General features: G+C 38.0%; 2 protein-coding genes across 5 annotated transcripts; one reads left to right on the forward strand and one right to left on the reverse strand.

Annotated features, from left to right (window-relative positions):
• The first annotated feature begins 27034 nt into the window (after positions 1 to 27034).
• KDM8 (lysine demethylase 8) lies at positions 27035 to 50284 on the forward strand. 3 transcript variants are annotated; one of them, XM_056805494.1, is made up of 9 exons: positions 27392 to 27495; positions 28511 to 28660; positions 29511 to 30062; positions 31632 to 31798; positions 38023 to 38155; positions 40913 to 40954; positions 48130 to 48279; positions 49826 to 49918; positions 50007 to 50284. In XM_056805494.1, exons 3-9 carry the CDS (start codon positions 29580 to 29582, stop codon positions 50169 to 50171), a joined length of 1233 nt encoding a protein of 410 aa, XP_056661472.1. In that variant the 5' UTR covers positions 27392 to 27495; positions 28511 to 28660; positions 29511 to 29579; the 3' UTR covers positions 50172 to 50284. The 3 variants fall into 3 exon arrangements, with proteins under 3 accessions (XP_007499550.1, XP_007499552.1, XP_056661472.1); XM_007499488.3 differs by lacking the exons at positions 27392 to 27495; positions 28511 to 28660 and adding an exon at positions 27035 to 27301; XM_007499490.3 differs by lacking the exons at positions 27392 to 27495; positions 28511 to 28660 and adding an exon at positions 27039 to 27176.
• A 5244-nt stretch (positions 50285 to 55528) lies between these two features.
• On the reverse strand, positions 55529 to 121333 carry NSMCE1 (NSE1 homolog, SMC5-SMC6 complex component). Of its 2 annotated transcripts, none has more exons than XM_001370097.4 (8): positions 121231 to 121333; positions 112947 to 113078; positions 72733 to 72854; positions 67306 to 67383; positions 62468 to 62614; positions 58393 to 58506; positions 57447 to 57567; positions 55529 to 55981 (listed from the first exon to the last, which is right to left on the reverse strand). In XM_001370097.4, exons 2-8 carry the CDS (start codon positions 113062 to 113064, stop codon positions 55902 to 55904), a joined length of 780 nt encoding a protein of 259 aa, XP_001370134.1. In that variant the 5' UTR covers positions 113065 to 113078; positions 121231 to 121333; the 3' UTR covers positions 55529 to 55901. The 2 variants fall into 2 exon arrangements, with proteins under 2 accessions (XP_001370134.1, XP_007499549.1); XM_007499487.3 differs by having other exon boundaries at positions 112947 to 113081; positions 121231 to 121332.
• Positions 121334 to 140173: the final 18840 nt, after the last annotated feature.

The raw sequence follows: 140173 nt of genomic DNA on the forward strand, positions 1-140173 counted from the left end.
GGAACCTGTGGTTCTCAGAGCTTTAGAGGGAGGGAAGGGAACAAATGTTTATCAAGCACCCACTATGTGTCACACACTAAGCTAAGTGCTTTACAAGCCTGTGAGGTAAGATGTTATTATTCCCAATTAATAGCTGAGGAAACTGAGGAAGACAAAGATTTACTGACTTGCCTAGGGTCACACATTCATACAATTAAGGCTGGATATGAACTTGAGTCTTTCCAATTCTTGACCCAGTGTTCTGTCTACAGTATCCCTTAGCTGCCTTGAACTCAAACTCAGGTCTTCTCAAGACAAATCTAGTAACATTTCCCACTCCCCTTAATCTGCATCTACACAGCACATGACTATTTTAAAAGCTACATGAATGTAAAAGACTATGACTGAGCATAAGAAGAAAATAACATGAAGAATTTAGAGAAGACAGATAGGTAGACAGAAAGACAGACAGATAAATGAGAGAGAGCAAAAGATGAGAGATGAGAGAGATGGATGGAGATAGATAGATAGATAGATAGATAGATAGATAGATAGATAGATGATAGACAGACAGGTAGATAGATGAGAGAGATGGATAGAGATAGATAGATAGATAGATAGATAGATAGATAGATAGATAGATGATAGACAGACAGACAGGTAGATAGATGAGAGAAAGATGAGAGATGAGAGAGATGGATAGATAGATAGATAGATAGATAGATAGATAGATGATAGACAGACAGACAGGTAGATAGATGAGAGAAAGATAAGAGATGAGAGAGATGGATGGATAGATAGATAGATAGATAGATAGATAGATAGATAGATGATAGACAGACAGGTAGATAGATGAGAGAGATGGATAGAGATAGATAGATAGATAGATAGATAGATAGATAGATAGATAGATAGATAGATAGATACTGATGAAGATTAGAGTCACTAAAATCAGGAATAAACTAAAGCTGCAACAATGTAAATAGGAGCAAAAAAAAATAATGAAACTAAATCCTTTCTGATTATAATGGTCAAGCTTGACACTAAGAAAGAGATGAAAAAAAAATGTGCCTGGATGAAATTAGGTGACACAGTGGATAGAAAGCCAGGCCTGAAGACTCTGGAGGCTCTGGGTTCAAAAGTGACCTCAGACATTCTAGCTATGTGATAGTCATTTAACCCCAGTTGCCCAGGCCTTACCACCCTTCAGTCTTGGAACAGATACTTACTATTGATTCTAAGACAGAAGGTAAGGGTTAAAAAATGTGCTCCCTTTCTTTCTTTGCAGAGGTGGAGAACTATGGGTATAGAATACAGCATATACTATCAGACTTGTTTTATATGTTGCTTAATTTTGCTTAACTATGTTTTTCTTTTAAGAAAAGTTTTGCTGCAAAGAAAGGGTGGCTTGCAGGAGAGGAAAGGGGAGAGATATAGTCAGAAATTAAGGTAATGTAAAAACTAATTATAAGAGAGAAGGTAAGTGTTTAAAAAAAAAAGTTGCCCAGAGTCCCACAGTTAATAAGTGGAAGAGCCTGAAGTCAAAGTCAGATCTCATGACTTCTAGTTCCATCTATCACCCTTTAAACTGTTCCCTTTAAAAAGTCAGAATGTCTGTCTGCAGCCCTTCCTCTGCCTGGGAGACAGGGATTGCTGCTCTTTGAAAAGGCTCCAGCCTCCAAGGCCGGCAACAGTCTGCCCCACAGAAATGCCAGCTGTCCAGGAGTGTCACCTTATCTTGCTTCAAGTTATTCCATCTAGTAATATCACGGAAATTATGGCACCTTGCTGTTCTACATGAAGTACATGGCGGCATTCTTTGTAAAGCCTGGCAGCTGCCACTCTCCACAGAGCAGATGGCAGTGATAAAAACACAAGGCTGGGAACAGGCTGATGAAGCCATTGCAGTCACTTGCACTCTGCAATTACTCTCCTCCTTCCTCTTCCCCCCTCCCTCTCCTCCTCTTCTTCCTCCTCTTTCCCCTACCTCCCTCTCCTCTTCCTCTTCTTCCTCCTCCCAGTGATTCTCCTTCTCTGCCTCCTCAGATGAGAAATCTGGGTTCATCTGAGAAGAGAATCACTCTGAGAGTACCAATGGATGCCCTGGGCCATGCTAGGATAACTATTGCCACCTGCTCCAGAAACAAAAGGAACTATGGGAAGGCAAGAGGAATGTCCCCCCAGGAAAGCCTCATCACCACCCATCCAGCTACCCAAAGAAAATCCCAGGTGAAAGGTGTCTGTCAGATCCTTCTGCTCCTTCAATAGGACAAGATGCCAATTTCTCATCTCAGGGTGAAAATCACAGTCACACACAGTAGCGTGTAACCTGATGATGGGCCATTTCATGCACTTCGATTAATGACCACTTACTGGTTCACAACATTCGTTTTTTTCTTCCCTGAATTTCTACTTGCAGAACAGAGACTTTGAGACTAGTAAAGCTAAAAAGGACCTCAGAATCTAGAAGGTCGAATGTCAGCTCTAGAAAGGGACCTAGAACATAAATAATAGACTATCAAAGCTAGAGACCCTCTCAGAGAACCTAGAGCCTAAACTTCAGAACTGAAAGGGGTCTTGGAATATAGGCGATAGAACATCAGATCTAGAACTTTCTAACATAGAACCTAGAACTTGAATGTCAGAGTGAAAAGGGACCTGAGCACACGGGAAATAAAATGTAGAAACTGGAAGGGACCTTCCAGTGAAGAAGGCAGAATGTAAGAGCTAGAAAGGAACTTAGAAGAGAAAACAGAGAATGTTGGAAAGGGAAGGGACTTTGGAGATCATCTTATTCAAACCAGATGTAATATGGTACATCAGAAAGAATGCTGGCTTTAGAGTCAGGGGACCTGGATTTAAATCTTTACCTTGCCATTTTACTACCTGTGAGAATTTACTTTTCATATACTATATTAATTTCTACTTATGAGTTATGAGTTGGAATTTTGTTTAGTCTTATGTCCGGTGTGGGTCAGAGGATCTGCTTTTTGCATTTTCCCCCTTAGAAATAGCAATAAATGTCTTCCTTTTCAACAAAATTTAGTTAATAAAAAAGTGAGGCAAGAATTCTCTTTCTGCTTTTGTGACCGTCATCACAAGGGGATGAAAAGGGGTGGATAGTTTGATAGACCATCTCCTAATTAGCTATTTAACAATTACAGATGTCTTGGGATGTTCAAGGAAGGGGCTGAATCATGAGCTCCTAAAACTATTTATAGGCCCACCTGACCAAGTTTAAGAGTCTTTGGTCATTCAAGGACACCTCTGACCTCTCATTTTATTGGTTATAATGCTAGCCTAATCAATAAACTGATATTCTTACCCAAAACCAGTCTCTTGAAATAATTTTAATTGCAATATACTTCTGTGGCTTCTTAGGAGGTTACTGAACTTGGGGTCTTAGTTTGCCCATCAGTAAAATGAAGAGATTGGATTAAGTAACCTTTAAGATCCCTTCCTGCTAGAAATCTAATGCTTCCTGTTTTAGAAGCTCAGAGGATTTCTCCTTTTCCCCCTCCAGTGGATAGAGCACTGCACCTGGAGTAAGAAAGATCTGAGCTGAAGATTCAGTCTTTGACACTTACTAGTGTTACTCTAAGCAAGTCACTTAACCTGTTTGCCTCAGTTTTCTCATTTGTAAAAATTAGGATAATAATAACTAGAGTAGCTATAAGAATAAAATAAGATTTATAAAGGGCTTTGCAAACCATAAAGTCATTTATTTATAAAAGCTATTATGATGATGATGATGATGAATATTATAACCTAAAGTCTGAGGTGTCCCTCCATAATCTCCCCTCCTGTCCCACACTTGAATTTTTCTTTGCCTTAGGGGAACTTTGTGGCACTTGACCCAAATGAAAGAACTGGGTCCCAGGAACACCCATTCTAAAGGAAGAAATTTAGGTGGACTGAAGTTGTCAGAGATATGAAATATGAAAGAGATAGGACTTGAACAAGGCCCTGAAAGGCAGACTAAGTGCAGTAAGCAGAAAGCAGGAAGAAGAGTGTTCATGGCAGGAAGCCTGATGGTGGAGAGTAATGATAAGACAGAAGGTCATCTGGAATAATGAGACCGCTGGCTTTTCCTGCTCTCATCCCACATCTATACATGTGCTACCTCACCTCCACTAAGTGAGTTTAGCAAGCAAATTAAAATCATTCAATAATTTGCACTTTTAGCAGAATTCTGGGACAGATCAGGTAGGCTATACTGAGCATCATTAGTCCCCTGAAGAAATAGATTTCCATCAGGGTAAAGCGTCACCCCAATTTTTCTTCCAAATCCTTGTGGGTTTTTTTTTGGCCAAAGCTTGAACTAGATGATGATCCCTGGGGTCTCTTCAAGTTCTAGTCCTAAAATCCTGCGACCCTATGATTCCAATTTTTTTTTCAAGTCCATAGGTTCTCTAGTCCAGGATAATTTAAAGAACAATCAGAGTAGCTAAAAAGTCATTCCCTCCTCAGTTTGGAGAATGAGAGTGGGGATTATTTTGCAGCAAAAGAATCAGATTTACCATAAAGTCTGCCCAGGACTTAGCATCCCACTCCAAATGGATCTTCTATATAGCCCAAAGGTCCCCCACTGAAAACCCTGAACGGGGAGCAGTCAAAGCTGACTGTTCTGTACTACATATCACAGGCACCCTCCCCACTTCATCTGGTATTCTTCCAATCCACAATGTACGTAATTTACAAGTCCCTCCTCGGATTTGTATATGTTGGGGCATCTGTTTAGTTTTATTACTTCTGGCCTTGGCTTCAATACTCCTTCACAGATCAAATAACTGCTTCCCTTACCCACTAATTCCAACAGCTGGTTACTGCTTGCCAAGCTCCTGCTATAATTGCCTAGGGAAGAATTATAAATAAATGTGTACAAGCAAACAGATGCTGTCATTTTAAAAATCGATCCATCTAGTAAAAATGCCCCACTTAGGACTTAAGTGGTATACGACAGAGCATGTGTCTCAGCACCATTTTAATAAAATCTACAAATAATGGCATGGCTTATTGATGGATCCAAAATGAACAAATGAGGGAATATTGCTAAAAGGGAAGAGAAGAAACCAGTCTAGTTAACTTTTCCACATTTGGGACACCCCTTACCCATCTTTACATCCTGAGGCAGCAGAATGGGTCAGGCATTTGCTAAATCTGAATTTCATTCCTTTTTTATTTTTCCATTCTCTCTTTTCAAAAGGGACACTGCCTCCTCAAACCATTTATAAATGAAATTCACTAAGAGTTTTCCTCTGGGGTTCATTCTTCTTTATGTGGTGGCAGCAGGGCATCATGAAAAGACTGCTAAAGAAGGATTTGGGAAATCTAGATTCTAGTTGTGGCTCTGCCATTAATTCACCATATGACTTTGGGTACTTGCTGGACTTCAGTAACCTTCTCTGTAAAATGAGACAGTTGAATTAAGTGACTTCTCAAATACCTGATAGCTCAAATATTTTATATTTTCTCTTCTAAGGCCCCTTCCAGCTCTGACATGCTCTGTTCTATTCTAAGGGCCCTACATGCTCTAATACTCTATGTCCTCTGTTTCAAGATTCCTCTTCACTCTAATGTTCTATGTTCTATATCAAAAGATCTCTCTCAATTTTGTAATTCTAAGATAGAAGAAATAGCTCTTATTATTCCAGCAGTTACAGAGGATCAATGGACTGCCTTCTAAAAACCTCACTAAAGGTTAGGCTGAATCACCATATTTTTCTCCTTAGGTTGGAAACAACTGGAATCTAGATGTCAATTCAAGTTCTTGCCACATGGAACAAGATGCTTTCATTGAAAAAAAAATTAATATCCCTTAACTTGGAATCAATAGTAAGCATTAATTTCAGTGGTAAAGTCTAAGCAATTGGGGTTAAGTGACTTGCCCAGGGTCATAAAACTAAGAAGTAACTGAGGCATGATTTGAACACAGGACCTCCCATCTCTACACCTGGCTTTTAATCCACTGAACCACCTAGCTGCTTCTTTTTATGCTTCTCTTGAGTATCAATTGGATCAATGAATTTTCTTTTCTACTCTGGTCATTTTGTCAAGAATTTCCAGAAGTCCTCTATTTTATTAAATGTTTATTTCTTCCATGGAGTAGTATGCTCAATTTTGCTGTGTAGTTCATTCTGGTTTGTAGAATCATTCTAGAGTCTTTGCCTTGAAGAATAGTATATGCCCATGCCTTTCACTCCATTAATGTAGAAACTACTAGGTCTGGTGCAATCTGACTTCAATTCCACAATACCTGAAATGTTGTGTTTTTTCTGGTTGCTTGCAGTATTTTCTCTCTAGCCTGTGAATTCTGGACTTTGGTTGTAAAAGTTCTGGGACTGTTAAATTTGAGGTATCTTTAAGGCAGTGATTAGTAGATTCTTTTAATTTTTATTTCCCCCTCTTGTTCAAGAACATCAAGGAAGTTCTCCTTGACAATTTCTTACAATATGGTGTCCAGGATCTTTTTTTTAATTGTGATTTTTAAGTAGTCCATTGATTCTTTGGTTATCTCTCCTGGATCTATTTTCCAGGTCACTTGTTTTTCTGGTTAGATAGTTTAGATTTTCTTCTATTATTTCATTCTTTTGAAGTTGTTTTAGTTTCTTGCTATCTTATGTAACCAGCTTCCACTTGTCCAACTCTAATTTTTAGGAAGTCATTTTCTTCTTTGAGGCTTTGTACTTCCTTTTTCAAAGAGTTACCTTCCTGTTTCAGGTTCTGTATTTCCTTTGTGAGGGATAAGTTTTATTTAGTGAGTTTTTGCCCTAAGCTTTTGACTTTTTCTATTATTTTCTTTTCTAGTTTTTCTTCTAAGTCTCTTATGATTTCTTTTTTAATCTTCTTTTGGAGCTCTCCTAAGAGTTTATTTTGAGCCTGACATCTTTTCACATTTGCCTTTGAAGGTTCACATATTTCTATTTTGATATTGCCATCCTCTTCTGAGCTTGCATTTTTGTCTTCCCTTTTACTTAAACAGCTTTCCAGGGTCAGGTGTTTTCTCTGTCTTTTCCTCATCTGGGGAGATTGGGGGGGGGGACTTTTTCCTGATCTTGTCCATATACGGAGGGCCAACTCCACTTCTGGATTGTATGGAGTACTGTCCCTGGGTTTGTAAACCTTAACCCATGAAGTGTTTTTTATTCCTCAGCTGCTAGCTCCCTTCTTGTATCACAAGTACCAGAGCTATTCCTTTCACTGAGGGTTCTCCAGGGTGTGCTTAGACCAGGTCACTCCCTGGTATTTTTTTGACATTGGCTTCTTCAATATCTAACCAAGTTCTAAGCACTCCATAGCACCTGCTTCAGTCACTTTTGGGGTCACAAAAACAAAGTGTTTTCATCAACCCCTTCCACTAGGGAAGTCTTCACTTGGCTGGGGTAAACATCCCCCTGATTCACTGATGAGTTTGAGGCCTCTCAGTTACTCTCAACCTGGTTTGGCCTATCTGCTAAGACGGTTTTACTAGGATGTGGCTACCTGTCATGCCATAGCATCAACTAGCTATGTGACCCTGAGCAGGATATCTCAGCTCTCTCCACTTCAACTTCTCTAATTGCTAAAAAAGGGGTGGGGCTTACTGGTCTCTAATATTCTCCTTTGCTCTAACTCTCTGATCCTTAGGTCATTGACTTTTTTATCTTTATGTCTCTGGGACCTAGCAAAGAGCCTTGCATATAAGCACAACTTAATATACATTTGTCAGACTGCATTTGGTTTGACTCTTCCTTGTCTCTCCAACCCTACCTCCTACCCAACCTGAACTTTTAGTTCACACCACTTATACCCTTGTTTGAAGATTTCCCATCCTTCATCATTACCAGTTGAGAGAGAATTCAAACCTTTTAAACCCCAAATCAAATTCTTTCACAATACAACTCCAACATACTAGTTTGACATTTCTATCCAATCACATCCCCTGGGCTTCAGCCAAACCAGTCCACTTGCCATGCCCCAAATAAACCCTTCATTTACCTAACTCCAAGTATTTCTTTGTATAAGGCATTTAATACCCCTGAAATGCTCTCTGCACAGCTCATGCCCTCACATGCTCCACTACATACACTCACCTCCTATAGCTGTCCATGCCTTCAGGGTCCAGATCAAATGTTACCTTTCCTAATAATCCCTCCCCATCCCCAGCCAGAAATGAACCCTGCCTCCTGAATACCCTTTACACCTTTTTTGGGCCTTTCAGACTCTGCTTTGTATAATATTTATGTCTGTCTATCTCTTATTCCTTCCTCCTAGACTGTCAGCTCCCTGAGGGCAGGGATTATCTTATTAATATTTATCTAAATTTAATTCAGCAACTATAATTTAAAAACCTTTAGGACAAGGCCTTGCTTTTGAAGAAGCCATATCAAATGGGGATTTTTTTAGGTGGAAAGAGAAGGGAAGATAAATACTCAAGTAATCTAAGATAAAAATGGAGGAATATGACAAATGCCAAGGATATATCCTATCAAAGTATCTGGAGAAATTTAATGACTGCAAGATCACTTTCAGATGTTGCCCAAATGATCACTCACTATTGGATAGATAATCCATTGGTACTGCAAATAGAGTCTAGAATTAAATAGAGTTGAGATTGAGCTAGATTGCTTTCTTTAAAATTTGGCAGGTTCAATGATTCTTAAGCTACAACCTCCTGCAAAAGATACTTTTTTTAGTGAGAGTCTTCTCCTAGTGAAATCATATGGTGAAAAAACATGAAACACCAGAAACTTGGAAGAACTAAAATTAAAAGAGATTCAAAAGGCAATGGAAAGTTGCATAGTGGGTATAAGTAGGTGACAGCATATTGACTTTAGAGCCAGATTACCTTGCTATCCACTACTGGATTTGTACCCCAAAAGGATAAAAAAAATTTGTACAAAAATATTTATAGCTATACTTTTTGTGGTGGCAAAAAAATTGGAAAATGGGGAGGGGTGTCCCTTGATTGTGGAATGGCTGAACAAATTGTGATATACAATGATGATGGAATACTATTGTGCTATAAAGAATGATGCACTGCTTGATTTCTATATGAACTGGAAAGACCTCCCTGAACTGATATAGAGTAAAATGAACCAGGAAATCTTACCAGAAATGAACTAGAACCAGGAAAACGTTATACACTAAAAGTGAAACACTGTGGAATGATCAAACGTAATAGACTCTGCTACTAATAGCAATGCAATGATCAAGAACAATCCCATAGAACTTATGAAAAACAATGCTATCCACATCTAGAGAAAGAACTATGGGAGCAGAAACACAGAAGAAAAACATGATTTATCACTTGGTTATATGGATATAGGATTTGGTGTTTTGGTTTTAAAAGATTACTTTATTATAAAAATGAATAATATGGAAGTAGATTTTGAGTAATAAGATGGGTATAAACCAGTAGAATTGCTTGTCATCTCCAGGAGAGGGGAGAAAAGAGGAGAGGAAAAGAATATGAATCATGTAACCATGGAAAAAATATTCTAAAAAAAAAAAAACAAATAAAATAATGTAGGAGGAAAAAAAAACATGACCAAGATCAAGATTGGAGAGAAAGACATATCTGAGCAGATATCTTCACTAGGTGGAAAGAGTATCCACAACAATGACAAATGTTAGAGTCCTGAAGTTTTATCTAAGTTTGGGCTCCAATTAAACAGGACAGAAAGGCAGAGAGAGATGTGAGTAGTATCATCATCAGAGAGAGCCCACACCAATTAAATCATAGACCCACCAGAGTAACAGAGAATACAGAATGCTAACAGCCTACCAGCTGATGAAAAGTCTCACGTATTGGCTCAGAGTTGACCTGAGACTGTAGAAAGGGAGAAGGAACTCCAACCAGATCATGCAGGTAGAACAAATCAAACGCCACGTCATGATTTCCGAAGATGTGATTGTCAGGCAGGTCAGAAATGGGGAAAATACATGGAATGGGGTAATATAGGCCTAAAGAGCAACAAAACCAGCTAGATTCAATGAATTGCAAGTATTTCAATAGTTAAGCAAATTCAAACATAAATCAACAAGCATTTTTTAAAATCTTTACCATCTGTCTTAGAATCCATACTGTATATTGGTTCCAAGGTAAAAGAGCAGTAAGAGCTAGGCAATGAGATTTAAGTAACTTGCCCAGGATCACACAGCTAAGAAGAGCTTGAGGACAATCCATCTCTAGGTCTGGCTCTCAAACCACTGAGTCATCTACAAGCCTCCTTATACTCATTTTTTATTGCCTATAACCACATTCTTGGTATTTCTGGATCTCAATTAGTTCAAATATAAAATCCCTAAAGTGGATCCATTATTCAAATTCATACTGCAGATTTCCATTGGACTGGAATCAATTATACATAATTATAACTTCAAATAGTGCAGATTCAAATACATGGTACTACTTTATGGGAATCATTATTTACATTAATGAGATCTAAATGTACTCCTTTCCCTTGTAAATAATGCCTAAAAGATGGATTCTACATATGTGCAGAGTAAAAAGGAAATGAGGAATACAATTTCTACAATGAGACACCAAGCTATATGGAATGCTAGAGCTGGAATTCTTTGGGGTTTGTGGGGTTTGTTTTTTAAAAGAAAGACTTTGGGGCAAAGGCAGTGGTTTCCTAGATGAATTCTAGTTATGTGATCCTACAAGGCTATTCTGGTCAGCTAGACCCACACAGTCTCATCTTTCATACCTAAAAACTGAATTTCTCTTCACCCCTCTGTTAATTTAACTGTTTAATTTAATTCACATTGGATTAAAAGCAAACCATATGATCTTTCAAGGAGTAGCTTTTCACATTCAATTTGTATGTCCTTGGGCAACTTATTTGCCCTCTCTTTCAACCTGTTTTCTCAATAGTAAAGAAAAAAAAGGGGGGGGACAGAAATGAAAGGTAGATTCCATGTTTCTTCCTAAGGTTTCTTCCAATTCTACAATTCTGTTTTATGTTTTAAGATCCCATCCAGCTCCAATTAGTCTAAATAATAACATTTCTTTCAATTCTAACATTCTATATTCCAGCTCTCACTTGCCGGATTCTGAAATTCCTTTTACCTCTAACATTCTAGATTCTAAACTTTCTTCCAGCTCTACCATTTTATGTTCTAAACATCCCTTTTAGTTCTAATATTCTATGTTGTATGTTCTAAGGTCTAGCATTCTTTATTCTAAATCTCTCCTAACTTCAATATTCTGTGTTCTAAAAGTCCATTTTTGGCTCTAACATCTTATGTTCTATGATTGATGTTGGAGTGACTACGAAAAGACAAACACACTAATGCATTGTTAGTGGAAATTGTTCCGGCCAAAGAAGTCAATGACATAAAGAAAAGACTTCATATATACAAAAAATTCATAGCAGCCCTTTTGTGGTGGCAAAGAACCAGTAATAAAGTAAAAGTTTGTTGATTAAGAAATGGCTAACTGTGGTGTAAGAATGTCATAGAATATTGCTGGTGCTGTTGGAAATTATGAATATGATAAAATAGAGAAGCATAGAAAGGCATGTGAATTGATATAAACCGAAGTAAGCAGAACCAAGAAAACAATATACATAATGACTACAACAATATAAATGGAAAGAACAACAAAATAACCAAAAATTAGTGCTTTGAAATTATAATGAACCCAAAGAGAAAATAAGTGAAAATTCTCTGAATTCTTTGCAGAGGTGGAGAGGGGGGGGCTATGAGTATAGGATGCTGTTTGTTATGCTAGACTTTTTTAATATGTTTGTTGGTTTTTTCCTGACCTTTTTTTTCTTCTTACTTATAGATGATGATTCTCGGGAGAATGAAGAGAGGATATATTAGAAAATTAGGAAATAGAAAGACAAAAAAATTAACAAAAATGTATTTTTTAAAACTTCTATATTCTAGCTTCTCTTCCAGCTCAGGAATTCTATATTCTAAAATCCCTTCCAGATCTACCATTTTATCCTATGTTCTCCCTTTTAAATTCCCTTTTAGCTTTGAAATTCTTTGTCCTATGACCCTCTTCTGACTAAACTTTAAGAGACTGATGACCTTAAAGTAAAACATATGACTGCCCAATCCCATTTCTCTCTTGCATTTCAAGAATGATTGTGAACCAAAACAGCCAGGTGAGAAATAATAGCTGGCTGAGAACTCATCTTTGAACATTGGACTAAACATTTTGTACATATAACATCAAAGTTAACCCTCAATTAGACTTGGACAATACTTCCCTTCCCTTAGACATCCCTTTAGGATGAGACAGTAAGTTGCCCTAAAAAAAAAGTATAATTTCTCACATAAAGGTCAAACACATTATGAAAAAATAAAGCATATGGCTGCCCAAATCTGCTTTTATTACATCTAATTGAAAGAGACATACTCAGGCACATGAATATTTTAGCAGTTTCTAGCATGCAAATCATTGTGCCAAGGCCCAATTACTTACTAATCGGTAAATGCCCAGCTACCATGTGTCAGCTAAGAACAATATCTGTTTCCTCTCCATGCCTGTTGCAGCCTTTGGACTGCTTCTCTGTTTGAATCATTGATAATTCACATTAGGTCCTAAATAGCACCCCATGACAAGAATAACTTTAAAGCCTCCAAGGTTTTATAATCTGACATTCCTCTGGGGACAAAGTGTACAGAAAATGCCATTTGGCAGCAAAAGAAAAAATCAAAAATTGAAATCTTTTATTATAATTTGTGACTAATTTGCCTTGATGAAAAGATTTTAGAAACTGCTCTTTAAATATCAAGATATATGATGAATGAATGAGAATTAAATAAGGCTTATTTTCTGGTAAATTTCAACAGAACTCTGAGTTCCTAGTATAAAGAAGTCTATTGAAATTATGTTTCATAAGATATTAGAGTTGGAAGATATCTTAGTGATTTCCTCATCTAACCTTTTCTATAATTTCATAGATTAAAAAATAAACCAGAAAGTTGAATTATCTTACTTAAGGTCCCATATTAATAAATCAGTCAGTAAAGTAATAAGAATTATTAAGCACCTACTCTGTGCCAAGCAATTTGCTTAATGCTGGAGACATAACAAGAGGCAAGACAACCCCAGCCTTCAAGGAGTTAACTAACAGTCTAATTGGGGAAACAAGAAGCAAACAAGTGAAAGAACTGGAAGTCTAACCCTAAAATCTCTAACTCCAAGACCTATGTGCTTTCCTGTATCAAGCCGATACCCAGAGCCATCAGTGATTATCTTTGCAAATACTTCAGAATGTCAAGGATTCATGATACAGTCAACATGTGTTTTTCCTGAAGCAACAAACACTGCAACCCTTCATAAGTGCTATCTGTGAGTTTCTGTGATTGAAAAATTCAACATTCTACAACCAACCTGATGATAAAAGTCCTCCAAATTTAGCTGGGCTAGTTCTCAGGTGAAATTTATTATTCTGTTACAGGACCATATTCAAAATCTTTTAAGTCTGATAGGATATTCCAAGTCTCATATCCCAGTGATGTAACATTTGAAAACCCATGACTTGATTAAGCAGCAGAGTAGGAAATCAGCAGAGAACTCTTATAAATATTGTAATCTAAATAAATCATGGAAATCTACATATGACTAGAACTTAGAATAACAACAACAACAAAAAGCCCTAACAACTTCAATACTTCAAGGATCTATCTTTCAACAACCCCTCCACTAAAATATTTAACAACCTTTCCATTTATGACTTTCCATTATTAACTTTGGGAGTTACTATAACCAAAATTTCATTACTTTGCTGCCAGCCTGTTGCCAAACTTTAATTTTTGTCACTGATAGTTTTGTTGGTATATTTTCTAAATAGATCTTCCTCCCTTTCCTCCCCAAAGAGTCATCTCTTATAACAAAGAGGTAGAGGGAAGAAAAGGAGGGAGGCAGGGAGGAAGGAAGAAAGGAAGAAAGGAGGAAGGGATAAAGAGAAAACAAAAAATCCAGTGAGACTAACAAATATATCTACTGAATATGACAGTATATACATAGTACTCCTTCAACTTTGCAAAGAAATTTTTTCCTCACTAATTCAGAGTCAAATTTAATCATATAAAGCTCAGTTTTAGGGGGTTTTTTATGTGTGTGTTGTCCCATTTCCTTTGTTGAGTTATGTGCATTGTTTCTTAATTCTGCTTACTTCATTTTGCATCAGTTCACAAAAATTTTCCCATTTCTTCTCTGTAGCCTTCATATTCATTATTTCTTACTATTATAAACATTCTGATATGTCTGAGAACTTTCTGTCTTTGGCTTTCTTAAAGGATGAGTCTAATAGTGGAATCTTTGGACCAAAGAATATGAAAATTCTAGTCACTTGCTAAGAATAATTCTAAATTACATTCTATAAAGATCAGAGCAATTCACAGGTCAACCAAAAGTGTATTAGTGTGTCTGTCTCTCCATAATCCTTCCAACATTGCCTATTTCCATCCACTACTATCTTTTCCAATTTTATGATTGTGAAGTAAAACCTGAGTTTTTATTTGTATTTCTTTTATTTATTTGAGCAACCTTTTATTATTTCTTATTAATTATCCAATGGAAAATTACTTTTAGTCTTATACATCTGTAAGTTCCTTAAATGTCTTGAATATCAGGTCTTTACTACAAATAATTCTCTCCCCAAAACTACAGCTTTCCTTATCTTAGTTGTATCCATTTTGTTCATGAGAAAACTTTTAAATTTCATCTAATCACAATTATTTTAAATTCAGTTCATCATTTAGCAAGTACCTGCTGTAGTCAAGGTTCCATGCTAGGCACAGGGAACAGAAAGATTCAATAAGATACTTTATCTGCCCCAAAGGAGATTATGATCCATTAGGCAAAGTACCACAAAGTCCTAGACTGCATCTGTAATACAAAGAAAGAGCTTTACAGAATATAACATAAATTGTCTTATCTTAATCCAGACAGCAGGTCATTTACCTCTGCCCACCAACATCCCCCAAACCCGCATCTCTCTCAAACTGATTTCATAACTCTGAGGAAAGGCCAACTTTCCCCCCAAAAAAAATTTCTTCTGTTTTTTAATCATAGTAGTCAGTACTAACCATTGTAAGGGAAAGGAATTCCCTTTTCATTTCCCCTAATTGATGTAGTAGTCACAGAAGGTCCAGAATGTCATCATAAGATGATAATGTGGTAATAAACGAACAAAGATATGTCTAGCCCTGATCTCTTTATGAAGTGGGAAGACCCCTCTGACTGAATCAAGAAAGGCACAAAGTGAATGGCGCAGCAAACAAATTAGTCAAGCCTCTGGGGATTTTAAATAGCTCAATCCTGGACAAATTTCAGCAACTGGAGAGAAAAAGATTTCAAGAGGAGAGCTGACTCTGTGGGGAAGAAAAAGCAAATTTCACCCATATTGGTTATGAGACACTGCATCAATAGAGGAGCAAAAACACTCCAAATAGGAATATAGACAGTCACCAAGGGAGGAAGTGGTTTGCAGGACAGCGTCCAGTGGCAGTAGAGGAATAGCCAGTTATGTAGAACAGGCTGTGGGAATCCAGGTAAGCAACCGAGGCAACAGAGCTACTCTACCTAAGGGAAGCTGTGTGAGGGCTCTACAAAGAGAGCCAGGATTCCCCCGTCCCTACAAAAGCAGGAGTTGTCAGATGCCTTCACCACATAGGTAGCCTATACAGGTGACCTATTACCATTGTATTTTACAGTTTTTTTTCATTTTTTAAACCATTTTTATTTATTTCATTGAATATTTCCCAATTACATATACATTTTTTAACAATCTTTTTTAAAATTTTGCGTTCCAAATTCTTTCTCTCCCTTCCTTTCCTATTCCTTGAGAAGACAAGCAATTTCATATCAATTAAACACGAGAAGTCCAGCAAAAATATGCTCACCCTTTCCAAGGCTGGTCGTATTTATTAGAGAGCCTGCCCTAGGTTTATGGGTACAATCTTCTTGTTCTTCCTGAGCCCTGTAAATAAAAAGAGGATCGAATCTCTTAGTAGACTGTTCATGGGAAGCAACTGGTGGGGGCTGGTGAGCTGTAGCGTTAGGAAGGCGGTCCCAGGGCTATCCTGGGAAGCCGGGGGAGTCACACTCTTCTGGGGTCTCCAGGTATAAATGCAAGTGCAGGTATCACTATAACGGAGGGAGAGGCAGCGTGATGTAGTGGAGTCGGGAAATCCTCCCTCTGGCCGCTCCTAATTGTGTCACCCTGGGCAAGTTCCCGAACCTCTCTCGGTATTCTCAGGAAATGCTCCAAGGGTCGCAGGGAAGGTGCCCACCTACACTGACGGCAGAAGTTCCAAGTCCAATCACTGAGGCAGTAAATACGCCTATCCATAAATATTTCATCTATAGATAGATTGATTACACGTTGATACTTCCCACTGACATGAAGTCTATCCAATGCCACACAATGTAACTGTAAGCTGAGGCAGGAACCCTACAGAACCCAGGTCTCTCTTTCCCTAAGGGGGAGCGGACCAGGAGGTACAGTGCCACCAAGTCCGTCCGTGTGCAAGGGGAAGAATTCTTGAGGAATACTGTGTCGGAAAAGCCAAGGGAGATCTTTATCCAGCTGGCTGGCGCGCTACGTGCGTGTGGGGCGTGCTCCACGAAGGGAAAGCAGGAACTGATTAATAGGGTTTTCTAGCAAAGGGAGGTGGGCAATGGGCTCCTTTGGGAGAAAACGGGACGTGTTCTAGGCAGAGTTCCCGGAACAAGAGACAAAGGGCTCCACTCATGGGGTGGGGCTCCTAGAACTGAGGCGCAGACTCCTCCTCGGTACTTTTAGGTACATCACGGACACAAGGACAAGCGTCCTGATAAGTGGCGGTGAAGTAAGACAGTCCAATACCTGAGTGCAGACAACAAGACAAGCAGGATGGCACAAGAAGTCCAAGGCCAGCTGATAACTCGGAGTTAAGCCAGGGTCATGCTTCCTGGCTCTGCACTTCCAGCTAACTTGAATCTCAGTCACTGCAAAAGAATTGTTGGTTTGCTAAGCCATTCTCGATGCTGGTTGGTCCAGTCAGTCCCACACAGCTCTCCTTGACTACCTGGAGAGTTGGGGAGCAGGGAGAGAGGGTCAAGCAAATCAAGGCAGGGAGCATTTTCATTTTCACATAACCTACCCACATTATCATTGAATATGATTCCAGTCCATCTTATTCCATAAAATTCCCATAAAGGATCCACCCAGCACACCTAGGGCCTTCCTATAGGTTTGTTTGTTTGTTTTTTTCTTTAAACATTTAAAATAAGGAGTGAGGGACAGCTTGCTGGCACAGTGGATAGAGCACCAGACCTGGACTCAAGAGGATCTTGGTTCAAATCTGGTCTCAGATACTGTGTGATCCTGGGCAAGACACTTAACTCCAGTTGCCTAGCTTTTGCCTTTCTTTTTTTAAAAATCTATTAACATCTAATTGCTGGCTCTGCTGCAGAAGAGCAACAAGAATTAGACAATTGGGGGTAAGATCATAACTAGGAAGTGTCTAAGGCCAGATTTGAACTGAGGTCCTCTTGAGTCCAGGCCTGGCACTCTATCCACGGTGCTACCTTACTGCCCCACTTCCTGCTCTTCTGTCTTAGAATTGATACTAAGATAGTAAGGCTTTTTCTTTGAATTATAGAAGTAGAACTAGAAGGGACCGCCAATTAAAAGCCTTCTAGTTGAATCCCCTCATTTTAGAGATAAGGAAAGTGAGGCCCAAAGAGGTAAAGTGTCTAAGGTCACACAAAGTCAAGATATGAATGCAGAACCTCTGGCTCTGAACCCTGTACTTTTCACACTATAACACAAGCACTAATACTGTACTCATGGCACCGGTCTCCTCTCATCCTCCTGATCTGTCTTTGTCCTTCACAAATTACATTGACTGGCCAATATCTTTTATGCCTCAGACTATATTACAATTAATCATTCATAATATGCTGCATCCTACTTACCACACATCTCTCCATTGCCCTCTGGGTCATACACAATTTTGATTCTTTGGAAATCATGGTGTAGAATGATCTATGGCCATATAGTATTATCAGAATAATAATGGTGTTAGGAGATGAGTTTTTGCATCAAAGAATAGCTTGGGATGATTGAAAGGAACATCTATTTCCCAAATGCTCTCTTCCTCCTATTCAGTTCTGGCCTCAGATCACTGCCCATCTTTAGTGCCTGACCAAGAAAAATGTAATGACTAATTCAATGTGTTGACTATGCAACTATGTAGTACAATGTACTAAACTTGGGGTTATGAGACCTGAGTTTGAACCCCAGTTCTTCTATGTTGGGAAAGTCCTATAATCTCTCTGGATCTGTTTCTTCATCTGTAAAATGACAGGATTAGACTTTATAAACTCTGACATCTCTTCCAGCTTTAGATCTATGAGCTCTTATGTTGCGACCCAAATAATAAATGTTCTTCATCTATTTGTTTTTTCCTGTGTGGATCATTAAGTTCATTCTTTTGACTGTCCAGGGATCTCTTTGAGAAAGACCTATATTAATTATTCTGAGGTTTCATGCACTCAGCATAACCTCATCTACAAAAGAAGGAACTAAACGACCCTCTCCCCAAGAAATAAGGAACTTCAATTTTCTTTGTATTCTTTGCATTGGTGCTAATGTGGTTGTGATAAACACCTTTGATGAATGTATAGCTCCCTATTTTATGCTTTGTACCAATAAGATGATTGAACAAAGTAATTTTTTTCACCTAACTACAAACATTATATTATCATAACACATACATATGATTCTTTGCTGGAGGAGAGCCTTTGAATCCTGTATTCTTTAGAACTTTCAGTCAGTTGTGTGACTGAAGATGTAGTGTGCCATAGAAAATCATTTGTGAAAGTCAGTATTAACAAGTACAATAACACCCTGATGGTGGAGTGGTGGATTAGTCTAGTCATTCTGGAAAGTAATTTGGAACTATGCCACAAAAGTTGCTAAACTAATAAGTACCCTTTAATCTAATAATAATAATACCTAATAATAATAATAACCTAATAAAAATATAATATTAATTCTATACCCCAAAGAAATCAGAAAAAGGGGAAAGGACTCATATGTTCAAAAATATTTGTAGCAGCTCTTTTTCTTATAGCAAAGAACTGGAAACTAAGGGGTCCCCATCATTTGGGGAGCAATAAACAAATTATGATATATGGATGTAATACTTGAGAAATTATGAAAGTGAAAACTGAGATAGCTTATATGCATTGAGTATAAGCAGTAGAACAATTTATGTATTAACGATATCGATATCGTAGAACTCTGAAAGACTTAAGAACTTTGATTAATACAGTAAGTAACAACCTAATTCAAGAGGATCAGTGCCAAAACTTGCTACCCACCTCCTGACAGAGAAAGGGGTGATGGATTCAAGATGCAGAATGGGATCTCTATATTTTTGGAAATAGCTAATGTGGGAATTAGTTTTTCTTCACTATGCACATAGTCTTCAATCCAGTGGCACAGGCCTTCTGGCTGTTCTGCAAACAAGACACTCCATCTCTCTGCAAGAGAGGCTTTTTCTGCCTGTCCTCCCCACCCCACCCTACCACCCACACTTGGAATATTCTCCCTCTTTATCTCCACTTACTGACTTTTCTGGCTTCCTTTAATTTCCAACTCTCATCCCATCTTTTTCAGGAAGTCTTTTCCAAACCCACCTACCTCAAGCACCTTCCTTATGACTTCCTATTTATCCTGTATATAGTTTGTTTTGTATATATTTATTTGCTTGTTATCTATCCCCATTAAACTATAAGTTCTTTGAGGACAGGACCTGTCTTTTACCTTTTTTTTTTGTACCACCAGGATTTAGCACAGTGCCTGACAAATAGTAGGCACTTAGTAAATGTTTATTAATTGATCATTTATGGAGTTTGTTTTCTTTTCATGGGGGGAGGGGGAAAGAGAGGTGGAAGAGAAAGAGAATAAATTTTAATTCATTTTTTAAAAATTGAATTTGAAAGTCAGTGTGTTCCTACATTTTAGTAAAAAACAAACTCAGTATATATGCATTTCATTCCCCTAAAGATTTTTATAAAGATGAGAATATAGGCATATGTACTGAGTTATTAATGGTTTTTCATCACCTTTTCAAAAAAAAGTGTGAATTTTTTCTACATATATAGTATCTTTCTTTCCTTCAGATAGCTTGAAAATTAGTCTCTAAAAGCTTTGTTAATTGTGTCAATTCCCTACAAATCCTTTCTGTGTGCACCTGGTCTGACCTAACATCTCTTCTTTAGGGGCTGGAACTCTAAAAGTATGAATCAGGGATGCCATTATCATTTTTGATTAAAGTTAATTGTTATAGACATGCTTGCAGATATGTTCCCTTTGTGCATCTGGTCTGTTCCATCTTCCTTTCAGTTTCCTCTATAAATTCTCTTGGGGATGGACTAGAAGAACTGAATATCACAACTCTAATGCTTTATGAAAGGAGGTTACTTATGATCTTTTGATCAAGGATTTAAAGCTTGAAGAGATTTTAGAAGTCTCTTCCAAGCCCCTCATTTTATAGATGAGGAAACTGATGAGCATAAAGATTAAGAAACTTGTCCATAGTCCCAGTGATAGTGTCAGAGACAAGATCCAATACCTCCAAAGGCCAGTGATCTCACAGTACATGTCTACTCCTACTATCCTTCTCAATGACATTTTGCAAATGAGTTTATATTCTAAACTGGTATTGCTCTAGATTGGTCTGTCTCTTTCCTTGTCAAGGAAATCCAGTATCTGATGGTTAAGGCCATTTAGAAACTATTTTGGTCTCAATGTAGGGTAACTGCATTATACTAGTTAAACTTATGTAAGAAATTATGGCAATTAGAATCCATGTTTTTCCTTTATTAATTTCCCATTTTTGGATACTGTCAACATGGAAATCTAGAGATCTCCAGTTTATTTAGTTTGAGGGTGGAAACCCCAGGTTTTGACTTTGTCACAGGAGAGGTTTCCCCCTGAAGGAAGGTCCCACTTCACCAGACAATAGACATCCACTTCAGCTTTGGCTCAGTCTCCGTCTCCAGGAGTTCAATCCTGGGAAGGAGGGTGTGATATACTGGGAAAGGCTTCTGGAGACAAAAGAGCTACTTGACTTCAGATGGGATTTACCTCCCCATCTGAAGTGGACGTCTATTGTCTGGTGAAGTGGGACCTTCCTTCAGGGGGAAACCCATCCTCTGACAAAGTCAAAACCTGGGGTTTCTACCCTCAAACTAAATAAACTGGGGACTTCTAGATTTCCATGTTAACAAGACATTAGAATAGATTACGTTAGACTGCTTTTCTTCATCTCTGCCCTTTCTTCTAATTTGTTCTTCCTCTCTTTTTCTCTGAAGAGTTGATATTCTGACTGATAATTCATTCTGATATTTCTCCACTATCAGTACTCAGTCACTTCCTATATGTTGGTATAATCAGTTCCATTTTGGGGTAATTCTTTTCAGTGTTCATAATTCTAATGGCTTTCAATTCTTTTTTTGACAATTTAACAGTATTTATGATAAACAACCTGAAGATTCTAAGTAGCCTGCAAGTGTTTAGCCTTTTGAATTCTTTAATTTAGAACCATATTCTTCATTTTCCTCCCTCCTCCCCAAATCTACTTCCATCATCTTTCACTGAAGTCACTGAGTATAAAGGTATATGATGACTTGGTTAGGTAGATGTCATTGAGTCCTTTGTAGAATCTCTCTACCTTTTTATCCTCTGCAATAGATGTTAGTCCACAATACAATAAACTTTATGGTGGTCTTTTTGTTTATATTAATCATGAGGTAAGATGTCCAAGTGCTTCATGAGTAATAATGGAGGAGATAGAGTGTAGAATTTGTAGTTAGATTCAAATCCTGCCTCATATTTTTTTTTTTAATCCTTAACTTCTTAGTATCAGTTCTAAGGCAGAAGAGTGGTATGGGCTAAGTAACTGGGATTAACTGACAGATAGCACTTGTGATTTTGAGCTGTATGACCCCAGAAAAGTCACTTAACTGCTCTGGACATCTATTTTCTCATCTCTAAAACTTTAAAATTGGAATTTATGACCTTTAAGATCTCTTCCAACTTTACATCTTTGGTCCTATATAAAAATATGTTGCCTTTGGGGACAATAGGAAATCAGTATGATAAACTGCTTTATCTGCCTCACTAAGAAGGCCTATGAACTATCTTCCATGTAGCTATAACTTCCTTTGTTTTCCAGTTTCATCTCCAGCCAAAATGTGAACATTAATATAGTTCAATTCTTCTAATAAGAACATAACTAACAATTTTGGCATCTAAGGCAAGTAATACAAAATATATGGTATAAAATACAATGAATGTATAGTACAAAAATAACACAAGAAGTAATTAAAACAAATTAAGTTGAAAACAAAAAACTTTTGACTAATTACTTTTACTAATCAGGTGCTAAAGCCCAATTGTTTTTGAGGGAATTAATGTTAATTTTTTTTTCTTTTGCTTTTTCTAAATTTCAGTCTCTAGGGGCTGTAATAGAGGGTGTATTTAAGTGGTAAAAGAGAGAGGGGAATGAAGTACTCTCCCCCTCAAGGCAAGGCAAAAGAGGGATATTTGTTATTAAATTCGACTAAGAGGGATAAGGAGAGTGAGTCTGTTCTCCCCCTTCAGCCCTACCTAGATATGGCCCTCACTAAGCCTGTCAGGTTACTCCCCACTATTACTCTAGCAAGCTCCTCTTCCCAGGGGGGAGAGAGGTACCTTCACTCCCCTCTCAGTGATAAACTACCCTTTATTCACTCTTTAGCCAGTTGTAAAAAACAGAATTTATTCTAGGGTAACAGGAATGCAGGATGAAATTAGGAAAAGCTGGTAAATTGAGGCAAAGGGAAGAGGAAGGAGGGGTCCCTAACTATTTAAGCCCCTTTCTCCTAAAGTTGAGGTGATTTGAGCTTAAAAGCCTCAAGCCCCTGAGGGGTTCAAGGTGATGAACCCTGACTTTTAGCCCTGCCCAGCAGAAGCTTCAATTCAGGAAAGAAGTCTGCGATTTCTTCTTATGCACTCTCTTCCTTTCAGTCTCTGTCCATTTGTTGGAGGGTTTGGGGGAGATAGGTATCAGGAGTCAGTGAAAAGAGAGGTTTCTTGGGATCAGGACCTTCTCCCTAGCTGTCTCAAAGCCAAAGACACTGGCTCCAACTGCCTCCCTCTGGATTCCTCTTTCTCAGGATTCCAAGATTTCTCCACCCATCCCCCCCGCTGCTGCTGCTGGGATCTTTGCAGTCAATCCAGGCTCTTTCTATGTCCAAAAATCTCCGAATATCCTCCTCTCACACAGGGCAAATCCCCAGTACTCTTGCTCTAGTTATATTTCTATATGCAATAGTATCTCAACCCACTGGTACTAGACAACATTCTCACATTTAGAGGATAGAATGTTTGTTATATATGAACATTCTCTAAATTATGTGAGTCCTAGCTAGCTCCTTCTGCCCCCCTTTCTACTACCATTCTAGTGTCACTATAAAAACAAAATGGAAAATCACAAGACTAAGGCCTCTTTTGTATTCTCCTGTTTCATAGGTTGTCATGGTCAATACATCAATCACCTATTGCCCAGCTTTCTTTTGATAAGGCTTTCTGCAACTAGCTGGCTAGACCCTAGACAAAAGATCCAATCTGTCACTGGGACCTTCCTCGAAATCTTTCCAGGTTGAAAGAACCTTCTACAATATGCAATCTACTAATATGACTTTTGAGATTTCAGGACTATTTCTATGTCATGAAGAAGACCACTGTCAGAATTTTGAGGAGGTTATTATTATAAGTAAAAATAACAATAACACTATTGCATGACATATTAACATTTACTACTGCTGCTGCTAATACTATTACTACTGCAATCAAAATTAATAATAATAATAATAAGCAACTATCACTTCATTAAGCAACCCTAAAGGCTAGTTACAGGTACTAGATTTGTTAAATTTAACCAAAAGTGACTTACTGGATGGAGGCTATGAAATGACTAAGCTCCAACAACAAAATAAAAATTCTTTCCACAGATAACATCCACATGAACTCAGCCAACAATATGATTTAAAAAAGAAGCATCATAATCAAAGAAATGGCTGAGACATGTGGATTTGCTTGTAGAAACAGAAAAGTTTGTGATAGCAATTCAGGAACAAATCATTGCCATCAGAAATTACAAGAGGTTTGTCCTCAAGAGTGTAGACTTTTATGTTCAGTGTCAACTACTCGAGGAAACAGTCAGTAACATATCAATTTAGACTACAAAAAATTTAGTGCCTATTGAATACCAAGTAAGACATGATCTGGTAGCTAGAATCATATATCATAAACTTACTATCTTTCAAGGCAAGAAATCCTCATACTATAAATATAGACCTCAAAATATATTGGAGAATTCATCAATACACTGTAGTAAACAAGATCATTTTTACAGAACAAGTTATAGAACATCAGAACTAGCCCTTAGATATCATCTCTGTTTGGCAAACCTTAAAGTATTATATAAATGTTAAAATTGTCAGTATCAGCATATCTAATACAATTCTCTCATTTTTAAGTGAGGAAATTGAGACCCAGAAAGATGAAGTGTTTGTTCAAGGTCAAACATTAGTGGCTGAGACAAGACTAGAAGACAAGGTTCCTTCTTCCTAGACTAATGATATCCCCATTATACCATGTTGCCTCACACATCAGTTGATTCTTTTATGATGGTCCTCAAAGCTAGGGCTACTACCATATCCTTCCAACTGTTTTCTCTGCCTCAACACTTTCCTACTTCCAGTCAATCCTGGAAAATCTTTCAAATTAGTTTTCCTAAAATCCTGCTGTATCATTTCTTTATAGAAAAATTATCAGTTGCTCCTATAAGATAAAGTCCAAACTCTTTAAATTTCACATTCAAAGTGCCCCAATCCAATCATAATTTTCTTTACAATACCACTGAGAAGCAGGGGATAAGAAAGGAATCAAATTTTGCTGATGAGGAAACTGATGAGAGGTTTGGGTTGTTTTGTTTTTTTTAATGACTGACCCTTAGTCACACAAATCATTAAGTGGTAAAATGATTTTAGAGGTTGTCACAAATCTGCAAACCATTTAATTAAACGCAAGCTACTCAATGACTTTGGCTGAAAGCAAGCTCTTGTGGTTTTCTGTGATGGATATTAAGAGCTGTTGGGTGGTAGTGTTGTTTTTCTCTTTAATAAATATGATAATTAAGCCTCAAATGTTTCCAGTACACTTGTATATTTTTAAATTGCAGATTTCTGATTAATCGGAGAAAAAAACTGGAAGATGACTATAAATGAGTTCTTTTTTTTGTTCAGTGCCCTTCTCATAGTTCCTGAAACAGTCCTTTAATGGACCTGTGAGACTAATAGCCACTTTAGTAACTCCCAGAAATGTGCAGCTTTGGCCAATGAAACTGCCTGAAATAAACAGTCCAGCATACAACCCCATCATTAAAGACATGTTTTTCTTTTTCAAAACATTTCATTTGCATCTCTAATTCATTTCAACTCCCCTGTTAAAAACAAAAACAAGCTAGAAAGGGTATTTGTCTTAGTCTGAAAGGGTAGCTTTTAACAGTAATTGTTTACTGGTTACAGTCTTTCCTGCAAAACACTCAAGGGAAGCATTATGATGTAGTGGAGAAAGTCTTGGACCAGGAGCAAAAGACCTGGATTTGAGGGTTGACTCAGACAATTTCAAGCTGTGTGATCCTAGGCAAGTTCCTAAAATACCTTGGAGTCTTATTTTCTTCACCTGTTAAATATAGATAATCATACCTTATAGCTTTGTTGCAAGCAAAGTAAGTTACAAACCATAAACGGCCATATAAATGATTTCTCCATTTTGTTGAGATATCATCTGGCATGTTTGATAGGCTTTATGTCGAGAGATTTTGGTTAAAATTCCAGATGACAATAAACTGTGTAATCTCGGGCAAAAGTCTTTCAATTTCCTAATTTGTAAAATGCTAGTAATATATAAACTACTTTACTGAGCAGTAGTGTGAGAAAAATACCGTCAACCTAATATAGGGCTATATGTAAATGTGAATTATTATCACTTCCAGGTGGAAATGCTTTATGGAAATAATATTTGAGATGAATCTTGAATTTAGATAAACGGATGGGAGGAGAAAGTCTTTCTGGAGGAGGCAATAGGGAATCATTGGTGATTTTTCAGCAGTGGAATGACATGATCAAATCTATACATTAGGGAAATGAATTGGCCATATGTAATAATAGCTACCATTTACAGAATACCTACTATGTACCAGGCATACTGTTAAGCACTTTACAAATATTATCTCACTTGATCTTCACAACAACCCTGGGAGGTAGGTACTATTAATACACCAATTTTATACATGAGGAAACTGAGGACTGGGAAAAGCTGAGTTTGATTCTGCCTCTAATATAAGGTGCAGATCACTGAGACAAACAGAGGTCAAGTGATCCGCCCAATATAATACAGTTAGTAAATACAAGGTCACATGTTCCCGACCCAGGTCTTCCTGGATTCAGGTCCAGCCCTGTCAGTCCACTGTACGACCTAGCAGTCTATGGGCAGGAAGGATTGGAGGGAGGAAAGAATAAAGGTAGATCATTTAGAACTACTACAATAGTCGTGAGGGCTAGAATTGAAGCAATAGAACTGGGAAGGGAAACAAAAAGGCATTAAAAGAACTGTGGGAACTTCAGAACTGGTTTAATTCAGTGATGGAGTCCATTTTCCTAATTTAGTGACTTGGAGGAGGCGATTCTGCACAAAGTTCCATACGGAAGTCATGCGGAAGAGGAAACGTAAGAGCGAAGAGGCGCTCTTAGAAAATCTCTAATCCAAGTGCCCCATTTAACCATAAGGAAACTGAGTCCCAGTAAATGACATGCCCAAAGGTACACGCCTAGTAGGTGGAAGAACTGGAACTCGAGCCCAGCGCGACCTTTGTGAATTTAAGACTACCATCCCGCCCCGCCCCCTGCCTGAAGGGATACCTTCTTTCCCCAAGAATCTCTCCCGCTTGCCCCCTACTACTCCCGCCCCTCCCAAAGGATGTTCCACCTTCTCCGGTGTGGGAGGGGTAGACTCAACTAGTCGATCGATCGGCCGCTCGGCATTCTGCTAGGACGCTAGCCCAGCCGCTGAAGCGAGCTGTGAGTGATCGATAAACTATCAGATGTCTCCGGCTCGGAAGGGCGAAGAAGGAGAGCACGGGTAAGGGCCAAAACCCGAGTGAGGATGATACAGTGAGAGTGTCGAAGAAAAACCCGAAGAAAAGAAACCAGCAGTCAGGAAATTGGTGCCTTCCACGCGTGCGTGAGACATAAGACAATCTTCGGGTAGGTGCCTGAGGGAGAGCCTGCTACGCCTGCGCTGTAACGAGGCTGCATTAGGAGAGGTCTTTATGCACCTGCGCAGTATCAAGATGGCAGTAGATGGGGCTTGGTACGCCTGCGCAGCGTTGAAGAAGCTTTGGGTCTGACATAGGGCGCTTGGGCTGCTGTCCATGCTCTCTTCATGTCTCTCTCTGACGGTAGTGTAGTCCAGTTAAGTGGGCCTGGGGCTCAGGAAGCTTATCCCCTACCTGGGCTGAGTTTGAATCCCAGCCCCGCTCCGTCTTAGCTCTGGGTATCTTTGGGCAAATCCTTTCCCCTCTCTGGGCCAAAATAAGTAGACATAGATGTCCATGAAGACTCTTGTTTTATGGTCTTCTTGCTCTTACCACGCCAGGCTCAGGGAACCGTGACATAATCGTAATGCAACTACCTGTGCGCCCTGTGGGGTCCAGGAAGATCGTGCCATAGGGGCTTCATAAGTGATTGTTTAAATTTAGTGGGCTAGGGATGTTTAAATTGGAAAAAGGAAGATTTAAGAGGGAACTGTCAAGTCAGTAAGCATTTACTGTGTCAGACGCTGTGCTAAAGGCCAGGTATTTAAAAAAAAAAAAACAGCCCATAAGGATCTCTCATAGGCTAGTGAAGGAGGCAACATGTAGATAACTAGATATAAGTCAACAACTTAAATCCACAAACATTATTATTAGGTGTATTTGTGTTAAACTGGCACTACATTTTAGTAGGGAGAGACAATATGTTTGTGGAGAGTAAGACAGTGTTAAGAACCAGAATTTGGAGTGAGAGATACCCATGGTCAAACAGTAACAGCCTGGGGAAGGCAACCTTGACCCTATTTCCTACTCTGTAAAATGTACTTTCCTAAAAAGTTATGTGGAAAGCACATTGTAAACTCTAAAGCTATTTATGAATATGACCTGCTGTTATGCTCCTTTCAGAGTTTATAAATATAGGTGTGGTGCAGTGTATTGGGGAGTCAAGAGACATAGGTTCTAGCCTCAGTTCTGCCTGTTCCTCTTTGGATGTGTTGTTTCTTTTATGTAGGCCTCCTTCTCTTGTAAAAACTAAGGGATTCGATGACTGTGATATCTAAGGTCTTCTCAGACCCTAAAATCATATGTCCCTAATCCCATTCTTTTTGGGCCCTGCTCTCTCCTTCCAATGTAATAACTACTATCTCTATTCTATTCTTAGCAAAAATACCCCTGCCTCAGAGCCTTTCAAATGTCAAATTCTGGTCACTTCACCAAACTCTTATTGGGAGAAAAATCTGTAATCAGAGCATCCAGGTCTGAGATGTGGTAGCAATTTAAGAAGCCCTGAACTTGAAATGAGGAAAACATGGTGAATATAAAGTCTTATAATGTCTTCTAAAAATGAATCAAGCACACTCAAGTCTTTTTACTTCTTTGAGGCTATTTCCTCATCTATAAAATGAGGAGAATAGTATTTGCCCATATTTAAAAAACTAATAGGTCTAGTAGGAAGAAGTGTTTTGTAAACTTCAAAGTGCTGTTAATGAAAACTACCATTGGTATTCAGGCATGCAGTAGGTTGTCTACAGCATCCCTTAGGGAGTTCAGCTCAGGAGGTTAGGACTCTGAGTACCATCTTTCTTGCCTACTATCCTTTGTGCCAAACTATTAAATAAAAATCAGTTGTTTTCCTCTTCCTTTTGTCTTGGATTTGACAGATTCTGCATCCCAAGGTACTCTACAATTATTAATATGGAATCAAGCTGAGCTTGTTTCTAACTCCCATTTAAAGTGTAAACTTAGAAATCTAAACTCAAAATATAACAAAAACAAAAACATTATTTAAAAAAAATAAACTATACAGCTTAGGGAAGTAAAAAAAAAAAATCCTTAGGAATCTGCCCCTTCTTACAAATAGATCTGCCTCCTATCAATCCAAGAAATATAAAGTTGTCCTCCTGAGTATCCTCCAGCCTATCTCCACTTCCAAATTAGGATGACCCAATAAAATACAATGACTTTGAAAATAAAATGTTTCTATTTTCATTGTATTTCTAGGTTTTGACTAAACAAATTGTAAGAATGAATGAAAAAAGTATTAAGTGCTTAGGGTGCCAAGCACTGTTCTATGATGATATCCATTATAATAAAGTTGTAATGAATGCATTAGTGTAAAGAAAGATTTGTATGTTTTATAAGTAATTCTTTTTTCCTAACAGTAAGTTCATGAGGATCATTGCTGAGAAGAAAAAAGTTTATCAAGCATACTGAGCCATCTTGTGGGTCAGATGTCAGAAGCCAGTCTTTCTGACAATGTGTTGGCAACAGGTTCCCTGTCGGAAGAACTCAGGGCATTGCTCCCACAAACTAAAGAGGGCCTCAAACTGGACTTCAGTGAGAAGATTGAGAAAAGTGTAGTGGTATTACTTCATCAAGCTAGAGAGTTTTTCTATGAAGAAAAAAAGAAGGAATGTCTGAAGACAAGTGAAATAATAAGAGATTATTCCTGGGAAAAACTTAATACAGGAACTTGGAGAGATGTAGACAAAGAATGGAGACGAGTCTATTCTTATGGATGTCTTTTGAAAGCTCTTTGTATGTGCCTTAAAACTGATGACATAGCAGAAGCAATAAGAGTCTGTGACATGGGTCTGTTGATGGGAGCATCCATATTGGGGAACATTCTGGTAAAAGTGATCAATGTCCTTCAGAAGCATCTTCAACATGGAAAAAGACCTTCTGAAGCCAGGATTGAGGAACTGAGAAAAAAGGTATTCATTTGATAGATTGTTACTGGATTATATGTAATAGATTCTAACACTGTGGTTCCTATAAAAGCAGAATGTCAGATTCCTTCCCTGCTGAATTATTTTCTGTGGTCTACTAGCTTGAGCTGTCCATGGTTAATGAACTATAGAACATGTTGTCTTGAGGCAAACATTGATTTTGCAAATGGAACATCTCAACCCATTTTCTTGGTTTATTTGCAATTTCTAAGCAACAATTTTCCATTACTTTTTTTTTTTGGATGTAGCATTTATGGTCTCAAAGAAAAACACCTCAGATATAACATAGAAATGAGTTGCAGCTGCTTTTAGTTCATTTTGCACACCTGTTTATTGGTCAGCTAGCTGAATTATTACCCATTTTCCTTGTATCTGCTTCTGTTCTGTTACCTATTGGCTCTGACTCTGGCTCCGTAGGTGGGGTGAGGAAGGGTGGATCAGCTTGCATTTTGGTAGGAGCTTTTTCACTCCCTTATAGTGTGGAAATGCCCAAATCCCATGTACCTTCAATGCTGTGCCCTACTGTAGAGTCCCTTCATTCATATGAATTTGGGCTTTTTTTAGGTAGTCTATCTCAGTAGGTGGTGAGGAAAGGAAGAGTCCTACATCTAGACTGCTGCCATGTTTACCCAGAAGTTGTAATAAGAATTCAAGGAAGGAAAACATGAATATTGGAACAGTCAGGAAATTCAGCCAGCACTTATTTCTGCTGTATTATAGACTCTGTGACAGGTGCTGAGAAAAATATATAGCTTATTAAGAAATGATTCCTGCCCTCAAAGAGTTTATGTCTAATAGCTTGAAGAATAAGTAAGATCTAAGCTATAATAATAGCTAACATTTCTATAATAGTTTAACAATAATCTTGGGAAGTAGCTTCTTCAATGATCTTCATTGAGAGAAGCAGCAGATAAGACACTTGCTCAAGGTCACACGGCCATTGTGTCTGAGATGGGACTTGAACGCTAGTTTTCCTGATGCCAGACCCAGTACTCTATCCATTGAGCCACCTGGCCTCTCAGCAAAGAGAAAATATAGGTTAAAATTCTGACTCAACTACTTACCTTTATGATCTTGGGCAAGTTTACTTCTCTGGGCCTCAGAGACTATGTATGTAAAATGAGGAAGTCTTAAAAATCCCTGCCTAAATTCTAGCCTTATAGATAACCGAAAGATATAAGGAGAGGGTGAGATAAATGAAGCTTAGGCAGAGAGCTAAAGCATGACATGGAGAGACTGAGCTAATTCAAATGAAGGACATGTGTCACAGGAGAAAATTCCATCCTTTTAAATGAATTCTTGACTCAAAATTTGTATTTCTTGGGAAGTTTACATGTCTGTGTGTATATGTACATGTGTATATATACACTAGAGATAATATATATTAGCTTATGTATCTGTGTATATGTATATAGAAGTTTATGTGCCTATTTTTGGTAGTTTTCTTTAGAAATTATCTTTTTTTACCTCTCTTGCTAATACGTATTTCTTAAGTTTGTGTAAACTATGTGTAATTACATTTTGTTATGACTTAAATTATGTCGTTATATACAGAAAATCAAGAGTGACCATACATTGGCTCCAGCTGTGAAATTTGGAACTGCAGTTCCACTACTTCACTGCCCTTCACTTGAGTTTTTTAGAAAAAATTATTTAATTCCACAAAAACCTGTTATTTTGGAGGGAATTGCTAACCACTGGCCATGCATGAAGAAATGGAGGTAAGTAGAAAAGGATATATAAGTAAGTTAATATCATTTTCCCCATTCTATGCCCCTCCAGTAGGCTGTGATGACTCTTTAGTTTAAATGCCCAATCACAAAAGTTTCAATAAACAAATTACCACTACATCTAAGAATTTATGCTGATGATTAAAAAATAATTTGGTTCCCTTACTTTTTTCTCCCTTCCCATAGAAATATTTCTTGTTTTTCTTACATTTTTGGTCTACTTTCTACTAATTCAAACACAGAACTTCATCACTCTCTCCATCTGTAAAATAAGAGATAATGGGGATTGTGAGGACAGTGCTTTGGCAACATTAAAAGAGTATAAAAATGTGAATTACTATTATTGTTTTTTCAAAGAGCTTTCTGGTACAACAGAAAGAATTAGCATCACTGCAGAATGTATAGCAATAAACTAAGTCTAGATTCTGAAGACCAGCTCACCTAAATATGGAGAGATTTCTTACCTGTAAACCAGCCACTTGGTGATGAATCCTTTGGCCATGGAAAAAAGAGAAATACAAAATGGTCTTCAATCCCATGTGTCCCTCTTCTCTTTCTGCATTGACAATGGTAAAGTAGCAAGAAAAGAGGCAGAGGAAGCTAAGAATCAGCTTTTAGACCATCTGTAAGCATTATTTATATATACTAAATGTGAAATCCTTGTCCAGTGACCAAAGAGAATCTGAATCATGCAAATATTTATATCCTATAACTGAAATTAAAAGGAACAAATAAATTGCAGGATCTCATGGGTATTCGTTGCAGAGGGGAGCAAAAAACAGTTGCTAAAGTTGGTTTTATCTTATGTCCAAGGGCAAAAGCAAACATATTGTTGTGGGATATTGATCATTTCGTATTTCAGTACTTATGACAAATATTTGCAGAGACTATTATGAAAATAATTATATCTTATATACAGACATTATTATAAAGGTAAAAAAATTATATTAAAAACTTTATAAAGCTCTCCAAATTAAATCAATATCCACTTATATGACCACTGAAGTTACTGCTTCAACACAAAGATTAGAAAAATTGAAGTTGTTGAGAAATGTATGAGAGGGATAGCTAAATGGACACTTGCTGGCTGTGTGACCATGGGAAAGTCGCTTAAACCACATTGCCTAGACCTTAACTGCTTTTCTGCCTTGATACAAATACTTTGTATTGATTTTAAGATGAAAGGTAAGGGTTTAAAAAAAAGAAATAGATAGGAAAGCATGATTCAGGAAGAAGGAATGAGAGAAGCCAAAGAATTATAGACTATACAGAAACCTCGTGACTTTGTATTATGAATACTTCAGGAAATGAATTTGTAGTTGCTGGACACCATATAACATAACATCATAAAAAATTAAATTCATTTGATTTTAACAGTCAGGAAAAAAATTATTATTAATGTGTGTTATCTTTCCTTCCCCTTGTGGTGAGTGCCATTCCCCTCCCATCTTCCATTCACCCTGGAGACCAGTCCTCCAGAATCATAGCACTACCCTATGATTTGAACTTCCTTTGAAACAGAAAAGAACTTGGGAGTACTAAAGAGTCAAATCCCAGCCCTCTAGTGCTACCCTTTGTGCCCGGGGAGCTTTCTAAAAAAAATAATAAAATAAAGGAATTTTACATTAGAGGTTGCTAGAGGTACTCCCTATCCTCCCACCATACACTGAGTTTCCTTAGGTTTAAATACAGTCTTCCACACCTAGAGTACTAATTCTTCCCCAAAAGGAATTTTTAGTTACTAGAGAGACAACATACTCTCCTTCCCATTGGGCCTTACCAGTCTGAATAACTAGCTGTCATCTCATCTGACTGATAGAAGGAATCCAGGTTTGCTTCCCTCATACCCTGACTTAGTCCATTTGCTGTTCCTCTAGCTCCAAAGCTTTGTGCTTGCCCCTCTTCTCTCCAGAAGACTAAATCTAGGAACTCTTAATATTTCTAACTGGATATCTTGTAGACAATTTAAATTTAATGCATCCAAAATTGAACTCATTATCTTTCACTCAAATCCTCCCCTCTTCCTAACTTCCCTATTGAGAGTTCCACCATTTCTCAGCCATACAGACTTGCAACTTAGATGTCATCCTCAACCCCTCATTAACTTACCCTCATATTCAATCTCCAGCCAACTCTTTCTGATTTTGCCTTTATAACATAATAATTATAAGCATAATAAACATGAATGTACAGTGCCTTCTGTATGCTAGGCTTCTTTGCTAAGTACTCTATACTTATCTCATTTGATCCTCACAACTACCCTGGAGGTAGCTGCTATTATTATCATCCCCATTTTACCCTTGTATATTCCCCCTTCTCTCCTTTGACAGTTACCACCCTGGTACAAACCGTCACTATTCACACCTGGAGTATTGCAGTAGCCTTCTGGTTGGTCTCCCTGCCATAAATCTCTCTCCACTCCAGTCCTTTCTTCATTCAACTGTCAAATTTATCTTTCTAAAGGGATCTGATCATGTCACCCTATTCAGTCAATTCCAGTGGCTCCCCATTATCTCCAGGATCAAATACAAAATCTTCCTTTAGCTGTGCAAAGCCTTTCATTGCTTGCCTCCCCACCATCTTTCCTGTCTTTTTAAACTTTACCCCATCACCCCACCAACCACACACACACATAATTTGTGATCCAGTAATATTGGCCTCCTTGATGCTCCTTAAACCAACAACATTCCATCTCCCTTCACCCAGCATTTTCTTTGGCTATCCCCCATGCCAAGAGGACTCTCCCTCTTATCTCTGCCTCCTGGATTTTCTACCTTCAAGTCCCAGCTTAAATCCTACTTTCTCCAAGAAGCCTTTTCCATTATTCCTTAATTCTAGTACCTTCCTTCTTTCCGTTATCTCTTATTTATCTTGTATACAGCTGCTCTGTCCATAGTTATTTTTAACTATTATTTTTATGTGTTGTCTGCCCCTTTAGATTGAGCTCCTTAAAAGCAGAGATTGTATTTGCCTTTCTTTGTATCCCCAGTGTTTAGCACAGAGTAGGAGCTAAATAATGTTTATTAACTGGCTGAAGATAAAAGCACTTTGAAAAATCTTAAAGCTAGCCATGAAGATGATGATAAAGAAGGAGGAAGAGGAGAATTCAGAACTCCCTACAGTTTTCTTTAGGAGGCTAGGTCCAGGATTCTCAAGTAGGATGGCCTAAAATTCCCCTTCCTGGAGTCACATGACTCCAATACAGGGACTTGTTAGCAGATTTGCACAGCTGCCTCCCCTCTCTCCTGCAGTCTTCTGTGGAGAGACCTGCCACTGCTTTCCACAGCTGCATTTCTTCACAGCTGCCTCCCGCCAGAGCACATGCTTTACTCACACTCAAACACACCTGCTCCAAGTTCTAGTTCTGTTAATATCAACAGTGGGGGGAGGCGGGCACAGGAAGGAAGGGTACATGGGAAAGAATAGTGCTTAAATGGAGTGTTGGAGTGAAGAATTCTGTAAGATGAAGGTGGGAAAGAATGTGTCCAGCAATGGGTAATGGAATGCTTTGGGCAAGCATCAGCAAGAAGGCCAGTTGGGCTCAACCATGGAATACAGAAAGTTAAATAATATACAGATAGGCTAGAAAGGTTAGGTTGGGACCAAATTGTTTTTCTTTTTGTTCAGTCATTTCAGACTCTCCATGACTCCATTTGGGTTTTTCTTGGCAAAGATACTGGAGCAGCTTGCCATTTCCTTCTCCAACTCATTTTACAGATGAGGAATCTGAGGCAAACAGGGTTAAGTGATTTACCCAAGGTCACAAAGCTAGTGGCTATCCAAAGCTGAATTTGAATTCCAGTCTTTCAGACTCCAAGCCTGGCACTCTATCCACTATACAACCTCACTGCCCAAATTGTTCAGGAATTTAAATATAAATGTAGCCTGTGTACTAGGGAAGTTGATTGTAGAGTGAAAAGACTCCTGGATGCCAAGAACCCAGGTTAGAATCTCAGCTCTGCCACATACTACTTAAGTGACAGGCTTCACTTCTCTAAGCCCCAGTTTCTTCATCAATAAAATGAAGGAGTTATATTTGAGGATTGCTGGAGACTTTTCTAGTACCAAATTCTATGATCATATAAGTCCTACACTTCTCCATGGACAAATGGAAATAGAGGGGGGAGGGGAACAGTCAAACATTTACTAAGCACTGACCATGTACTAGGAATCAGCTATGGGAATACAAAAAGAGGCAACCAGTGGAGACAACTTGTAAATAAATATATACAAAGTGAGCTGTATACAGGAAATAACTAAAAGGGGGAAAGTAAGAGGGGATTTGAAAAGGCTTCCTCTAGAATGTTGGATTTTAGTTGGGACTTAAAGGAAGCCAAGAAGGTCAGTAGTTGGAGCAGAGGAAAGAGAGCATTGTAGGCACGGGAGACAGTCGGAGAAAATGTCCAGGCTGAGAAATGAAAAGTCTTCTTTGTTGAACTGCCAAAAGACCAGTGTCACTGGATCAAAGAGCACCTGACAGTGAGTGAGATATTAATTAAAAAAAAAAAACTGGAAGGGTTAGAGAGGGCTGGGATATGACAGGCTTTCTATGCCAAATGGAGCAGTTTGTATTTGTTCCTGGAGGCAATAGGAAACTACTGGAATTTATAGCTGGAGGGGCAGGGTGTGGTACAGAGAGGGGAATGACAAGATAACAAATATGAAAGGGGTAACATTTAGCAGAGACCTGAGCTGGTTGGGGGGCAAGGGGATTTGAAGAATAGGAAATGGAGAAGTATAACATTATGGATAACCAATCATCAGATTAGGTTGCTCTAGGAAAAAGTGAATCGCCCTGCTTTAAGCAGGTTTAGATATCTAGAATTTAATAAAGGAAATATGCTGAGGAGAAACGAAAGTCTCAAAAGTTAGGTCATCATAAAAGAAATTAGCTATATTACTGCTATAGGAATTTATAATAACTAATAGTTATAGAGAATAAATAATCTAGTATTTCAATTAGGAATGTATAGATGTTGATCAAGGGCATTAAGTAGTAACACTGAGAAATATGATCAAACAGTAAAAATTCTACGGTAGCTAAAGAATATGCATTACAAAAGAGAAAAGAAGGTATTTTGAGGTTAGAGAAACAATACTCCTAATATTTAGGAGAGTTAATATCCTTAAAATATAGATGATAAAATTTTCCTTAGGCTAAGGAAAGTCCCCATTGTTCCCAGCTGATAAATGGTCAAAAGATATGAATAGATAATTTTTGGATGAAGAAATCAAAGACATATATAGGCATCTGAAAAAAAATGCTCCAAATCAGTACTGAGAGAAATGCAAATCAAAATAACTGATATGTCATTTTACACCTATCAGGTTGGCTAAAATGATAAACATTGTAGGGGATATGGAAAAATGATGACACTGATACACTGTTGGTAGAATTGTGAACTGATCCAACCATTTTGAAGAGCAATCTGTAATTATGCTCATAAAGTTATAAAACGGTATACCCTGAGGTCCAGCAAAAAAAAAGGTTGGATTTATTTACCAAGGAGATCAGGGGAAAAAAAGAAAAAAATCCATATGTTCTAAAATATTTATAGCAGCTCTCTTTGTGGTGGTAAAGAACTGGAAAGTGAGGGGGATGTTCATCAGTTGGAGAATGACTGAAAAATGTGGCATATGATTGTAATGGAATACTGCTCTGCTATAAGAAATGAGCAGGTTAATTTTTTAAAAACACAGAAAGATCTACCTGAAATTATGAAAATCAAAACAAAGATATGTACACACATTTTTTTTATCAAGTGATACTTTTTCTGATGCAGGGAGTGAGGAGGATACAAAGGAATCTTGTAGCCAACAAATATTAATTTTAGAGAAAATAAAAGTTCTCAGAACACTGACTATATTTGTGCCTCGAATTTACATTTTCCAAATCCCTTCTCTTAAGATTGAAAGTGACAAAGAAACTGACCAGGAAATTAAACAAAACTGTGCAAATATCTGCAAATCTGAGATCTAAGTAAAATTGGATTGGTCCTGTTGGAAATTATGTGCCAGGTTTAAAGAAAAATTAATAAATTTAGCCTCAATTTGCATTACATTTGTATTGGTATTTGTATTGGGGGAATAGTATGGAAAGCAGTGGAAGAGGATTGATAGGGAAATGTTTTAAGCTGATAAAAGTTTTTGCTGACCCAAAGATTTTTAGAAACAAACTCAAAACTCATTATATTATTTGTATTTCTCTCTAATAGTTTGGATTATATTCAAGAAATAGCTGGCTGCCGTACTGTCCCAGTAGAAATAGGATCCAAATACACTGATGAAGAGTGGTCTCAAAGCCTCATGACTGTCAACGAATTTATCAACAAGTATATTGTGAATAAGGTCTGTCCTTATCTTTTTCTCTAAATGCTTATGAAAAGATAAATTGATATTTTTAAACAAATGTTCCCATGTATGTTAGTGAAAAGAGACTGTTACAGCAATACGGTTATAAATGCCACAGGCAACTTCTCAGGCTCAATGGGATGGACTAGAGGCAAGCAATCAGACCTACTAGGATCTGGAAACTAGAATGTTTGAAAACTTGAGGACCGATGTGACCTATGTCCTCCACAAAGCTCTACCCTGAGTCTTAGTTCTACATGGTATTGAGGTGATGCTGGCTGGTTCTAGAAGGTTTTACCAATAGAGCTCAAACTATTTAGAGGTTTTGAGTGCAGTCCTCATGATAGGCTGTATCTACCTTCCAGAGATTAGCCTAGCTTAAAATGGAGAGGATATAACCTGTAGACTGACTATATGGTGATGAATGCTTTGGCCATTGCAACCCATGATAGAAATAAAAATGCAAAATAGACCCATGTTTTGCTTTCTGTCCCATGCAGCCTCTGTTTCTACAGTAATGGTGGCAGACTAGAACCAAAAGGGTACTAAGATACTAAGAATCATAGTTTTTAGGCCCATCTAGAAAACATCAACTTAGCTTCTGGTAGTCTAAATGTGAAACAGCTATCCATGGAATCATCGCAATCATTACATTCTCATTATAAAGAAAACCAGAAAATTGTAGGAAGGGACAGCTAAATGAAATCATGACTCATAGGTTCTCTCCTAGGAGAGGCAAATAAAGGAGCTTATTGAGTTGGTCTCATTTGTGTGTCCAAAAGCAATAAGAGACATTTTGTAAGATATTTGGTTATCTTGTATGCTCATTATAATTATTTGCAAAAAATTCACAATGAAAATATTATACTTCATATGTCACTATTTCAGAAGATAAGCAGGTAGAAAGAAATCTACAAAAAAAACTTGATAAGACCCTTCAAATTAAATTGATGTACATTTTCATACTCAGTGACTTCATTGGACAGGTGGTGAAAAATATGGGAGAAAATATAATTCCTGGTGTAAGGAATGAGAAGAGCCAAAGATTTGTATTCTACCCAGAAGCTTGACATACATATTTCTCTGAGAAAAGAAATGAAAGGTGTTGTTCATAGTGAGCACTGAATAATAATATCACACATACAAAAAAAAAACTAATTAAATTTTAATTGTCAGGAAATAACTTGTTACAATTGTGGGACACCTTCCTGAATCAGCTATCTTCAGACTGGGAGACCAGCTTAGGCTAAAGTTACCTTCTGTTTACTTTCTATTTATCTTGTATGTTCTGATTTATAAATATTGTACCCCTCATTAAAATATAAGCTCCTTGAGGCAGAGTCAAGATGGAAGAGTAAGAGGAAGAAGCTGAACCTTTGTTCCCCAGAGCAAACCTAGGTTCTGATTAGGAAGACCAAAAAGAAATCACAAGGAGTCACTTTACCAGTCCAGAATGCTTTAGAAAGATAGCCATCATGAGTTTTGCAAACACTGGGGATGCAATCTGTACAGGATCATGCATAATAGAACCTTCCAGCATGCAGGGACTGCCCAAAGAAGGCTGAGACAAGGCACATGGGCAGGAAGAGATGCTAGGAGATCCTTGAACTGGCACTGAGTTCAGGAATGGGGGCCACCTGGCAGCTCTGTTGCTTACTACCCAGTCCCATGTCATTGATCCAGAGCAGGGAGAAGTAATCTTGAGCATTGGCCCCAGGTGTATACTAAGCAAGGAACAAGTTCTAGGAGAGAGCAGCAGCTCAGTTCTGTGAAGATTTGCTTGAAGATGGTTTTGAGTCATTCTCTGCTTATGTTTTTGCATTTTGAGTTTCCCTGTTGCCATAACTCTTTATGGTGGGATTCCTTTTTTCCCCTCTTTGCTCATTCTTGCAGCCTACTTCTTGATTTTGAACTTTGTGATTGCTAAGTTCTGCACACGTGTGTGTGTGAGTGTGTGTGTGTGTGTGTGTGTGTGTGTGTGTGTGTGTGTGTGTGTGTATGTTTTGATATCTGGCCTGAGTTTCTGTCCTCGTAGGTTCATCTACTGCTGTCATAGCTCAGTCTGGGGTCTTGCAAGTTTAAAGGTCTATTCTACTTTAAAGGTCTATTATTATAAGAAAAATTCATTTTAAACTTTAAAATAATATATGATTATGAACCTGTATTCTGTTCACAAGTTTTAGATTCCATGAATGTTAATTTAAAACAACAATACCAAAAAAAAAAAGAAAATTCATCCAGGAACATTAAAATCATTAACTTCTGTCACAAAAATACCAGAATTACCAGACCCTATTATGGTCCAATACTCATGATTTCATCTTTGATCATATCACAAAGAGGTATACTGTGGGTGGACATGGTTATATTTCTTGATATTAAGCTTGGACATGAAATTAAGTGTGAGTACTTTTATTAAAGTAATGGGTTTTCCTAGAGCTGGCATGAAATAGCCATTTATATAATAGACTGATTGGGAGGTCTGAAGAATGGCAGCTGCTGATTAAAAAGCAAACATAGAGCCATTAGAGTTCACTCCATTAAAGAGCTAACTCGCCTAGCTGAGAGAGCTTTATACTGTAACACCTCCCCACCCCCTACCCATTAAGGACATTTGTTCCCAGAACAGTAAGTTATAGTCCAAAGTGATAGTTTTTTAAATAATAGCTTGATCACAACATTACATATAATACAGCAAAACGAATTCCTACATGTTACCATCCTCTCTTTGTTCTTCTTCCCTCAAAATAATAGAATGATATTGGATACCTTGCTCAGCACCAGCTATTTGATCAGGTAAGTGTATGAATTCCATTTCTTCTTTCAAGGTTCAAGTCTTGACTGAAATTTAACTAGCTTTGTGACCCTGGGAAAATCACTTAACTTCTCAGTGACTTTGCTTACTCTCTAAATTGCAAAGCAGGTAACTATCTGCATTGTTAAAGAGAATTTCCCCATGAAGGTACACCAATAAAATCACAGGTCTTATTTTTTTAAAATATTAATAATAATAAACATTATATGGTAAGGTGCCATTGAAATTCAAAGGAAGAAAAGATCACCATAGTACAGGGTAGGTAGGGGTTTGCTTTCTGCAGGGAGTGGGACATGAACTAAGGTCTTAAAGGATAATTAGGTTCAAATGGACAGGAGTGTGGGAAGTACATTACCAATAAGCAGAACAATATGCAAAAGAAAAAAGAGAGCAGCAAAATGCAAGATGTTTTCAGGAGCAATGAGTAAACTAGTATGATGAGAATTTGGACCATTGATAAGTTTAGGCTAGGTCATAAAGACATTAAAACTCCCCAGTATTGAATCTGGATTTTAATGCTATAATCGAGGATACCTTTTTGGATATGCATTATATATAGCAAGTAGTACAAGAGTAGAACATGGTAAAAGTAGTGGTCAAGAAAAGTTAATCCATAAAAGATTATGTAATGTAGAAGGATTATATATAATAGGAATGCACTAAGAAACACTAAGTGTTAGAGCCACAAAGGACTTTTGAGATAAATTGGGCCAACCCCCTCATTTGTAAAATGAGAGGCTGGACAGGGAAGTTACTTACTTTTCAAAGTCAAACAGCTAGTGAATGGCAGAGCCATAACTAGTAGCCAGTCTTTGTATTCCTGATTCCCAGTCTTTGTATTCACTCTATCATATCTGTAAGTGAAGAGTTTCCAAATTATACTACTATCTCTATATTTCAAAGAGACTTTTTAGGAAATTATGGAAATTTATTGTCAGATTAACAATTTAACTACAAAAAAGGAGTCCCTCTATGTAAAAAAAAAAAGCAAAAGTTAGGCAATGTTAAATTTATTTGTGGTTGACGCTGAATATTTATATAGGTGGTCACCAGGGATTTAATTTCTAAATCCCAAAATGAATTTCTAAAGTAAATGGAATTTATGGTATGGTAGTTTATTTACAATAGAGGAGAATTAATGGTAGTTTATTTATTTACAAAAGAGGGAAGATATTAAGAAATGAGAGAGAGAGAGACAACTCTGGCTTCCTCTGAGCCAGGTAGAAATTCTAAGCCTTAATCAGGGAAAAAAGTCTCAAGATGATGGGCCTTTTATTCACCAACAGTGATTGTCTAAAAACAAAGTAGTCTGAAGTCTCCTGCACAAGCTCCTCCAGGGTCGAGTTCCTCTTCCAGTCTCTCCTCAAGTGTCTGCCCTCCAGTCCAACTCTGAATCAGATTTCTTCCATCTAACTCGAATCTCAATTCGAATATATCTTCTTCTGGCCTCTGATTCTCTTTTTAAAGATTTTTTTTTCTCTTGTGTCACCTCCCCTAAATTTCATGTCTACCAATCACAGCAGACACTTTTCTCCAGGACTGCCCACTCTAGTTCACACCTTCTTTGGTTAGATTATATCTTTTGGGTTACTTAACACCTTTTTTTGGTTAGTTCACCTTTTGTAGTTACTTAACACCTTTTTGTAGTTAAAATGGGTAGATCTACTTAAAATACTGAGTTATCACCTTTTGGGGGGATTAAAATCTAAAAATTGATTGTGGATTACAATTCAATCTTCCCAATAAAGGAAGAGGTAAGTACCTTCATTGTTACAATCAGGGGATTACAATTTAATCTTCACAATAAAGGAAGAGCTAACTATCTCCATTGTTATAATCAGGAGATAGCTAAATCCAATCTTCACAGCAATCATATGTTCTATCCATATTCTACACAGTTTCTGTCATCTAAGCATAACTTTATATTTTTTCCTAGAAAATACTTTCTTCAGTACTTCAGAGATTTGTATTTTCCTCTATGTAGATAAGATCTTTACCAAGAGAGATTATAATCCTTTTATTCCATATTAAATAGTTTCACGAATTGCTCTGGCCAGAATAATTCATGCCTCTGCAGCATAGCAAGAATTCTCCTCAAATGAAATACACTAAGTCTATCACTAGGCCCAAATTCAAACCTTTCCATTTTGGTAGAATCTGCCACACTCTTCAGGAAAGCCGAATATCTTTCACATAACAAATCCATTTGAGTAGGACAGTAGTGAAGACTTCTTGAAAAAAGCTTGTAGAAAAATTAAAAAATTGGCATTTAGTATTTTATGCATGTAACTTGCATAGACCAAAGCCTCTTACAAAAAGATATGTTCATTTGGCTAATTTTTCTATTAACAAACATAAAATATGAGTCAGACCTTGAGAAATAATTCAATTTCCAGACCAACAGGAAGTTTAATATTAGAGTAAAAGAGAGTTGGATTTTGACAGAATGGCATGAAACTATGCATAGTGGACACCTTGCCACAAATAGTTAGCCATTCCCTTAGCCAGGAAAATAAAATAAAAAAAATCAATGGAGAGATCACTGGTGGAAATGAGTAAGCAAAGAAAAACATCTAATACAGTGAAGTAACACCATGGAGTAGCAGAATCCCAGGATAAAATTCCAATAGAAGAGAATAATTTTGCATTATCTAGAACTCCAGAAAAGAGGATGGAAGGAACACAGGAAGGAACCCAAATATGGCTGGAAGGCCTAACTTAAAAACTAAAAAGAAAAAAAAAAACTGAAGGACCATCAAAGGTGGGAACAAGAATAAGCTTCTAAGCCTATTCTATGCTAAACTTTGATAAAGCATTAGACACTTTGGGGGGAAAAAAAAGAAATCATCTATTTAATAATACATCAAAAATAATAGAGCAGAACCAAAAGACAGCAAGGTTGGAAGAACAAAGTGAAAAGCAATTGACCTAGACTACAAGGGGCAGAGAACTAGCCTAAGAATTAGGCCAGATAAGTTAAACAATTTGCCAAAGGTCAGAGCCCCAGAATTTACTCCCTAATTAGTTTAGTTCCATAAATGTAAGTTCTTTTTTACTCTGTTCAAGGTACTGTTAGGAGGTGGGTGGTGTGAAATGTATTCCCTGCCCTCAGGCAGTAGAACAGCTGACATAACACTTTAAATGCCTCATCTCCTATACTGCTCACAGCAATTCTGTAACAGGCTATGCAGTGCCAGTATTTATTATATGGCTGTTTTCTGGGATTTGAACCCAGGTCTCACCATACTGCCTCTTCTGGATGAAATCCAGAGTAGGGCTCCTTAAGAGAAGGGACTTACTTTGTCTTTGTAGGCCCAGAACCTACATTGTCTTTCACATAGTAGTCGCTTATGGTTTTAGAAACTGAACTGGAATTACTCTTTCCAAAGCACCGCATACCCCCACGAAACGCCAGGCTCCTTGGCAACAGCCCAGCAGTCCTGCCCTTCCTGAGAACTTAGGCGCTTCTTAACAGACTGAAGGGTACCAGGCATTCAAAGAAGTTGGCTATTTTCCAAACTTGCCTCAGAGGTTAAATGGTCTAGGTGTATCATTCATACAGGGATGAAAACAAGTAAGACCAAGGACTGTATGCTAAGCAATGCTTGCATCTGCCTCCCCCTCCCCTTTCCTATTCATGTGTCCTCTCAGCACAGCTCACACACACACTCAGCCACCCCTCAGGAAAGTCCTGTGGAATCACACTGCTCCCTGCTGCCCAGTGTGGCTCTCAGAGAAGCTCTTGATTGATACCAGCTTTCCCTTTGCCCTCCTCCTCTACCTTACTGAAAACATTAATAGCATTTTTGATTTTATAAATACTTTAGAGTTTACAGAGTGCTTCCCTGGCAATGGTCTCATTAGTAGCAACAAAATAGCATTATTCCTATTTTACAGAAAAGGAAAATGAAAAATGTTAGGTGATTTGCCCAAATTCTCACAAAAATAAGTGGCAGAGTCAAGGGCCTGATTGTATTTTTTTTACTGTAATTAGTACTGTTTCCACTATATTATGGGGTTGAAAGGCCTCATTTACAGAGGAGTCAACTATAAATACAAATTCTTATTCTCTTCCCCTTTTTCCCATATAAATGACAATCTACACTAAACTATTAGCCTTGCCAATACTCAAGAACAGTCAAAACTTACTCTTAATAAATTAACAGTTTGAACTGGGTGTCCCATAGATATCTTAAAACTCAGCATAAATAGAACTTATCTTTTCCCACAGATCTCCCCCACTTCCATTAGGTTGTGAATTCAAGGGACAAGTCTTTTGCCTTTCTCTATAGGCCCAGTGCCTGGCACATAGGAAACACTTAATAAATGTATATTGACTGGTTTTTCCACTACTTTTACCATCAAAGGGATCACTATCCTTCTTGTCACCCAAGCCAAACCTCTGTGTCATCCTTGATTCCTCACCCTTACTCACCCCACATTCACGATCATCTGCTGAATCTTATTTCCATATACATCTCCTTCTCCCTATTCATACAACCATCAGGCCTTCATCATTTATGGCCTATATTTTAAGTCTCCTAACTGGTCTTCTTGCTTGAAGCATTCCAATCCATCCTCTATAGTTCCCAAAGTCACATCTGAATCCCTATAAAACAAAAGCCAATGATTCCCTATTGCCTCTAGAATAAAATAGAAATTCTTTTCTTGTTAAATATTTAGAACTCTTCACAACCTGGCCCCTTCCTGTCATTCTAGTCTTATACTTTATTATGATCAGCCAGGCAGGCAGGCACTGTGCTAAGTGCTAGGAATATAAATAGAAGCAGAAAGAAATACAGTCCCTGTCCTCAAAGCGCCTTCATTCTAATGGTAGATAATACTGAAAATGAAGCCAAAAAAGGAGTGGGGAAGAGGAAGTACAGGGTGCAGGGCAGGGTGGAGAAAATCCTGTCAGCAGTGTGGCCTGGAGATGGAGAGGAAGGAAACTGTTCTGGACCTTCCCCTTCAGTTAAGAGATTCTGGGAGGAACCAGAGAGTCCAAAGGGGATGCCACAGCAGCAGAGTCCTTCCAATGTGAGTGGTCCAGGGGCAGAATGAGCTTCCGTGTTCACTGAAGATGTTTCTGTAAAACGTCCTCTGGGGCAGACTCACCCTGGAGAAAGAGAAAGACATTTTTTGGCCTTGACCTCTTCCTTTAATTGAAGGTTCTGGAAGGAACCATAACAGTCCAACCATAACGAATGGCCCATTGCTCCTCAAACATGGTGCTGTGTCACTTACTTCTCTGCTTTGTGCTAGCTGTGTCCCATGCCGAGAAGACATAACTTCTTCACCTCTACTTCTCAGTCTTGGGCATCCTATAAGATTGAAATCAAATGTCACCTGTGAGAGCCCCTTCCTAAGCCTCTCAACTTCCCCAATGTTCTCTTTCTCTTCTAAGCTTACCTCATGTGTCCTTTATATCTGATTAATGTATAGTTATTTCCACTACTGCAATCAAATGAAATTACATATGGGAAGCATTCTAGAAATGTCAGCTCTTAATATTATTAGCTATTAGAATATACATTCTTTAAGAACAGAACTTTTATATGTTTTCTTTACATCCTTGGCATTTAGCATAATGCCTGGCACTAAAGTGCTTGATAAATGCTTCCTGATTATAATAATATAGTTCAGTTGCACTCAAGACCAATCAAGATTTCTAAAGCGATGGATCATTTATTAACAAGTACAGGTATCCCTTCCACACTGTGACTTTCCCCTTTGGGGCTACAATGTATCACACAGGTAGGCATAAGAAATTAAATGGGAATTTGGGGGAAGTTTTGCAGAAATCACAGACAACACAAAAAAAAGTTTAGAAGCCAGATAGCCTGTGACTAAATGCTTAACTGAAATTTCACAATAAGGTACTGAAAACATCCCATAAAACAAAAAATTCAAACTTCTCTGGTCCATAGGGAGGGCCAAAAATTTTTGTGCAGCTTTTTCAGATTAAGGAGGCACTGCACCCCTCAACCCCAGGATTTGGAAGGAATACCTGTAAAAATAGCATCAGCTATCTTCTCTTGCCTTTTTTTTTTTGGTCCACACATGAATTAATTGATATAAGGAACTCCTAATAAGGAAATCCTTTGTACTAATTTAGACTGGCAACTGTTCTGCAACTTTTAGTCTTAGAATTACCATAGTCACTGAGAAGTTTCTCTTGACTTTTATATAAACTTCTTGCTAACACCATGCTAAAGACTAAATCATTTCTGATGCATATATGATCAGGAATGGTGGAAAACAGTGAAGATTTAGTTATTGAAATCTTGCCTGTCATTAAGTATTTTTAAATGTTGTGACTTATGTGATGCTTTCAGAAAATTGCTTTCTTCTTCCCCAGCTTTCCATTTTAAACTAATTTTCAGTTTTATCATAGGGAGGAAATGTTTAATCCAAGTTAAGTCTGAATATATTTATGCTATTGGGTCTATTACCCAGACTGAAAAAGTATCTGAATGTATTTATTATACTCAGAAAACATGTGTATAAAAGACAGGAAACTTGGGGGGGGGGGGTTAAATGTTCAATACTGTATGGTTCAGAAAAATTCTCTTTTATGGGTTCATGATTGATGAAGTAGACTGTAAGCAGATATTACTATCGTCAGTTGGTTATGGTTTTCAGATAATCTGATTGGGAAGTGGCTAAAAATTAGTCGAGATTGGTTCTTAGTTTTTTGACTCATTAAAAAAAATGAGCATATTTGTCAAAGGTTAAGATCCAAGATTGCCTGATGGACTCATGAAACATCCCCTGAACTTAATGAAAATTTTATGGAGGCTTTGGTTTTGTACCTAAAAGAAAAATCTCTTTTAGAACCATAAACCTAGGAAATTAAATGCAAAACGCCATGTTAATGCACAGTCTGACTATGAAAGTAAAACAAAATTGAGATAATGAAAATCTTAAGTGGATGTTAACTCACCCACATGCCACATTTATGGTATTTTGATTATTAGTTAGCCTGTTGAAAATACCTTTGTAAAGCTTGAGATAGGTAAGCTAATATTACCTGCAAAGCCTGTAATCTTGAATTAGCTAGTCCCAATTTTATTTTAAATTTTCATAATTGAAACTGATTTTTGTCTTTAACATGTTACACAACTATAATCTTTTGGTTTTGATTTGTCTGGAACAGATTCCAGAACTGAAGCAAGACATTTGTATACCAGATTACTGCTGTCTAGGTAATGGCGAAGAAGAAGACATAACTATTAATGCCTGGTTTGGTCCAGCAGGAACTATCTCTCCTCTTCACCAAGATCCACAGCAGAACTTTTTAGTCCAGGTTTGTGCTATAATCATCAACTCAGCATTTTAAGAAATATAAATATAATTTAAAAGAACCTTCACTTTCTTGGGGTCAGCATAGTCCTAGTGCTTTTGAAAGCTGACAACCATAATGTAATATGCATTGGGGGGCCCATATCACCCTCAATATTCTAAGCTCTTAGTGGGTGGGTTATCCACTATAACATATTGTCTGTCCCCCAGGTCTCAACTATGTACTGACCATATTCTATTCACTAAGCCATTTACTCCCTCATAACTTAAATACTTTGTAGTTACATTAATTGATGTAAGCTAATAGGCTACATTTGATCCATTTAGTAAATTACTGTATCAGTTTCCTAAGTGGCCTAAAAGAAATATGCCCCCTTAGGTGACTAATGGTCAGGGAATAATTTACTCACTCAGCAATAACTGGCTTCCTAATAAACCATGTAAGTTGGAAGGAGCACATGTCCTATTTTATATAGGAAAGAAGACAAAATTGTGACCCTCACTAAGTACATCTACCAGATTGCCTTCATGAAATTTACAGTCTAGTAGAATACAAAGCCTATGCCAATTATTTTTTATTAAGTTTGCACCTAGCACAGTACATTGTACAAAGCAGAGGCACTTAAATTTTTATTGCAGTAATCTAAGTTCTTAAAGAAACAAAACCTTCTTAAGCTAGTGTGAGGAACACTTAATATCAAAAACTTAGATTACAAAGCATTTTTAAACTCCATTTGAAATGGCACTAGAGACAACCATATTTTTATTAGAAAATATCAGTTATGGTAGCTGTCACTCTTCCATGCTAGTAGTAAATTGAAGGACATGCCAATTGCCATTTATTCTTATAGATTACATTAATTTAGTGCCTTGTACCATTTAGAATTCATTAAATGGAGAACATAAGTCACAACTAAGTTTCATGATAAAAAGTATTTTACCACCTTGAGTGAATTCACTTTTTCTCTAACCCCCAAATCCCATGATCTTTATCTTAAATGTACAATGTAACAGCAAGTTAAGTTAGTGCCAGTAACATTTAAAATTTAAAAACAAAAAACAACTGATTGGTATCATACATGCTTTCTTTATCTTTGTGTACTTTGGATTTGAATCCACTAAAGTGAGTCATGCCTATATTATTCATTAGATATGAAGCTGATTGGGGACTGCCCACCATTTAATTTTTATTCTTGTTTAAGGCATTTAACTGGGACTTTTGAGAACAGACAACTGTATTCTTTGATTCAGAGGTAATAGACATTAACCTTCCTGACTTTCATAAAACCAGCAAAGTCTGGAGAGATTCTTCATCATAATATGTTAATTATAGTGCCTAATTAGCAAAAGTCATGCTAAATTCATTTTTATGTGTTCACCTTGATTATACAGGGGTCTCCAAAGCTTTAATAGCTTAACACTGCAGTGAGACTTTAGGGACATCCTGTATTTCTACTGTTTGGTCATTACACAGATAGCATATTAATTAACTTAAAATTAAATTCTTTCTGCAACTAGCCAGCTGATAGATGGAGAATCTTTTTTTTCAGGTACTTGGAAGAAAATACATCCAGTTGTACTCACCACAAGAATCAGAGTCTTTATATCCACATGAAACACAACTCCTTCACAATACAAGCCAGGTAAAACTTTATGGTATCATTTTAGATGTTGCAACTTTACTTTTAATAATCATAACAGCTAACTGGTTTCTCTTTTTTTTTTTTTAAGGTGGATGTGGAAAATCCCAACTTAATTAGATTCCCTAAATTTACTAAGGCCTCATATCAGTCATGTATTTTGAATCCTGGACAGATTTTGTTTATTCCAGTTAAATATTGGCACTATGTGCGAGCTCTTGATATCAGCTTCTCTGTAAGTTTCTGGTGGTCATAACCATTATTAAAAGAGGAATTAGAAACAGCTATAATGCAAATTGCATAGCCTTTTGGAAGGGATAATAATAATGTAATCTTCTAAGATCAATAAATGTGGATGTTTTAACAACATTTGGACCTTTTCCTTGTTCTTAGACATAGCAAATCCCAAACAGGAATGGCAAGAAAAGGTACTTCATGTTTTGAATATCACAAATTGCTTGAAATTTATGAAATTATATTCCTGCATCCCACAAAAGCAGACATCAAAATTGTCTCTCTTTACATTTGCCATGATGGGCATTTTTACATGATAAAATTCCTAATTAAGTCTGAATGTCACTAAAGGTACATTGACATAAGAGAAAACATAGGAATGCTGTTTTATTACAAATATCTAACATTAATGAGGGATAGACTGAATTCATTATAATAGAATATAATTTAGAGAGAGCTTGGTTATATTTAGTGTGCTTTTCCCCCCAGCTCAGAGATAGGCTATTGGACCATCACTCCTCTCAGCAACTGAGCCTTTGTGATCACTTCTCTCTCAATTTGGCAGATTCTGCTTTTTTCTGTCAGCTAGGATTGAAAGAAGCAAATACCTTTGTAATGTGATATGATTTTTCAAGTTTAAGACCACAGGAAAAATTCATTAAAATATGATATTTTAAACAGACACCTTTATAACTTTATTTCCCTTAAACAGGCGTTTTCATCAGCTCAGCAGAATATTGAAAATGAAATCTCCAAATCATACCAGTAAATCTCCAGTATTGTCAGAAATCCAAAATATTGAGTTTATGACTCAGTTACCAAGCATTTGTTTAGGATAAAGGCTTCAAAAGAGTTCTATTGTATTGAACCAATAAGAGTTAACTGATAAGATCTGAGAAAGAGTATATTAGGTTTTTGTTCATCCACTAACCAACACCATACCACAAGTATTTGGATGTGACACTTAATGAATAAGTAAAGTGGCCTAAGAGTCATATGGACTGAACTGGTATCCTTTATACTACCAGTATCACACAACTTTACTCAAAGATAAAAATGAGGAAAAATTAGATAAAAATCACCACCTTACTCCAGCCAACTGTGCTTTCTTGTCACCAGCTTTGAAGGCCTTCCCTTATCTAGCTCCAGTTTATCCCTCCAGCTATAAAAATACCATTATTCTCCTTTATACAAACCGTTCCACCTTTTCCTCAATTGCATCCTGCCCTCTCCCTTCCCCATATAATTGCATAAGCCTACCTTGAAGTCTAGAACATACTGTGCCTTAATTTTTATCTAATAAAATCCTTTTTTTGCCCCAAAGCTCATCTTATCCACCATGAAATCTGCCTTTATCACCTCAAATGACTGTTCCCTTCTTAGCCTAATGAAATGTGCTAATGCCTGCCCGTGTTCTAAAACCATCTCTGGCCCTAAGAAGGAAGTATGTTAGAAGCCTTTGGCTCAGCCCCACACTCTCTGACAGATCCCTTACCTGGATGACTAACTCTGACCTGAGTTTCTGACTCTGTTGTCTGGCTCCAGTGTTGGCTCCATCCTTTGACTCTTTGCCACAGTCACTTAGTTTGGCCTCTTTAGCTAGCTCCTTGCTGCCTGACCTCTGGATTCTGAACCTTACATGCCAATGCAGTTCAGCCAACATTTATTAAATGTGCACAGGCACAAAAGATCAAAAGCATTGATAAACCACAGTTCCAGACTTTGTGGAACTTACTGCCTGGTAGAGAGAGGATAGAGAACTAAAAATACGTGAGAAGTGAATACAAAGATCTGCATAAGGTCCATGAAGCAAGGAGAGAGGCAGGAGGCTGAGGGAAAGGTTTCTGAAGGAGCTACTGTTGAAGTTCCATTTTCAGTGATAGGTAGAAATACAAAAGGTGGATGAACAAAGAAGGCATTCTAGATGGAAGGAACAGTGTTAACAAAAGTAAGGCGGTAAGAAAGAATCAATCAATAAACATTCATTCATACCTACTATGTGCCAGATACTGTGCTAACCACTGGGGATACAGAGAGGCAAAAGAGCTCACACTACAAAGAGGAGACAACATGAAAACAAATTATACAAAGCAAGCTCGCTCTTTACAGTGTAAGCATGAAATAATAATATAAGAAAGGCACTGGAATTGAGAGGGATTAGGGAAAACTTCCCATACATGACAGGGTTTTAGTTGAGACTTAAAGGAAGCCAGGGAGACAATAGAGCACCCTAGGCATGGGGTATAGCCAGATAAAATGCCTGGAGCCCAGAGATGGAGGGTCTTGTTTGTGGAACAACCAGGAGGCCAGTGTCACTGGGTCAAAGAGTCTGTGTTGGGAAGTAAGAAGAATGGAAAGGAGGAGGGGAGGTCAGCTATGAAGAAGTTTGAATGCCAAACAGACCATTTTGTATTTGATTCTAATAGGAAGCCACTAGATTTTATTAAGAGGAATGACAGGGCCAGCCCTCACTTTTGGAAAATCCCTTTAGAGGCTTTATGGAGGATGGACTTGGGGCAGGCAGACCCAAACTCTGGCAGCAATCCAGGGCTCTCCTGAGAGTGGTGGCAGCCTCTGAGGAAAGAAAGGGGCATATTTGAGAGGTGTGGCAGAGGTGAAATCAACAGTCTTGGCAACAAGAGTGTAAGAGAATGAGGGGTCTAGAATGACCACTAGTTTATAAGCCTGGGGTCAAGAAAAATAGTGTTGCCTTAATGTTTAGGAAAAAGATGGGTTCTATTTGGGGCATACTGAATTTATAATATCTACTGGACATCCAATTCAGTCTGGCTGAAAGGCCAATGGAGATGGGAGACTGGAGGTTAGCAGAAAGACAGGGAGGGACAAGGTAGGTAAATTTGAGAATCATCAGCATAGAGATGGCAATTAAATCTATGGGAGATGAGGAGCAGGTTTTAGGAGAAAGATTATTTTAGTTTTGGCTATTTTGAGCTTGAGGCGCTAATCAGACAAGTAGTAGGAAAGCCCTTTATAGAGTTAGGGATGCAGGTCTGGAAGGTTCAAGACTAGAAATAGCGACTTACTTAGCAACTAACTGTTAGAAGTGATAGCTGGCCATTCTTTGTGACAGCTAAAAACTGAAAACAAAGAAGTTCTCATCACCTGGGGAAGGGCCACTGCATTTGACAACAGAAAGGTAAGTCATTGTTGACTTTTAAGATGGGAGTTTCTGTCATGGTAGTGTGATATGGAAATCACTTTAAAAGACTGATATATATATTAATTTAAGGTCGCCAAGGAATTCAGCTATGTAATTCCTAAATGAAAACTCAAGTCAGCAGTCAACCTTTTATGGAGTTTTTAATTACAAACAGGAGGAAGAAAGGTATTAGAGATAGAGAGGGGTGGGGGGAGAGAGAGAGAGAGAGAGAGAGAGAGAGAGAGAGAGAGAGAGAAAGGTGAGAGAAGGGAATAGGGCTTAATACCCCCTCTGCTTAGGCTGGGCCAAAGGCCCAAGCCCTTAGATAGCTGAGGCAAAGAAAAGAGATCAGTCCCTATCACTCACGTGACCAAAATGGAGAAACAGTCTCAGGGGCCTTCACCTCCAGCCTCCTTCAGAGCAAGCCCTCCTCTCAGATCTCTCCAGGAGCTCTCCTTCCAGGACCTCTCTCCTCTCAGACCCCTTCAGAGCCAAACCTCTCAGAGCAAACCCTCCTCCTTCTGTCCTCAGACCCTGCTATCTTTAAGGAAACCATCTAAGTCCCCTCCCCTCAGTTCTCACATCTACCAATCACTGTCGATGTCTCCCCTGTGCCAATGGTGGCTCTAGCTTAACCCAGGACCGCCCAAAGGTCTATGGCCTGTGCACATGTCTGTTGAAGGTCATATTCTCAAATAATTAAATCTTGATCTTTGCTGCAGCCCTTCCTAAATCCTGTTACTCTGAGTAGGGTGGGGATTGTAAGTTCCAAGACCTGGTTCTGTCATTCCAAGTATCTCTATTGTATCAATTCTAAAATCAATCATGACTCAAAGAACTTCCTGTTCTATGCTTAAGTATAGGTCAAAGCCCTTTCCATTGTTTATCAAAAGGTTTCTGTCCTAAAGTAGTCTTAAGTAGGGAGGAGAAGGATCTTCTCATGCCAAGGAGTTTCACATTCCAATAGAGTTCTTACTATCAGTAGGAAATTTTTTCAAGTATGAAATTTCCCAATGGGGAAATTTCCAACATTCATAAGTCTAAGAATTTTTAAGGTTTACAATCCCTGATGATCATGGGAGATCAGTCTCCCCATTGATCAAACAACATAATCAATTTTGTAATTCTGAATTCAATTCTAACTATAGATATACACAATATTAAATTTTTTTAAGAGAATTAGAATAGTGAGAGATAAAATAGAAAAGAAAAGAAAGCTAAACCAATGTTTTGCTAGGCACATTGACAGAAAGCCAAATTAGGGGCAGTCCCTTTTGGCATAAATGTGTACAGTAGGAACTAAAGCCATATAGCTAGCAGAGGACTGAAGAGAGAGAGGGAAAGAAATAGAGGCATTGGAGAAAAACAGCTTTTTTAAGAAGCTAGGCAGTGAAAGGAAGAAGAGAGAAGGCAAGACAACTTAACATGGGAGAAGAGACCAGAGAAAGGCAATGGGATTGGAGGGGAGGAGTTGAGGGCAAATCTCCAGAGAAGAAAAGAAGAGAAGGGGATAATGCCATGGATAGAGGGGTTTTCCTAATAAGAACTAAGGATACCTAATCCTGTGAGGTACATGACAAAAAGAAGAAAAGGGTGATGCTGAGAAATCTGAATTGCAGAATAAGAAAATGAAGGTTTCCCATTGGCAAATGCCTCACTGAAGTAGGAGACAAAGCTATCTACTCTGAAGTGTGGGCCATGGAAATGTGGCTGGTTGGAGAGGTATGAGGAAACATTTTGGAATAGTTTCCACAGGAAGTAAGATAAGAAGGCAGTAAGTCAAGAACAGGACTGACAAGGAGCAATGAAGGTCTCACTAAGGTTATGTACCATAACATTATAGAGGGATAAATCAATTTCTTTTTTTAACTTCAAAAGTGGTGACTTGTGAATTATAAACACTGCAATGAAGTTCAAGGTTAGGTACAAATGGACTGAGAGAATTAAGTAAGGAGGGTCAAAGGTCTGGAGGTTAAGATGTCTGGCCCTCCAGTACCTCTCTGTTCCACCCTGCCTGAGCAGGCTTCTCATAACTTGATGTCTAACTTCATTGCTGGCCAAGTGCCAATCTTAGCCAGTCTATGGGGAGTCTTATCCAGATGCCACCCACAGCCTGATGTAGCAACAGGAAAAACAGGGAAAGGAGAGAAAAGATAGTCTATTAAGTAATGAAAAGAAATACTCAACAAAAACAAATGATATAAGATTTAACAATTCAATTTTAGCTCAATTAAATTCAAAAATTTATTTAAACCCTAATGTACAAGATAATCCTTAAATTTACATTTGAATTATAAAAAACAAAACTAATTTCTCTTTTACTATATTACTAATTACCAAACAATACTAATATCATCAGTGCTAGGGCACAGGCCAAGAAAAATACCAAAATCATTACTTCATTATAGTTATTTTACTTAGATTATTTATTAGCAAGTCAATACAAATAAGCAGGGCTAATTTAATATAAAGCTATTAAAAATGGATTAATTGGTTCAAAACAGGACCATTTGGTATATTTTATCCTTTTACACATATCTGAATATTTAACTCCAGTGCAGAAGATCTTGTCCCAGTACTGATCATTTAACATCACTTGGTTTCTGAACGTGAGACTCTTCTAGTTGTTCTTGGGGTACTGGATGGCAACTGGGAATCTGGTTGAACTAAATCTGCATAGAGAAGAACACAGATAAGAGTAAAAGGCTATTTTCACATATGCAAGCTACTTCTAATGCTTTCTAGGCCTAAACAACATTACTAGGGACTATATTAACATGTAACATAAAACTAGTTTTTAACTCTCAAGTCTAAAAGTTTCAGGGAAGCTTCAGGTGTTCCATTAAGTTCCCAAGAAAACATTGACATGGTCAATGCAAACCATTCCTAAACTCCTTCCAAAAGAAACTTTGAAAGTAATAATATGAGGCACAGAAATACACATCTCACTAAAAGTTTTCAGCACTGAAAATGTTCACAGTGACCCTGCGTTATAAAACAGAAATCATTAAAACCATTTGGCACTGGTTAAAAAGCAAGAGATTGAGGGAGTAGATGAGACAAGAAAGAATAAAAAACAATTGAACTAAATAACCCAGTGTCCAATAAAGCCCCCAAATCCCAAGTTACCTGAGAAAAGCTACCAATTTGACAAGAATTTCTGGGAATACTAGAAAGGAGTCAGGCAAAAACTAGGTTTAGACCAATATCTTACATCATCTACCTCAATAAGCTCAAAATGGATATATGATTTGAATTTTAAAGGTCATATCATAAAAATCAGAAGATAAGTACATCAGGTACCTTTCCCAGATATGGCCAGGGGATATTTTTTTTCAACCAGACAAGGAATAGATTGATCATAAAACATGAGAAATAATTTCAGTTATATAAAATTGAAAAGCTTTTGTATGAACAATTTAATGCAACTAGAAATAAAGAAGTAGTCTACTGGAGAGAAAAAATCTTTTATCAAATATCTCTGATAAGGATCCAGTATCTTAAGATAGACAGGCATATTCCCCAAGGAAGTTAGTGATAAAAAGAAAGACTACATAAACGCCAAAATAATTACAGCAAAACTTATTACAGTAGCAAAAAGAAAAAAATAGTAAACAAAGTAAACAGATGAGAATGGCAAAAATGAATTGTAGTACATGAAGGTAATGAAGTATTACTATTAGAAACAATATAATACAAATGCAGACAGATGAACTGATGCAAAGTGAAGTAAGCAGAACCAAGAACTATATACAATTACTATAATATAAATGGAAAGAGTGACAACAAAACAACTGAAACAAAATTGTGAAAGTAAAAAAGCTGAGCTTGATACTAAAGAGGAGAAGAAATAATGCACACCCTTCCCTTCCAATGGGCTCTATTATGGAAGTGGGGAACTATGGGTTTGGAACACTGCAGATAATGTCATTCTTGGTTGATGTGTTAATTCTGCTAAACTTCTTTCTCTTTTTCTTCATTAAAATGAAAGGCTCTCTGGGAAGGGAACATATTGGGAGAAGAAGATAATACAAAAACACAAAATAAACTAAGAAAAATAAAGATATCCACAACAAATCTACTAGTATTCGATCTGGTACAATAAACCCAAAGTTCAAATCCTGTGAGACATCCTACCTCGTGTTTCATGAGGCCAAACTTCATTACAGTGAGGACAGTGTGGTTCAGGTTGAGATTCGAAATATTTTGCAACACAAGGTAAATGCATTTTAATTCCACAGTTTTCACAGGACTGACCCTGAAATGAGAAAGATTAATCATAAAAGCTGACCAATTTTTCTGCATTTCACAAATCTCTAAAGCAGCTCCTTGAAATTTTCAAGTGGATGGTGTATCCTCTCCTTTAGGAAGCTATAATGATTGTTGTTCATTCTGGTGATCTAGAACTTTCTCCTGTGAATTGTAGAACTGCTTGAATTCATTTTATCAGAATTCTATAAACGAAGTCACAGGATGTATCTCTGGAAAGGGATGTATGAGTGTGAGAGTGACGAGCTGAGTGAATTTGGGAAAGTTCATTTCTTTATTTTCATTTCACTAAAACAAGCTGAACCAGATAATCTCTGCTGTCCTTTCTGGCTGACCACAAATGTTCCTTGGGCACTTCCAGAAATGTACCACATCTGTGGGGATCTGTCAGGCTACTAGATTCACCCTCCCATGACATGCAATTTCTTGTACTTTCCAAAGTGACTAATACACTGAGGGAGGGGCCTGGTTCAATAATGTTCTATTTATTTGGGGGAAATAGCTGAGAAAATGACATTTTAACAAAAACATCTGTGATAATTTAAACTATGAACATCATATGCAGGAAGTTGGGGCTAGAAGCAATGGAGGTTTATTGCTAGAAGGATGGTTGTTTTTCTTTCCTCCTGTGCCTGGCACATAGTAGGGACTTAATTGTCTCATTGGGCAGAATTTGGTCAGAGAAAAGCATTTAATGGCTTAGTTTATGGTATCAAAGGTTTGTGACATTCAAAGTCCCCAGGAGAACTACTACAGTTATCATGAAGGGGGAAATATTCACAAAGATCAGTTTAAAAGCTTCATGTTTATGTACCTGAATGGCAAGGCTGTGACAGATGTTGCACTTTTTGGCATCCTGATACATCTCACATATGTACTGATCCAATTCCATGATGCAGCGAGTGTGTAATGTGTAGTCTCCTTGTTTCTACAGATAGTAACAACCAACAAGCATTTATTGAAGGTTCGTGGTAGAAAAATCAAGATGGGGGATAATGGGAATATCAATAAGCCCCTGTCCTTGAAGTGAAGATTAGTTGTGGAGGTGAAACACACAGAAATGAAATGGCAAGAATGTTAGCAAACACCCCTAGCCAAGCCTAGAGACAGGAGGTCTTGGGTTCAAATATGCCCTCAGACATTTCCTGACTGCATGACCCTGAGCTAGTCACATAACCCCCATTGCCTAGCCCTTACTACTCTTCTGCCTTGAAACCAATATACTGTATTGATTCTAAGATGGTAGGTAAGGGCTTAAAAAAGGGGGAGGGGGCAAAATGATGACATAACAAACAGTACCATAACATATTGCACTAATTCTACCCCTTTTTATGAACAGATACAAAATGAAGTGAGCAAAATCAGAACAATTTATACTATAAGAGCAATATGGTAAAGATACTTAACTGGAAAATTTAGTATGACCCACTACAATTCCAAAAGACTCATGATGAAACATGCTCTCTATCTCCAGAGAGATAACTGATGGACTCAGAGGGCAAAATGAAGCATATTTTCTTCTATTTCTATTTCTTTTTCTTGCTGTTTTTATTTTGGGAACATAGCTGCTATTGATTATATACATTTGTAAAAGATTTTATTTTTCTTGACTTCTCAAAAGGGAAAAGCTAAGGAAGAGAATTTGGAACTGAAAATAAAATAAAATTGAATTTAAGGGAAGAAAAGCAAGGTAATATAGTAGAAAGAACAAGGTAATATAGTAGAAAGAACACTGGATTTGGGGTCAATTGACCTGGATTTCAGCCCTGTCTCTACTAGCTATGTGAAGGAAGGCCAGGCGCTTCCCCTGCCTCCACTTGTTTTCTTCATTTATAAAATGGGGATATTCAAACCTGTACTATTTCACAGGATTATTATGAACATAAAGCATTTTGCAAACTTTAAGATGATATATGATTGTTAATTACACAAGATTTTGAACACATGCTTTTTTTTTTTAATCCTTGCATGAGAAGAGAAGGGGGAAAGCCCTCAAAGCTCTTTACTTCATAACAGAGGAAAGAGAATGGCAGAGGACTTATGATCACAAAAGCTGAAGGTAAACAGTCCTCAAAGATCATCTAGATCAGCAGTTCTCAACCTCTCAATTTGTAGCAATGTGAATACATAATGCATATCAGGTATTTACATTCCGAATCATAACTGTAGCAAAATTACAGTTTTGAAGTAGCCGCCAAAATAATTTTTTGGTTTGGGGTCACTGCAACATGAGGAACTGTATTGCGGGGTCACGGCATTAGAAAGGTTGAGAACCACTGATCTAGATCAATTTTCTCATTTTGGAAAAAAGAAATAGCAGAGAAAGGGGCTGTGACTTATCCAAGAACACACCACTGGTCCTAATGTTTCTCTCCTCCTGTTCACAAACTATCAAAATAAGGATACTTCTGCCATATCCCTTGGCAGACCTCCTGAAGTGCAAGTAAACACAGGATGAGGGTCTGAAGCAGGGATGAAGGGGTCTCCTGGCTATTAAGTAAGGATTTCAATAAAGGCTTCTTTTTAACAAGCTACAAAGAGCTTAAGGCACAATTTCTGGGAAGCTAGATCATGTAGAAAGAGACCTATGAAGTAGCCCACAACACCCTCCTTTATTTTAGAAATAAGGAAAATGAGGCCCCAACTAAGGGAAGAGCCTAGCCCCTGCATGCCCACATCTGTGCCACCTGGTGGTGGTGATGACATCGAGACCTCCCTTGGACCCCTATGTTCAATCACTGCAATATTATCCTAGTGTGCTCTGGGTTCCTAATGTTCCTGGTAACGAAACTAAGTCACTGGGAAGTAAGGTGGTTTATAGGCTTTTTGCACTTAGAAGAGTGCTTTGAGATCACCCAATGCAACCTGATCATTTTGTGGAGGAAGAAATAGGTGTAGAAACGTGCAGAAATGGCCCCAATATGACATGTCCGTTAGCTGGAGAGCTGGGATGTGAACCAGAGCACTGGCCTTGGTATCAGGGAACTCGAGATCAAAATTATTTTCTTTTCGCAATATGGACTGGCCACCTAAAATTAAACATTTCTTCCCGTCTCGATTTCTTATTAACTTATCTTGTAATCTTGTCCAATGTCTCAGATAGCAGAGATATTCACCTCTTGGACAGATTACAGAAGGAAGTGGGAAATGATAATTGCTAAGAGTTACACAGGCTTGCAAAGTACTTCAAAACAATTCTGAGAAGTCATTGTTTCAGTGACTTGCTCAGGCTCACACAGCTATAACGTTTCTGAGGTAGGATTCTACACAGGTCTTCATGTCTCCAAGTGGCTTCTCTGCCACCTGCTCTAGTTGTTCTTCCTAAGGCGTGATTCTTGTAAAAACTAGCTCTGTACCACTGATACAAGAGGAAAAGGAGGTGACACAGGGTCTTCTCTGTTTACCACTGGGACTTCTCATCATTCTAGAAAGACCTTATTACTACCCTGATGAATGAGCAATAACAGAAAAGGGCTCGAATGAGAATGTCTTAATCCACAGAAAAGAAAAAAGAGGTTGACAAGAGAATGGGGGATTGGGATTTTCAGTGCCTCGATTTATAGACTACATTCTGATGAATCCTAGACATTCAGAACAGTATCAGGCAACAGAAGAAGTCCTGGCCTCAGAAAACCTGGGTTCAAAATCAGGCTCTACCATTCAATGGCTACATCCCTGAGCAATTCCCAGCACCATACAGGATCCTAGGAATAGGGGTGAAAGGTGCTAAATAATCTAATCTGATTTGCTAATTTTACAGATAAAAGAAGCCAGGGTCTAGAGGATAAAGAGACTTTACAGGGTCACAGAAGGGATAAGTGGTTACAGCACTGGATCTGGAATCTGGAAGAATTAAGTTCACATCTGACCATTAGATAATTATTGCTAACTGTGTGACCCTAATTACGTAACCTCTGTCTGCCTCAGTTTTCTCAACTGTTAAATGGGGATAAGAATAGTCCCTATCTCATAGGGTTATTTGAGGATTGAATGTCATAATATTTGTAAGAAATTAGCATACTGTCCGACACGTAGTAGGTGCCCTACTTATTCCTTTCCTCTTTTCCTAAGCAGCAAATCTGGGGTCTGAACCTGAGTCTTCGGACTACAAAGCCATCTCTCTTTCTACTACACATCTCTCTAAGTCTTAGTTTACTTACTCTGTGAAACAAGATATGAATTTGATCTCTGAAATCCCTTCCAAATCTAAAAAAATTCAGATTCTGGACACCAAGCTAAATTAATTGATAAATTTAGTTCCTAAATTATTAAACATGTTCTGCAAGCTCAATGCATTCAGAATTTGCTAGGTTACTCATAAATATCGACTACTGTGTTCAGAGCTAGCTTCTAGAAATGCAAACGGAAGGGTCAGTGCTGAAAAACACCACAGTATTGTTTTGTTCTGGTCACACTTCCTGAAGTTACCAGCCTACCTTATGGCATCACTGAGCTATGTATGCAGGGCTACTAAGAAGTAAGCCTTCCCTGAAGGAGAGGCTGAGAGCACTATCAGCAGGACCAGGGCATCTGCCAGGAACCACATAAGGAAGTACAGCATCACCACAGAGAACTTCTCATGCTGGCCAGACAGAACAAAATCGCCAGACACTCACTGGAAGGAAGCTGCTGATAAACAAGGTTTCTGTGGCAAGAACCTCACTTTGTGTGCCCCAGTCTGGAGTTTCTTGGAAATCCTATCACACTGTTACAAAATGCAGAACCAGAAGGTTTATGAGAGCCCCAAAGGGAGAAAAGCATAATCCGTTTTGCCTTCCCTCCAAAAGTAGTAGAGTGAATTAAATTGGCACTCTGGAAGAAACTCTGATTTGCCCTAGAAACTGGTGGAAGCTTTTAAAATGGCCACAGTACATCCCCAGTCAATTTACTTCAGAAAGCCACTTGTCCTGAACAAACATCTGGAGCACTTGTTCCACTTCCTTCTTCTTCATTTTTTTGCTCTGAAGTTTGTCAGACAGGTTTAAAATACTGGTGGAGGAGACATAGCCACTTTCTGATTCGACAATCAAGTCCATCTGCAAGAAATATTTTACAGTAAATAAATCTCAAGTCTATATCTTTGGTCGAAGATGTCAAGTCCCAAAAAGGCAGACCTGTCAAGAAGCCCTTCTGTCAGTTTTCTTGCAGCATTAGAAAACAGGCCTAATTTTATATGTAGGCACTGTCAATGCAGCCAAACTGAAGTGCAGATAAACATGCTGCTGACTGACCTTCCTCACTGGACTTTTGTGATGGTCAAATGAATACTTAATGCAAAGCATTTTATAAACGCCACATAGTATTTCTATTTTACAATGGCATTTAAATTGTTAGGTATTGTATTTCTTTCCAATTGATGACTCTTAAATTTTATTTTACAAATCTGAGAACAGCACACATAAGTTTAACCTTGTTGCTAAGCCACATAGGGCAAAATTCACAACATAACCTATCTTCTAGAAAAAACTATGGCAAGATAATCAAATATTGAAATGTAGCTCCTCACCATAGGTATTCCCTCCACTAACAAAGCTCATAGCCTATCTGTGCCTGCCCATTCTGTGTAACTCTTGTCCACATTTTCCCCTAAGTTCATCATTGCAGATCCTCCAACAAGCTAAATGCCCTATCCTGACAAGGATATTACTGGTGTATAGAGAAGCCCTTGATTATGCCAGCTCATAATCTTTTTCATTCACCCACTTTCTGATGATATCATTTACCCTGATTCTCTTCCATAATTCCTATTTTTAAATGTGTTTTCAGCCTACTCATCTCTACTGGTGTCTCTCAATCACCCTTTGGATAATCCACAATTTGAACTCTTTGAAGGCAATAGTATTCTATGACTTGCAGTCAGACAGAATGGTGTGAAATTAGTGTTATAAAGAAGGACCTTTATTCCAGGAAGAAGTTTGTGAGTCATTAAAATGACAACATGATTTTCCAAAGGCAATTCACCCTTTTCTCCTCTTGGTCAATTAGGGACAGAGATCATTGTCCATTTGCAGTCTTATATAAGATAAATCTACACGTTGTCCAGTCAACTGCATTTCACTGGCTAGACAAAAGGTATTCTTAATCCACTTGTTTTTCACTCTGTGAATGGCTATACTGAATGCTTTACAGTGATTATAAACCTCATCCAAAAGGGCCATCAGCACAATGTCATCATCAGATAGGAACGGCTAAAGGACCTCATCCCCTAGTGAGAATCCTCTTCGTCCTGGACTTTATATTGGATCATTCTAGGACAATGAAGAACATTACGCCCAGCATATAAATCATTGCTTACAGCCTCACCTGTTGTTAATTATTGGATAACTCATGAAAAATCTGTTTCTGTCACAGCTTTGAAAGAAGCTTGTATAATTGTGATATAGGCATAGGAGACACTTAATTGAAGGCAGCTCTCATGTTAAAAGTACCAACTACTAAGCCACCATCATCATTCCCCCCTTTCCATCACCTCCCCATCAAAAGTTCATCACCAAGAAAACTTACTGTCACACAGATCACTGCAGCTTTGAAACTCAAACCTCAATGGGACCCTCGATGGCCTCTACTCTTATGATTGGAGTGCTGAAGGGAAATGTAGAAAACTCCTTCAAAGCCTCCCTTTAAAGAGGCTGCTGGAGCTCAGTCAATTCTTTTTCTCTCATCAGCTGCATTGCTTGGTTTTTATTCCACCATCTGATAGGTGCTCTTTGCCCTCCCCCCCCCCAACCTCCCAATTTTCAGCCTTCTTTTGTTGTCTTCTCCTGAATAGACTGTGAGTTTCTTAAGGGCAAGGGCTATCTTTCTTTCTCTTATTTGTATGTCCAATGCGTAGCACAGTGCCTGATATATAGCAGGTACTCAGTAAATGTTTATTGTACTATATTATTATTTATAGATAATCTAAAATTGTGATTAAGGGTACCCTCTGCCTCCATTTCCACCACTCTGCCAACATTGCTGCAAAAGTAGATGGGAGCCACGGTCAATCATTTTATACTATTCTGTTTCAAGGTTGTCATAGTCAAAATATTTGTCCCTAAATGGCCATCCTACTACTAATGAACTTTCTGTATTTAATTAGGCTAGCCCTCAGAAAACAGACAGTCTATTGCTAGAATCAGACTCAAGACCTTTGAAGATGTCGGGTCTGCCAAAGTTTATGTTCCACAGGCCTAGTGATGATTCTGCTGTCTCCATCATGCCAAGTTCCTCTCATCCATAAAAGCTCTTGGTAGACCCATCCCTCAAACTGTTGTCTTCTTCTATCTCTCCTCCATTCCTAAGCCAAACTAGAAAAAGCTCTCTATGCTTGCTGCCTGTTCTTGCTCTCTTCTCATTTCAAAAGTCTTTGCACTCTGGCTCGTGAACTAATCACTGAACTGAAATTATCCTCTCCAAAGTTACTAATGATGTTTAACTGCCAAATCTGATGGTCTGCTTACAGTTCTTATCCTTCTTGACTTTTCTCAATCATACAACATTGCCAAATAGCCTCTCCTCCTAGACAATCTCTCCTGTTTGGGTTTTCAGGTTTTTGGGTTTTCTTGGCTCTCTTCCTCTTTATCTGGCTGTTCCTTTGTAGTACATATCCCTGGCTATGAATAAACCCTAGGGCTCTCTCCTGGACCCCTCTTCTTTCTCTCTGTTCTCACTCGTAGTGACCACACCAGCTCATACGGATTTTATTATTCTCTCTATGCTAATTCCTAAATTGGCATGTCCAGCCTTAGTGATTCTCCTGACTTTCAGTCCCACAACATGAACTTCTCATTGGACATTTGGAACTGAATGCTCCTTAGGCATCTCAAACTCAGCATATGCCCAAAACAGAACTCACCATATTCCCCTCCCCTCCAAAAACAAACAAACAAGAAAAAAACATCTCTCCTCCAAAGTTCCCTATATCTGCCTTCTAGTCAACCAAGTTTGCAGACTCATCATCATCCTCAACTCTTCACTCACTCACAACAAACATCCTATCAGTTGTCAAACTGTGTCCTTTCCATCTTCACAAAATCTTGCACATCTGTCCCCTGCCCATGCTCATGTAGCTACCACCTTAATGCAGGCTCCCATCACCTTCTGCCCAGAACACTGCAATGGCCTTTTCTCTAGTCTCTCTGCCTCAAGTTTTACCTCATTCCAATCTATCTTCTGCACAGTCACGAAAATGATTCTCCTTAAGCATAGTCATGAGCACATCATTCCCTTACTCACTAAACTGGGGTTTTCTATTGTCTGTAGGATCAAATATAAACTCCTCTGTTTGGCTTTTATAACTCTAAGTTGACCGCCATCTTTCCAGCCTCATTACACATTAAAACTCTTTCCTGCACTTTAGGATCTGGCCAGACTTGTCCTTCTCTCAGTTCCTTACACAAGGCACTCCTCCCATCTCTTTGCCTTTCAATGACATCTGTCTTCCTGGAATGTACTCCATTCTTCCCTGTCTTAAAGAATCACATCTATCATTGGATATTAAATTCAAGCACCACCATCTATCTACATAAGGCCTTTGCTGATCCCCTTAACTGCTGTACAATTCTCTTCTGTACAGCAGGTCCTATGGAGAAGGGGCTAGTCATCCTCACCAAATGACCAGTAACTGCCACACACAGGGTGGACAAGCTGGCCCAACTGAAGCAAGTTCCCCTGAGGGAGAGATGGGAGGCAGGATATGCCAAGAAAGTCAGGCCATTACCACTACCACCCTGACCACCATTTCAGAAGACAGCCTAGCACCCTAAGCCCTAAAAGCCTTGGGAAGAGCAATGTTTCTGGCACAATCGCTCCCAGCCACCCTCTGGGAAGTAATCCCTGTGCAGACATAGCCTGGCAGTGGCTCCCACAGAGGCTGCAGCCATAGCTACTGAAGACTCAAAAAAGAAAGTTCTTGTTACCAAAGCATTTGACATCATCAAATGGCTTAATATCAGAAACTGGTTAAGATTTTATCAATGGGAATAACATTAAAGAATACACATTAACATCTCCTTTGACCCTCTATCCCAAGGACCACGGGGCTATTCCATATAACTTGCAGCTTAACTAAACCTTCCATGTATTGTCTTCCCCATTAGAATGTGAGCTCCTCAAGAACAGAAGTTGTCTTCTCTAATTGTATTCCTAGTGCCTAGCACAGTGCTTTGCATCTACCAAGTGCTTAATAAATGCTTTTTTCATTCATTTCTTTTGTATATACCATATGTACATGTTTTCTTTACAGCCTAGACTTTAAGTTCTACAAGAGCAAGGACTGTTTGACTTATGCCTTTGTATCTAAAGTGCCTGGTAGAGACCCTAGGACATAAAAAGCAATGAATAAATGCTTGTTGATTGACTGATTGATTAAGAATCTGGGATCATCTCTAGGCTACAATAAGCTGTTGCATAGACAGATGTTCAGTAATCTCCTCAGAGACCATTCAGCAATTTCCACAGGGAATTCCAAGTGAAACTACTAAACAAAGATGACTGTATTAAATGAAAAGCCAAACCCTCTTTTGAAAAAAATTCAGTGATTTTAATTTAACACTAATTTGTCTCACAAAAGAAAATCAGTTCCCTCAATGAAAATGCTTTTATTCATTTGACTTGTGCCCAATCTAGCTAAGTATTATACATCAAAATAAAATGGAACATATCCCTTTAATCATTCTCCAAAGATTATTATTTTTTTAAACTGGAGAGTGAAAATTTCTCCCAATTATTTTATGATGATACTTACAGTTTTCTTAAATAATTCCAATTCATTTTCTGCATAGTCAGATGCCAGTTTGGTAGCTTCTGTTATTGCAAGATTCACCTAAAAAAAAAAAAGTCATACTGAATGTAAATTTTGGCCCCTTCATTAATAACAAGCACTATATAGAAGTATGACTTTCCAAGAGTCTTACCTTCTTTGTTTATTAAAATTAAGATGATATTTGTTCTACCTATATCACTTTGCCAATCTTACATTAATATAGAAATGTGAAATATCATAATTATTATTGTTAAAATAACCAACTTTTTTTAACTTGGAAAAGCCCTTGGAGATAATCTACCAAAAATTCTTCATTTTGCAGAAAGGGAAAATAAAGTCTGAAGAAGGGAAGCAATGTATATATGTCCAAGGTCATACTGGTAGCAAATGTCAGAACGCAGAGTTCATAATTCCAAATCCATTGTTCTTTCACCTAACCCAGAAGTTCCTTTGTGTGTGTGGGGGGGGGGGGGGGGGGACTGTATTTCAATGTAATTGGTTTCCTTTTTAATACCATGTATTTTATGCATGAAAAACATTGTTCTTAATGATCTCAAAAGATGACTAGAAAGAGGAGGGGGGTCAGGGGGAAGAAGAATATACTGCAAGGGGGAGGGAAACAGTAAAGATTAGGGAAAATTATCTCACATGCTCAAATAGATAACTGTACAAACAAGGAGGAGGGTATAAGGGAAGCAGCAAAAACTAGACCATCACTCTCATTTTAACTGTCAAAGGAGAAAAGAAAATACACACATACAAACAGTTGGGTATAGAAATACATTTCATTCAACAGGGAAATGGGGAAAAAGGAGAAAAGGGAATGGGGGGCAGTATAGACTGAAAAAGGGATTAGTCCTAAGCACAACAAACTCTAGCTAAGGATGTACAAAAATATTTATAGCTCTTTTTCAGGTGGCAAAGATTGGAAAGTTGAGGGAGAGCTCGCAAACTAGGAGATACCTGAACAAGTTATAGTATATAAATATAATACTGTTGTGCTGAAAGAAATTATGGAGATGACTTCAGAGAAAACTGAGAAAATTTGTATGAACTGATATGGAATGAAGTGAACAGAACCAGGAAAATAATTCATACAATGACAACAATATAGAAAAGATAAACAATTTTGAAAGAATTAGGGACTTTGATCAGAGTAATGACCAACTAGGATTCCAGAGGATTAATGATGAAATTAGCTATCCATCTTCTGATAGATAAGTAAAGGGTTCAGAGCACAGAATAAGATGTATATTTTCTGGACATAGCCAATTGAGAAATGAATTTTGCTTGATTATGCATATTTGTAACACAAGTTTTGTTCTCAATTAGTAATAGGTTTGGGAAAGAGCAGAGGGAAGGTAGATTTTTGCTGAATGAAAAATGTTTATATATATATATACATATATATATATATTTGAAGACAGAAGGTAAGGGTTTTATAAAACCCTTACCTTCTGTCTTCAAATCAATACAAGTATCAATTTCAAGACAGAAGAGTGGTATGGGCCAGGCATTTGGAATTAAGTGACTTACCCAGGATTATATAGCTAGGCAGTATCTGAAGTCATTTTTGAACCCAGGACCTCCCATCTCCAGGCCTGGCTCTCTATGTACTGAGCTACCTAGCTGTCCCAAGATATGCTTTTAAAAAAAAAACTGAGTCAGAGATATAAAGAATCATAAAATGCCAGAGTTGGAATATCATCCAATCCAACCTTCAATTTAGGGAGGAGACAGGCTCAGAAAGGATTACGCCTGCTATAATGTCCCAAGATAGAGTAGCTTGTCCAATTTTATTTATTTAGTACCAATGTTGGAACTCCTTATTCGAAGCCAGTGCCTAAGTTATGACTTGTATGTTACAAATTAGAACACCAGAGATTCATTTAGTCACAGTTTTTAGTAGCATTACATATTAGAATTAGAACTAGGTTTAGAATCCGAGGACCTGGATTTGAATGCTGACTCTGTTCTTTAATCCTCATATAGCCTTCAGCAATTCACTTGTTCTGTTCCAGATTAGGGTTCAAATTCTAGAAAATGAGGTTTTTGTTTGAACTAGATGACCTAAATTCTAACCCCTATCCAATTACCCTAACATCTGAATTCTCAATTTATGCCTACTTTTTAAAAATTTAAACACACACACACACACACACACACACACACACAGAGTTACTTTATATCTTAACTTCACTGAATTATACTTAGTTTCAGCAAATCTAGTGTGAAAGATCTTATACTTAGAGATTTTGAATATCCAATCTATTCTTTAGATGATAGAGCTATTTCTGTTATCAAATGTCATGTTGTTGCCCCTCCCTTATGACATCAATTCCTATATGTAGAGGCAGTCTTAAAAGCACTTTGAAATTAGTCAAATTCACAAATTTCATTTGTAATTCATGTTAACACTTTACAACTTGGAATGTATTTTCCCCTAAAAATATGACTTATTCCTAGGCCAGTCCCTGAATGTAGGCTTATTCCTACAAAAGAACAAGCAGCATAATAGACACATATATTGTTAGAAATGGAAGAGATCTTAGAAATAATTTAATCCAGTTCTCTTGTTTTCTAGAAAAGAAGGCTAAGGCACAGTGGATAGAAAACCACATTGCTAATTAAGGCAAGATAAAATTCAAACACAGATCTATGACCTATTAGTCCAGGGTTTTCTCGGTTTAAACAGGGGGTTTTATTTCTCATAAACTCTGTCAAAACTGGAGCCTTGGGGTAGAGAAGTATGGAATCTAGGGATTATAAAGGACCCAAAACTACATAGTCCAGGTCCTTCTTTTTAAAAATTAGGGATCTGAGGCTCTGAAGGATCAAAAGACTTGGCCAACTTCACACAGTTTGTGCCAAAGAGTAATATAGAGTATGATCTTCATGTATAATAATGTTTTAATTTATAAGTTCAGGAATCCATTTCCATTGTCTAAAGTCCTAGTGAGGGAATTAGACAACAAAAGAGGGAAATGACCAGCTATAAACCACTGTCAAATGACAGGAACATGTCTTGCTTGTCTTACAGTTTTCCCTTTACTCCAGTCCCTAAATCAACCAGATCTGAGGTTTTCTAACAGTTTTTGACTATAAGAAGCAAAGAGAAAAAGAGAGAATATAAAATGATTACCTCAAAGTCCCAGTCTTTCCCTTTTCTTTTTTTAACTAATACTAAAGGAAAAGTCTAGGACCGACATAAGTGATTGTGGTAGTTTTAAAAATTATGGTAAGATTAATTGGCATTTCAGGAAAATACTGAGACTTGGGTCTTAAATGCTGAATAACAGGAATGGGGCAGGCCTCTGGAGATAAGGAAAAAAGAACTAGGATGTGGGCATAACTAAAAAGCTTTTCTTATATTTTGCCTGGTATAAAACAAGGCTTATTAGTTGAGAGTTTCCCCAAAAAATCATTAATTAAAAGTATGTTTTACTGAAGTCCCCATTTGTGAAATAAAATTGCATTTGTGTATGTTGGCCAGAGTCCTGTTAGCTTTTTATTTACTTTGTTTACAAGTGTTTCTGGCCTTCCACCCTTTCCATAACTATAACCAGACGAGGTCATGTGGTGTTTATTGCCGAAGGGTGGTCATTATGATTTAGTAAAAATAGTTTCTTATTAACAGGAACTGAAATCTCAAACTGAAGGCTTTCCCCTTGTGAATGATGGTTAATGGCCCTGGCCCCAGCTCTGCAGCAGCCCAGGACAAGAACATTCTACAGTTCAGTTAGTCAGGGCATACCAGCTGTCATAGATCACATTTGTACAGAGCAATTTAAGTTTGCCATGCACCTTCCATACAGTAGGCCATCAGTCTTTCCTCAGACATAACTGAAAGTAAAAGTTTCCCCTAAGCCATGGCAAATCTCCTCTAGCTTCTTGTTCTAATAGCCCTAAACCCGGAGTGATTCCAGGACTCCCTAAAGAGACCCCACCAAACCTATTCTGGCCACGATCCATGTCAAGGCTGATCCTGAAATTGGAAGAGAACCCAATGGAAGGGTGGGTTTGGGGTCTTTGGGGAGTTTTTATTTTAGCACTGAGACCCTCCCACTATCTCAGTGACTCTCCAAGAACTGGCTACAGTCACAGCAGACCCTTAAAGAACAACTTTAATTCTAGCAGATTTGGGTCACCTGGCCCTCCCTGTTAAACTTCTCATGGGGCAACAGAAGTTGAGACAGCCTTAGCCTGTCTGTGTCTACCTGTATGTGTGTCTATCTCTCTCTTCTTTCCTTTGTTCTTATTCCTCTCCCATTCCTCCTCTTCCCCTCCCAATAGCAGGGAAGTAGCCAAACTGCCAACTCACATTTTAGTTCCCTTCCTAATTCTAATGTAAAAAGAACCATAATAGAAATACAAAGTATATAGTTCTTTCAATAAGTTTGGCAAATTGGCTCTCTGCAAAGACATTCTCTTCCTTCTGGTCCTAATTCTACATGTATTTGGGGGGACTGCTTAGGAGAGAACGACTAAAAACATAAACTTTTTATGGCCTTTGCAAAGGACTATGAGGTGGACAAAGAGGCAGAAGAAACTGCATCATGTAGAATGGCAGAAAGTGGATAACAGGTGGATCACCTGCCTTAAACAGTGGTGGCAAAGAATATATCATGTAAATCCTAAAGCGCCGTAGATAAGGACATCGAGGTAGCCTAGTGGCTAGAGCATCAGGCCTGAAATCTGGCCTCAGACACTTTCTAGCTTATGTGATCCTGAGCAAGTCGCTTAACCCCAAATGCTTCACCCTTCCCATTCTTCTTAGAATTGATACTTTGTATCAGAAGGTAAAAGTTTAAAAAATAGAAGTGCTATATAAATGTGAATCATTATTGTGGGGGTTAATATTGTTTTTATTACCACCTGTGTGATTTTAGGCAGCCACTTAATGGTTCTGGACCTTATTTTCCTCATGATATCTAAAGTGCCTTACAGATCTAGATCCCATGATCCGTTTCCAGGTCTGATGGTTTTAGTGGAGAGATAGCAAGGGATAAGCAAAAGAACATTCGGAAGATCAGTGAACCTGGTTTGTGTCCTATTCCTTCCCCTAGTCAGCTGTGTGGCCTGGGGAATGTCACTTCATCTCTTGGGGGTCTCTGTTTCCATCTCCATAAAGAGGTTGGAATGGATGATGTCCAAGATTCCCTTGAATTTAAATCATGATGACTCTATAATCTCACTGCCACCCTTCTCCTCGTCCATGCCCAACGCAGCCACTGAAGGTTCTGATGGAGGAATATGGCTGCGCTCAGAAGGACAGAAAGAATTCCAGTCCCTTCCCCACCCAAGAGAAAGGCAAAATGCACTTTCACTGCTGGCAAAAGAGCCTTACCCATTCGCCTCGGCTCTGTTTACAGGGATCTTCCACCAGGGGGCACTCAGCCATGCACTTACCAGAGCATAAAACATCTTTCCATTATCTTCTGAGCGTCCTTTCCTGATTTCCATAAACAATGGATGTAGGTGTGTGTTAATAACGCCAACAAATTCATCCAATTTTTCATGGGCATAGTACACTGAAATTCATAACCAAGAAAAAGCAATGTATTCCTCAAAACATCTTTCCCCTCCCAATCTTTCCCTCCACACCTCTGACGACAATGATTTCTCTAACTAGAAAGCACCTGCCACCTTTCAAAAAGTCTACAGTAAATAATACATTAATAAATGGTGGAGTTGGAAGACTAGATTTCTATTCAAACAAATGTCATCTCTTAGAAGCATCTTCTACAGGGATCCCAAACTGTGTCCCACCCACCCGCCCACCACTGCCTACCACCACCACTGCTGCTGAATGGAATTGGATATTTGATTATTGATGCTTTGATTATATTAGTTAATGACAACAGTACAGTTAAAGCGCTCAGACTTGTATTCCCCCATCATCCTCTACTCCCCAAAACAACAACAATAACAATTTATATAGTGCCTTAAGGATTGCAAAGCACTTTAAATGTTATCTCATTTGATCTTCATACCAACCCTACAAGAAAGGTGCTTTTTTAAAAATGGGTGTCCCCTTTGTCTCCCTCTTCCCAGCAGTCCTTTATGCGTGACCTTCTACCATGAGGATGTAAGCTCCTTCAGCGCAGGGGCTGTTTTGCTTGCCTTTATATGTGTATCTCCAATACTTTGCAGTGACTATAATATTGTAAGCACTTAATAAATGCTTTTCTTCCCCCTACCCCCAATACACAAGAGAGATTAAGTGACTTGGCCAGAGTCATTGTTAAGTATCTGAGTAAGGATTTGAACTCATATCCTCCTTCTTGTAAATCTAACTCTATCTACTACTTCACCAAACTGTTTCCAAGTTTGGGAAACTGAGTGCAGAGAGGAAATGGGGGAACTCTGAGATCTGAGGGAAGTTGGGGGAACTCTAAGATCGGAGAGAAATTGTCTAGGAACAGAGATGCAGGTACTAATGAACTACTATATACCCCCCGGACTTCACTATTGAACATAGTTAGCAGGGACGCTCATTTTGAAATTTGGAAATAACAAACATTTCTATAGCACCTATTATGTGCCTACCATGGTGCTAAGCACTTTACAAATATTCTCTCATTTAATCCTCACAAGCACCCTGAGAGATGTCCTGTGATTATCGTCCCTTCCCCCCAATAGATGAAGAAATCAAAGCAAAGTTAAGTGACTTGTCCAAGGTCATGGCTAGGAAGAGCCTGTGTGGAATGGGCTCAGGTCTTTCTGACTCCAGGCCCAGCACTCCATTCACTGTACCACCTAGTTGCTGACACAAATGTAGTTAGACAAAGTATTTGCCCTATAATTCAATTCAATTTGATTCAAGAAACATAAGTACTATGTACAAGTTAATCTGATAAGTGCTGGAGGTACAGAGATGGGTAAAAACAAAGAAACAAACAACCTCTAAACTCAGAGAGCTTTCACTCTAATAGAAGAGACACAAGAAGGACTCAAAATAAGGCAAAATATGATAGGAGCAATGGCAAGAGCCAAGCAAAGTGCCTTGGAAAATCTGAGGCCAGAAAAATCACCTTCAGCTAGAGCTGGACTGTTCATAGGCGTCTATGTGACTGGAGTAAGTGTAAGGTTGGTGGGAAGTCAAAGGAAAGGAAGGGAGATGGCATCTAGTTTTTTAAAAAGCCACTCGAAAGTGAAGGTACTGAACAGACCTCACAGATACCCTGCGCCTTATGCCAAGGGTCTCTAGGATCTAATTTTGTTGGGATAGGAATGGCTGCTTCACCTGGTACAAATCACAGCCCCTTCTAGAACACACGGAGTCCTCCTCCCTGGCTATGGTTCAAGATGTTTGTCATCTGGAGACCATCCCTGAAGGGACAAGCCTCTCCAAAATAAGCAAGTCCAACGAGTCAAGGGGAAGGCAATATGGTGTGATGGAAAGAATGTTGGAAGTGGGAGATGTCTGGGGTTAAATCCCATCTCTGCACCAGCTTGTGACTAAGAGAAAATCACTGAATGACTCTGTGCCTCATTTTCTTCATCTGAAAAATAAGGATAGCAATACCTAATAGGCCTGCGTTATGATTAAAATTCTCTGGAGATTGTATATTGATTTATAATTATTTATTAATAAAGGTTAGAGGGAGAGAGAGATCATGATCAGCTGGCCACCCTGATTCTCAGACACTTTACACACTGCTGCACAAATGACTGGTTTTGAGATGATCCAGTGTGTGCCAAGCATTAAATGCTCCAGAGAAGGGAGAGAGAGGGACAAGTGTCCAACAAGAGACAGCAGGCTTCGTGTGTCCCCTCTCTTATAAAGCCAGTTTTTGCCACTCCTCCTGGAACTCGGTGAGGATCCGAGTCCTGACTTCACTCAGGGGCTTCCGCCAGCACCCTTCTGTACACCAAGACACCAGCACGTCAAAGGGTGGGGCTGATACGGATCAGAGGCGGGTTTTCAAACAAAATAAGGGGTATGATTTATATTAAATTCACACAGTTGTAAGGATCAAATGAGAAAAGGTACATAAAATACTTTGTAAACCTTACAAAGCTGTCTAATTGTCCACATTATTATTATTCTTATGTGGAATGAGGGAAGGTTTTCTAGAAGAATGAAAACAGTAATTCACATTTAGATAGCAAGAGGCCATTTATGGAGGCATGGGACATTTTTTTAACCTTGTCTGCCTCAGTTTCCTCATCTATAAAATGAGCTGGAGAAGGAAATGGCAAGTGACTCGCCAAGAAACTTCCAAATGGAGTCTTGAGGAGTTGGACATAACTGAAAAAACTAAATGACAAAAAACCATATCACAACAACTCTGTGGGACAGGTAGAACTCATTATCCCTCCCTTAAAGATGAAAAAAACTGAGGGCCAGAAAAGTGAAGTCAACAAGCTCTTATTGCCAGGCGCATGTTAGGGAGATACAAAGAAGTGCCAAAGCAGTCCCCGCTATCAAGAGGCTCACAGTCTGACTGCAGAGATTATCATGCAAACAGCGATATACACAAGGCAAAGACAGAATAAGCGGGAGAGCATTTCAAAGGGAAAGCACCAAAATTAAGTCAGATCAGGAAGGGTTTTTTTGCAGAAAGTGGGTCTTTAGCTGAGATGTGAAGAAAGCCTGGGAGGCTAGAAGTTGGGAATGAGGAGGGAGAGCATTCCAGGCATGGACACAGCGAGGGAAAATGGCCAGAATTGGGAGACGGGATGTCCGAGGTAAAACAAGGCCAGTGTCATTGGATCAGAGTGTCCAGTGGGGCAGGAGAGGAGGAGGAAAAGAGAAGCAAAGTGTAAGAAGGCCAGAAGGGTGGGAAGAGTCAGAATGATTCAGGGCCAGGGGGCTCAGTGGAATGAGAGCCAGGTCTAGAGAGCGTTCAAATCTGACTTCAGATACTTCCTAGCTGGGTGACCCTGGACAAGTCACTTAACCCTCATTGCCTTGCCACCCTTCTGCCTTGGAACCAGTACACAGTATTGATTCTAAAATGGAAGGTAAGGGTGTTAAAAAAAAAAAGATGACAGGGCTTTAAAAGCCAGCAGAGACTTTTATTTTTGATCCTGGAGGTGACGGAGAACCACGGAAATGGAGTAAATAGGGAGGAAGGAGAGATGGGGAGAAGTGACATGGTCAGACTCACACTTTAGGAAGAGCCTGGCCTGAGTAATGATCTGAGGCAAGGAGCCCAAGCCGCAGGGGATGGCAAGCCCAAGGGTGAGGGGATCAAGACCTGCCCCAGGCTGGCAGCATCACAGGAGAGAAGGGGAGAGACTGAAGAGCTATGACAAGGCTACCCCTGGCAGGCCTTGGCATCAGGTGGCTTGGAAGGGAGGAGGAAGAGAAGTCAGGGAGGATGATGGTGCCCCAGACGATAACAAGGAACGGAGGAAGGAGGGAGGGTCTAGGGGGACAGAAAGCAAGTACAATTTGGGACATGTCGGGATTTGTTTGCATCTTCCCCATCTATGGGAAACTTGGTAAGGTACAAAAGATAGGACCTAGAGCGTCAGGCTTCCCTGGGAGAAGAAATGTGGGGTCTGTTCCTGTCCCATTTGGAAAAGCAGCTGAGCCTCAGCCGCTGCTCACAAAAATACTAGGAAATCTCTCACTGGCTCAGGCCCTTCATCGCTGGAGCAATTCGACCTTTTCAGCAGTAACGGTGTTTTATATGAAATGCATTTTTATATGAGTCTAAAGGAGGGCCTCCCCTACTCTACTGACTGACTTGGGGTGTGGTGAGAAAGGCAGCGGGCTGATGTAGAGATGTTCAGGTGCCGTTCCAATGATCACTAGCAGCCGCAGCAGCCCACGGCTTCTTATCTGACCAGATCAACTATCTTTCATCAAAGTTAAGAACCCAGGAGTGAAAAAAATAGCATAGAAAGTCTCCAAGTTAAATGTAATACAGTCCGTGTTCTATTATCTCATCACAAAATGGAGAAGCTTACAGTCTGAAGGCTGGAAGGTCCTGCAGAAGCCATCTAATCCAACTCCCTTCTCCCCCATTTTACAGATGAGTAAACTAAGGTCCCAAAGGTTTTTTAAGTGGCTTGCCCAAGGTCACACGGATAGTAAGGAACAGAGACCAGGCTCTCTGACTCCAGAGCCAAGGTTCTTCTAGCATAAGCCACGGAAGGTCCTGCCACTGAGAAGGCTTCAGGCAAAGGCTCTGTTTGGAGAGATTCATAACAGAAGAGCAGAAATGTGATGAATCTTTCAGCTACATCAACTCTTGCAGATCAGCCGGTATACCAAGGCACAGTGGGGCAACCATTTTCCCTGGTGGAGGGAGTAACTACAATGATGAAATCAGAAGTCCCCTGAGTCCTGAAATCCATGCTGGGAGTCTTCAGGTAGCCATAATAATAATAGTAACAACTCACTTATGTAATGCTTCAAGGTTTACCAAGAGCTTTATGTCTCCATGTATTCCTTACAACTCTAACAGAGAGGTACTAGTGTTCCTAGCCCATTTTACAGATGAGGAAACTAGAGTTCAGATCTCTGAAAGTGATTTTCCCAGGGTCACACAGCTAATAAGTGTCTGAGGTAGGATTCCAATCGAGGTCTTCCTGACTTCAAATCTAGCACTCTATCCACTAAGCAACATTGCCTCTTAGAGCACACTCTGTGAGGAGGATAGTGAACAACTATGAGCAAAAATAAAAATTCTAATCATCCCCAGGGCGATCCTTATTATAGCACTGTGGGATAATAGTAGCCATGAAGGAAAAACTAAATTATGTATAGTAGAGTCTATCTAGAAAGGGGGCATTTTCTTTTTTAAATAGGATGTTTAAAAGAGCAAACACCAATTATCTAGGAAATATCCTTATGTGAAACAGCTATTGCCCAGATAATAAAAATTCACATTTGCAAAGCTCTTTCATCCCAACTGCCCAATGAAGTAAATTATTTAAATATTCTTGATCTCCATTTTTCAGGTGATATAAAAGAAGCCCATTGAGCTCAAAGGACTTGCCTCTGTAGGGTCCCACAACCAGTAAATGGCAAAAGCAAGACCCACATCAATGCCCTCTGACCCCAGATTCAGTGTTGTTTCCACTGTAGCACCAGCTAAAAATGTGAGTTTACTATACAATGTTCTTTGGGGTCTACAAGACTTGGGAAATTCAGGTTCTGATAATACTTGATGTAATCTGATTGTGAATGTTATTCATGCCCCTCTGGTGTTTTAACACCAATAGAACCAACAACCTGATACACTAAAGTGTCTCAAAAAATAATTCAGTATATTCGGGATTAGAAGTAGATTCTGGCCTGTAGGCTATTAAGCAATTTATGTTAAATGTATGAAAGACAGATAGGATGTCCATTGACACCCTTCTCTCTGCTCCTATGTTTATAGACATAAACTAAAAAGGCAACCATTCATTTTTAGCTCATCTCAAAATCTTCCCCAGCTCCAACACAAGTCAATTTAGGATCTAGACAAGTAGTAGTTCTCATTTTTTTGGCCTCAAAATCCCTTTATTCTCTTAAAAATTATTGAAGACATCAAAAAGCTTTTTTTTTTTTAATGTGGGTTATACCTGTTAACACTTACCATATGAGAAATTAAAATACATTATGAAAATAGTTTTGACCTCATAGATCCTTGAAAGCATCTAGGGTTTGGAGGGGGAAGGATCCTTTCCTTCCAAAGTGGGGAAGGAAGACCCCACTTTGAGAGCTAAAGATCTAAATGAGTAGTGTCAAACTCAAACAGGTAACTTAGAAAACCACATATTAAATTATCTAAGTTGAATAGTATTTTTATTTTGTTAACAATTTCCCAATTAAATTTTAATTTGGCTCCAGCCTAATTCAGTAGTTTTATGGCTGCTTTGGTCCTCAGGCTATAATCTAGAGCTCTGATCTAGACCATGCCTGAACTTCACCTGATCATCCTTGTCCCTTCCCTGACTACTGTGTTGTCACCTTGGACCTAGCTAATTGCAATGGTGTCCCAGGATCTTTCTGCTTCCTGTTTCTCCTTTTCCAATCCATAAGGCACATTTACCACCATAATACCTAACAAACAAAGCTGAAACACCCTGGCATTCAAGGTCCTCTTCAGTCTCACCCAAACCTACTTTCTTAGCCTCCTACAACTCTACTAAGTGGACCTTAAGCCCCTGTGAAACTAATCCATTTATCATACCCCTTTCTTACCACAAGTATTCCCTCCACCCTTACCCACTGTTTCCTCTTCTTCAAGCTCCAACCAAAATCCTCCCTCCTTCACTGGGCTGGTCAGCACTGGCTTGATTCAGTGCCTTCTCTATGCCCCTAAGATGCTTGTACATTCAACTTATATGGCATCTAATCTATTGTAATTTATCTTCTCCATCAGACTGACATTTCTAGGGAGCAGGGACTATATCTTAAACCTCTAGCACAAAATGCTCAAAATATCATTGCCTTGTACACAGTAGGTGTTCTATAAATGTCTGATTTATTGAATGAAAAGAGATTTTAAGTAAGCGGTACAGATCAATACACTAAGTATCTACCTGCAACATAAATCCTACCCCATCTACTCCTCTTTAGGCAGACACGTCATTGACAGAAAATGAAAGACTGAATTTTCCACTGAAAACACTCTTGCCAGAATTCATTCAGAAAAAAAAAAAACATATAGTCTGTGGGTGGATGAAAAATATTCTAATGTATTGGACTTTCCAAAGATCTAGTATGTCTAGTCACAAGACAAGAGTTATTATCTCTATTTTCCTCTCTCTAGTCTGTTCTTTTATATCAAACCAACCCCAATTCCTGACCCATGAATGCTTTCTCTGTCCTTTAGTAAAAAATTACTGAAATTATTGGTACAATCAACTTTTTTCCAGACTTACTCCCTTTTATACTTTTCTCAATATGTAGCACTCTCTCTCTCCTCAACTCTTGGCACTTTTCTCCCTCTCCCATCTCTTTATTTAATCTCTCCTATTCTCAGTGGTCAAGAATTATCTTGACTCTGAGTCTCATTTTCTCATGAATACACATGGCAGGATTGTAGTTTGTCTTGCGTGAAACTATATAAATGTGAGTTATACTTATCAAATGAGATAATACTTAAAATGCTCGATCTACTATAAATTACTTTAGAATCTGGTGTTACTAGGATCATTACAAGAAATTTTCTGTATGTACTCACTCTATTGCTCTTTCAAGTCTGTGTTTTATTTGACTATTTAAAAATATGATTCTCCTTTGCTCCAATCCCTCACAAAAAAAAACCTTGCCTTTCTGAGTCCACACTAGTATGCATGAACACTTTTTGGAACCACAGTTAAATTCTGTGAGGTAAAGATTGTATCACAAAGAGGCAGCAAAATTCTGAAGAAATTCAGTTCTTAGTCTCTCATCTCAGTGCTACCACTGAATTGCAGTATGACTAGAGAATCTGAATGTGCAGCCCAGTAATGTTTGATGTTAGCCACACCTTACACTATCCCACTCCCTAGTAAAGTTTTATCTCTGAAACTCTGCTCATTGGTAAAATCAGGACTGCAATAACTGTCTCTTCCAATCTTACTTTACTGATAGAATAGATTCAATAACAGGTGTAAAACATTAATTACTAACTTAGGAGATCAAATCAGGGAAAAATCACTCTTGGCTAGATTCAGAGAAGGCCTCCTGGAAGAGGGAACATGAGAGCTGGGCCTGGAGGGAAAGCTGGGATGTCAGTGGATGGAGATAAGGTAAACAGTGTGCATATCTTATCTCCTTCCTCACAATTCAAGTTCCTGAAGAGCAAGGCCCATGTTTTATTCATCTTTGTATCTGCTCCAGAATCTAGGGCAGTACAATGCATTTAATTATGATGTTTAACAAATGAGTACTGACTATGTGAATTCTATCAGGGAATAGAGCACTGGACTCCAAGGCAGGAAGCTGTTATTGTTTGTTGAGTCATTTTTAGGTACATCTGACTCTTTCTGACCCATTAAGCATTTTCTTGGCAAAGATACCAGAGTGATTTGTGGTCTGCCCTTTCCTTCTCCAGTTCATTTTACAGATGGGGTTAATGACTTGCCTGGGGTTGCCAGCTAGTAAATATCCCAAAACTGAACCTAGGAAGATGAGTCTTCCTAACTCTAGGCCAGCTGCTACATCCATTGTGCCATCTAGCTGCCCTGAAGACAAGAAGACATGAGTTTAAATCTAGCCTCTGGTGACCTTTGGCAAGTCATTTCACCTCTGCCTGGCTCAGTTTCCTCATTTATAAAAGGAGGATAATAATAGCACCAGCCTCATAAGATCAATATGAGGGTTGTGAGATAACACTTTGCAAATCTTGTAGTGTTATGCAAATGTTATCTATTACTATTACTATACTTGCATCAAACTATAGGAGAAGGAATCTCACATAAAAATGTTTATTAAGCATGAGGATATACAGAGCACTATGCTAGGCCTGCAGGAGACTTAGAGTTTAGGTACCATCTGGCCCTTTCCCTGATGTAGTATCAAATATTAGATGTGATGTAATAGTGTTCATTGAAACTCATTTTAGTCACTTTGTTTTTGAAAAATGCCACCAGACACCAATGGTCTGTGTAATTTCTCTCTGACTGTTCAGTTACAGAAAGTGGTACCCAGTCATAGAATGGATTGTACAGGCCTTGACTTTTTAACACCCAGTATGTATATCCCACGTAAAAGAAAGGGCAACGATCAGGGCCTGGAGTTAGAGTTGGACTCAAATCTGGCCTCAGACACTTTCTTTCATATTTCCTCTCAGTCTCTAATGAACTCTTTCCCTTGGTGATGCCATCAGCTCCCATGGATTCCACCACTCTTTCTATGCAGATGATCCTCAGATTGATTGATTTATCCAGCCCTAATTTCTCTCCTGACCTTGAGTCTCACACTCCAACCTCCCCTTACATGTATCAAACTAGATGTCTCGTAGACATCTCATAAACCCCAAACTGAATTCATCTTTGCTCCCAAACTCTCTCCTCTTCCTCACTTCCCTGTTACTGCCCAGGGGATAGTCATCCACCCAGTCACTCAGGCTTGCAAACTAGATGTCATCCTGGACACCTCACTCTCTCTCATTCTCCCAAATCCAATCCACCACTGAAGCCTGTCAGTTTTACCTTCATAACATCTCTAGTATCTGCCCTTCTCTCCTCTGACAGGCCATCAGCTTTTTGGGGGCCCCTATCACTTCTAATTCTCTGGCTGGTCTCCCCACCTTAAGTCCCTCCTCATTCCAGCCTACCTTCCACTTTACTATCCAAGTGTCTTCCCTAAAAGCAACTGTGGTCATGTCAGTCCCGTCTCAATCAACCCCAGTAGCTCCTTACTTACTTACTTACTCTAGCATCAAATATAAAATCTGTTTGGATTTTTTTTTTAATTTGGTCAATTTCAATCGACCAATTCCTTGGTTACAAAATTCTATTCCTCCCTCCTTTCCCCCCCACCCCTCCCCCCGCCCTTCCCATAGCCGATGAACAATTCCACTGGGTATTACATGTGTCCTTGATCAGAACCTATTTCCATGCTGTTGGTGTTTGCACTAGGATGTTCCTTTAGTGTCTATATCCCCAATCATATCCCCCTCAACCCATGTATTCAAGCAGTTGTTTTTCTTCTGTGTTTCTACTCCCACAGTTTTTTCTCTGAATGTGGATAGTGTTCTTTCTCATAGATCCCTCCTGGTTATTCATTATCACTGCATTGCCACTAATGGAGAAGTCCATTACATTCAATTGTACCACAGTGTATCAGTCTCTGTGTACAATGTTTTCCTGGTTCTGCTCTTTTCACTCTGCATCAGTTCCTGGAGGTTTTTCCAGTTCACATGGAATTCCTCCAGTTCATTACTCCTTTGAGCACAACAGTATTCCATCACCAACATATACCACAATTTGTTCAGCCATTTCCCAATCAGAGGGCATCCCCTCATTTTCCAATTTTTTGCCACCACAAAGAGCACAGCTATGAATATTCTTGTACATGTATTTTTCCTTATTATCTCTTTGAGGTTTTTGTTTGGATTTTAAAGCCCTTGCTTAGGCTTCCAGTACTTTTTACACTATACTTACTCTTCCGGTTCATCCCCACCCCCCACCCCCACCCCACCCCCTATGGGTCACAAGGCCCCCTTATTATTCTATAGATAAGGCACTCCATCTCCTAACACCAAGCATTTTCTCCATCTGCCCCTTTGCCTGAAACTCTTCCCCCTCCTTGTCTTTGCCTCCTAGTTTCCTTGGCCTCCTGTAAGTTTAAGCAAAGTTCCACCTTCTACAAGAAGTTTTTCCTGGTTTCCTCCTTAATCTTAATGCTTTATCCCTGGGATTATCTCCAATTTATTCTGTCTACAACCAGTTTGCACATAGCTGTTTGCATGTTGTTGTTTCCCCCATGAGACTGAGAGCTCCTTGAGGGTAAGGGCTGATTTTTTCTGTTCCTTTGTATGCTCAGCACAGTACCTGGCACTGAGTAGACACTTATTAAAAGCTTGTTGACTGAAGAGATCCATAATAAACAAAATTACAGAGTACATAATTCCCCCAATTCCGAGCAAAGGCCCTTGTAGCTAATGGGATTCACAAATGTTTACTGAATGAATCATAATGAAGCCAAAGATGAAAAGCCCAATGAAACATCTAAAACCAGCCCCACATGATAGCCAGCCCTGCACACTTAGAATGAAGACAAGAAGAATGCCCAAGCACAAGGAAAAGAGCTCATTGCCCAAAATCTTGGGAGAGCATGGACAATGGTTTACTTAGCCCAAAATGCCTTTTAGGCAGCTGGTAATATTAACAAAATGGGCCTCCAAGGTATTGAAATAGCCAGACACCCCAGTAAATAAGGCAGGGACTTGTCTGCTCTTTGAGGGAAAGAAATCAGTTCCCCTTGGAGAAACTCTAGACTGTGCCTCTTAGTCCTAGGAAGATCAGTTTGCTTTTGAGCTGAGAGCCTATAGATCAAGGAGGCTCAGAGTAATTTCTGGCTACTGAGACATTTCCAAATTAGGTAGGACAAGCAAGAGATTTTTATTTTTAGAATTTTAAGTCAGGAGAAGCAACAGCAAGAAGCAAGATGACCCTCCTCCCCCAAGGGAGAGTGTCCACTTATGGTGATGGAAACCACATCACAGTACTAAATGCCAGAGGAGGCAGAATGAATAATGATGCAGGAATAGCCCTGCCTCAGGTTTGGGAGATCTGAATCTGGCCCCACTTCTGACCTTCTTTATTCAATATCTATCCATTTACTAATTCAACATTTGTTAAATATCTATTGTATCTAAGATACTATGCTCCACACTGGGGGTCCAGAAACATAATACAGATACCCTAATTCAAGGAGTTTAATGGGGAATGGTGGATGACTACAGCAACATAATCCCAATCATTGTATTTTGTGCAGTGATTCTTTTTTTAAATCATTTTTCATCTAAGTAGTAAGCAGGACTCTATTGTCTTTTCATCTCATACTACAATTAAAAGCAATAAATTCAAAAAATCATTTTTCCCCCAAGTGTGGTTTCTTTTATATTTGACTTGGTAATTGTATAACATCATAGATATTAATACATTTCAGGCCTTAAGTATTAAGGAAAGTAAAATTTCTTTAGGATATTTGTCAGGATTTTCATGTTTTTACTTTGTTCCTTTAAGGAAGGATTACTGAAGGGGAATGAGAAACTTAATGCTGCATACATACAAAGTGAGCTGTAGGAGCCATTTGACATTTTACTTACTCTGCTACCTAGTTTGTTACAGCATTTAAATATGCATTTGAATTTTCCTCTGATTAAAATCTGTAGTATTTTCAGTATCATATTTGATTCTTTAGGTTGTGATTTCCAACTTGATGTGTTAATATATTAAGCACCTATTATACCAGTAATTCATCAGCAAAACCAGAAGCTTGCACTAGAGGATCTCAACACTCCCTGCCACCTCTGAACTCTTAGGATCTTATAAACAGAAAGGGAAGCAAAGAGTAGTAAAAAGGATAGGTCTGGGAAAAGGAGATATGGGGAGGAGAAAGGGATTCTGACAAGCCTTCTAGGTGGAGCCAGTACTCAAGTTTGGATTTAAAGGAAAGGCAGGACATCAACAAACAGATGGAGGAGAAATGGTTCAAGCAAAAGTTTAGATTCAGTATAAAGTAGGGCAAGAATGGAGGGTCCAGGGTGGCCGGAAAACAGTAATAATATTAATACTAATAAAGTTGCAAAGGTAGACAGAAGACAGATGGTAGAGAACCAGAAAAGTCAGTGAAAAGAGTTTATATTTTATTTGGAAGGTAATGGAAAGCCATTGAAGGTCTCTGAGTTGAGAAATGTCATACTCAGCATGACAATAAGAGGATAATTCAAGTGGTCAGGACTACTACACCAATTATTAGGCTATTACAATAGTCTAGGCAAGAGAAGATAAGGGCCTAAGTAGGTGGTTGCAGTGAAAATTGAGATTAGGAACTAGATGCAAGGTAATAGTGGAGATAGAATTACAGGATTTAGCAAATGACAGAAGGGGGAGGTAGAAGAATTAAAAACTGTAATCCTGGGTCTCAATCATGGTGGTACCATTAATAGAAATAGAAAAAGGAAAGTAGGGATTTTTAATCTGGGATCCATGAATTTTTAAAGTACTTTAATAACTATGTTTCAGTATAATTGCTTTTTTATAATCTTGAGTATTTTATGTTATACATTTTAAAACACTATTCTGAGAAGAGATCCATAGACTTCACCAGACTGCCAAAGAGATCCATGATACAAAAAAGGTTGAGAATTCCCTGAGTTGGAGAATGATGGAAAACAATATGAAAAGAATTTTACATATCTTTTCTCATCTGATACTCACAACAACCCTGTGTGATTAGATGCTTGGATTATCCTCATTTTGCATACAGTAAAACTAAGATTTAGGACATGAAGTGACTTGTTCAGGGTCACACAACCAGTAAGTGTCTGAAATAGAATTAAAATCAAGTCTTCCTGACTTCAAGATCAAAGCTCTAGCTCCTATGACAAATTGTCTCTTTACATAACAACTGAAGAAGATAATCAGTTTGGTTTAGATATGATAAGTCTGGGGTACTGGCAGATCATCCAAGTGGAGTTATCCAGGAGTTAGTCTGGATATATCTCTGGAGTTCTGGGACAAGTTTGGAAATGGGATCATTCATTTGAGACCCATCAGCAGAGAACTGATAACTGAACCCATGGGAATGAAATCACCAATAAAAACCAAGGACAGACCCTAGGTGACATCCATGTTTTATGGATGGAAGAAAATAAGGAACCAACAAAGAGAGAAGTGGTCAGAAATTTGGGGAGAGTCATGAATGCACTCTCATAAAAGCAAAGGGAGCAGAGAGGAATCAGGAAAAAAATCAAATGCTACAAAGAAAACAAGGGGGAGAAAAAAAGAAGAGATCATTGCATTAGGCATTAAGGAGTTCCTAAGAGACATTGGAGGTTTTTAAAGTAGAATGGTGGGCAGAGATGCTAGAGTGCAAGGTGTTGTGGAGGAAGAAGACAGAAGATAGACTTCAGGGAGGAAAGAGTAGGTGGTGAGATGAGGAGGGAAGTACCGAATACTCTTTTGAGAAGTTTGCTGGTAAAGAAGAGAGAAATAAGGTAATAGTTTAGGAACGTAGCAGGGTTGAGGGACAGTCATTTAGGTAAGAAGATCTGACCATGTTTGTAGCTGAGAAGGAAGACCTAGGATAATTCACATATCCAACAAATATAAATTTAGTTTGCTGTTGTTGTTCATTCATCCGTTGTGTCCAAATCTCCATGACCCCTTTTAGGGGTTTCTTGGCAAAGATACTGGCATGATTTGCCATTTCCTTCTCCAGCTCATTTTACAGATGAAGTTATAAGGTTAAATGACTTGTCCATGGTCACACAGCTAAGAAGTATCTGAGACCAGACTCCACGTCTGATGCTTTAGACACTGTGCCACCTTGCTGCCCTATAAACATAAAAACAACTTCAAACGAGGCTCTACAGCATTAAAGGTTACCAATGTTTCCTTATGGTACCTAGATGAAATGGGGTTCCCATAGAAATGAAATGCCAGTCGAGTGCAAATTCTAGTAGTTTCTACCAAGCCTGAAAGGCTTTCAGTAAAGATCCTACTTACAACACACTGTATAAAATACAGCAATTGTAAAAGTTGTAAGAAGGTTGCAATCTGCTTGACTGGAAGGAATACCTACATTCTCCCTCAAAAAATCAGAGATCCATTTGAAAGGTACTATTGCTGCTCATTAAGGGATACAAAGATAGTAGAGCAGAGTGGGGAGAATTCACTTACTCTCTGTTATGTTCAACAAAACACATTACTTCTGAGAGTTACGAAAATTCTGTGACCCAAACTGATTCCATTTTATAAAAACTGACTCCATCTTAACGCTTAAGTTTCATTTTTCTGTAAATCCACCTGCTTGCTAATCATGAAATTTGAATGACATCTGGAAAGTCTATCTACTCACTTTCTCTCTCCCAATTACCAAAATTCACTCTCATCTCCCTTTCAACTCAGAAAGTTCCTAATCTCTCCTCCAATTAAAAATCAGATTACCTAACCTTGTATCCCAAATTATATCTTCTTGTTTGCTTTTAATGCATAAAAATCTGTGTTCCTTCTATAGTCAAGGCCCAGTGCCCACTGAGGGACCTTGGTCCCAACTTGTTTTGCAATTAGCATGCATTACTTAATAAATTGACATACTGAGAAGCTTGAACCTTTCTGTTATTTAAGATTTCACCCATCATGGTTTTGGTGAATCCACTCAGGTCAAGACAAGACTCAGAACCCCCAGAGAGGCTTTCAGAAAAACTCCCTAGAGCAATAAGGGGCTTCTTTGAGAAAAATTGCTCCAGAGGTCAGATTTTTCCCCCCCTCAATCTCAAATTCTTCCCAGCTTAAGTAAAGTTTACCTCCATACTGCTGGGGATTATTTATCCTGCTGAAAAAGAGAGAATTCCTTTAAGGAAATGACAGGTTCCAATAATAGTAATATAAGGAAGGATTCTCCTTGAAAAAAATTTCTTTTGGTTCAGGACCCAGGGAAAAGCATGCAAAATTAAACTGCAAGAGATTAATAGAGTTTGGACTCAATTTGGCACTCTTGATTACATTAAAGAAATTAAGACTGGTTTAAAGTATATAAAAATCCAAATGGGTCCCAAATTTCACCTGAAGAAAGGATTTTCAATTACTAAATTTTTAGAAAATTGTATGCACTAAGCTTTTCTGTGATATATTGTCTGTGTTTTTATGTCTCCATAAGATGCAGGAAAGTCTTTGTTTAGTGTCCTGTTAAGTGTTATTTATAGATTCTGCTTCCTTGAAAGATTTCTAAAGGTAAAAAAGCTGCCAGCCATAAAGACCACTATAAAAAGCTTAAGTCCAGGGAACAGCAAGGTGGCTCAGTGGATTGAGAACCAGGCCCACAGACCGGATGTTCTGAGTTCAAATTTGACCTCAGACACTTACCCACCATTTTGGCCCTAGACAAGCCACTTGACCTCCATTGCCTAGACCTTACCACTCTTCTGCCTTGGAACCAATACATAGTAAGGTAAGGGTTTAAAAAAGAAAAAAGCTACAGCCCAAGAGTTTAGAATGTTAGGGAAAGTTAATGAAGTTTCATTCATTCATATTTGTAACACTATTCCCAGATTTCTGTAATCTAATACTAAACTCTCTATCCCAGTGGGTTCAGTAGTTTTTTAAATTCATGTTTGACTGTGTGACCCCATTTGGAGTTTGTTTTCTTGGCAAAAATACTGGACTGGTTCCAACTCATTTTATAGATAAGGACACTGAGGAAAACAGCATTAAATGACTTAGCTGGAGTCACAGAATGATTAAGTGTCTAAGGATGAATTTGAACACAGGTCTTTCTAACTATAGGCCCAGTACTCTATCCACTGTGCCACCTAGCTGCCCTCTATAACAATAAGCAGAACTAACTCCCACTTACACTTTCAGCAGGAAATTAATTTAAAAAAAAAAACAGGGGCAACTAGGTGGCTCAGTAGATGGAGAGTCAGGCCTAGAAACTGGGCATCCTAGGTTCAAATGTGGACTCAGACACATCCTAGCTGTGCCACCCTGGGCAAGACACTTAACCTCCATTAACTAGCCTTTACCACTCTTCTACCTTGGAACCAATACTTGGGATCAATTCTAAGACAGAAAGTAAGGGTTTTAAAAAAATCCTGCAAGATATTCTCTCTTGTCATTTCAGCCCTGGTCAGGGTTACAGAGATAACATCAGATAATTAGGTACAAGAAAACTTTTTCCTGGTTTGTGGAAATTTGTGGCATTATAAATGAATTAGTCTAAATTTATAAAATATAAACATGAAATGTTATATCTTTACTGCAATGTAATATCTTTGACGTAAATTCCAAATAATGATAACTGCTAAAGCACAGCTTGAATTTAAGCATCTCTCTCCCCTTTCTGTAGTGAAGGATTTGAATTTGGAGAAGAGGCCTGAAATGGGTTGATTTCATTTCGGAAATTAAATTTGAGGCAAGTACTGAATTTATTCCCTTTTCTTTTTGATATCTGATAAGGTATTTAGCAAAAGTTTAACAAATGCTAAAATATCTTGGTGTGTTTAGGGATACTATTCTGTAGAATGGGTTTTAAGAAAAAATAAGAATAATATTTTAAGTGAAATTTACAGGTATTGATCACCCTTTTACCAGAAATTGATATAGGTATTATTTTAGTGCAATGAAGGAAAGTGGTTGTGCTGATTAAAAAAAAAAGAATCTATCTAGTACTTAAGAATTGCCTCTTATTAACTCTTTCTTGACCATGAGAAGAGAAAAACTTGTCTAGATCAAGGAGCAACTTAAACATTAAGTGACATTTAATTAAGGTAAAGAAAGGAAGATTTGTAACAAAAAGGGGCTAAGAGGAGGGACCACCAAACGCCACCTTTAGTCATGTGACTGCCTAGTCCACCCCATTCATCTAACATAAATTAATTTTTTTTTTGCTAAATTACAAAGAAGAAATACAAAAGAGTGAAGATCAGTTCTTTAGATAGTTTGAGATAAGACTAGGAAATGTAGTATTCTGTCCCTAAGAGACCATTCTAAGGATGCATCCAAATCTTTTGAAACTTCCCAAACTCCAAAGCAGAGGGATGATAAGTCAAGGCTACTACTTGGAGCTTCTTTTGCCCAGGGCTGAAACTGAAAAGCCTCAGAGAAGGAGGGGGAACAGGTTATAAATACAAAAGGAATTTATCTGACTTTTGGGAGTATTTAAAAGGAAATTTTAAAGTTAGAGAAAGATAGTAATACTACTGTCAATCTTTGAAAATGAACTAATAACAAATGGGCTCTTAAATTTTGAGTGCTACCAACTAATTGCCCTTGGGGACAAAAACATTTTTGGAAATTTTGAAATGTCATTAGTGATTAAAATCCAATTTTCATCAAATAGGATAACTGTAGTAAATCTGAACCTAATACAAACTGTTTTTGCTATATTACATTAAGAAATATATTACCTGTGTGTTCGGAAGCAAGTAAGTTTACCTCTCTTTGCCTCCGTTTCCTAATATGTAAAGGGAATAGGATTAACACCCACTTCCCAAGAATGCTATGAAGATCAAGTAATATTACTTGTGAACTGTGAAATGCTTAATACTTTGCCAGGCCTATGGTAAACACTATATAAATGTTGACTATTATTATTTCTTAAATTCAAAGTAATTGCTTCATCCTGAATAACTCTTTCCTGGGTTTTAGATGTGATTAGTATAAAATGCCAAAAGCAACAAAAAAAAATGATTTTTCTATGTAAGATCATTTGGAAATGCATTTGGCTGAATTGATGTCATCTGGTTGGTAATAAGTTTTGTTTCATGTTTTAAATATGTAATATTATAGATATTATTATTCTGTTTCTAAACAATTTTCCTATATTGTAAAATTTGAGAATTCACTGTATCAAAAATACTATTAGACAAATAACTTCTCCTTTAATCTGGATGCTGTTAAAAATAGATATTTGAAAACTCTTAAATATTTAATGGAGCATATTTTGTTTTAAAATAGATAATAATAATAATAATAATAATAACTTGCTGTTGGGGGGGGTACACAAACTCTTTAAGATATCCTTTTCTGTGAGGTCCCTTAAGGTTCTGTACTCTGGCTGAACTATAACATCTTATTAGCTCTATTGACCACATGTTGTAAAATTTAAAGTACTAACCTAGAACTATGAAAATAGAACACCCTCTCCCATTACTTGTCAAAAGTGCAAAGAGCCAAAAAGCTAAAAAGGATTTTAGGTACCATGACAGCCATTGTTGTACCTGAATTTCATTGGGCTTTTTAATCTGGTATATAATTAGTTCCCCCTTTGGGTCTTAGGTTCTTCATTAATGTTCAATGTAGAATAATGGCAATGATGGATTAGTGTAAGCAAGGAATTTGCTAAGAACAAGGGAGACCTGTAAAGGTTGAAGAATATGCATCTGGAAGGGCAATGGAACATTCAGCTGTCAAGGGAAGAGAATTCCATGGAAGATTCAAAAGAGAGAAATTGTTGGCCAGAGGGAGATTCTGATCACTCTCTTACCTAAGACTATGGGAAGAGCTAGGGAGGAGATTCTCTCTTCTAACACCCTTTTGCCTGGCTGTGCTGAAGGAAAGAGTTTCTGCCCTGTATTGAAGATCACCGTGGATCACCATTTGGAGGGGAACTATATATTCCTTGAAAGACAGTTTGATACCACCATCAAAAGTAGCCATTAGGGAATAGTTGGCAGAGTCTCCTTGGTCCCTCTACCCTCTACTCCCTATCTATCTTTCCCTTTCAAGAAATAAATTAGATGTTTTAGTTTACAGAAGACTGTCTCTAAGTTGTATAATAGGTAGTTCAATACTCTTCTTGATAACTCAAGATTTGTACTTACTCAGAAAGAACATGTAAATATAATCCTCAAATCTTGTTCAAAAATTTCTGCAAGGTAATCTTACTATTTGTGATTGGCCACTTTGCTCTAAGTCTTCAGTAGAATTTTTTTTTCCTATTCATCAAATGGAAAAAATAATTTCTACCCAATCCTCAATATTCTTGGGGAAATAATTAGTATGGAGTTCACTGAGATGAGGGTGGCTGCAGTGGGGAAAGGGCTGCTAAGAAAAAGCAGTCCTTCACCAAGAGAATGGAGACCTGGTCATTTGTAAAAATATATTTCAAAGATTCAACCCAATATATTAAATCACATAATTGTGATTCCTTTACCTAGAGTGTCTGAAGCAAAAGGATACTTTGCAACAAATTATTCAATCACCTTTTGTCAGGGTATATATCAGCTGAAGGATGCTGAGAGTTACCAAAGGGCTAGACACAGGAAACCAGCCTAGTAATGACAGGGTTTTACAAACAAATCTAATTTCACAGAGCAAGAAGATCAAAATACACTCTTTGAAAATTCAAAAAGATATTTTCAATGGGAAAAACTGTATTTTGGCATTGCTTCAAATGATAATCAGCATAAAATGTTTGGAGACATTCTCTTTGACCATATTTGTGATAGGTCTATGCATTCCAGCTATAATAAGTACATAGTAAAACCCATTAAAATAGCATTAATAGTGTATTGTGGCATATAATAAATGAGAAATAGACTTGGAGATGGAAAACACCTGGGTTTGAGCCTTTAGACTCTAGTACTAAACATTTCTGTAAACCTCACTTATTTCCTCACTTTAGAGAATAGGGATAATGCATGAACATACTCAAAAGATTATTGTGAAGAAAGGGTTTTTCTAAGCTATGAAGGAAGGAAGGAAGGAAGGAAGGAAGGAAGGAAGGAAGGAAGGAAGGAAGGAAGGAAGGAAGGAAGGAAGGAAGGAAGGAAGGAAGGAAGGAAGGAAGGAAGGAAGGAAGGGAAAAGAGTAGCCATATTCATGGAGGTAGATATTTATATAGAGCTTGACTATCAATCCAGTTACCTAAGCCTTACTGCTCTTCTGCCTTGGAACCAAAACTTAGTGTCAATTCTAAGACAGAAGGTAAGGGCTTAAAAAAGAAAAAGACACTGGATTTTACTTAACTGCATTAATGGAAAAATGTATTCACTCCATTTAAATTATAGATACATAAAATGTCAAAGTATTTATGATATATATATATATATAGTCTATACTTTACTATACAGCCCAAAAAGACTCTCAAAGTAACAACATACATGGCAGAATTCCAATATAACTGAATCAACTTTATGTTAGTATTTTATTATATTAATCTTACATGAAAGAGTTCCTTATCAGGAAATACTAAATATACAATTCTTCATTATTCCTGAATGGATTAACAATTTGGATCTATTATTTCTGCTGTTGACTTGAGGATAGGGAGATGTAGCCTTTAAAAAAAATCTAAGTTGATGAGTGGATTCCCTATAAGTATGTTTTGGACTTTCATAAAACTCCCTTTTCTCTTCATTAAAATTGTTTCTCTTTGTGACTTCAGAATCTGTCTCTGTCTCACACACACACACACACACACACAAACACATTCTCTCTCTCTCTCTCTCTCTCTCCCTCTCCTCCCCACCCCCACCCCCAGGCTGGAAGAGTCACAGTAGCCTCTCACCTGACCCCACTGCCCTTACTATTGATCAGCCCATATTTGACTTGTTCTATCTCTAGCCAGGACAGGTCCTTAAACAACCTATTGGTCCCTACACCCAGAAGCTCCCCATAATGTGCTGTCAGATTTAATATGGACATTCAATCACATTAGCCCTATTACAACTTAGCACTCCCAAGCTCAAACTATCTCAAGTCTCAGCCTCATCAGTATCAGGGCTTACAGGCTTTAGCTTCCCACACTTCTAGGATAACTTCTCTGAAGTTACTGGGCCATGGGATAGATACTACTTATCCTTCCTCTGAACCCTTTGAAATCTAGTCTCCCAAAAGTCTAGGGTGCACATAAGGCCAGCTATCCACAATCAACCACAAACATTTAAGTGTTTACTACATTTCAGGCCCTGGTCTAAACACTGAGAATACACATACAGTACTTGCCTTCAAGGAGGTTACATTTTAATGTGGAGGACACTTTAAAGGAAGCTGAAAAGAAGGAGAGCAAGAGGAGAGGGGATGGAGAAAACAGAATTCCTTCGTTTCCTGGTGGGAAATGAAGAGATAGATGGTTGGCCTGGATGTTCTTCTTAACAGGAAGTACCATCCAATCAGAGGGAGGGGCCCAAGGACTCTAAAGTGTGAATTCCAGGGCCAAAATGATCTAAGATGAAGAGGTTTCTGGGGAATGAAGAAGTCCAAAGGTGTACCACCTGGTGAGAAATGAAGACTGATGCCAGTTTTCTTCTTCCTCCATCACAATCCTAATTATAAAAGTCACGCCTCCCCTGCTTCTCATCATTTTCACTTTAGCCACCAGTTTTTCATTGGTAAAAATCAGAACCAGAAATAAATTTGCTCCTTCTTGTTCCTCCACCTTTTGAAAAATGAAATTGGCACTAAAGCAGGTCTAAATATATTGGTTTCTCTGTTTTTGGCAAAGGCGTCTTCAGCAGATGTGAGCTCCAGGAAAGCAGGGCCTAGCTCTGACTTTCTTTGTGTCTCCAGTGTTTAGCACAACTGGAATATAACAGACACTTGATAAATCCTTTTAGACTGATTGACTGAATAGTTTGAGGACCCAGATTCTCAGATCTTTATGATCACTCCCTCTTCTGCTCTCATAGCACTTCATGCTCATTTTACACACATAGTTTTTACTGTATTTTTTTTAGCCCTTCCCTTGTCTTAGAATCAATACTGTATATGGATTCCAAGGCAGAAGAGTAGTAAGGGCTAGGCAATGGGGATTAAGTGACTTGTTCAGGGTCACACAGCTAGGAAGTATCTGAAGCCAGATTTGAACCTAGGACCCCCTGCTTCTAGGTCTGACTCTCAATCTACTGAGCCACTAAGCTTAGCTGGCCCTACTCTATTTTTTTTTCAAACCCTTGGCTTCTGGCTTAGAATTAATACCGTGTATTGGTTTCAATGTAGAAGAGTGGTAAGAGCTAAGCAATGGGGCTTATGGGATTTGCCCAAGGTCACACGGCTGGGAAGTGTCTGAGACCAGGACCTCCCATCTCTGGGTCTGGCTCTCTATCCACTGAGCCACTGAGCTACCTCCTTGGTATTTCATTTTTGAGAAGCAGCATGGTCTGGAGAACACGGATCTCTGGCATACAGTGGCTAAGTGACTCCTGAGAAGTTCCTTAACTTCTCAGTGTCCCAGGCAACTCCCTAAGACTCTAAATCCTGGAATAGTAGCCACTGCCCACTGGGGAATTCCCTATCCCTATGAAATCACAAGTCTAGACCAAGATTCACAGTTTACCTACCCCACCCTGAGGGAAGCTCCTAGCCTGGAAGCTGGGGCTCCAGTTTAACTCTCTCTGTGCCTCTCCAGAACTTCTATAGCACAAGCCTTTAATAAATGTCAACAAATGGCCCCAGCTACCAGAACGGCTTGCTAAACAATACCATTTCATCTCATCCCACCATCAGCTCAGTTCCATACGCAATGACTGCACACCTACAAAATGTGCCCCACATCAGCAACACCCCTGGATTGTGGCCTACATCTCTGTGCCCTAATGAAGAAATGAGTGAGCAAGCACAGTCTGGCTTAAGCTGAAACAGATCAAGAAATAATGCTATCAGGGCAGCTGGGTGGTTCAGTGGATTGAGAGCCAGGTCCAGAGATAGGAGGTCCTGGGTTCAAATTTGACCTCAGACATTTCCTAGCTGTGTGATCCTGGGCAAGTCAATTAACCCCCATTGCCTAGCCCTTACCGCTCTTCTGCCTTGGAACCAATACTTAGTAATGATTCTAAAGCAGAAGGTAAAGGTTTCAACATAAGAAAAAAAGAAGAAATCCTGTCCACATACAACATAAAGTCAGACCTGAGAAGAGCTAGAGAAAAGCAAGACCAAGACACTGAGCATCTTATACTTCTCAGAGCCCTAAATGGCACCCTGGCTACAAAGCAAAGTGCCACTTCTTAGATGGGCATTCAAAATCCTTCAGTTTGACCTATTGGTTCAGCCTTACTTTTATCCTAATTCCCCTCCACATACTAACCTCAAGCAAACTAGCCTGCTCATTGTCCCTTCTTTGTGGCTCATATTTTCCCACCTAGGTACTTTTACTTATGCCATTACCTAGGCCTGGAATGCCCTCCCTACCCTCTTTTCCCTCTCTCTATTGAATTCCTAGGCATCCTTTAAAACTCAGCTCAAAGACTGCCATTCCAGAGAGCCTCTCCTGATTTCTCTCAGACCTCTTGCAGTTATTCCTGTGTAGCTCCTATTTTATTGTTATTCTAGTTATTTGCATATGGTTTGTGTCTCTCTAAGTGTATAGATAGGCACAACATCTCATCTGATTTTTGACTCATTCATTCCTAGTAGTGCACTGCACACAGAAAGTATTTAATGACTGTTCACTGAATTGAACCAAAATTAATTCCCCAAACATCACATATACACTCATACTGAGACATCAGTCTGAAAATATTTATTACAATGCCCAGTATGAACAATTGATGGATCTGAGAGGCATGGCAGCCAATGTGGAGATTCAAGAACCTCTTGGGTTTGGGAATGCAAAGACATTCCAGTACTTTAAAGCTATCCAAGCACTCTTCCTATTCTTCCCTGGGAGGTGAGCAGTGCAAGTACAACTATCCCCATTTTCCAGAAGCTTCCACTGAAGCTCTGAAAGATTAAGGGACTTGGCCATAGATATACAACTAAAAAAGCATTTAAGGTCTTGAGTCCAAGGCCAGAGCTCTTCCCTCCCTCCAAATCATCCTGCCTCTCACTATCTCAGAGCTGAACCTATAGCAGACATTCATTCAGTAAATTCTTGCTGAATTTAACAAACAGATCAAATCAAATGTTTGAGGTTACCAATTCCACTGCTCTCCTCCAAATAACTTACGGCTGGCTATACATTCCCTTCACATAATTTCCTCCTGTCATCTGATTCTCACAATAGCCTTGGAATTATTGGTACTTATCATGGTGCCTGGCACATGGTAGACGCTTGATAACTATTGATGGACTAATTGATAGTACATGTATTATTATCCTTATTTTAAGATGAGAAAATCTACTCAAAGGAGTCAAATAATTGCTTCAAGTGACACAAGCAGGCCATAGTTCTAAATCTGATTCAGTTCAGTGCTCTAAGAACTGACCCAGTTCCAGACTGGCAAAAGAAAAATAAAAGTTCTTTTAAAATTAAAAAGCTACTCTTGTGGCTAAGAAGTTTAATTTTGTTTTCCTTTCAGTCTAGACACTCCATGGTACTTAGACTGTAATTGCCCACAGTAAAATTCAGCATGAAGAAAGATTCATCAAATTGTACCTTAGAATTTTACTTTTAGAACCAGTTTTCTAGTTTATGAGTAATATTAAGAAAATAAACTCCCACAAAATAAGTAATAGTCGAGGCTAACTTTCTTAGACCCAGTTGTGTATTAACATTCATTCAGCTCATATGGAAAAAGTATGTTTACAGGTTATATAACTGGTACAAGATAAAACACTCAAATAAAATGTCAGGAACATCACTGTTGATACAATATTAAAGCTTTTAATATATCTACCAATATTGATGTTTCCTTCCCACTTCACCTGAAACATATATACAGATATTAAAGTAAAGATAGTCACAAAAATTAGATAAACTAAGTAATTACAAAGCATGAAACAAATTGGTATATGGGCAAATAAAGATTTTTGTTAAAAAATAAAGACTATACAGCCTTTTGACACATCTGTAAAAATTCTCTACTAGATATTTCAATTTGTTTCTGCTCATCTAGTTGAGCAATTTATTTTTTGAACCTAAGTATATGACTATATTTATACAAGACTTGTATAATGTCCAAAACTGAACATATAATCTCCTTCCTTCAATATATCCTTCCTTTAAAGTTCTGTTTCTATTGAAGATACCACCATTCCTGATAATCTAGATTTTACAGAAACCACAGGATTCCAATTTAGAGCATCTAGCTCAACTCCTTCATCTTACATATGAAGAAACTGAGGTCTAGAGCAATCAAGTGATTAAAAACAAGTAACATAGACTTCCGGTCAAGATGGCGGTGTAGAAGCAGCGAAAGTTCAGACCTCGGAAACCCTTCCCTACCAATCGCAAACAGAGTACTCCTAGGCCACCGAAATTCAAGCTGAACAACAGGATAGACCTGGGGAAACCTCCTCCTGGAACTGGATCAAAAGGTACCATACCCCAAAAGCCAGAACCCTAGATCACTCGGATCTAAGGGGTAGACAGAAAAAAGGTCCCAGGACTCATCCCCCCCAACCCAGAGTGCTGAGCCCAAGGCAGCAGCGGGAACCTCAGGGCTCTGAGGACTCACCTTGAAAGCAACCCGAGCCAGCCTCCGGAGCGCCCAACACAGACGGCAGGGAAGCATAGAGAGAAGGGGGAAGCCTGTGGCCCCCTGGCTGGGTTCTTCCATCTGGGTCTCAGGGGAGGTCCCAGCTTTGGGGCACCAGCTGAGCCTAATTCCATCGGAAGCCCTCAGAGCTACTGAAAGGACAGAGGGCTCAGGGCTGGCAAAGGGGTGGCTTCGAAGAGCCTACCTTGAAAGTAACCCAGGCCAGTTTCTGGGCACTCAACACAGACTGTGGAAGAGAAGGTGGCGGCTTTTTTTTTTCCTTCCTTTTTTTGGCTCCAGGATCATTCGGCCCACACCACCTGAACCTAATCCCATCAGGAGCCATCAGAGTCCAGGCAAGCCACGACCCCTCCCCCCTTAGAGAGCAGGGCCTTCTGAAAGAACCAGCTGAACCTAATCCCATCAGGAGCCCTCAGAGCTACTGAAAGGACAGAAAACTCAGGGCTGGCAAGGGGGTTGCTCCGAAGAGCCTACCTTGAAAGTAACCCGGGCCAGTTTCTGGGCACTCAACACAGACTGTGGAAGAGAAGGTGGCGGCTTTTTTTTTTCCTTCCTTTTTTTGGCTCCAGGATCATTCGGCCCACACCACCTGAACCTAATCTCATCAGGAGCCCTCAGAGTCCAGGCAAGCCACAACCCCTCCCCCCTTAGAGAGCTGGATCTTCTGAAAAAACAGAAACCAAGAGGAGAAGTCAAGATGGCAGCCTAGAAGGAGCATAGACCTGGCAGCCTGGCCAGAGCTTTAGAGATCCTCCATATCTGCTCCAGCCGTCCAGGAAGTTTAAAACTCAGAATAAACCCAGCCCAACTAAGCTGAACTCAATCCCATCAAAAGTCTCCAGAACACAGGGAAGCCCAGGCTCCCCATCCATCCTCACTGACTGCTGGACTTTAAGCCAATCAAAAGCCTCCAGAGGACAGGAAAGCTCAAACCCCAAACAACCCTCCCTCAGAGATTACACCAAGAGATCCTCTGTTAAAGCTCCAAGAGGGGAGACTGATAGAAGTCCCTAAAAAACAAAAAAATGAGAGGAACAAGAGCACAGACAAATACAGGGAGGAAAGAAGGGGTGAATTTGAACAAACAACAGAAATAGAAGAAAGAAACTACAATAGACAGCTACTACTCACCAAATGGAACAGAGGGGCAGAGATCAGCAAACGATAAACCAGAAATCCCAGCGAATTGGATACAGGCTGTGGAAGAACTCAAAACACAGCTAAGAGAGGCTGAAGACAATTGGGAAAAGAACTTAAAAATTAAGATAAGTCATCTGGAAACAGAGGCACTTGAACTAAAACAAGAAAATAGTGTCCTGAAAGCCAAAATCATCCAGCTGGAAAATGAGGCAAAGGAGATGAAAGATGAAGCAAAGGAGATGAAAGACGAGATAAAGAGGATGAAAGACAATCTTCAAAGAAACTCAGACCAGAAGGAAAAAGACGACCAAAAAGCCAAAGATGAAATCCAATCTTTAAGAACCAGAGTAAAACAACTAGAATCAAGTGACCTCACAAGGCAGTAGGACACTATAAAACAAAACAAAAAGAATGAAAAAATTGAGGAAAATGTGAAGCATCTCATTCACAAAACAGACGATTTAGAAAATCGTTCAAGAAGAGACAATTTAAGAATAATTGGACTACCAGAAGACCACGACAAAAGAAAAAGCCTGGACATAATACTAGAGGAAATTATCCAGGAAAACTGTCCCAAAATCCTAGAACAAGAGGGGAAAGTGGAAATTGAAAGAATCCACAGATCACCCCCTGTTTTTAATCCCCAACTGACAACACCAAGAAATGTTATAGCCAAATTCAAAAACAATCAGATAAAAGAACAGGTATTACAAGCTGCCAAGAAGAAACCATTCAGATACCATGGAAACATGGTGAGGATAACACAGGATCTGTCTGCATCCACACTGAAGGACCGAAAGGCATGGAATATGATATTCCAGAAAGCAAGGGAATTAGGCCTACAGCCAAGAATAAAATACCCATCAAAACTGACTATATTCTTACAGGGGAAAGTATGGTCATTTAACACAACAGAGGAATTCCAAGCATTCATAAATAAAAGACCAGACCTGAACAGAAAATTCGAAGTCCAACCACAGAACTCAAGAGAATCATCAAAAGGTAATTAAAAAAGAGGGGAAAACAACAACAACAACAAAGGTTTTTTTTTAAGAGACTCAATAAATTAAAATGATATATATCCCTATAAGAAAAGAGGTCATTGGCAACTCTTAAAAACTGTTGCTATCACCTAAGCAGCTAGAAGAACTACACTCAGAGGGAACAGTGACAAACTGTATAGGATGAAAGGACAAGACATAAATAGGTATATAGAGATATGCATGCATAAATACATATACATGTGTATGTATATATATATATGTATATATATATATATATACATGACTAAAGCTAAAAAAGAAAAGAGGTTATGACTAAAAGAAATGGGAAAAGAAACAAATGGGGGTAAATTTATATGTCACAAAGAAGCTCATGGCGGGAGGGGGGAGAACATCGATACACTGGAAGGGTAAAGAGGTTGGAGATAGGAAATATTCAACTCTTACGTACTTTGAAACTGACCCAAAGAGGGAAGAACAATCCAATCCATTGGGGAAGAGAATAGATTTGCGCCCTATAGGGGAGTAGAAGGGTAAAAAACAGACTGGTGGGGAGGGAAGCAGTACAAGGGAGGGAGAGGGTGGGGGGGGGAATTTTTTAAAAAGACTACAGGGGAAAATAAGGGAGGGAATAAGAAGGGAGGGGGGTAGAAAGGGAAATACAAGGGGGACAGATTTAAAGTAAATCACTGGACTAAAAGGTAGAGCTGAAGAAGAAAGGTTAGAATTAGGGAAGGATATCAAAATGCCAGGGAGTCCACAAGTGACAGTCATAACATTGAACGTGAATGGGATGAACTCACCCATAAAACGTAGACGAATAGAAGAATGGATTAGAATCCAAAACCCTACCATATGTTGTCTCCAAGAAACACACATGAGGCGGGTAGACACCCACAAGGTCAGAATTAAAGGATGGAGTAAGACCTTCTGGGCCTCAACTGATAGAAAGAAGGCAGGAGTGGCAATCATGATATCTGATAAAGCCAAAGCAAAAATAGACCTGATCAAAAGGGATAGGGAAGGTAATTATATTTTGTTAAAAGGGACTTTAGATAATGAGGAAATATCACTAATCAACATATATGCACCAAATAATATAGCACCCAAATTTCTAATGGAGAAACTAGGAGAATTGAAGGAAGAAATAGACAGTAAAACCATATTAGTGGGAGACTTGAACCAACCATTATCAAATTTAGATAAATCAAATCAAAAAATAAATAAGAAAGAGGTAAAAGAAGTGAATGAAATCTTAGAAAAATTAGAATTAATAGACATATGGAGAAAAATAAATAGGGATAAAAAGGAATACACCTTCTTCTCAGCACCACATGGCACATTCACAAAGATTGACCATACATTAGGTCACAGAAACATGGCACACAAATGCAGAAAAGCAGAAATAATAAATGCAGCTTTTTCAGACCACAAGGCAATAAAAATAACGATCAGTAATGGTACATGGAAAACCAAATCAAAAACTAATTGGAAACTAAACAATATGATACTCCAAAATCGTTTAGTTAGAGAAGAAATCATAGAAACAATTAATAATTTCATCGAGGAAAATGACAATGGCGAGACATCCTTTCAAACCTTTTGGGATGCAGCCAAAGCGGTAATCAGAGGTAAATTCATATCCCTGAGTGCATATATTAACAAACTAGAGAGAGCAGAGATCAATCAATTGGAAATGCAAATAAAAAAACTCGAAAGTGACCAAATTAAAAACCCCCAGCAGAAAACCAAACTAGAAATCCTAAAAATTAAGGGAGAAATTAATAAAATTGAAAGGGATAGAACTATTGATTTAATAAATAAGACAAGAAGCTGGTTCTTTGAAAAAACAAACAAAATAGACAAAGTACTGGTCAATCTAATTAAAAAAAGGAAGGAAGAAAAGCAAATCAACAGCATCAAAGATGAAAAGGGGGACATCACCTCTGAGGAAGAGGAAATTAAGGCAATCATTAAAAATTACTTTGCCCAAATATATGGCAATAAATATACCAATTTAAGTGATATGGATGAATATATACAAAAATACAAACTGCCTAGACTAACAGAAGAGGAAATAGAATTCTTAAATAATCCCATATCAGAAAATGAAATCCAACAGGCCATCAAAGAACTTCCTAAGAAAAAATCCCCAGGGCCTGATGGATTCACCAGTGAATTCTATCAAACATTCAGAGAACAGTTAATCCCAATACTATACAAACTATTTGACATAATAAGCAAAGAGGGAGTTCTACCAAACTCCTTTTACGACACAAACATGGTACTGATTCCAAAACCAGGCAGGTCAAAAACAGAGAAAGAAAACTATAGGCCAATCTCCCTAATGAATATAGATGCAAAAATCTTAAACAGGATACTAGCAAAAAGACTTCAGCAAGTGATCAGAAGGGTCATCCACCATGATCAAGTAGGATTTATACCAGGGATGCAGGGCTGGTTCAATATTAGGAAAACCATCCACATAATTGACCACATCAACAAGCAAACCAACAAGAACCACATGATTATCTCAATAGACACAGAAAAAGCCTTTGATAAAATACAACACCCATTCCTATTAAAAACACTAGAAAGCATAGGAATAGAAGGGTCATTCCTAAAAATAATAAACAGTATATATCTAAAACCATCAGCTAATATCATTTGCAATGGGGATAAACTAGATGCATTCCCAATAAGATCAGGAGTGAAACAAGGATGCCCATTATCACCTCTATTATTTGACATTGTACTAGAAACACTAGCAGTAGCAATTAGAGAAGAAAAAGAAATTGAAGGCATCAAAATAGGCAAGGAGGAGACCAAGTTATCACTCTTTGCAGATGACATGATGGTCTACGTAAAGAATCCTAGAGATTCAGCCAAAAAGCTAATTGAAATAATAAACAAATTTAGCAAAGTTGCAGGATACAAAATAAACCCACATAAGTCATCAGCTTTTCTATATATCTCCAACACAGCTCAGCAGCAAGAACTAGAAAGAGAAATCCCATTCAAAATCACCTTAGACAAAATAAAATACCTAGGAATATACCTCCCAAGACAAACACAGGAACTATATGAACACAACTACAAAACACTCGCCACACAACTAAAACTAGACTTGAGCAATTGGAAAAACATTAACTGCTCATGGGTAGGACAAGCCAATATAATAAAAATGACCATCCTACCCAAACTTATTTATCTATTTAGTGCCATACCCATGGAACTCCCAAAAAATTTCTTTACTGATTTGGAAAAAACCATAACAAAGTTCATTTGGAATAACAAAAGATCAAGGATATCCAGGGAAATAATGAAAAAAAAAACACTAATGAGGGGGGCCAGCAGTCCCAGACCTCAAACTATATTACAAAGCAGCAGTCATAAAAACAATTTGGTACTGGCTAAGAGACAGAAAGGAGGATCAGTGGAATAGACTGGGGGCAAGTGACCTCAGCCAGATAGTATACGATAAACCCAAAGATCCCAGGTCTTGGGACAAAAATCCACTATTCGATAAGAACTGCTGGGAAAATTGGAAGACAGTGTGGGAGAGATTAGGAATTGATCAACACCTGTCACCCTACACCAAGATAAATTCAAAATGGGTGAAAGACTTAAACATAAAGAAGGAAACCATAAGTAAATTGGGTAAACACAGAATAGTATACATGTCAGACCTTTGGGAAGGGAAAGACTTTAAAACCAAGCAAGACATAGAAAGAATCACAAAATGTAAAATAAATAATTTCGACTACATCAAATTAAAAGGCTTTTGTACAAACAAAACCAATGTAACTAAAATCAGAAGGAAAACAACAAATTGGGAAAAAATCTTCATAAAAACCTCTGACAAAGGTTTAATTACTCAAATTTATAAAGAGCTAAATCAATTGTACAAAAAATCAAGCCATTCCCCAATTGATAAATGGGCAAGGGACATGGATAGGCAGTTTTCAGATAAAGAAATCAAAACTATTAATAAGCACATGAAGAAGTGTTCTAAATCTCTTATAATCAGAGAGATGCAAATCAAAACAACTCTGAGGTATCACCTCACACCTAGCAGATTGGCTAACATGACAGTTATGGAAAGTAATGAATGCTGGAGGGGATGTGGCAAAGTAGGGACATTAATTCATTGCTGGTGGAGTTGTGAACTGATCCAGCCATTCTGGAGGGCAATTTGGAACTATGCACAAAGGGCGATAAAAGAATGTCTACCCTTTGATCCAGCCATAGCACTGCTGGGTCTGTACCCCAAAGAGATAAGGGACAAAAAGACTTGTACAAAAATATTCATAGCTGCGCTCTTTGTGGTGGCCAAAAATTGGAAAACGAGGGGATGCCCATCAATTGGGGAATGGCTGAACAAATTGTGGTATATGTTGGTGATGGAATATTATTGTGCAAAAAGGAATAATAAAGTGGAGGAATTCCATGGAGACTGGAACGACCTCCAGGAAGTGATGCAGAGCGAGAGGAGCAGAACCAGGAGAACATTGTACACAGAGACAAACACACTGTGGTATCATCGAACATAATGGACTTCTCCATTAGTGGCAGTGTAATGCCCCTGCACAATCTGCAGGGATCAAGGAGAAAAAAACACTATCCATAAGCAGAGGACAAACTGAGGGAGTAGAATCACCGAGGAAAAGCAACTGCCTGACTACAATGGCTGAGGGGACATGACAGAGGAAAGACTTTGAGTGAACACTCTGATGCAAATACTAACAACATGGCAATGGGTTCGAGTCAAGAACACATATGATACCAGTGAAATCACGCGTCGGCCACGGGGGGTGGGAGGGAGGAAAAGAAAATGATCTTTGTCTTTAATGAAAAATGCATGGAAATGATCAAATAAAATACTATAAAATTAAAAAAAAAAACAAGTAACATAGACAGATGAATCCAAGTTTTCTCAGACCAAATCTAGTATTATTTCCTCTTGACCACTGCTGCTTCCCTTGAGTCCATTCCCTCTCCTTCATACCCTAAATCCATTCAGTTGCCACGTTCTGTTGATTCTTCTTCCACATCTCTGGCATCTGTCCCTTTTATTCTGTTTGTAAGGGATTCTGTTTCAGGCTTTCCTGCCTAGATTATTGCAGTAACTTCCTAACTGATTCCTGTACTTCCAATATCTCCCCTCTCTTAGCAATCCTTCCCCAAAAAACATGAAATAATCTTCCTAAAACATAGTCCTAACCATTTTATCCCCCAGCTTAAAAAGTCTCAATAGCTCCCTACTGAGAATCAAAACTGTATAATCGTTCTGTATTTGTTCAGCAAATAGGAAGGAAGGAAGGAAGGAAGGAAGGAAGGAAGGAAGGAAGGGAGGGAGGGAGGGAGGGAGGGAGGGAGGGAGGGAGGGAGGGAGGGAGGGAGGGAGGGAGGGAGGGAGGGAGGGAGGGAGGGAGGGAGGGAGGAAGGAAGGAAGGAAGGAAGGGAGGAAGGAAGGAAGGAAGGAAGGAAGGAAGGAAGGAAGGAAGGAAGGAAGGAAGGAAGGAAGGAAGGAAGGAAGGAAGGAAGGAAGGAAGGAAGGAAGGAAGGAAGGAAGGAAGGAAGGAAGGAAGGAAGGAGGGAGGGAGGTAGGTAGAAATAGGCATTCAAACCAAAGACGTAAGCTAGCACAGATCAGCCATATCCTAGTGTTGTAAAAGAACTGGCAATAGTAAATTAAAAGCAGATAAATGACAGGAATACTTAAGATAACATAATTTTTAAAAATTAGAAGAGAACTATACTAGATAGCTAGGCATAGCTATAGCCAGAAGAGGAATCCTTTTATTTTTAATTTTTATCAATAGTTTGTTTTTACATCACCCACAATTTCCAATATATCACTTCCTGACCATGTCCTCATTTCACCCCATCCCAACCATCCTTAACAATGAAGAGAAAAACAGGGGAAAAAAACTGTCATAACAAAAAATTAGATATATACATACATATATACATATATATATGTATCAACAAAATCCAACATCATACATTATGTTCCATACACATAAAAAGGAGAGAATTTTTAACCAAATGATTGAGGCAATCACAAAGATAAAGCAGAACCAGAAATAATACTGTATTTGCCTATAACAAAGTAAATGGGGGGAAAAGCACATATAACTGAATACTATATAAATATAATGACTAGGCTTGCTCTCAAAGAAAAGATAAGAAATTGTATCTCCTTCCTTTCTTTACAGCGGCAGAAAAGAGAAATAGGTGCTACATATTATGCCTATTGTCAGATTAAACTGTTGTGCTGGTTAGTTTTGCTAAACAGCTTTTATTTCTCCTTTTTATTTTTTGTAATAGGATATGTATCTCTAAATTTTAAATTATGAAAATTTTAACAAGACAGAAAACCTGCAGATGAGATTTGTAAGTCACTGTCAATTCTCTTTGAAAGCCTGGAGAATAGGAGACACCATGGAAATGGAGGGCAATGTCTCAACCACAAAATAAAGAAAAAGATATGATCTACAAATTATAGGCCAGTGGGTTTGATTTTGATTCCTGGCAAAATACTAAAATACCTTAAAGACACAGGGAATGATTACCTAGAAAATAAAATCTTGGGCCACATAAAGTCATCATAACTTTATCAAGAATCAGCTGTGCCAACCTAATATCACTTTCTTTTTGGAAAGTTAATAAACTGGTAGAATAGAGGAATACTGTAGATATATTTTGCTAGAGTCTAACAAAGAAAATGACAAGTCTCTCATGCCATTCTTATGGAAAAGATGGAACACTGGATAACAGTATACAGTTAGGAGTATTTGGAACTGGTTGAATAATCAAAAGAGCAATCATTATGTTGTCAACTTGGCTGAAGTCTCTTGCAGTGTCCCAGCATCTGTGCTTGACCTGTCCTATTTAACATTTCAATCAGTGATCTGGATAAAAACACAAATGATATGCTTCTCAAATTAATAGATGAAATAAACCTAGAGGGGATGATTAGCACATACAATGACAATTTCAAGATAAAGCAACATCTTGACATGCTCAAAAGCCAAATCAAATGTAACAAGATGAAACTTAATAGAACTATAAAATCTTAAAGTAGGTTTCAATGATTTTCAAAGGTCAGGAGGCATTTCTAGAAAACAACTCATCGGGAAAAGATCTAGGAGTTTTGACAGCTTTAAAACTCTTCTCCAAGTCTACTATATGATATGACAACCATAAAAATACATGGAATCTTAGGCTGCATTAAGGCAGGCCTAATGTCCCAGAATAGGAATTATATTATAGTTCTACCAGACTCTTCCCTAATCAGACCACATCTTGGGATTGGGGCAATTCAAAGTACCACATTTTGGGAAAGACATTGATAAATTAGTGGGCTAGGGAAAAGCTTCAAGATCAGGTCACATAAGGGTCAACTGAAGGATGTTGGAACTAGAAAAAAGATGGTGGAGGTGGAGAACCATCAGTTAGAGAACAGCCAAATAAACTATAGTATCTAAATAAAAACAAATAGTATAATACCACAAAAAAGACAAACATAAAGGTTTTAGAGAAAACTCGAAAAACCTGCATGAAGTAAAGAAGAGTAAAATGGACAAAATTGAGCCAACTTGTGCAATATCTACACTAACTGAAAGGAAAACAATTTTGAAAGGCTTCCAATCTCTGATCAATGCAGTCACCAGTCAAGCCTTCAGAGGTCTTAAGAATGAAGCAAAATTCCCATCTCTTCACAGAGAAGGGAAGGAACATGACATATGTTTTCAAATATAGTCAATATGATTTGTTTTTGTTGACCACAGTTATTTGTCATAAGGAGGCTTCTATTTGTTTTATTGTGATGAATGGAGCAGTATGACAAGATAGTGATGGAGATGCAAAATAAAAAAGAAAAAGAGAATCAATAAAATATTTTTAAAACAAAAGGAAGTTCAGAAGGAGCCACAAATAAATAGGGAAATTTTATTACTACAATATCAAATTTAAGATATACTTTAAAAAACTATAATGGAAGTTTATGATTTCACATATGATTCCCTTTTTGTTCTTTGCATATTGAAATGTCTGTGTTTGTAATGTCTATTATAAATTCATAACAAAAAAGAAAAAATGCTTAAAAGATGAACAATGGGTAGAGTCGCTGTCTTCAAACATCTGAAGGACTATCATGTAGAAGATTAGATTTGTTCTTCATGGTCCCATAAAGTGAAAGGAGTGCTGAGTGGAAGTTGCAGTAAGCAATATAGCCTTAATATTTAAAAAAACAAGCAAACCCTTCCTTAACTGTTGGGACTATCTAAAAACAAAATAATCTAGCTAAGGTAGTAGTGAATCTCCTTACCTAGACATCTTTAAGCAAAAGCTGAATGGCAATTTATTAGGTATGCTGTAAGGAGAATTATAATTTAGGTGTGAGTTGGAATAAATGGCATCTAGCAGTTCTTCTAACTGAGAATCCACAAATAAGGGGAAAAGTAGTAGTCCATTCTTCCTTATCATAGAGAGCACAAAGACAGCAGGAGATAGGAAAAAGAAGACAGGGTTGTATTGGATGTTAGAAATCCTTGAATGTGAAGCTAAGAAGTACAGACTTAATTTGATAAGCAAATGGAAACCATCCGAATGGTCTGGCATAGGGAAAGAGACATGATCAATGCCATAAGAATTTTCTGGCATTAGATTAAGTTCCATCTCTGCACCACCCTGCCTAAATGCCAGCTATCATATTAATCTTCTTCCCATCAGAATCTTGACTCTAACCTTGGAAAGTCCCACTCTTATGTGCCAGTTTTTGACTCATCTCGTCCTGACCTAGGCCTGCCCAGCCTCTCCTTTGCCATCTCTGCATTATGCAGCCAAAAATACAATCCTACCATCACCACCTTCTAGCTCTCCTTCATGAACTGTCTTCTCCCATGAGAACGCACGTTTCTTGAAAGCAGAGACTGTCATAATTGCTTGCATTTTTAACCCTAGTGCTTAGTGTGGTTCCTGGAATACAACAAATATTTAATAATTTCTCTATCTATTACTGTGAAGAATGAAGAAGAAGCAAAAAAACAGAAATACCTGTTGGCAGGCTACTGCAATAGCCAAGCAAAAATAATTCACATGACATGTCAGGAAGACTGAGAGTATATTTCCAAAGTGAAAAGACAAAAGAGAAAAGAGAGCCAAATTTAATACCACATAGTAGGTGGCATTTTTAAAAAGCTGTCCAAACACCCTAGGAAAGGCTGTCATTTCTGTAAGAATAAGTTACTGTTTCAATTTCTCTTCTTTGTTCCAAATTTCTTTCAGAAACAGAACAGTTTTTCCAGTCTGTAAAAAGGGATTTTCCTGGGCACATCTTCAAACAGCAAAAAACTGACGAAACTGGTTTTGTTCAGTATTAGCTTTGCTTTAAATAGCATTCCTCCAATTTCTCAAATCCTTAATGCTAAGAACTGAGTACAGAGAACAGGCTTTTTTTGAAACAAAAGAGGAAAAAACATATTTGCAAAGTCTGCTCTCTACCATTCTAACATCTTTCTAATGCTCCAATATGCCAAGAAAAAAATATGAATAAGCCAACCCAAGGATAGGTTCTAGAGGACTTTCCTGAATTAGATCATAACTTCAAAGGTCAAATGAAAGCAAAAATACTTTTAGACTTAGCAGTGTCATCAAATGGTTTCTTCCTGGTTGCTCTTAAACTTCCCCACCAACACTGAAGCTCACATCCTACAATTTCAATTTGGAGTTCAACAGGAAGTATTACCAAAAGAAGTACCCAGGATTGAAAGGATGTCAGGATTAAAATGTACTTTAAAGAAAATATTCTACTAAACTATAGATTCCTTGAGTCTATCAGTCAGACAATAAGTACATACTAAGTGCCTACTATGTGCCAGTGCTAAACATTAGAGATATAAAGAAACACAAAATATTGTCCTTGCTCTCAAGGAGTTCATAGTCGAATGAGGGACACAATATGTAAACAACTACAGACAAACAAGATAGATGCAGGATAAGCTAAAAGTAATAAATGAAGGGAAGGCATGAGAATTAAAGATGATCCTAAAAAGCTTCCTGTATTATAGTGGGAACTTGAAGGAATCTGGAAGGCAGAAATGAGGAAGAACATCCAGTGAAAACGTCCAGAGCTGGGGCAGCTAGGTGTCTCAATGGATAGAGCACAACAGCTGGAGATGGGAGGTCACAGCCTCAAATCTGACCTCAGACACTTCCTAGCTATGTGACCCTGGACAAGTCACTTGACCCCCTTTGCCTTGCCCTTGCCACTCTTCTGCCTTGGAACAAACATTCAGTATTAACTCTAAGACAGGAGGTAAGAGTTTTAACAAAAAAGGAAAAATCCAAAGTCAATAAATGAATGATTTGTCCAAAGAACAACAAGAAAGTCAGTGAACACAGATCACAGAGTGGGGTTGGGGGGAGGGGGAAGGATACAAGGTGTAAAAAAGAACTAAAAAGGGGAGGGGAGAAGTTATGAAGGGTTTTGGATGCCAAACAGAAGATTTTATATTTGATCCTAGGGGTGATAGGAAGCCACTGGAGTTTACTGAGAAGAGAGTAACATGGTCAGTAACATGGACATAGTCAGACCAAAGTAATCAGAAAGATTATTTTGACAGATGAATGGAGCAATGGACTGGAGTATGGAGTCCAACAGCTATTCCAATAGTCCAGTTGTGAGGCAATGAAGGCTGGCACCTGGCTGGTGAGTCAGGGGAGAAAAGGATATTATAAAGTTTTCTAACAGGCCTTGGCAATAGATAGGAATGATTGGGGGAGAGGAGGTTGGTGTGTAGATGAGTAGTCCAGGATAACACTTAGATTTGGAGCCTGGATAACTGGGAGGCTGATGATACCCATGACAGCAATAGGAATTTTAGGAAGAGGAGAGGGTTTGGGAGGAAAGATAATGAGTTTAGTTCTGGCCATGTTATGTTTAAGATGTCTTTGAGGCATCTGGTTTGAGATGCTCAATAGGAAGACATAGGGCCGGAGGTCACCAGAGGTTAGACTGGTAAGTAGATATGAGAATCATCTGCGTGTGATAACTGGATGCACAGGAGCTCATGAGATACCCAAGTGAAATCATATAGACAGAAAAAAGAAGCGGGCCCAGGGCAGAGCCCTGTTAGCAGATATGACTTGTATGAAAAATCCAGGGAAGGATGCTGAGAAGGAATGGTTAGACAGGAGAACCCTCAGGACAGAGCAATTCACAAAAAGCTAAACAGGAGAGACCTTCAAAGAAAAGAAGGTGAACCACAGCATCAGAAGCTGCAGAGAGATTAGGAAGAACAAGGACAAAGAGAAGGCCATTAGATTAGGCAATTAGGAGATCACTAGAAATTTCAGGGAGCAGTTCTGGTGGAATGATGAGGTCAGAAGTCAGACTCTAAGGAGTTAAAAAGACAATGAAGGCATAAAGGCAGGGGCTATGTTTTCTTTCCATTATCCCCATCAGAGCCAGGCACAAGGTCTGCACATAATATGTAATCGAGATACATTCCCTTGAAAAGTCACTTTTTATTCATCTTTTACACCTAAATGTGTTCGTCTTCCACACTTCCTTATATCTATCAATGGCATAACCAGTCTCCCAGGATCTCAGGCTCAGAAGCTTGGAATGCTCTTTGTCTCTTCCATGTCTCAAAAATCCCATCAGTCATCAAATCCTCCCTCCACAAAATCTTTCTTTTACCTGTTCCCTCCTTTCCTTTCTGCTTTACAGTATCCTTTTTCATTGCTTTACTACATCATACCTAAATTTCTTTAATAGCCCTTACTAGGCCACTCTAACTTAGATCTCTACATTTCCAATTCCTCCTACAAATTTTATGTCCATACTGATCTTCCCTGTATATATTTATTGTGCCACTTCTCTGCTCAAGAACCATCATTGATTTCCCTTTGCCCAAAACTTAAGTAGTCACTAATTCCCATCCTACCACTGCTTCCAATATTTCCAAGGAATCATACTTACCTTTATGCTGCTCACAGAAAAGTCTATGTACCCGCCTTGCCTCAGGTGCATCTATTATTCCATTAGACATCAGTACCTGGAGGAACTGACGATGGCTATCGGTCATGAAGTTGGCCATGTTGATCCTGTACTCTGCTTGAGAGTGCAAAAGAGATGGGTAAGAATTAGTCTTCTGAGGGCAAATACAAAACACTTTTCCAAAGTTGTTTAGAAAATAAAATGCAATGCTTTAATCAAGTTCTTCATGCCATAAAGGACCTCAGCACCTTCTCATTTTGCACTTATCTCCCCAAATAATTCAACAATTGTCTTTCAGCATAGTATAACTCTAAAATTGCAGAGAGGGTCAGTTTTAAGTTGCTTAAAATTTGTCTTACTTCTAATAAGCCTCAGTTTAACCTTTCTAACCCAAAAGGTCCACCAAACTACCAACTCCTCTAAGAAACCTTCCATGCTTGCCCAAGACAAAGATCACTTGTTTCTGAATATAGTACATTATTCCTTGTATTATAACAGTAAATGCCTATTCTCCCTACTAAAATATAAGCTCCAAGAGATCAGGGGCTCTTATTCTTTGTTTACAATCCCACAATACCTAGCATATTGCAAAATACAAAGTCTAGTTCCATTATATGTAATTTCATTCATGTTCCTATTCCCTCCACCAGCACAGACTGCAATACCTCCATGCCTTAGCAGACAATCTTCATAAGTTGCTATGGCCAAAAAATATTCATTAACACATAGCAATCCAATCTGATGATAAGCTTCTCCAAACTTGGGCTTAGATGGCAGTCTGGGTTTATAATTTTTGAGAACCTAAATTCATTCACTTCCATGCTATGATGAAACAATAGAGTAAGGATAGTATGGTCAAGGTGGTGGTAGGAAAAATGGATTTGAAATCAAGAGGCCCTTGGTTCAAATCCTGCCTTCAGAAATTTACAACCTAGGGAACCATCAAAGTCACTGATTGTCTCTTAAGCTCCATGTTGCTCATGCAGAAAATGAGAAGCTGGACCAGCTGACCTTGAAGATCCCTTGTCATTTCCCTTTGGCAATCTGGTGAAGGCTGTACTAGACAACTGGGCCTCAATGAGGAGGTTGGTCTAGATAAGAGATTCTTAACTTTTTTATATCATGAACCCCTTTGGCAGTCTGGTGAACCCTTCTGAGAATGTTTGAAATATATGAAGAAATTATAAATTTCAGTTATATGTTGGAGAAAATAAAGTTGATTTTTTTCCTCTATCCATGTTCAAAGACTCCCTGAAATCTATTCATAGTCCAGTAGTGGTCCATTGACTCCCAGTTAAGAATCCTTGATCTAGACCTATGATAAGAAATAGATCTTCTAGAAATAGCTTCTTATGGAAGTGTTTTACATCTGGACTCTCCAGGTTTTAGATTCAAATTGTGATCATCACAGAGCCAGTTTCAATCCAAGTAAGAAAAGGCAGCCTACTCTAGTGGAAATAGCATCATAAGACCTGGGATCTAGTTCAGATTCTGATGCTGACTAAGCTACATGATTATAGGTAGGTAGTTTGGCTTCTCTGATTCAGATTCTTGCTTACAACTACCACTAACTCTCCTCATTTTTTATATAACTATAGAAATGCTATCCTAACAGAATTGTTTTTGTTATTATTATATTGAGTTACCATTGAACTTGAAGTCTGAAAGGACTAAATTATAGATTTTCGATCTAGAAGAAACTTTAGAGATCATCTAAGCCAATATATCATTTTATAAATGAGGAAACTGAGGCTCAGCATCTATACCATGACATAGTTTATCAAAACATATAACTACATATGTATGCATGTACTATATAATATATAATTATTGTAATGGGCAGATTATTTAGTCCACCAAAATATATGCCAGGAACTGCACATGGACGGCTAAATGACTACTCTTCAGATATGTTGTAAAGGGGATTCTTTTTCAGTTATGGACTAAACTGAAATCTACTGGATTATGAATAGCTAATGAGATTAGTCTCAACTTTGAAATTTTCTGATTCTATGGGGCTGGATGGCATTTGTAAAATTATATCACACTTTCAATGTCCAAGCTTCTTCCCTGTTTCCTTGTTTCAATGGTACAAGCTGCTCTCTGACCAAACCAAAACAAAATAATGCAAAAACATTTTATGACAAAATTCCTTCAATTCAAGTCATCAAACATCACTTTCTTAAAAAACAAAACTGTAGGCACCCACAGGGCAGTGAAGATACATATAATGAATATAAGCTGCAGCATACTGCCAAGGATGCCCATTATCACCACTATTATTTAATATTATGTTAGATATACTAACTTTAATTTAGCAATAAGGAAAGAAAAAGAAATTGAAGGAATTAAAGGAAGCATTGAGGAAACTAACCTATCACTCTTTGCAGATGATATGATGGTATATACTTAAGAGAATCCTAGAGAATCAACTAAAAAACTAGTTGAAATTATAACTTTAGTAAAGTCCTTGCAGAATACAAAATAAATCCACATAAATCATCAGCATTTCTATATATTACCAACAAAGTCCAGCAGCAAGATTTGGAAAGAAATTCCATTTAAAATCACTCTAAACAATATAAAATACCTGGGAATTTACTTGTCAAGACAAACACAGGAATTATATGAACATAATTACAAAACACTTTTCACACAAATAAAGTCAGATCTAAACAATTGGAAAAATATTAATTGCTCATGGGTAGGCCAAGCTAATAAAATAAAAATGACAATTCTACCTAAAGTAATTTATTTATTCAGTGCCATACCAATAAAACTACCAAATAATTATTTTATAGAACTAGAAAAAATAACAACAAAATTCACCTGGAAGGATAAAAGGTCAAGAATATCAAGGGAACTAATGAAAAAGCATGTGAAGGAAGGAGGCCTAGCAGTACCAGATTTCAAACAGTACTATAAAGCAACAATCATGAAAACAATCTAGTACTGGCTAAGGAATAGAATGGGAGATCAATGGAGCTGACTAAATACATTATATACAGGGGTAAATGACTTTAGCAACCTGGTGTTTGATAAGCCCAAAGATTCTAGCTTTTGAAATAAGCACTCATCCTTTAAGACTGCCTGCCCTTTGATCCAGCCATACCACTACTGAGTTTGTACCCCAAAGAGATATTAAGGAAAAATAGTTACACAAAAATATTCAGTCACGCTCTTTGTGGTGGCAAAAAAAGTGGAAAATTAGGAGATGCCCTTCGATTGGGGAATGGCTGAACAAATTGTGATATCTGATGGTGATGGAATACTATTGTGCTGAAAGGAATAATGAACTGGAGGAATTCCATGTGAACTGGAACAACCTCCAGGAATGGATGCAGAGTGAGAGGAACAGAACCAGGAGAACATTGTACACAGAGACTGATACACTGTGGCACAATCGAATGTAATGGACTTCTCTACTAACAGCAATATAATGATCTAGGACAATTCTGAGATGATGCTGTCCACATCCAGAGAAAGAACTGTGGGAGTAGAATAATAGAAGAAAAACATATGATCGATCACGCAGTTTGATGGGGATATGACTGGGGATTGACTTTATATGATCACACTATTGCAAATATTAATAATATGGAAATAGGTTTTGAACAATGATACATGTAAAACCCAATGGAATTGCTCATTAGCTCCAGGAGTAGGGAAGGAGGAGGGAAGGGAAAGAACATAAATCATGTGAACATGGAAAAATAGTCTAAATTTAAAAATAAATAAATAAATGAATGAATAAATAAGTAAAAGAACTCTAATAAAAACTGCTAGGAAAATTGGAAAACAGTATAGCAGAAGCTAGGTATAGACCAGTATCTCACACACTATTACCAAGATACAGTCAAAATGGATATATGATTTAGATATAAAGAGTAATACCATAGCTAAATTAAGGGAACACAGAGTAGTTTACCCAGCAGATCTTTGGAGAAGGGAAGAATTTATGACCAAATAAGAGTGATTATTATTATAAGATGTAAAATGAATAATTTTGGTTATATTAAATTAAAAAGGCTTTGTACAAACAAAACTAATATAACCAAGATTAGAAGGGAAACAACAAACTGGGGAAAAATTTTTGTAACAAATGTCTCTGATAAAGAACTAATTTCTCAAATGTATAAAGAACTAAGTCAAATTTATAAGAATACAAGTCATTCCCCAATTGACAACTGGTCAAAAAGTGAACAAGATATTTTCAGATGAAGAAATCAAAGCTATCAATAATCACATGAAAAAATGTTCTAAATCACTTGATTAGAAAAATGCAAACAACACTGAAGTACCACCTCACATACATCAGATTAGCCAATATGGCAGTAAAGGAAAGTGGTAAACATTGGAGGGGATATGGAAGAATTGACACAAATGCATTGCTGGTAGAGTTGGAGGGCAATTTGGAACTATACCAAAAGGGATATAAAACTGTGCATGCCCTTTGATCCAGTAATGTTTTATATCCCAGATAATGAAAAAAAGGGAAAAGGTCTTACTTGTACAGAAATATTTATAGCTTTTTGTGGTGGCAAAGAATTAGAAATTGAAGGGATGTCTATCAATAGGGGAATGGCTAAACAGATTGTGATACATATTGGTAATGGAATACTACTGTGCTATAAGAAATGATAAGCAAGATGATGTCAGAAAAAGCTGGAAAGAACTGTGGGAACTGATACAGAGTGAAATAAACAGAACTAGAAGAACATTGTACACAATTACAGCAATTTTGGATGAGGATTCTCTTTGGCTACTCTCAGAAATGTAATGATTCAGGACATTCCTGAAAGATTTATGACAGGGAATGTTATCCATCTTCAGAGAGAGAACTGTTGGCGTCATCTTTCACATCAGTGTACTTTCAGTTTTATTTTGGAGTTTGGGTTATGTATGCATGTGCTCTTACAACAATGGCCAATACAGAAGTGTGTTTTGCATGACAATAAAAATGGGAAAAAAATAAATTCAACAAATTTACTAAAATGACACTAACCTAAGATTCAGGTGATAAGGGTTCTAGTCCCTGCTCTAACATTAAATCTGAATTTCTGTCTCTTTGTAAAATGATATTAGGATTAGACAAGTGAGTCTCTACAGTCCCTTCCAAGTATAACAGTTTGTGATTCCATGAGATTTGGCCCCATATAACTTCAGATCATTTTCAATTTCAGTAAGAAATAAGCCTGCCTTTTTCTATAACCTTTGTCAAATGAGTTCACATCTTTGAGTCCTCAGTTTCCTTCTCTTTAAAATGCAACATGATCTCTAACATCTCCTCTATTTCTAAAACTCTGTCATGATATCTTAAGGGCTTTGCTTATCATTGGCTTCAGGTCTTTGTTCATCTTCCCTCTTCAAAGTTTATTATAGTAGTTACTCCTCCACTCCCACAAACCAGTAGTAAGTTTTCTTGAATGCCATATGAAGAAACAGCTTCAAAAAATAGCATTCGAAATTATTACATAGCTATCTTCTTCATCCACATTCCCAACAGGAATACAATCCAGAGGAAGGAGGAGATTCTAAGAGTAGGAAGTCTCTCTCTCTCTCTCAAAGGGAAAAGTCTTATCCAAGACTGGATCCTGAGCATTGACTAAATCCTTCCTTGAACCTGATCACCATCAACACACCCCTCAAAGATCCCAGCAAGAAGTGGCAGAAACCTGAGAAGAAGAAGAAGCAGCCTTAACAAGATCTCTCACAGCTCCTTGAAACCCTGGGTCTGGACATTGCTCTGCTGTGACAAAGACCAGGGTTCATCAAATCTGAACCTCTCAGAGACCAGGCTGTCAAGCCTGGGTCTCTCAACTTTGGAGGAAGGGAAGGAAGATTTAGACAGATAGGGACTTCCTTCCCCCCTCTTTCCTCTAGACCCTAATCCTTCAGACATCTTTCTGTTTTACCCCTGACAATAATTGTTTAGAATAAAGATTGCCATCTATCCTCAAATGACTTCATTGTGAGTGAAGGAAATAGTCACAGCAGAGGAGAGAGTCAATTTCTCTCTCTTTACCCAAGAGAAGAAGTTCATCTACAAGAAGGGAGTAAAAAGTAGGTTTAGTGAGGAGACATATCTGGTGAGGACTGAAGGGAAGGGAATAACCCATCTCATCCTCCTTCTACCTTCTGAGGCATATAACATCAACTCCTTGACCTAAACTTGATGGGGGGAGGAAGGGCAGGGGGGAGAGACTCCATCCTTTCTCTCTTCCTCCATAACACCCAAACCAAACCTTCTAAAACAATATTTTGCCATGACCCAAAAAAAAAAAGATGTTCTTCATCAACTTTCCCTCAAAACCTGCCCCTCCTTATGGTTTTCCCATTTCTGTCAATAGTACCACACTTTTCTCAGTCACCTGAACTCAGATCTGTGAATTATTCTCAACTTTTCTGACTCCCATATACCACAATTAGTTGCCAACTTAAATCAAGTCAACAAGCACTTATTAAATACATACTGTGTGCCAGGCACTGTGCTAAGAATTGAATCAATCTTATATCTGATTTTTTTTCATATTTTTCTCTCTCCCTGTTCATGTCCTAATTACCTCTCACTAGGGCTACTTACTTATTAGCCATTTCTCTAGTTCTTCCCTTTTCCCATTCATCATTTACTTCAGGCCCTCATAGACATCTCAGCTGCTTTTTACAATGCTATCCATTTCCCCTTGTTTTTCCTCTTTCACCTGACTGTTTCTTCCCTCCCAGTTTCCTTTCTACCTCTCTGACTGATCCTTTCCAATCTTCTTGGCTGGTTTCTCTTCCACCCTAAGAATAGTATACCCTGAATCACATATCAAAACAACATCCTTTTTAAGATTTAATGGCTCCCCAAAGTCTCTGTCATAAAACAGAAACACCTGACAAACAAGGACTTCCAAAACCAGGCTACAATTACCTTTGTAGCCTAACAATATTTTCTTGATGGACTCTGTATTCTGACTTAGTTGAACATTTCCCATCGTGCTGGTGTCTGGCTCCATTTCACATACCCAGTTCAATCTCTGTTTACAGACATTATTCTTCTCCTTCAAGAATCAATTTAGGGGCCACTTTATCCATGATACATCTCCATAGCCCCTCAACTAGAAGTGTCCTTCCTTCCTGTTTACTTGGCTCAATCAGTTGAATAAATATTTATTAAATCTTTACTACTTATTTGCAGGCTTCCCCACTAGACAATCCTGGAGATATAAGGTTTAGATAAGCCAAAGTCCCTGACCTCCTCATATAACCAGTTTGATTTCTCCTATGCATGAATCCTTTTTTTTTAATTTGTATCAGTTACACACATCTTTCCCTTACTAGATAGTATGTTCCTCAACAGCAGAATCTAGATGTAATTTCTCTTTATGTCCCCCTGGCTCTAGAATCGCACCTTGATCAAAATAAAAATTCAAAAATTTTAAAATGAAAAAACTATTCAAATTCAAAACTATTAGCACTGAAAGGGACCCTATACTTTATTCTAGACCTAGCTTTATCCCAGTTTCTTTCCTACCTGTAGAATATTTTTTTCTCTTTCTCAACCTGCTTGTTAACATATGAGTCTCCACATCATTTTTTTATGGACATTCCTCCATCTCTGAAGCTGTGTATGCTGAGTCCAAGAAAGGAAATGCAAATATTTGATTGGGACTACCATTATGGGTTATTTCCCAACAGGTAAATAAGGAATGTCAAGCATCTTAAAAGATATTAGGTGAATCATATGAGGTGAAACAAAGGGGGGGGGGGGGGGGGGAAGAGGTAAAGGGGTAAAGGGGAAGACCACACAGAGTGGTATCTTGTAGAAAGGTCTGACACAATAAATGAGTTCTAGGCCTGACTCAGCTCTAAATCCACGTGTATCCTCCTCTCTCTGTCTCAAGTTTCCGAATCTAAGAAATGGTCCACGGTCTAATTTTTAGATGATGTCTGAGATGCCTTCCAGCTCTACATAATATGCTCTGTCTTTGGCTGCATGAGCATCAATACCCAGTCGATCAATTAAAGTACATTTATTAAGTGCTTTCAACGTGCCCACCCTCCCTTCCCCAGATACAGCGCAAAAACATCGGGGTTTGCCCCCGCGGGCCCGAAGTTCGAATTCTGACTCGGGAGCTCCAGACTCCAGCGACCCTGGACAATTTGCTCCCAATTCCCTGCCTCCCGACGCTCCCTGCTCTGCTCTCGGGGTGTTCACGTCGGTAGCCCCAATCAGTCCCCACCACCCGAGTTCTAGGTAGTCCCCAACTACTAGACCCGGTACCTGGCGCGCTCCTACAGCGGGAGGGGGCGGGACCAAAAGGAACGTGACTTCCCCATTGGTCAATGCCAAGAAGGCGCTTCTGGGAGGCCCCCCCTCCCGAGGGCCGCTCAGAATACGTATTTCCGTTTCCGGCTTCCTGGCCATTTCCCCCCCACCCCCACCCCTCCGAGGATTCGAGGAAGGAAGGGGAGAAGGTGCGTGGTATGGTTGCTATAGAAACTCAGCCCTGGCTTTTCGGGCGCGGCCTCTCTAACACCCACGCTTCCGCCTACAAACGCCCTGCAGTCTTATTCTGGCTCCTTGCGCCCCCCCCAGATGTCTTGGTGTGTACTAGGGGGAAGGAGTACACTTTCGCTTCCTCATGGGAGACTACATGTCCCAGAGTGTCAGGGCTGAAGGGAAATGTAGAACACGCTGGGGCTGTCAGAGCAGAGAGGGAACCTAGAATACTGGCTGTCAAGAGCTGGGAATGAACCCAGAGCATAGGGCTGGGAAGTAATGTAAAAAATTTATATCAGAACTGAGAGGGAAGCCAGAGCATGATCTGTCAAAGTTTTGAGGGAACCTAGAACATGGGGTGTGAGAACTGGGAAGGACCCCAGAGCATGTGGCAGGTGATAAACCAGAACATGTAATATCAGAGCTAGAGCAAGGGCATAAAGTCAAGTCAGTATTAATTTAATAAATTATAGATACTTGTATTATTAAATTATATTAAATATAAAACGTTAAATTTTATAATAAAATTGTGTCAGGCACTATGCAAAGCGTTGGGAATTACAAAGACTAGTCCCTTCTCTCAAGGAACTTAATAACTAAAATGCAAACAAGATATATACAGAAAAATTGGAGATCAGTCTTAGAGGGAAAACACTAGTACTGAGGGGGGTAAAGAAAGGTTGGCAAGGTCCTGCCAAACTGGAAACCCTTAACAATCACTGACTGTCAACTGAAGATCAGCCTAAGTCAGGTTTCACCATACATTTTTAACCAGATACTTTCAGAGGTCATATACTAAACTGGAGGGATTTTAATCTGCCTCTGTAGTGTGAGTACTTTGTGATCAAAAACCATCTATGAAGTGATAAAGTAAGAAAAAATTAAACATAAAAAAGTTCTTCAAATATAGAATCCTAGTCTTAGGAGACTTATTTATCAGATCTCTTCTATCATAACCCTTAGTTTCATTTTCCATACGAAACATGAGGATAAATTCCCAGAAATTAAAAAATGGCACACATTTCTGTGTTACTGTTTTATAGCATAGAAATTAAAAACAAACATCTCAAACATAACCTTTAATTTACAGGATTACAGTTACCCCTCTTTTTTGAAATATTGTACATATGACATGGAGATTTTGGCTTATAAGAGAGAAGCATAAATATGAGAATTGTCCCAAAACATAAAATGATTGCCTCAGGGGGCAGCTGGGTAGCTCAGTGGATTGAGAGCCAGGCCTAGAGACAGGAGATCCTAGGTTCAAATTTGGCCTCAGATACTTCCCAGCTGTGTGACCCTGGGCAAGTCACTTCACCCCCTTTGCCTAGCCCTTATCACTCTTCTGCCTTGAAGCCAATACATAGTATTGACTCCAAGACGGAAGATAAGGATATTAAAAAAAAAAGATTGCCTCAAAAATATTATTCACTTTATTTCCTTCATGAATTTTTCCTACTGTAAATGATAAGTCTTATTTCACAATATGAGGAACAGGGAAATAGGTATTATAATATAAATATAATCTATATCATATTAACCTACCTCCTTTAGGAGTAAAGGAAAAAATAGAATGAGACAGATTTGGGGGCACAGCTAATATCAACATTTGTTTCTCTTGGATAAGCATATTTATTATAATTTATTACATATTTACAACAAATCACTTATTGTTATATGTTATTTTGTGTTATATATATTTTTAAATGGTAACTTTAAAAAAGAGTAAATGGAGATCTCCTGGATTTGGAGGAGATAGTGGAATATGGCAGAAAATTATCTGTTCTCCCAATTTCCTCTCTAAATAACTTAAAACAATGCCTCAAACTGTATTTTAGAGGGGCAGAAATAATACAAAATCAAGTTAAAGCAATCATCCTGCCTAAGACAACTTGGGAAGATGTTAGGAAAGATCTGGCCTACTTGTTTGGTGGTCTGACCAGTAGCAAAATGCAATACCACCTTGGAAGTAGCTATATCTGTGGTAGCCACAGCTTCAGGAATGGTGAACAAGTAGATTGTCCCTCAAGCATGGTGAACAGGTGAACCTTCTGCTGGCATTGTACTTGGGGCCCAGGCCTGTGTACCAGACCTAGTCCCAGACTGGCAGAGCATTCCATGATTTGGTGAAGGAAGGGATAGAAAGGGTTCCTGCTATTTGTAATCTTTTGCAGGAAAGCAAGTCCCTGGTTTTCATTCCAGGGCAGAGAGATGAACTGATGTTGTAGGCATGGAAGAACAGGGCCAGTATTTGTTTCTGGTAGGTTTTGTGGGGAGAGAGGGGAGATGGCTCAGGGGTGGAGAGGAATATCAAAGGTCAGTTAAAAACCAAAGCATAAGCCAAAGAGCAGTGATCAAACCTGGCTTTGGCAAGGGGAAGTTAAAGACTTTATAAGACATGAAGAAATGGTTTTTTTAATTGAAGATAAAAATAGAAGAGAATGAAATAGTTCATTGGAAAAACAACTCACCTAGAAAACAGATTTAAGAGAGATAATATAGCAATTATTAGACTACTTGAAAGTTGTAATCAGGCATTATACTTCCAAGAAATTAGTAAGGAAAATTGCCCTGAAATTTTAGAATTAGAGGATAAAAGAGAAATTGAAAAAAAATCCACTGATTACCACCTGAAAGAGATTGACAAAATAAAAACTCGTAGGAACATTATAGCTAAGTGTCAAAGCTCTCAGATCAAAGAAAAAGCAACTAGAAAGGTACAATTAAAATATTGTGGCACTACAGTGAATATAACACAAGCTTTAGCAGCTTCTACATTAAAAGAACAAAAGATGTGGAATTTGATGTTACAAGGAGAAAAAGAACTGGCTTTTCAGCTAACAATAACCTACCCATCATAGCTGAATATAACCCTGCAAAGGGAAAATGGATATTAAGGACTTCGGACATTCTTTTTTATTTAATTAATTTAGAATATTTTTCAATGGTTACATTATTTACATTCTTTCCCTTCCCTCCTCCATCCCCACTCCTGGAGCCAATGAGCAATTCCATTGGACTTTACATGTATCATTGATCAATTCCTATTTTCATATTATTAATATTTGCACTAGGGTGATTGCTTCCGGTCTACATACCCAGTCATATCCCCATCAAACCATGTGATCAAGGAAATGTCTTCCTTCGGTGTTTCTGCTCCCACAGTTCTTTCTCTGGATATGGATAGTGTTCTTTCTCATATATTCCTCAGAATTGTCCTGGATCATTACATTATTGCTAGTAGAGAAGGCCATTACATTAGATTATGCCACAATGTATCAGTCTTTGTATGTAATATTCTGGTTCTGCTCCTTTTGCTCTGCATCAATTCCTGGAGGTCATTCCAGTTCACATGGAATTCCTCCAGTTCATTATTCCTTGCAGCACAATAATATTCCATCATCATCAGATACCACAGTTTGTTCAGCCATTCCCCAATCAATGAACACCCCCTCATTTTCCATTTTTTTTGCCACCACAAAGAGCGTGACTATGAATATTTTTATACAAGTATTTTTCCTTATCTCTTAGGGGTACAAACCCAGCAGTGCTATGGCTGGATCAAAGGACAGGCAATCTTTTAAAGCCCTTTGGGCATAATTCCAAATTGCCTTCCAGAATAGTTGGATCAATTCACAACTCCACCAGCAATGCATTAGCATATTTTGCCATATCCCCTCCAATATTTATTACTTTCCTTTGCTATCATATTGGCCAATTTGCTAGGTGTGAAGTTTGTACCTAAGAGTTGTTTAAATTTGCGTTTCTCTAATTATGAGAGATTTAAAACACTTTTTCATGTACTTATTGATAGTTTTGATTTCTTTTATCTGAAAACTACATGTTCATGTCCCTTGCCCATTTATCAATTGGAGAATGGCTTGATTTTTTTGTACAATTGACTTAGCTTCTTATAAGTTTGAGAAATTAGACCTTTGTCAGAGGTTTTTGTTATATTTTTCCCAATTTGTTGCTTCTCTTCTAATTTTGGTTGCATTGGTTTTGTTTGTACAAAGTCTTTTTAATTTAATTTAATCGAAATTATTAATTTTAACTTTTTTAACATTCTCTATCTCTTGCCTCATCTTAAATTCTTTCCTTTTTCATAGATCTGGCAGGTATACTATTCTATGTTCACCTAATATTATTTCCTTCTTTATATTTAAGTCATTCACCTATTCTGAGTTTGTCTTGGTGTAGGGTGTGAGATGTTGATCTAAACATAATCTCTCCCCTACTGTTTTCCAATTTTCTGAGCAGTTTTTGTCAAATAGTGGGTTGGGATCTTTGGGTTTATCATACACTATCTTGCTGAAGTCATTTACCCCAAGTATATTCCATTGATCCACCCTTCTGTCTCTTAGCAAGTACCATATTGTTTTGAGTATCACTACTTTATAGTAAAGTTTAAGATCTGGTACTATTAGGCCCCCGTCCTTCACGTTTATTTTTCATTAGTTCCTTTGATATTCTTGATCGCTTGTTCTTCCAAATGAAATTTGTTATAATTTTTTCAGTTCAATAAAAAAGTTTCTTGATGGTTTGATAGGTATGGCACTAAATAAGTAAATTAATTTGGGTAGGATTGTCATTTTTGTTATGTTGTCCTACCCATGAGCAATTAATGGTTTTCTAATTATTTAGATCTAGTATTGATTGTGTAGAAAGTGTTTTGTAGTTGTGTTCTTATAATTCCTGCTTGTCTTGGCAAATAGATTTCTAAATATTTTATATTATCTAGGGCGATTTTAAATGGAATTTCTCTTTTTAACTCTTGCTGCTGACTTGTGTTGGAAAAATATAAAAATGCTAATGATTTATGTGGGTTTATTTTGTTTCCTGCAATTTTGCTAAAGTTGCTGATTATTTTCAATAGCTTTTTAGTTGATTCTCTAGGATTCTTTAAGTAGACCATCATATAAACTGCAAAGAGTGATAGCTTAGTCTCCTCATTGCCTACTTTAATCCCTTCAATTTCTTTTTCTTCTCTAATTGCTAAAGCAATGTTAAATAATAGAGATTATAATGGACATCCTTGCTTTGCTCCTGATATTATTGGGAAGGCCTCTAATTTATCCCCATTGCAGATGATACTTGATGATAGTTTTAAATATTTACTGTTTTTTATTTTTAGGAAAGGCCCATCTATTCCTATACTTTCTAGTATTTTCAATAGGAATGAGTGTTGTATTTTGTCAAAGGCTTTTTCTGTATCTATTGAGATAATAATGTGATTTCTATTGGTTTGGTTGTTGATATGGTCAATTGTGTGGATAGTTTTCCTAATATTAAACCATTGTATTGGAGGCTCCTTTAACTAGGTTATTTAAGGTAAAGGAAAAGGGTTGGAACAGTAACACCAAGAAATAAGGCTAGAGAAGAGACTGAATTCTCACTCTTCCTCCACCCCCACCCTCCACTTCCTGTTCTTCTGTTGGTCTTTTTTTTTTTAAACCCTTACCTTCCATCTTGGAGTTAATACTGTGTATTGGCTCCAAAGCAGAAGAGTGGTAAGGGCTAGGCAATGGGGGTCAAGTGACTTGTCCAGGGTCACACAGCTGGGAAGTGTCTGAGCCCAAATTTGAACCTAGGACCTCCTGTCTCTAGGCTTGACTTAATCCACTGTGCTACCCAGCAGCCACCTCTTCTGTTGATCTTAACCAACAGTTATAACCAACAAGTTATTCAGTGTTGGTAAGTTAACAGCAGCTTTTAACATACTGACTTCACTTTGAAATATTGAAAAAGGGGATTTATTTTGAAGTAAGAAAAGGTAGGGAGTTGAGATAGGGTAGAGAGGATTTATGGTTTCCCTAATCTATTATATATTCACTATAAAGAAAGTAAAGGTTGAATTGTCTTTAAGGGGATATTGTTAATGACTTGAAACGATCCTAAGAGCTATGCCCCAAATCTTTCAAGGAGAAACCAATAGCCAGAAGTTCAGAGTAAATCTTCTCTGCCTGCTTCTTCCTCAGAGTCTCAAGAAAGAAGTAAGAAAATCAGTTTTTGTGCCAGCTTATTCAAACTGCCTTCTTCCTGGCCACATTCTTCTTTGGAATCTTCTTGATTGACAGATCTTCAAGCTTCCATTCCTTGCATCTGCTTGCAAGTCTTTCTCTAGTAGTAATCAATTCTTCACAAAATCCCCCTTTTACTTTTACACAGAACACAACCCATGTTCTGTATCAACAGTACTTACCTCTCAATTGTATCTTGAAGAATTCCTAACTGTCTAAGCCTTAACCTATACTATGCTAAAATATTCTACTCCCCCCCCCAAAAAAAATCCTACCCTGTCTTCATTATTCTGACTAACTATTACTATTCTAAGATTTGGGTGTAGGAAAGTGGTGTAGGTCATAGACATGCAATCCAGAAATATGGTTTTGAACATAATAGTAAACGATGCAAAAATTTAAACAATATTTTGACAATGTAACTTTCTTATATCCTAATGACTATAATTTGTTCTAAGTAAAAGTTTCTATGAACAACTATAGTTAACATTATTATGTAACTTAACTTATATTAATAATGCTATACATCTGTTCCTAAATCATCTAGGATTCAGAACAACTTCCCTAATCTTTCCCTATTTATGTTAGTAATTAGAATGTCAGTAAATGACCCTAATATTTTTAGCCTGTTAGTTCATTAGTATTTACAAATGTACATAGTTTTTATCTATACAGATTTTACATATGTACAGTTATAATACAATTTTGTATGTGATTTCTGTATAAAATCATACAGATAAGAAAATTCTTTGTTTGAATTTTCCACAGAAACTCTCAAGTATATCAATATGAATTTTTTGTTTGTGTTATTATGCAATGTTTTGTATACTTACCCAGTTCATGAGATTCCTTTCCACGTTGTGCTTATGTGTAGTTGTATATGTGTGCATGTACCTATATGTGAAGTTAACATATATGACACATTCTTACATGACCTCATCACCATCAGTTCAAGATTTCAAAGTCTTTCCATTTATTTAGTGTTGATTGTAGAAACATACATGTCTTGGGTTTTTCCTCTGTGCATCATACACATGTTGTCTGTTGTCTCACCTTGATTGAAGTCCTGTGTTCTTTAACATACAGGAACATATATGACATATATGTGTGTAAGCTTTTCTTATGCAATTTTGTAAGATTTATTTCTACTTGCTTGTGCATGAAAGTACGTTTGAATTCTTCATGCATGCCTGTCAGTGTTCATGAGTTGATTCTTCATGTGTGGAAGTATGCTTTTCCGTATGATAATCTTCATGTATGGGTGTATGTAGTATGTTGAACTATATAAACTTTTTCAGGATGTATGTTATAATTTTGAAATGTGATGTTGTCTTATATTATTTGATATTTGATATCACAGGGGGGTTTCATTTTGTGTAGATTGCTTCTTTAAGATGTTCATGTTGAGATTCTCTTGACTTGAATTTTTCTTGAAGATAAAATTTTCTCTTAGCTTATGGGTTTCTGTGTTCTTTTTGGTATAAATATAATGATACATGATATAATATGTTATGCATAAATATATCTTCTTAGTCAAGTAACTTTGTTTCATTTTCATTGTTGTTGCAAGCAGAGACCATTTTTCATGGAAGCCATAATCCTAATGTGTATGTATGGGGCTATTTCATCATTGCTTTTTTTTTTAACCCTTATCTTCCAATACTGTGTATTGGTTACAAGGCAGAAGAGTGGTAAAGGCTAGGCAATGGGGGTGAAGTGACTTGCCCAGGGTCACACAGCTGGGAAGTGTCTGAGGCCAGATTTGAACCCAGGACCTCCCGTCTCTAGGACTGGCTCTCAATCCACATAGCTACCCAGCTGCCCCCTCATCATTGCTTTTGCAGTGCTTGTATCTGTTGTAATTTGTACCCTCCTGTCTTTTCTTTATGTTATTATATGCAATGCTTTCATATTTGTTCTTCTAGTCTTTTCATTTATAGCTTTCCATTTCTTAGGGACTGTTGTTAAACATTGCTAAGGCTATTGTTGATGCTGCTATTTTATTAATCTTCATTGCTGGTAATGTTATGTGCATAATATAGTTTCACCTCATCATGACCACATTGTTGTTTCTTGTGAGATGTCTGAAACTACGAGGTAATATCTTCATGGTATACCCTCCCTCTCTTCCTCCCCACCCCCCTAAAGATTTGTTTTTAGGATGAAGGTTAAGAGGTATGGGTAACCTGTTTCGATTCTCATCCATAAGTTGGTATCAAAAGCCTTTGATAACAGATTCATGCAATGTGGGTAAATGCTTCAATAGCATCCTAGATGTTTCCCATCTTCCATTACTGGGTGTTTGTACTTGTCATAGTTATGAAGTTAGAGTTTGTTACTAGAAACATGGGGGTTTTCTTGATGTGATTAAATTCCTTAATTGTTCTTTTGTCAGTTTTTATACCTAGAACTAGTCTTTTGTTCTCACAAGGTTTTGTGTTGTATGTTACCCTATGGAACTCAAACAAATCCTGGTTTCAATCCTTCTCCACAGATGGTATTTGTCATGTTGTGTTGTTGAAGTTATAGTAGTAGTAGGAGTAGTAGTCTCTCAGTAACCAAGGATGACGATTGTCTTTGTGCGCTTTCATCTGTGATGTAGATGAGTGTGCACAAAAACACTTGTGCGTGAAGGAGATTTAAGTGGAAAAGTCAATGCACAGAGACAGTGCCACTCTCTCAGCGTTGGAAGCCTGGATCCAGTGGCACGAAAAATCGTTACACCTGGAGACTTCCTCAGCTGCATTGGATGGCCATGTTGTCTTTTGTGCTCCAACACGCCCTAAGCACTCCACAGTGCTTTGCTGTGTCATCCTCTCAGCCGTTGAACCTTCTTATTGGTTTCTTCCGTCTGTTCAACCGAAGTGGTCTTCTCATGCTGGGTGAGCAAAGCCTTAGTTCACCAGAGGTCTATAACCCAATGGCTACCCTCACAAGGTTTGGCCAGCCTGTCGAAGCCTTTGTCCTGGGTGTGGTGCTGCCACATGCTAGCAGCTACTAGGAGCCACAAGTGAGAGCTGGGTGTCAGGTGAGGGTCAGAGGTTGGTTTGTATTTCTAGTACTGATCATTCCCTCATTACACAAATATGAAGGGCTGAGGTCCAGAGAGGCAAGGCTACCCAGGTGATAAGGGAAGAGCCAGAATTCAAATCTGTTTTATGCCTCCAAGTTCAGAGCTCTTTTCATTGTATGATGCCTCATCTCTTTCAGTTTGTCAGTATCTTGGCAAAAAATGGTAAATGGATGGTAGTCACACATCACCTTGTGTTTTTAGTTATCTTCTTAAGTGTATGAGGGATTTGAGAATTGAATGCTGTCCTGGAATTTGTAATTCAGAGAGACAAGCATTCCCTCACTCGCCTTAAAGTGGTTTGGAATTTCATGATCTTTGAGTCAGAGGCAACATGAGACAGGTCAGGAGTTTTTTTAAAGTGACCTAGGCAGATTGTGAGAAATAAGACTAAGAGGACACAAAACTAAATAAGTCAAGAAAGAAACAGTGGCACAGGTAAAGGAAAAACAAAAAGAATAGCTTCACTATGACAGAAAAAGAAGAGATCAAGGTGGTGTGAATTTCAAAACTACTCAACCCTGTTCAAACCATTCTTTAGAGGATGGGATTTGGCTATTTCCTGATCAATAACAATAGAGATACTTGCAATGACAGAATCAGGTCTTGGAAACTACAATCTCCACCCTACTCAGGGTAACAGTATTTAGGAAGGGCTGCAGCAAAGCTCAAGATTTAATTATTTGAGAATATGGCCTTCAACAGACATGTGCAAAGGGGACAGACCTCTGGGCGGTCCTGGGTTAAGCTAGAGCCACCATTGGCACAGGTGAGAGAGAGGAAGTGAGGTAGAGGACAGCTGAGGTGTTCTGGGGACTTCCCTGTGTAGAGGAGAGGAGGTTGTTGGAGCCTGGTGCTTGGAGTGGAGGCCCTCAGACTGTTTCTCCATTTTGGTCACCTGAGTGATAGGGACTGATCTCTTTTCTTTGCCCCGGCTATCCAAGGCCTTGGGCCTTTGGCCCAGCCTAAGCAGAGTGGGTATTTAAGCCCTATTCCCTTCTCCCTCTTTTTCCCCCTCTCTCTCTTTCCCTCTAATACTTTTCTTCCTCCTGTTTGTAATTAAAACTCCATAAAAAGTTGACTGCGGACTTGAGTTTTCATTTAGGAATTACATAGCTGAATTCCTTGGCGATCTTAAATTAATATATATCAGTCTTTTAAAGTGATTTCCATATCACAGTGAGTTATCAAGTCTCTATAGGCATTCCAAAACAGAGGGTTTGAACTAAATCTAGGGTTGTATTAACTTCTTCAAGAACTGAAGGGAAGTTTCCAAATGGCTTACTGTCTCCTCAATGCTCCTTCATAGCTTGTCCAGTAAAAGGCACTGTATTATACTTGACTGATTAATTTTTTTTTTTGCTTACACATTCCCTGTCTTCTTGTTCATTCATTTTTCAATTGTGTCCCACTCTTTGTATCCCCATTTTGAGTTTTCTTGGTAAAGATACTGGAGTGGTTTGCCACTTTCTTCTCCAGCTCATTTTAAAGATGAGGAAACTGAAGTAACTAGGGTTAAATGACTTATCTAGGATTTGAACCCAGAACTTTCTATCTTTTGACTTGACTCTCTGTTCAGTCAACCATGTAGCTGCTCCTCTTTTTTTTTTCCAAATGAATTTTCCTATCATTTTATCAAGTACTATAAAGTATCTCCTTGGTAATTTGATTAGTATAACATAAAACTATAAATTAACTTTGGAAGTATTATAATTTTTATTAAGTTGGTGTGATCTAACCATGAACACTGAATATTCAGTTATCAGCTATGTAAGTTGTTCTTTATTTTTTTAAGGAACATCTCATAATTGAATCTATACATGTCATGTTCTTTAGTCGGTCGATTTTTGTAGCAGTCCACCCCTAGCTATGGGCAAGGGAAACAGTTAGTATGTACAGAGTGGCTTAGAAGAGAGCATGCTCAGTCTTGCGCATGGCTAGGAAAGCCTCTGACCCTTAACCCCATCTTCCCCCAGGTGAGGCGGGAAAACAGGTTTTTTTGTGTTCACCTGGCTAAGATAAACCACACCTATACCTTGTCATTAACCAATGATAATCATCCCGATGTATCGTGTATATTTGCATATCAAAGACATTAAAAACCCTTCTCTTGGATCTCAGCTCTCACTGATGCCTGTCCTTGCTGGAGCTTGGCCTCTGGCCAAGCTCCATCTTTAATTCCTTTCCTTCTCTATCTCTCTCACCTGGGACCTGGCCTTCGGCCAGGCACTTTCTTTTCTCTATCATGTCTCCGACCTGTGTGGTATTAAATTTGGATCACTGGACGGGATTAGCCTTTCGGAAAGAGGTCCAGACAGATCGGGGTTCTGCTGTGGCTCCAATATAATCAATAAGGCCTGGTTTCTGACTCATTTCTGCCACCTCATATCTCTAACTTGGCTCCGCCACGCCCCTTGCGGTATCCAAAATTCTATCCTTCCTCTATCTTTCTACCTTGTGGCTTCTCGCGGGTTCAAGAAGCCTCAATTTTCAGATATTTTATATATTTTCATGTTGATTCACTTAGATTCCCCAAGCATAACATCATATTGTTAGCAAATAGCAATAGTTTCATTTCCTCTTTATTTATCTTTGTCTTCCTTCCTTCCTTTCACCTTATTGCTGTTGATAGTGTTTCTAGAACCATATCAAATAATGGTAGGAAGAATGCTTCCATCTTGCATTTATTAGAAAAAGTTCTAGTGTATCCCCATTGCTTATGAGGCTTGCTTTTGGTTTTAGATAGATGCTCTCCTCAATATATAGCCCCTCCATGCCTAAATTCTATAGGATTTAATTTTTTTAAATTTGATTAATTTATAGCATTTTTCCAGGATTACAAAAATCATGTTCTTTCCCATCCCTTCTCCCAACCCCCTCCTATAGCCGACACACAATTCCATTGGGTTTTACATGTGTCTTTGGTCAAGACCTATTCCATATTATTGATATTTGCACTAGGGTGATCATTTAGGGTTTATTACCCCAATCATATCCCCATAGACATATGTGATCAAGCAGTTGTTTTTCTTCTGTGTTTCTATTCCCACAGATTTTCCTCTGAATGTAGATCGTGTTTATAGGTTTTTTAAACATAACAGATGTGTAATTGTATATCTATCTCTCCTTCAATTTGTTCTTTAATATGTTTTTTCTCATTCATAATCACTACCTGTATAGAAAGATACTTTATCGTCATCACTGTTATTCCCAAGGACTAATTTATCTAGAAATTCTTCATAACTATTAACTCCAGCAATGGCAAACATTTTCTGTATTGACACAAAGCTTCTTCTGTTCTCCATGATATCATCATCATCATATTCATAAGATTTTGTTTGTTCTGAATCTATGAATTCACGTTGCTCATTCATGTCTCACACATCCCAATCAAAAAGCTTGACAAATTCATATGGTTCTTGTTCACCATCAGTATTTTGGTCCATTATTATTACACCATTTGGTATTGAATCATCTTTGTCTGAGTCTGACTTTTGATCACTGAATTCTGTAATCCTTATGTTTTTCATTAGATTTTGTTCAGTGCCATGTAAACTTGTGTCAGATGTTGTTAACTCAGATTTTATGATCTAACCCTATGTCAACAGCTTTTATCTTTCCCAAATCCGTTCCTAATTGTTTCTCATTAATAAGCACTAGAGTTGTCTTCTGAGATAATAAATTTGATAATATGGGTTAACTGATTCTTGCAGATATGCAATGCTGTACTAAAATTAATTCTACACTTTCTTTAGCCTCAAGTTTTTGTTCATCTGACCTCTCTTTTGACTGTGTGGAGGTAGAAACCTTTCCCTCTAGGATGTTATTTTCTGGGAATGACTTTAGTACAGATGCATTTTCCCCTGTATCACTGGGATGTATGCATTCATTCTTCCCCACTGTTCTCCATACATATGGTTCTGGTTTTTGTTTAGCTATTGAATTAATTGTTAATGATTCATTTTGCACTGCACTGTTATCTTCTGCCATTTGTATGGTCGAACCAGTTAAATCTTCTTGGCTTAAATCATTTCCTAGTTGATCTTCATTTAAATTTGACTGTATCTTGTTTTCTACTTCCCTTGAATATGAATTTAAACCATAGCTATCTGTAATTTCATATAGTTTTACTTGGCCAGACCTCCCCCCTCCATTTAGAATGTTGGCTTCATGGGAGTCTCTTGAACCCTTGGCTATCCTGACAGTTGTTATGCCCTCCATTCCATCTGTATTTTCAAATCTAACGGTTGTTTCACTTCCAATTCATTGACTATGATAAATTATATCAACTGTATTTTCAGCTGCATCTTCTTTTAGGTTTGAAATTTCCAAGTTATTTAATGTAGGATGAAAAATTTCAACTTCTGGGTTCAAGCTAGATATTTTTCCCAAGGAAGTCTGTACCAAAAGCTTTGTGAAGTTTTAATAGGTTCAAGTGGGCTCTTATATTTGTCTGTGAGCTTCTGTATCTTGTTTATAGCTCCTGAAACAGTTTCTGCACTAGTAGCCTTAGTCCTTGTTTTCCTATAGTCATTTTGTTGTAGGAAATTGAAATTTTGTTTCACTGTTTCTTTCAATAGCTCCTTGTCATGTTTATGTGAGTTTTCATGAATCCTTTTTGTCCTAAATTCAATCCCTGTGCCCAATTTGAACTGAAAAAAAGTTTTTCAAATACATTTTTATCTGTTCTCTGCTTTTTTCCTGACTGGTTACTATGACCCTACTGTCTGAGTCTCCAATATCAGCTTGTATCTGTGCAATTAGATATGTAATCTCTTTAACTAATTACTGTACTTGTCTTTGCTTTTCACTCAATACTTGCTTTGATTTGTCACTATAACTTCTCACAGACCTAATAAATTCAGTTTTATGTTCTACCCATGTATTTTATTTTCTCTGTATGTGCTTTTGATTCACTCCTGTAAATCCTACATTGCTTATCACATCCTGCAATGCCTTTTTTCTATCCCCTTGTTAATTACTAAGTATCTTATAGTCCTGGCTTCATGAATTTTTTTTCTTCCATTCAATACTACATCTGAATACTTTGGTTTAGCTCCTGATTTTATGGCTACCCTCGTTGCTTCAATGTCTGATGCTTCCTGATCATTTCATAGTCTTCAATGCTGACAGCAAGTGTTTGTCTTTGCTCTATAATAAGTCTTTCCCTCTGTGCTTTTATTATTTGCCTAATATTTCTTCTTCAAATAACAGTCCTTAATAAGGTGTCCAACCTTGTGACACAGGAAACACTTTCTGGTTTCTCTCTGTCCCCTGCTCTGTTGGTATGAGGGTCTAGAGTGTGTCTTTATCATCTGTAAGCTCTTAATTTGCTATAATGATTCTTCTGTGCTTTTCAATTTTTGTTTTAATTCATTCATTTTAGACTGCTATTCATTGTGACTGTCTCATAAGTATGATGATGCCTCTTGAAGTTCAGAAAGAGTGACATTGTCATACTTGGAGAAATAGTTTCTAAAGAAGTTTTTCAGATGTGAGTTGTAATCCTGAAGGAACTGCCCCTCACATGAGCCACAGACTCTTCTGAATCCTTATCTATATCCATAATAGACTTGGCTGTCTTGCTTAAGTGATCAATAAAAGTGGCAGGATGTTCTGTACTTTCTTGAATCAATTTATCAAATTTACCTAATGCATTAGGTTTAGAATAGAATGACTTTATGGCTTGAAGGAGATCTTCCCTGCATTTCCTCAAATAAGCCATGCTAGCAGGATTAGCAAAATCAAAATCTTCTCTCTGCTCTTCAGTGGGCCAGCTGATCAGATTGCTGTCATTTCTAGTCTTTTCAATAAATTGCCTAAGCTCGTGGGGGCTAAATAATTCCAAAAGGAGGAACTCTGCACCCTGAAAATCAGGCTAAAAAATTTTAAACACCCTCTTCAATTCCTTGAGTGCGTGGTAGGCTCTGCAGAGAAATTTTGGAAATCTGCACCAGATAGAATTGGATTTCTGAGTGGAAAATGGTTTGTGAATCTTTGAATGAACCACTCCTGCAGTGTCTGATATCTTTGCAATGTCCTTGAGTGATAATATTTTCTCAGCATCATTGTTCACTTCCTTGCTATTTTCCTGAACCTCTTTCTTGTTCTTCCCTTTTGCTTTCTTATCCTTCTCCTTATTATCTTTGCCCTTAAGCACGGTATCTTTTTGCCAACTTCTATCCTTAGCCTGATCTAGTCCTTGCTTTTGCAGAAACTCCTCACACATTTTCTTAACTAACTGTTCCAGATTTGTGTCTACAACCAGAATTTGAGCTTCCTTCTTAGGTGTTATAAATTTGATAATGTTCTTAATATAGGTGAAGGTCTGTATGGCAAGCATGGTAAACACCTATAGTTGGGTGATGTGAATCTTAAAAACTACTCAGACTATACTTTAGAAGATTTTATTTAGCTATTCCCTTATTATAACAATGGAAATACTTGGTCTAACAAGAATCAGGAATGTATTGGGAATTTTTAAAATTACCCACCCTAATTAGACATAGTTTAGGGGAAGATAAAAGTTGTAAACTCCTGATTGAACAATGAAGGTACTTAACTCATACCTTATAGTGAATCTAAAAGTTGTAAACTCCTGATTGAACAATGAAGGTACTTAACTCATACCTTATAGTGAATCTAGAACCTTAAGCTAGGTCTATTTTTAGATCTAATACAAAAAGGTGTTAAGTACCTGTAAAGGTTAAATTAATAACAAAAAGGTCAAGTAACTTACAAAAGGCAAGCTTAATAAAGAGGTGTGAAGTATCAAGAAGATATAATTTAACCAGAGAAGGTGAGAACCAAAGAAGATGAGAACTAAGAATGGGCAGTCCTGGAAAAAAGTGTCTACTGTGATTGATAGACATGAAAATTTAGGGGAGGTGACATAAGAGAAAATTTCTTTAAAAGGAAGGGGTAAAAAGTCAGTTGAGCAATTCAGTTTGGTGTGGAGTTAGTTTCTGAACTCAGTTCAGGAAATATTTTTCAGTGGAGGACTGGAAACCAGCTTGGAGATGGTCTTGTGGTGAGTGATAAGACTGACTCCCTCTCCCTTAGGCTCAGGGAGACTACTTTGGCCTAGGCCTTTAACTATTTCTTGGCTCAGCCTGAGCCAGAGCAATTTAAATTAATTCTCTCTCTCTCTCTCTCTCTCTCTCTCTCTCTCTCTCTCTCTCTCTCTCTCTCTCTCTCTCTCTCTCTCTCTCCTTCCCTTAATTCCTTCTCTCTTTATTAATTAAAATCTCCATAAATCCCCAGCTGACTTGGGTATGTTCATATTTGGGAATTTCCCATGGTGACCATTTATTTAGATTTTAAGTACAGTGAGGAGTACAGTGTCAGCAGGGAAGGGTATAGTCGTTATAAAAGCACTTGAGTTAGATATCAGACCAATAGTGTCCATCAAAATATTAGTCACTTCACTCTACATTCAATTATAAATCCAATAACATGCAAAGACTGAGAGTACTACCAGTTCACAGATTATCTGTAGAAACATCTTCTTTTTCCCTATTATCTTTCACTGTTTTGGGAAGGGTAAGACCTTTTCCAGGTTGCCAAGTTGTATTGGAGGATCCTTTAACTAAGTTATTTAAGGTAAAGGTAAAGGGCTGAAACAGTAACACCAAGAAATAAGGCTAGAGAAGAGACTTAATTCTCACTCTTCCTCCCCCCCCCCAACTTCCTGTTCTTCTATTAGTCTTAACAGTTATTCAGTGTTGGTAAGTTGATAGCAGCTTTTAACAAACTAATTTCACTTTAAAATACTGAAAAAAGGGATTTATTTTGAAGTAAGAAAAGGTAGGGAGTTGAGATAGGGTAGAGAGGATTTATGGTTTCCCTAATCTATTATATATTCACTATAAAGAAAGTAAAGGTTGAATTGTCTTTAAGGGGATATTATTAATGACTTGAAAAGATCCTAAATGCTATGCCCCAAATCTTTCAAGAAGAAACCAATAGCCAGAAGTTCAGAGTAAATCTTCTCTGCCTGCTTCTTCCTCAGCGTCTCAAGAATGAAGTAACAAAATCAGTTTTTGTGCCAGCTTATTCAAACTGCCTTCTTCCTGGCCACATTCTTCTTTGGAATCTTCTTGATTGACAGATCTTCAAGCTTCCATTCCTTGCATCTGCTTGCAAATCTTTCTGTAGTAGCAATCAGTTCTTCACACCATCCTTGCATTTCTGGTATAAATTCCACCTGAAGTAAATAATCTTCATGATAACTTCCTGAAGTCTTTTTGCTAGAATTCTATTTAAGATTTTTGCATCTATATTCATTAAGGAGATTGGTCTATAATTTTCTTTCTCTGTTTTGGTATGCTTGGCTTTGGAATCAGTATCATGTTTGTGTCATAAAAGGAATTTGGTAAAAACTCTTTCTTTGCTTGTTTTGTCAAATATTTTGTATCTTATTGAGATTAGTTCTTTAAATATTTGATAACATTCACTTGTGAATCCATCTGACCCAGGGGATTTTTTCTTAGGGAGTTCATTGATGGCTTGTTCAATTTCTTTTTCTGAGATGGGATTGTTTAAGTATCTATTTCCTCTTTTGTTAATTTAGGCAATTTATATTTTTTGTAAATATTCAGGCATTTCACCTCGATTGTCATATTTATTGTCACATAATTGGACAAAATAGTGCTTAATGATTACCTTAATTTCCTCTTCATTAGAAGTGAGGTTGCCCTTTTCATCTTTAATACTATTAATTTAATTTACTTCTTTATTTTTTAAAATTAGATTAACCAGTACATTATCTATTTTATTTGGTTTTTTAAAACTCCTAACCTTATTTATTAATTCAATATTTCTTTTACTTTCAATTTTATTAATTTCTCCTTTGATTTTTATTATTTCCAATTTAGTTTCTATCTGGGGATTTTTATTTTGTTCTCTTTCTAGTTTTTTAAGTTGTATGTCCAATTCATTTATCTTTTCCCTCTCTAATTTGTTCATATATGCACTCAGGGATATAAATTTTCCCCTGAGTACTGCTTTGACCAAATCTCATAGATTTTGATAAATTGTTTCCTCATTGTCATTCTTTTTCAACAAAATTAGTAATTGCTTCTTTGATTTGTCCTTTTACCCACAGATTTTGAAGAATTAGATTGCTTAGTTTCCAAATAATTTTAAATCTGCCTTTCCACTGGACCTTATTGATTGTGATTTTTATTGCATTATGGTCTGAAAAAATTGCATTTATTATTTCTGCTTTCTTATATTTGATTGTAATGTTTTTATGACCTAGGACATGGTCAATCTTTGTATATGTGTCATGTGCTATTGAAAAAAAGGTATATTCCTTTTTATCCCTATTTATTTTCTCCAAATATCTCTAGTTCTAATTTTTCTAATATTTCATTCACTTCCCTTATTTCTTTCTTATTTATTTTTTAGTTCAATTTATCTAGTTCTGATAGAGGAAGTTTAAAGTCCCCCACTAGTATAGTTTTACTATCTATTTCCTCCTTAAGTGCCTTTAGTTTCTCCTTTAGAAATCTGACTGCTATACCATTTGGTGCATATATGTTGAGTACTGATATTTCTTCATTATTTATACTGCCTTTCATCAAGATGTAATTATCCTCCTTATCTCTTTTAATGAGACCTATTTTTGCTT

The sequence above is a fragment of the Monodelphis domestica genome, chromosome 7 (genome assembly GCF_027887165.1).
Source record: "Monodelphis domestica isolate mMonDom1 chromosome 7, mMonDom1.pri, whole genome shotgun sequence".
In the NCBI taxonomy this organism is placed as follows: Eukaryota; Metazoa; Chordata; class Mammalia; order Didelphimorphia; family Didelphidae; genus Monodelphis; species Monodelphis domestica.

What these genes read in the sequence shown, in the direction of transcription:
- NSMCE1 (XM_001370097.4), bottom strand. Translation starts at nt 113,064, where the DNA reads ATGGCCAACTTCATGACCGATAGCCATCGTCAGTTCCTCCAGGTACTG. An exon ending in GAAAGATGTTTTATGCTCTG is followed by an intron (nt 67,384 to 72,732) that starts GTAAGTGCATGG and finishes TTTTTTTTTTAG; the next exon opens with GTGAATCTTGCAATAACAGA. An exon ending in AGGACAAGTGGCTTTCTGAA is followed by an intron (nt 58,507 to 62,467) that starts GTAAATTGACTG and finishes TACTATCTGTAG; the next exon opens with AAACAAGGAGACTACACATT.
- KDM8 (XM_007499488.3), top strand. Translation starts at nt 29,580, where the DNA reads ATGTCAGAAGCCAGTCTTTCTGACAATGTGTTGGCAACAGGTTCCCTG. An exon ending in TTGAGGAACTGAGAAAAAAG is followed by an intron (nt 30,063 to 31,631) that starts GTATTCATTTGA and finishes CGTTATATACAG; the next exon opens with AAAATCAAGAGTGACCATAC. An exon ending in AGCAGAACTTTTTAGTCCAG is followed by an intron (nt 48,280 to 49,825) that starts GTTTGTGCTATA and finishes CTTTTTTTTCAG; the next exon opens with GTACTTGGAAGAAAATACAT.